This window comes from Lytechinus pictus, chromosome 7, assembly GCF_037042905.1.
Source record: "Lytechinus pictus isolate F3 Inbred chromosome 7, Lp3.0, whole genome shotgun sequence".
Classification (NCBI taxonomy): domain Eukaryota; kingdom Metazoa; phylum Echinodermata; class Echinoidea; order Temnopleuroida; family Toxopneustidae; genus Lytechinus; species Lytechinus pictus.
This window is the reverse complement of record NC_087251.1, coordinates 46,702,951-46,836,329: the sequence shown is the minus strand read 5'-3', so window position 1 is coordinate 46,836,329 and position 133,379 is coordinate 46,702,951. Positions and strand designations below refer to the sequence as shown.

Here is a 133,379-nt window from a genome sequence, read left to right as displayed (position 1 = left end):
ATAGACATCAAGCCCATCATTGTCAGATTTTATTTCCTGGTTGAATAGAGCAATATGTATACGAAGGAAAAAAAGACAATATATGATTGAGCCATGGTTTCATATAAGATGGTTTGTGTAAAAATAAAATTTTGTCGCTTTACTCCTTTTTTGACAAGCCAAGAAAAAAAAAAAAAAAAAAAAAAAGACAAGCAGTGAAAGAAAGAAAAATCTCAGTCCGAACAGACGCACTCTACACACTTGGTGTTAAAAGTGGGACACTTCTCGTCAGAGGGAATTGTTTTCCGAAAGAAAAAGGGCAATACTCAAACTATTGAGGTTACATATAGTATATGATAATTGTACTTTTTAACTGAATAATCATGTGTCTTGAATCTTTGTTTCCGATTATAATGCTTTGAGTCCAAATAGTCTACTACAACGGCTAGGCATGATGAATGATTGGATGACTCAGATGCTAGAATTTACAGATACAACGCTATCACCAACCTTTATTTTTCCTGTTAAATTATTTTTAGTAACATCAGTAGCACAACCGGTAAGTATCTTGGAGAAATGATGTCTACAACCATTATGATGAGCGTTGCTGGAAAATTGAAATTCATTTTAAAGTACAATCCACAATTTTTGAGCGAGAATTCATGCTTGCCTGCTTGAGTTCTGTTCCTGTATGTAGTAGCTCTGTTTCATGCTATGTTGAATTTGAATTTATTAACAAAATTCATTCACTTGACATGAACATATTATTTTACAATGTATACAATGATAACATGAAAAATATTTATAGCAGTATATCGTATACATCAGAAATACATCAATACATTTTGATTGTATACAGTGGCGTTGATCCTGGGGGGGGGGGCGATCGCCCCACCAATGAAAATATGGGGGGGGCAAACATATCGTTTTGCCCCCCCCCCCAATAATTCCGCAGGTGCAAAAATAAAATAAGATTGTAATGTTACACAGACATCAGCAAGTGAGATTGAGATACACAACTCGTTCTTTATTTATGATCGTGCTCACTAATGTCCGCTTTTCAGATAGGAATATAGAAATTGTCATCATTTCTGTAGCAAAAACCCATACTTTTCATGATTTAATAGGTGAATAGAATGTTCCGTTTTCAATTCTAAACCACAAAAGAACTCCCGCTTCGATTTGCAATAATCTTTTGTTGGATATATATCTTGTTCTTAATTAAAAGACGCCCCTGATTGTATAGTAGAGAGCAGCGGCGATCGATCCATATTTCGGAGGGGGGGGGGGGGGGTAGGTGGAAAATGTGAAAAATGTCCACAAATTTTGGGGCACAATACAATTTGCGCTTGTATAGCGCGTCGATCTTTTTTTAATGTTTAACAGTATCTTTATGCCAAGTTTAATGGTTTTAAAGTGCTTTCCAATGCTTTCCAAAACACAATATATTCACATTGTATATTATGATTTTGTCAAGTTCTCAAAATTATCGAGGGCATATCGATACGTGTGCCCCCAATATTTTCATGGGGCGAACATTCCCTGCCTCAACCCCCCCCCCCGATCGACGCCTCTATATAGACAAAGAGTAAATTGACCCTGGTAAATGAAAACAAAAGAGTACGTATGCTCCGGAATTAACTCACGTGCAGGAAGTACTCCGAGGAAGTCTCAGGTCATGACCGAGGTCTTCCGAGGTCACACGACAACCTTGTTCATGTTATATGTCCTTTGAGCTTTTTAACAAGAAAGGTATACATGAACAATCGAATTAACCACACAATTTACCTCTTTGATAACAACCAGAATTGATAATCGTGCTTCGATGGAGAATATTTGAAAAATAGTTATGCTGTGTTATTACTGAAATTCTAAGTTTGGTTTGGTTTTCTTGGTTTGCATTATTGTTTTTGTGGCCCAAACATGGAATGCACAGTGCTTTGTAACCGAAAGGAAAGGGCGTTCTATCAAATGAATATTGGATTGGATTTATTCACTATCAAAAATACATAAAATATCAACAAAATATACATAACTATGAATGTAATACAAAACATAAAACATTATATCGTAGGGCTGACCCGTTTCAGATTGATTATGAATAACGATTTTTTTCTTCCCGGGGTCCCATGGAAATAAATGTATTAATTAATAATTCAAATAAATGTAAAAAACTTAAATAAATATGTAAAAGTTCGGATGTATGACCTTGCGGTACAAGATCAGATATACCCCCATGTATAGACAGTCCTTAAATTTTGCATATACTTCATAAAGCGTAGAATGATGATTCATGTTACAAATCATGTTGATTGTACACAGTAAAAACGGTGTTTAAGATTTTATACAATTAACGCTGTTTACTATATGAACCTTACAGTATTTGTTTAACCGTTTAAACAATTTATTAATTTATTGAAAATTAAACTTTGTTGCTTAATATTTAAACAGTTGTTTAAACAATTGCTGTAAGGTTCATATAGTAAACAGCGTTGTATTTTTTTTAAACTGTTGTATGTAGAAAGCCTGCATTTTGACAGGAGTCTAAATGACGGCCGTGAACTCTCCTTGGTATGTAGACCGACATTTTCTTAATATGGAAAACATACCAGCCATGACACATCCCACTTCCAGTTATTTGTGCAGGAAATTTAAAAAAAACTATGGCATCCAGGGTTGTCGTTTGCTGCATGTCAAGTTAAAACAGTTGGAGTTTGCTCATCTATATAGACCAGTCACCCGTTTCGTGTCAATATTAATCTTGTTGTTCAAAAGTCATAACTATAAAGAGAGAAAGACCACTGGCCGCTATGTAAGTGCACGAAGGGGTCCTGATAAGCTTATAACATACCCTCAGTCCGTCAAGTCTTGAAGTTGCTAGTATAGCAAAAGATGAGGTTCTCGACGACAGCTAGTACAGCTCCTGGAACATTATCATCGAAACAATCGCCTTTGCCTGATCGCGAAATCGCCGTTGATGATGACAGCAGCTTGGTTGATGAACTTGGTATAACAGCGCATGAGATCAACGCGAAGTGTTGGAAACTCGCCGGGGTCGATTCATCGTTTGGAGAAGAAAGGATGGGGATGGACCAAGAAATGGGGAAGGTATTGATTTTCCTTGAAGATGGAATCGGAGATGGGTTGCATGATCATCGAGAACCAGGCGTTGACAAGGAGAACGATGACGACCTGATGACACCAGAGGAGAGACCGACATCGACAGAATCAACGCAGACGATCGGTCAAACTAAAAACGCCAAATTCGGAAAAGGCGGCAAAGATGAGAGCAGGGGTCGATGTCACAGCAGAAGATCAAGGAGACGTTGTCGTATGAATAACGGTGTGAGCTCGAATCAAGAACCGACTTCATCTAATCGTTTTTGGAAAAGGGTAGGTCGTTTTGCATGAATTTCATGTATTGATGTTAACCTGGTTCTCAATAAACGGCCGACACCAGCATATATTACCAATATCAAATATGCATGTACATTTTTATGGGTCTATTAATATCCCACGGAACATTTTTGTTTGTATTTTAAAAAAAAACATAAATGGATAAATATGGGGCATTGGCAATTTAAAAACAATTGCAATATTTCAATATATTGTAATAAATATGCAGGAGACCAATGGCGGTCTCCTGCATTCGTTTAAACTGATATTTTTCTTTTAATTGAATATTGCTTCTTGTTGATATATATTTTTCATTGCTTTATTATGACTATTGCTTTATTGTTTTGTAAAACTTAAATGTGTCACCTAGATGTTATGTTGCATATTTATCTAGAATGCAGAAATAAAATAAAATCAATCAATCAAATGTCTTCAGATTGAAAACGTGGGGCAAATTTCATATTTATTTTAAATACATTTACTATTTACAATTTTCTGTTATACGTGTTAACTTTTTTTTAAACTTTACATACTTTATGTACATAATGGAGTATACTCCATCGGGTGAGACGTTGCAACATTCGCCATAACGTCAATCAAAACATTGCTTGATGAATAATTATTCTATTCATGGCTTTAGTGGATATGTGAGAACATGATATTGGAAGGATTTGCATTGCAACAAGAAATTATGTACAATATCAAAAAAAGAAATTTTTATTGTGACAGAATTATACCAGGTTGATGTCAGCTTGTATATACTCAGTGAACTAAAAGTGCAATGCCCTTTTGGATCAAAGCACATCTATTGTATGAATGTATCCTCCTAAAAGTAATCCTTTGTCGCGCTTCCTTTTTATTCGTTATATTATTATCATTCAAAATATATCTAATTTGCACTCATTTATACTTTTCCCTGACGATTCCAATATTTTTTTCCCATGATGATGTCAACTAACAAATGTTACAGACTGGATAAAGCCAACAAGCTTTCATTCAACTATCGGAAGACAAATCATATGCTCTTCAGTAACAAAATCAATACTCTACAAGACCTATTCTTTTTTTTTAATGTTTCAATTACCAGATTTTGGGATGTTCTCTTTGATAATAAATTACACTGGAAGCCTCATATCGAAAAACAATTATCTACTGATATTTCCCGTTTGTAATGTCACGTGAATGCAAATGTTATCATGCCGCATGCAGGCATCTAACCTCGATCTACTTGTGAAAATTGTATACTGTGTAAAAGTAGATATCACACTTATTTCTTAAATGATGACAATGTTCTTTATCATGACTATATTACTCATGGTAATTATTGTCCGCAGATTATTTAAGGCATATAGTTTGGATGTGTCTAAAATCTAACTTCGATGAATTCTTAAGTTCAATTTGATTTGATTTGATGTCATACAAGACCCAATGACCAAAGTAGGAGTGACAATTGTGACGGAAACGTGACTAAAGGACAGCGAAACTTTATACCACGGGCGGTGACCCTGGGGGCCGGGGGCACAGTGCCACCCCCACTTTTTGAAGCACTTAAAAGTGCCCTTTTTTACGCAAGAAAAATGCCCCCTCACGAACGTGTGCTGTGCCCCCTTTTACCTAAAGAGGACCCATTTTAGGTGTTATACCAAGCGTCCTTTCTCGTATAAGTGCCAATTTTTACAAAAAATGCCCCCTCTCGAACGTGTTCTGTGTCCCTTTCACCTGAGAAGGACCTGTTTTGTGTGTTACAAAGTGCCTTTTCTCGTATATCAGTGCCCCCTTTTACCCAAGAAAAGTGCCCCCACAAACATGTTTTGTGTCCCTTTCACCTGAGAAGGCCCCATTTAATGTATTAACGAGTGCCCCTTTGCCTTCTCAGAGGTGCCTGTTCTTCATGTCAGATAAGGTGTCCTTAACCTCGTGCCCGATGAGCGCCCGGTATCTTAATTTAGCATTCTTCTTCTTTCTGCAAGTGCATCCTTTAATCGCATAATTCCTTTCAAAATATGATTTACCCCTTTCGCTACTTCTTTTTCTTTTGATAATGAAATTCATCCCTTTTAACCTCTAATTAAATGCCGTATGAAAATTTTTAGAAACAAGAAAACAATATTCTAATTTTTACATGTTACTTCTTATGAAGGAAACAAAATTTGTAAGAATAATCCTATTTGCCTTAAGTTTCATGAGTCATGTGAGTGGAGTAAATTAATCATTTTTTATTTGTTTTTCGAAACAAAAGGTGCCCCTTTCCCTGTGCCCCCATATTTAAACATAATGGCGTACCCAAATTTGACTTGTTGCAAACTTTCGTCAGGTCAAATGAGGTGGTGGAGTTGATATGACCATGAGAATTTGATATTTAAAAGAAGACTATAATTTATATAGAACTCAATGGTCAACTCGTAAAACGAGCGACAAACTGCTATACAGTGCGTATCAAAAAAAGTTAACACTTTGAAAAAATCCTGTAAAATTATACATTTGTAATATCTTTAAGATTTTTCCACATTTCAACATTGGTACAGATCCATTTATGAAAAATAAAAACGATAATTGTCGAAAAAAATTTCCGCTTGAGTGAGCACCACTCACTTTTGAAAAGTTAGTGAAAAATGATTTGCGCAGAACTTTGAAATAGTTATGCGAATAAAAGTAGACCTTAATCATGAGGAACACGTGGAATTTAGCTAGTAAATTGATTTGAAGATATCTTTTACCTTTTTTTAACTAGTTTCCTTGTCCAAAACATTTCGAAGAGTGCATTGCGCCCCACCCCACTCCCCCACACACCGAGGCCATCGTGACGATATCATTGCTTTACACTGAGCTGTGATTTACATGAAATGGCTAAGGCTTGATTTTCATTTTGTTAATCATTGTCAAGCTTGGAAAAAGTGTGAAGAAACAAGAAGTAAATGAAAAATTAAATGTAAACCCACTTTAAATGATAAAAACTTAGTGAAAAAATGCTGGAGATGTCTGATATAAACTTTTGTTCAGATTCATTTATTTCCTCAGATCCAGCTGGCACAAACAGGGAAAAGGTCGTGCTTACTAAGTGTTGAAATTTCAATTTGGGTGGCAAAATTGTTACAAAATGCTTGAATGTATCCGTTTTATTTCAATTGACTAAAAGTGCAAGGGAAATGTATGAGAAATGTTTCGCAGGGTAAGTTTGATCTTGCCCTTTCCCCATGACACAGCGTAAAAACGAGCATTTCTGCGCAAACAGATTTCTGCGAGCTTTACAAAAATGGACAGTCCTCACTCAAGTGTAACATTCTGTCAAAACTTTTACTTTCATTGGATAGATGAGACCCAAACCCAAGATTATTATGTGAAAAAATTATCTGCATGTTGTATATTTTTAATTCCCATGCAGGTCTTTTTCAAAGTGTAAACTTTTTTTATACGCACTGTATATACTACTTCATCTACTTCTATTACTACTATTACTACTTCTACTACTATTACTACTACTACTCACTAGCGTACCTACGGGGGGGGCAGCACTCTGCCCCCCCTGACGAGCCACAACCCATACACAATACATATCTGCCCCCCTGACGAACTTGAAAGACCTTTTATGCCCCCCCCCCCTGACGAGCTTGAAGACCTTTATTGCCCCCCCCCCCCCTGACGAGCTTGAAGACCTTTTTTTTTTTTCTTTTTTTTTTTTTTTTTTGCTTGTCAATTTTTTTTCTGGTACAATAACCTTTATTTTTGATTGAAGACCTTTTTTTTTTTTTTTGCTTGTCAATTTTTTTGGCGGCCGATTTTGCCCCCCCCCCCTGTGGAAAATCCTAGGTACGCCACTGCTACTACTACTACTACTACTACTACTACTACTACTACTACTACTACTACTACTACTATTACTACTACTACTACTACTTCTACTACTACTACTACGTACTTTCAACGGGCCTTTGCCCATACTATATACTACTACTACTGCAATAAAACTGATTTTTATCATTCTTATTTGTTTCAATATTGCAATATCTTCTCAGGTTGGAAAGTCACTTGGCAAGCATCTGGGGAGAGTGGTCCGTTTTATTGGAATGGGGGCTTTGGTAGCACCGCCATTACCGGTATCCAGTTACGTCCCTGTTCACACTCGAAACGATAACAGCTGGTCGGCGAATGAGAACGTGTCACCATCATATGGAATGCTCCTGTTCTGAAGAATCTCAGAAAGTGTGCACACAAAGCCACAAAATTGAAAAACACCAAGATATTATATTAAATAACATATAAGTTACATCTTTAGCCCGGGTCGCGATTTTTTTCCCCCGTCAGTGCTTGTCTACCCGACGCGAGAGGTCAGTACAGGCCGTAGCCCTAACTTTGTCACGAATTAGCTGGTCTATGCGACTGACGGGGAAAATCCCGCCTGCTTACAGGAATAGAAATAGAAATATTTGGGACCAGTATAAGAACTGTCATCTTCTCTACAAAATACCTGAACATCGGTACATTTTTGCAGCCCGGTATGCAGCAATATTTAATCTTCTTTCTGCTGGAAAATGTACCCTAAAAGAGAGGATATAACATTGTTCCTTCTTTGCTGATGATCAAGGAAATAAACGAACAAATTAGAGAGAAGAATTCGAGGAAGCAATAATTATTTTATGGCATAATGTCAGACGAACTATAAGTGTAGACATATATCTCTTTTTTGGAAGTGTTCAGAATTCTAAGCGCTGCATGCTGATTGGAAGACTGGAACGTTTATACTTTCTGATAAAGATTACTGAAATATATAATGTAGCGAAACCTTTCCATATTCTTGTCTATATAATCCTCCTGCCACGTACATGCTGTCCACTTTTTTTGTATAGATTTGAACTAACACTGTGGAGAGATTTAAATATGTTTAAACATAAATTTTATTTGTTGTTTTTATTGTTAAATGTGCTTTGTAGTTTAAAGTTCCGACCCTTTAAAAGATATTTTCATGTCATAATACACTGTTGTCATGTTCCTGGAAATTAAATAAACATAAACATAAATAAATATTAAAGAGTGCATGTCGAAAACTTGAAAGTATAGGAATGATTTTGGAGAATTATTTTTTGGGGGGCTTCGTGGTTTAGTGGTTACGACTCTCTTCTTTCAAAAAGAGGGACGTGGGCTCGAATCGGCCCAGCCAGGGTTTGTGTTCCTTCAGCAAGAAAGTTACCCACATTGTGCCGCACTCAACCCAGGTGATGCATGGGTACCCGACACTGCCGGTAGGATTAATTCTACATCACATTTGCTATGTATATAGATGGGTTTTATATAGCAGAAAGAATGTCAAATAAATATGCCTACGTATCTTTGACGTATAGCCTCTTTGCAAGTAAAAGGCTCCGAAATTAAAATTAAAATGGAAGACCAGCAGCAATGCATTATTGCAGCTGAATATGGACTACCAGCCGTATAATTTACTTTCTTCCTTCCTTTTATTCCTGTATTTTAACCTTGATCTTATCATTTCATGTTGTATGTATTAAATACAAATTTTGTATGTATTAAATACAAATTTTGTATGTATTATATGTACTTTGTATTTGTTATTTTATATACACAGTAAAAAAAAAATTATACAACGCTGTTTACTATATGAACCTTACAGTAATTGTTTAAACAGTTTAAACAAGTGTTTAAATCTCAAGCAACAAAGTTTAATTTTCAATATCTAATCTTCAATAAATTAAACATGATTGTTTAAACGGTTAAACAAATACTGTAGGTTCATATAGTAAACAGCGTTGTATAAAAATTTAAACAGCGTTTTTACTGTGTACGGAAATAAAACAAACAAGCCGCAATATATTTTTTGTTTTTTATATGCGATAATAAAATTCTATATTATTAAATGACAAAGAGTTTGTGTCACCTTGTAAAGAGAAGATTAAAAAAAATGAGGATTTGTAAAAATATTTAATTGTCATAAGATTCTGTTTTTACTTGTTGGCCAAACTCTAAATTTCAAGGATTTAAATTACAATCTGAATCGGCTTTTGGATGTTGACCTGTCGAACTCCAGGTTATCAGATGATTTTGTTTACTAACCCGGGATAACTAAGATAATGAGCCTATACTTCTCTTGATTAAGGGGCGGCGGATCAGGGGGGGGCAGGGGGCACTTCCCCCCGAAAAAACATCCCCCTTTAGAAAAAATGTCCTTTTTCAAAATGGAAAGTGCCCCTTTTTCAAAATGTATCATACATTTTTTGAAGTGAAACATAATACATTTGAGGTTAGAAATATCACATTTTTTGGCTCGTGCTTTGCGCTCGCATCAATTATCAGGACTACGCACTGTGGCTGCGTTACGCATTCACAATGCGTAGTCTTCGCCAGATCAGACGTATCGCTTACGTTCACCTATTAGAGAAGCATATACGATTGAGACTAATTACACTGAATTTATCTTTTATGCCTAGTTACATTTGTCATCATGTGATGGATAATTAAAATTAAAAGTTCACCCTGAAGAAAAGTTTGTTGTAAAAAATAGCAGAAAAAAAAATAATGAAAAAATATTGGTGGTTTGAAGAAAATACATGAAAGATTAAGAAAATAATTAGGCCCCATTTGTAATGTAATATAGAATGCATAAATTTAAATTTTTTAATGGTTCGTGATGACTTATTTTGTTTTCTTTTTTAAGGAACGGGGGTGTGAAATAATTTGTTTATTAAATACTTAAGGCACAGTAAAAAATCATTTTCAATTTTCTGAGAAAATGACATTTCATTAATGTTTTACCATACGATATGTAGGGAAGCTACTCGCACATGAGGTACAAATAAATAATTTCAAATTCCTATAGCTTTTTTAATTCTTTGATGGATTTTTCTCAAAACTTCGGCAATATTTGTTATCATTTTTCTGCTATTTTTATAATAAACTTTTGTCAGGGTGAACTTCCACTTTAACGATTTTAGAGGGCAACGAACCACCGTATATACGCATTCATGTTTTAGACTTTGTGTAGGGCCAAAGACAAAGTCAAACAGAGACCGCACCGAGATCGTACAAAGGTCTTGAGATCGAGCTTTTTTGCTCTGATATGACAGTAACATTATTCTCGGAAATTGCATATAGATCGTACGATACCCATTTCCCATGATGTAGTTTATTGATCGTACGATGTGTTTAAAGGCTACGATCCTATACGGAAATTCGTATAAATACACGCTAAAGTTTAACCAAATCGCAGAGGCTACGGTGATCGTGAATTCGTACAATAATCGTACGATATAGCAAAGATGCAGGACCAAATGTTCCCTTGACCTTTATTCCAAACAACGCCATCTACGAATTTAGGACGCACTCAGTTTGTAATTCATTTTCACTGGGTCGAGTACTAGTATTCCACTTTTTCATTTAATCCAAAGACAGATGAATGTTGACATTTGTATTATCATATTGTGAAGAGTTCAAATTTTCTCAAGTTGGAGTTTCTTTGGGGTAACTCCCTAGGAACTCAGAAAAATCAGCTTTCTGTCGTATCAACGCCAAGCTGGCATATAACCAATTACATATAAAACATTTTACATCTAGATTAATCAGTGATAGTGGCTGACCGTTAGAGACGACATAAATAACTCTCGGGCCTTTGTTTGGTTTAAGTGGAGATAATTGTTTTGTTTGTTTTAATTTTATTTCTGCGTTCACAATACATTATCAAAAATATTTACATTGTTTGTAATATACAAAATGATTCATAATGTATACAATATAAACATAATACATAATTTGAAGGAAAAAAATGGTGTGGGCATATACTTCACATTTTAATAATAAAAAAGGAACATTAACAAAATTTAATGAACGCAGGAGACCGCCATCGTGAGCGGTTAAGCTTGTAATTGATGGCGGCCTCATAAAAAGGGTTCGTGACTATGATTGGTATAATTACTGAACAAGTGGGTGCAATGCAGGTGCAGGTGCGGGTGCGGGTGCAGAAGATAGCTGTAGAATTTATATTTTTTATTTAATTTATAATGGTAAATGAGGATTAATTTGAAGGTTGGGATGAATAAGATCGAATGATATTTCTTTTAAGAGTTGATTTCAAAGAGTATAAAGTGGAACAAGATTTAATATTTTCTGCAAGATTATTCCAAATGTCTGGACCATGATGTCGAATTGATTTAGAGGTAATTAACAGTCTGGGGTTTGTGAGATGAAAGTTTCCAGATGTACGAGTTGGGTAGGTATGAACAGAATTATTGAACTTAAACATATCATCAAAAGACGAAGGGAGTAGGTTATTAATATACTTAAACAGTAAGAGTATATAAGTCGGCAACTTTTAGTGTTTTCTGTTTGAAAAATAATGGATCAGCGTGAGCCAAGTAATGAGATCCTGTACAAATGCGAATAACTCTCTTTTGTAATTTGAAAATAGAAGTCAGTTTTGTTGAGCCACAATTAGCCCAAACAACGTTACAATAAGTAGTATACGGGAGTACTAAGGAATTGTACAATAGGAATAAAGTTTCAAGAGGCAAAATAAATTTTAACTTAGAAATAATTCCAATGCTTCTCGAAATACACATTGTAATACGGTGCAGATGCTCATTCCAAGATAAAGCTTCATCTATGACAACGAACGTAGAGGGCAGCAACACACAAGATAATGACAGAGATGCAATTTGAACTCACGACCTTATAATCATGACTCCATTGCTCTAACCACTAGACCACACGACCCAGACTTAAAGAATACATAAAATGAAATCATTATAATGAGGAATGATTAAGACTGATTAAGCGTTAGCACAACTTCCAGGCAATCAACGGTTATCAAGCAAATTATGGGCATTCAAATAAAAATATTCCTAAAATTGTAATTTCATCTTTTCATTCATCATGGACCGTTGTACCTCCAAGTTCCCATGGATTCAAAAAAGTGAAGAGAAAATTAAGGGAATTGTTGCATCCAGTACCCTTAATTTTCAATTAAATTGCCCTTTAAATAATATTTCATCGGTATTTAAATGACACCGATCTGCATTCGTATTAATGCAAGCGTATTTCATTGCACTATCCACACGCTGGATTTTCTATTGATGAATACTCCCTTGGTTTCTCAAGTTTATTTTACCAGTGTATTGATGGGGGTAGGGGTTTATTGCCCCCATCCCCTACAAATAAAAACACAAATATTTATCTTTATTTTATCGTTTTATTGAAGTCGATGTGATAATATCCTTAAAAATATGTTTTTATTTTCTTTATTTTTAGATTTCTTATCCTATTTTATATTATTTTTATTACCATTTTCTCGGTTGTATCAATATACATGTATTATATTTTGGTTATTTTTACTCATTTGTATAATATTATATAAACAAAAAAGAAGAGGAATATGAAAGAAGAAGAAGAAGAGGAAAAGAAGAAGAAGATAATGACGATTATAATGAAGAAGATGGTGATAAAAAAGAAGACACAGACGATGATAAAGATGATGATGAGGATAAATTTTGTTTCTTTTCCTCATTCAGAGGTACTTTATTCTTCATATTCCTTTCTCATTTTAACAATTTCTTTCGAGTCACAGTGCATGTATAGTTACAAAACAAGTTACATAATAAACATGCAATAGACAACTATTTAATATAAAATGTAAATAAGGATGAAATGATGAGGATGATGATGATAATGATGATGATGATGATGAAGATGAAGATGATAATGATGATGATGATGTACATGATTATGATGATGATAATAATAATAATAATGATGATGATGATGACGACGACGATAATAATGATAATGATTAAATCATTAAATTAATATGCTTGAATTCCACAGCAATATGATAGTTTATTATTGTCTTTTTCGAATTGATTTGAAAATTATGTGCTTATTTTCAAAGTCTCGTAGCGATTAACCCTTTGCACATCGTTTTTGTTATTATTATTATTATAATTATTATTATTATAATTATTATTATTATTAGTAGTAGTAGTTGTTGTAGTAGTAGTAGCAGCAGTAATAATAATAGTAGTAGTAGTAGTAGTAGTAGAATTAGTAGCAGTAGTAGTAGCAACAGCAGCAGTAGTAGTAGTAGCAGCATCAGCAGCAGTATAGGCGCGGTTCTAGACTTATTTTTTTTAGAAGTCTTGATAAATTTTCGTCGTTGGTTACTTTATTCAATGCAACGAAAATTGCCAATCGTGGGCAGCATTATGTGCGTGGGAGAACATACTGATTTGACTAAGCAGCTAGTACGCCCCCCGCTCTTGCCCCCAAAATGTTTCTAATATCGTGCGAGGAATCGTAGCGACCGATCCAATAATGAATTCACATAATCAAAATGCTTGAGAATGTTTATTATAAACGTTTTATCTACATGACACCTATTAGTCCCTGATTGGTGTTATACATCCAGATGAGGGCATATGATTTCACTTCACAAGTTAAGGCGGACGAAAATTGTCATGTTTTCGATACTCTTCACGTGCAACATTTTATTGTTAAAATTTCGCGCGCAGAGCGCGCCGAAAATTTTGGGATTTTTTTCCACGCCCCCCCCCCCATCTGAAACATGAATCGACATCCTGACTCTTAACTATATATGTTTTTTCTTTAGCATTGGTCAGGGAGAATATCAGAGCGACCGAACCATTTTCTTTTAAAACAAATATTTATCCTAAAGAATGAACAAATTCAGAACGCTATATGCTTTTGACAAAAATAGATGAATCTAGAATGTTCGTGATAGGTATAGTAGATTTAGGCCTATTTGAAAAAAAGTCGCTACTCACTTTATTGTATTGCAAGGAATTATTGACTTGCTATACCCGCACCTAAGAGAGCATTACTGTATTCTGCATTTTTTAGATGTTATATTGCGAGGGAGCATGTAGCGACCGAGCGAGAAAAAAAATTCGAATTTGAATAGTAAAAGCTATTACTTAGAGCACTTAGCGACATGAATACTGCATTTCTCAATAAAGCTTTTTATACTTTGTGGGAAATATATATTCAAAATGTTAGAAGTTTACATATTCGGATGAGAAGAAAGAATGGTAGGCAACTTGAGACTGACGAGACGGTTGAGTGATAATTTTCGCACATTATCATGATCATATAGAGTTCTTTATCAGCACCTAGGTGTCTAAACCAAGTTTAGTCATCATGATCATACATACACATGCTGCCCAAGTGTCTCTTTCAAGATGTCCATATTGATGATGATTATGCTGATGATCATGATGATGGTGGTGACGATGGTGGTGACGACGATGATGATGATGGTGATGATGATGGTGATGATAATCAGTCATGTACTTATCACTACCGATATCATTACAGAAAATGATATTATCAAATCTCTGTTGATTGATTATTGAAGCCATTCACTGAATTTCTTATTTGATGGATGGGAGTGGGCGGGTTCATCTTTTTTTCTTCTGAGTTTCTCTCAATTTTTTTTTCGTCTGACCATGATACAATTGGAGATATTCTATCATTAACTTGTTAATCTAAAATTGTGTGAGCCAATTCTCCTTACCGTACCAACGAATACTCCACTGGCGTAGAAGGGGGGGGGGGGGGGCTTATGGTGAACTGGAGTACCGCCCCCTTCACAAAAAAGGAGAAAATAAAAAAGTGTGAAATATTATATCATTTTCTGACAATTTTTTAAGAAATTATAGTTTTAATTCAACCGTCAACTTTTTCGCTCGTTCGCTACTTTTTAGACCTTTTCCCTATACCTCGTTTTGTGCCCCTATTTTTTTACGCCAATTTCATTACGTAAATGTCTACGTATATAATGTTAAGTTATTAAAATTAAATTATGATTGTTTAAATCCAATATATGATTTTTAAGGACATGATATCACTGCTATCACTGCTCTATGACAACGGTTGCTATGATAAACAGTACCTCATTATAGTACGATGAGAACCTTGTTTTAATCATTGGGGAATCGTCCTCATGTACTTTATTAATCCCCTTCTTGTTCCGATACCTTTTCGATCCTCCTCACAGAGAAGCCGTTTGTCCTAAACTCATGTGCAGACTTTATAAGTAGGAGTGGGCTATAAATGGGTGATTTTTTGTTTGACTGTGGCAACAGTTTTTTGTATTCCTTTTACCTTATCTCAACATGAAATATTTTTTGTCTCGGGTCCGAGAAAAAAGTGTGCCGGGCCAAAATCCAAATTGGCCGCCAAACCCCCCCAAAATCACAGTTTTGGCCACAACGTCTATATTTGGTAGTCCTTATCTCTGGTTTTGGTGTCTATTCATATGTTTTTTGGGGCAGGCAATTGTTTATTTTCCTAAAATTAGTACTTTTAAATCATTATTTGTAGAGTTAAAAGGTGATTTTACTTAAATTTATGATTTTTAGACCCCCTTTTCAGCCAACAATTAGGTTTCATCGTCTCGTGGTTCTTGGATATTAGACGATACTAGTTGAGAAGTATTAAGCAGCTTCATATAGCTATATTGCTTTTATTCCTCTAATTTGGGGTTGACAGATATTTGCAATGTACATCTTATCAAATTAAAGAAAATGTCATTTATCAATAGGGGCTGTACGTTATACATGTACTGTACATACTACACTGCATATATCCATGCATTGACCACCATGACAAATAACAAGTCCTGTATATAAACTATAGTGTCATAGAAGTGAGCTCCTGAGGTTTAGAATTAGATTGTCACTTGTGAATTTGATTGCTTGTTAGCTGATGTACATGTACATGATGTAACCCGATGATAAACATACATTGCACATAAACATCATGTACATGTACGCACATCACATTTTTAGCCATATCTTCTTCATTTGGAGGCTCATTTTTACCTGGTTGTGGTGTATAACCTTAAGTTTATGGGGTCAGATAACTACCATGGTAACGCTGATCAACGGCCTATCAGAATCAAGGATTCCATGCAAGTTACCATTGGATGGCAAAGTTACTATTATGATAATGGTAACAGAATAGCCACAGTGTATAAAATGCCATAATGTGGGGTTGACTATTCAAGTTCAAGTTTCAAGTTTAATTCATTCAAAAACCAGAAATACATGTATAAGTACAAATCAATGAACAGATAATATTACAAAAGGCTAAATAACATATATGAGAGGTTTTCGAGGACCCCTAAAAAGCAGAGCTTGTACGTGGGGCCCTACAATAAATGAGATGTAAACAGCGAAGGAACATACTGTACATAATAAGAATAAAATACAGAAATGTACAGAAAAAAAAAGAGATAAGCAAAAAAAAATGCAACACACACACACCTTCACACACACCCTCACACACACACGCTCACTATAATCCATCGTTAATGATATTTTCCTCTCTCCGCCCCCTGCATGAGCATATTTGACAAAACATGTCTTCAATTTTTCGGACAAAACATACAGTATCTTCAATTTCTGAGGCATTTAATTCAAGAGCTCATTTCTATGACACTATAGTTTATATACAGACAGTGGGCAATGCAAGGACATACATGTATGCAGTGCAGTATGTACAATACATGGTACTATACTGTATATAGCCCCTATGGATAAATGGCATTTTTTTAAATAAGATATATTTCGCAAATATCCGTAAAACCCAAAGTAGAGCAATATAGCTATATGAAACTACTTGCTATTGTGGAACTCGTATTGTCCTATATCCAAGAAACACAAGACGATGAAACCTAATTTTTGGTGAAAAGGGGTAATTTTTTTTGTAAATTTAGGTAAAATCACCTTTTAACTCTACAAATAATGGTTTTTAAGTATTAATTTTAGGTAAAACAAATTGCCTGCCCCCAAAAACATATGAATAGACATCAAAACCAGAGAAAAGGACCACTAAATAAAGAAGTTGTGGCCAAAACTGTGATTTTTTTTTTTTTTTTGGGGGGGGGGGGTTGGCGGCCATTTTAAAATTTTGGCCCGGCATACTTTTTTCTAGGACCCAAGACAAAAAATATTGTCATTTCATGTTGAGATACAGTACAAGGAATAAAAAACTGTTGCCATATTAAAATGACAAAAATGTATTTTTTAACCATGTATAGCCCACTCCTAATATAAGCCTAGTTATTTTTGCCTTTTTTGTGAAATGTTTCTCACAAAGCCATATTTTAAATGATATTAATTACTGTTTATTTCAATGTTCTAAGAAAAGAAAAACATATGCATATACAGTTTTAAACAGTTTTTATCCTATTATGCCATGTGACATTTTTCTCGATTTTCATTGGTTGGGAAGCCTTATTACGAATGTAACTGTCGAATTAAGCAAACTTAGTCGGATGAAACGTCTGACTAGTCCGTTAATGATACGGTCCCCCTGAATGACCTTCCCCTTTTACACGCACACACACAATGTACCCCACCTCTGGACAAATATATATTTTTTCGAATAACTCTTCTCCTCCTTCTCATATAGCCATAGCCTTTAAAAAGGAAGGAGAGAATTTATTTTTAATCCACTTCACATGAATGACCCATTACAACACCTACCCTGCGAAAATAATAATTGTTAAAAAATACATGCCTTCGACATTTTGTACAGACAGGCCGGGCGGCACCACAGAAGGGGCGGGGGGGGGGCAGGGGGTGTTCCCCAAATTTTTTTTCAAGTAGTGAAAACTGGGGGAGAGTAAAAATAGAAATAGAAGGGAAATGAAGAGAATGAAAAGTGTAAAAGAAATTGCTATGTTAAAATTGATTCAATTGAGAAAAAAAGCAATCTTCATAATGTCTCACACCCCATCCTCCAATCAAAAATACCCGGGCGCCGCCCCTGTGTACAGAGCCCCACCCCGCTCTGTACCGTGATGGACTACCTTCGGTTACGATACCGATTGCTCCATCTCCGTATTATCAACAGTGCATGAAAATCTTTTTGAATATTGACCAGATTGTTATTCAGTTAGTTTCATTTCAATATCAATTCTTGTTTCATTTTTCTAAACATAGCGGTTCATGTTTTTTTTTGGTCATATAATTACAAGTTGCAACGAATGATGTTTTCTATCTTTATGTTTGCGTATGAAATTCATCGTTGTTGATCAGCTGATATGATCTTTATTAATGAAATATAATGCTTAAGTTAGTTTGCTGGGTAAACCATTTCTTTAAGAAAGTGGCCTGAATTTGCATACTATTGTAAAAGCTCCCTGGCTTCTTGATTTGATTTATGATGCTATACTTTCATCAAGTTGATGAGTAAATATGGTAACAATTTCAATCACGATATTTTGGCTGCAGACTACGTACAAGTTATCCTGGCCGACACGAACTGGAATTCGAATAATCACAAATCAAATCAATTTTGTATTTTTTATTACTTTATCCAGAGCCGAGATTTTTTAGAAGTACTGCAGAACTTCTTTCGTTTGAACGAGCAATTAGTTTAATTTCACTGCAATGGTTTATGGGTAGAGCCCAGTTGCTTCAAAATGAAGTTGCTATCCAATGGTAATCTCCACATGTTCCATGATCAACCTAGATTTAGTTACCATTGGATGAAAAACGTTACCCGAATAGTATAACGTTTATCCAACTAGGGCCCTTGTATTTGCCAAACTGTTATACCAATCATAATTGTAATATCGAACAGCTATGAGAATTCTAAAGTAAAATAGTATATAAAGAATATTTACAATACTTACCCTATATCACTGCATTTCAAAAGATAATAAATCAATTACCCTGCAATTATCTGAAGTCTAATTACCTTTCATTCAAATTTATTTGTAATATGTATTCCAGGTGGTTCTTTCTTTGAAGAAAAAGTTCATAAAATATCATAAACTTACTTCATCGTTAATAATTGCTCTGTTAGAATTTCACTTATACTATTGAAAATTCAACTTCTCTTTGGATACAAGTACTGATGGTTCAGAGCAGAAAAAAAAAATCGAAATTCATTCTTTTTTTTGTTGTTATATCGGGGGAGAACCAAATATAGAATATGCCGTTGGTCTCTTTTTGGTAATCATGTTCAAAATTTCTTCAGATCAATTAATTATTTTGCGAATATTCGTTTTATAACTTGATGTGAATAAGACGTTGTGATGCAGATGCAGTGATACCCTTTTTACTCTTTAAATAATGAATTATAATAAACTAATCATAACAAATTGTTAGTTCGTTCGTTTTACCATTTAGTATTACTACTGCATGTTTAGTATTTCTACTGCATGTTTGATGCAAGATGAAAATATAATTTTCATGATTTCAAAACAATTGTGAAAACATGATTTATCTGAATACAAAATTTATTAAAGTTATCAAACAACATCATTCAGTGAAGCAGCAGTGTCTTGATTAAAATGTGAAATTGAAATAAGGTTACTAAAAAAAATATCTACTCTAAATTCGTAAAAAAATTTTTTTTTAAATATGTAAAAAAGGGGAAATGATTTAACATCTCTTGAAATGCAGTGAGAGCCTACATTACCCTCTCGATCTCGTCGACGACCTCGTCGATGGTGGGTCGGCAGAGGTGGGTATTAAGCCGACAGATGTTCCCGATGGCGGTGAGATCGGCGGTGTTCGTGCGATCTCCCATGAGGGTCAACAGACGGCCGAGCTGGAACACGTCGCTCGAGACAGAGATCGGATGGTCATCGAGGGCGCATTCTGGGGCAATGTGGGTATAGATCTCCTGTAAATATAAAATAAAAAAAGTGTAAATTATATTACGATAGAATTTTTCTTAAAACCATTGTATGGACATCCAAATTAGAGAGAAAACAGTGAATTAGATAAATGAAAAAATTAGTAATAAAGAACCATAAAAGAATTTTAATTTGACCAACACGTTAAACATACCTTTCTTCGATACTTCTCTTTATCCTCGGTGGAGAAGCAGAAGGAGAAGGGTTCGGTTCGGGAACAAGCCAGCCCAAAGTCCACGATAACCGCTTGCCATCGTCCAGATGTAGCCTTTCGAAGCAAGCAGTTGTCTTCCTTGAGGTCGTTCATCAAGTAGCCTTTCTCGTGAATCACCCCAAGTGACTTGGCAATGTCGAGAGCCAGACTGAACCTAAAACAGAAGAAAAGACCAGAGGAAAAGAAAAGACAGGTGATGGCACGTGAAAAAATCCAAATAAAGATTTATACATGTACAAAGCCTTATGCTGAAGAGTTAGAATAAATCATCAACTTACCACTCTTGTTGACTCAGTACTAACTCTCTCATGCCACGGCTGAGTGTCCAAGTCTCTCCCGTAGTCGTGTCCCCGATGAAATCCATCGCAAGGCCAATCGTTCCTGTGCTGATCTCCAAGCATCCAAGGAAAGTCGGGAAGCACTCCTCTCTACCAAGAACGTCGAGGATGAAAGCTTCGGACTGGATGACCTTGACCTATCGAAATGCGAATCAATGCAAATAAAAACAACTTCTTTGAGTATGCTCTTTGTTACATCTTTTTTTTTAATCTACGATTGCATCGTCTGGTCTTATACTGTCTATAATGCGAAGCTCTATAACCGTTTTAACGGTGTTTTAAATAAGAGAGAACCAACCTTCGTAGTCATCTCCTCAAAATCGTTGGGGAGCTCGAAGGTTTTCAGTGCGATGGGATGGTCGGTCACACGATGACGGAAGAGATGGACTGTTCCGTTTACTCCGCTGCCCAGGAAGACGTCCCCACCTCCTGGAAGGAAGGACTTCAGATCGCCCATTGCCTGGACGAAGGAAGATGCCGGGACGAGGGCAGGGGCAGTTGAACCGCTGGAAGGAGATGTGGCAACACCAACAGCTGAGCTCACTGTTGTAGTTCTACAAAAAAAATGGTATAATAATGATTATCATAATAGTTTTCTTCTTTAATGAAAGCCTTTTTTTATCTATTGAAGCGGAGGTGCGGATAAATAACATGCAATCTTCTGCAGTCTCAAAGTCCTGAATCATTCACAAAACTATTAGGGCACAGTTTTTTTAAATATGTTTCATTTTTAGGGCACCTGAATTTTAACAGAAATCAAGTGAGCAGCATGTACAGCGATCGGATAAATATAGTTGGCTGTTGGATATTGTCTTGTCACTCGTGTTTCCGTAACGTTTTTTATCTTTCTGATTTATGTTGTTGTTTGGTTTGATTTTTACAAAAAAAAAAAATTTATAGTATAGTTAACTTAGTGCTTACGCAAGGGGTAATGGTATGGTGTCAATGGGGGCTGTATCTGGTGTAGGTGGGTTGTAAGGTGCTGTGTCTGGTGTAGATGGGTTGTATGGTGCTGTGTCTGGTGTAGATGGGTTGTATGGTGCTGTGTCTGGTGTAGATGGGTTGTATGGTGCTGTGTCTGGTGTAGATGGGTTGTATGGTGCTGTGTCTGGTGTAGAGGTGGGTGCTACTCCACGGTCTAATGGTGCTGAAGACAGTGGCTGGGGGTTGTCTCCAGAATACCTATAGGTGACAAAAAAATTGACATTGTTTAAGTAACCTTTATTAATCGAACTAATTGGTATACGAACGTCTGCCAGCTATCAAAATAATACAATTATTATTCATGTTTTCTCTGTAATTTACTTTTTTGCCCTGGGTTTATTTCCTTTTTTATGTATACACATATTTTCCTTTGTTTGATTATGAAATTTGAATACAATAAAAATATTTTATTCCTTCCTATTTCATTTGCCTTTTCCACATAAGTTTGCTGAAAAAAGGGTGAAAGATTATTTTAATGCCTGACAACCGCCAAAAAATAAATAAATGAATTCATTTTTTTTGCTATAATTTGTATTTCTTTCAATTTATTTGACATTTACCAAGAGCCTCTGGTAGCTGCTCCATCGGCAGGAGAAGAGCTCTCAACTGGCTCCCAAGTCATATCCTTGGAAAAAAAAAAAAAAAAATTCAATCAAAATTTCACATTGGATAGATTCTAACTTTTACATTGTTTGATGAAATAGAAAATTTGGGATATTGTTCAGCCCTAAACATTATACCATTATACAGTATGTATCGTGTACATCAAAATATGAAAGAAATTATTTCCAAAAAGTATGAGTCCAGTAAAACTTTGCATCCCTTCTGGTTAAATCATTGGAAAAAAATAAGAAAGTATTTACTTGAAGATTCTTTAAAGCAGCATCTCTCTGCTTTCTGGCCTCGGCCAGTTCCATCTTCAAGATCTGGACTTCGCTCTCTGAGTCCAGGAACCGATCTTGGAAAGCCTTGGCCTTCTTCTCTGCCTGTAGCCTCCTTCCCTCTGATTCTGTCACCAGAGAGTTGATCTTAGCGAGGAGGTCTGCGCTGTCTCCATCAGGCCCAACACCAAGCTGGGAAGCCAGGCTCTGTGATTTGAATCAAATAAATAAATTGTATTTTTCACGTGGCAAGAATAAAACAAAAACTCTATCACTAAAAATATATTTCTTTTACTTTTTATTTCATTTCATGGATGTCTATATTGGAAAAATCAATCAATGCTGAATTCTCCACTTTTATTTGTAAAATATACCACTAGACCTTTTATGTTAAAAATATGTTATCCTTATTTCTTTTGAAGGATTTTCCCCTAAATTGAAAAGTACAAGTGAAATCTACATGGTAGATTGTAAATAGACGTACAGCAATCTTTTCCTGAAGTTGCTGTTTCTCCAGGGAATGTTGCAAGCACTGCAGAAGCAGCTTGCCCGACATGTTGCCAGCTGATGTGTTGGGAGAGATGGCGGATGGGGAGAAAGTTGGATCCTGGTGAGACCAACACAGCTCCTGTTTAAAATTGATCATTATTTTTTTAAGATACTACATTGATGACATTTAAAAGCCTAACTGAAAGCATTCATGGGTTTAAGAATTTAATATGTGAATTATCTAAATATTAACCTACCATTTTAGACCTATATATAAAATTTTCAATTTTTCAAATCTAGCGGCCTCTGAGGTTTTTTGGTTTTTATTTGTTTCTGTTATCCATTTTTTTCAATTTAGTGACTGTATGCCAAAAAATGCATAAGAAGCTGTGTTTTGAAATTGCACCACATTGCACGCTTGAGAAGTAGTTGAATTATTTTATTTGTCTATTCATTTCTTTTTATTCACTGATAATCTTATTTCTTAATTATATTTACTTATTTTTCATTAATTTTTTTATTTGATCATTAATCTATTGTGTATTTCCCTTTATGTATTCATGTGATTGTTCATTCATCTATGTAAATTTGATCTATTTATGTATTTATTCGTTAATAAATTATTCATTCATTTATTTTTGATCATTTGTTTATTTTCATTCATTCATTCATTACTTTTTGTTGATTAATTTATCTATTCATTTGTTATTTGCTTATCTTTCATTCATTATTTTATTCATTTATCTTTCACTTTTTGTTCGCAAATGTTCTATTATCAATTTTGATTTAAATTCAATCCAGAATTATGGTGTCGTTGATAAAATTTTATATCATTATTGTTCAATCATAATGTAATGGCATATCCTCTCAGATAAGACATAGATGCATAGATAAGTTTGGTACTTATTTCTTCATTTTTTTTTGTTTCATTCTTATTTTCTTTCATTTACATATTTTAATTGCATATAATTTGCTTACATCCATGGAATTAACCATCGGTGATCTGATGGCCGGAGAAGCTGACCCAGTACGGGGAATTGGTCTCAGGACCCAGGGGGTAGGGGGACGGACAAGTCGATTGCAATACATCGCCAAAATATGTTTCCCGTGATCAAACTAAAAGAAACTTTGTTCTAATATGAGAGAAATTGGAAAGTGAGTAGAATTGAAAAGGAAAAAGAGAAATAGAAATTCAAACGTGTGTTTCAGTCACGTGACCGGTACTATGCATGGCAGAGGTAGATGTCCCAAACTGAAGATAATTCTTTTTATAGATTTGTCAAAATAAATTTAGTGTACAAAGTTGTGTGAAATTCTATTTGTGAGACACTGCTTAACAATATTATGAAATTTATTACTTTTGTATTCTTGAATTCAGTACCGGTATGCCCATCTAAAGTTTAAGATCTAGCAAAGATTTGCGATATAGATCTAGATCTAGTCTATCGGCCCAGGAGTTAGATTCAAAATCAAATGAAACTCAAATTGATATTGATCTAGATTTGAGATCAGTCTCAATTTGAATTTGATTAGAATACATATCGCTCTTCATTCTATATTTCTAGGCCCTACCGTGGTCTACAGACTTTACAAACTGATCGATTATGCACGACCGACATCGAAAACATGAAATTTGACATTTTATCATGTCATATTTTTGTTCACTAAGTTTTGAATATTTATCAATTTTTCTCCAAACTTGCTCAAATTATCAAGAAATATCTAACGATATTATACTGACCTGACAATTAGCAAAAATGACTTGAAAAGTGCAAGCAAAATTAGTGAAAACTGTCAAAAATTTGGCAGTGGGTTCTCGAGAGAGCAAGTTTGCAAAGAGAATGGGGTTTGTTTACAAACACTTGTTACCAGGCAGGGCGCGTGAGGGGTGCAGCTGTTACCAGGGCGTGGTCACATTTGCGCTGCGCCGTTATTCAGTGCTGGCATGCTATTGGCGCAGTTTCATAAGCGTTCTTTACGCAGTCGGCTGGCTTTGTACTTTTCAAGATATATATTATTACGTCATCTTATAAGGATGGCGTAACAATAAAAATGACCTTTAGCATGTAACTTTGATTCAACTCATACTTCATAAAAGGGGGACTGTCTGGCTACATGAAAATGATATGGCAGAATCTAAAAATGTGGTTTACATTTGAAAAGTTTTTTTTTTAATTGAGGAAAATCCATTAGAGATTAAGGAATTCATTTATAATTTCAAGTTTTGGAATTGTGACGTCATAAACGAGCAGCTGCCCCATATCTAAAAAATATAAAATTCATTATTGTTCAATCATAATGTAATGGCATATCCTCTCAGATAAGACATAGATGCATAGATAATTTTGGTACTTATTTCTTCATTTTTTTTTCATTCTTATTTATTTCATTTACATATTTTAATTGCATATAATTTGCTTACATCCATGGAATTAACCATCGGTGATCTGATGGCCGGAGAAGCTGACCCAGTACGGGGAACTGGTCTCAGGACCCAGGGGGTAGGGGGACGGACAAGTCGATTGCAATACATCGCCAAAATATGTTTCCCGTGATCAAACTAAAAGAAACTTTGTTCTAATATGAGAGAAAGTTGAAAGAGAGTAGAATTGAAAAGGAAAAATAGAAATAGAAATTCAAACGTGTTTCAGTCACGTGACCGGTAGAATGCATGGCGGACGTAGATGTCCCAAACATGCCAAACTAGAAAAATAATTCTTTTGATGGATTTCTCAAAATAAATCTAGTCTAGATCTACAAAGTTGTGTGAAATTCAATTTGTGAGACACTATACTTAACAATATTAAGAAAATAATCGCCTTCGTATTCTTGAATTTAGCATGCCGATCTAAAGTTTAAGATCTAGCCTAGCCTAGCGCCCTAGAAATAGGCTAGCCCTAGGCCTAGCAAAGATTTGCGATATAGCCTGGGCCTAGATCTAGATCTAGACTCGGCCTTGCGGCAGTCACATTCCCCTACGGTGCATGGTCGTACGGCGAATCGAAAACAGCCGTTGACATTTTTTGTACCAGCTACATTATAGGTGGTTTGAATAGAAATGAATAATACGGCTGTTTTCAACTCGTTGTACGACCGCCGTATAGCAAAATGTGACTGAGGTATTACTTGAAGTTTAAAGTCCAACCAAGCAACGAGTTTAATTCTTTTGGTAAATAGAGAAAGTGCTAACAGGGCATAAGGCAGCGATTTCGTGAGATTTTTCTCCCCCATTTCGGGGGGGGGGGGGCGAGGTGATCGACCCTGACCCTCTCCCATTGACTCCTGCACTGTAAAAAATGAAGTGCTAATTTGGCACTTACAGTGCTTGTATAGTGACTGCACTACGAGTGCTGATTTTCTAGTTTAAATTTGAACTAGAAAATCAGCACTCGTAGTGCAAGCACTGTAAGTGCTAAATTAGCACTTCATTTTTAACAGTGTGTACAACATTCTAAAATCGAGGGAGGGGGCACGTACCCCCATCCCCAGGATCGCCACCAATGGCAATCGGACACTGCCAATTCAATCAAAATTCATGTAAAATAAGAAAATCATGACATTTTAATTTGTGGAATACATATACTCTTCTTAGCCAGTCTGCAAACGAGGGAGCTGAAACGCACTTACTAATCCTTATGTATTTAATCATATTGATAAAGATTTAAAAATGTTTTTGAGGATGAATAGGATTTCCGTCATATATAATCATGGTGATTTCACATCTCCCTACCGGAATCAAACCGATTTTGTTTTTATATGACGGGTAATATTTGTTGCGAATGATACTTCATAACGGCCTAAGAAAATACAAAATTAATATCAAAGATTGTAGAGCGCCGCTTTTTACAATCTTTGATTAATATTGAGTCATCGAATCAACCTGATGTTTGATTTTTCTCTATTCATTCAGCATTAACTATTCTCAGCCGGACAGTGACCTTTAACTTTAGTAGATGACAAATGGAAGGGTCGAGCCTAACCGATCTGCAATAGTGCCAGTCTATCCCATTGCAGCTATATAGGAGTTCGATTCATATAAAGAACCCACTTTCTTTTTCCATGCAAGTTTGACTTCCTGTTTTTTTGCATGACCAATATAGGCTCACAGCCTAGAGAGTATCTACAAATATTATCATTCCCAATACAGTAACACCCCCTCCCCTCCCTAGCTGCCACACCCAACGACTGTGGAATAGTCAAGTGTTACGCATATGGTACTGACATTACGTCACTCTTCTCTGCTGCTCTAGCTCTCATCATATCCCTTTCTGCAGATTCCATCATTCTACTTGCCATTCTCGACGAGCGAACACGTGCGCTGCCCTGCATGGCTGTGTATGGTGTCTTCCGGTAACATGGGTAAGATATCTGACATTTAACATTTTCTATATAATTATCTTTGATATCTTTCGAAAATGCAAGTAGTATATGAGCCTGTGTGATGAGTTTTCATTTAATGATAATGTTTGAACAGATTCTTGTGATTGATTTGATTGCTGTAGACTGCAACTGTACAGTAACTGATTGGAGAGAGATCATTGAGAGACTATATAGAATGGTAAGAAGCAAGGGTCTCCGTCAATGATAACTTGGAGCCAGGGACCTGGGAAGCGGGGGTGCTGGGGGTGCTGAAGCACCCCCAGAAATTTTCCTGGGGGTGCTGCGTGTATTATTTTCCATAGGCAGCACCCCCACGAAATCAGGTTCCCTTTGTATTTTTTTTTATATATGTTTATAATGTACATAATCACAATCGCAAGTCATTTACATAGTCTTTCACATATTCCAATAACATCCCTCCTATAACGCGACTCAATCAAGCTCGGCACTCCGATACAGACGTGGTCGCGCGCGATACGTGATAACCATAGTTTACACACTATTCTATAGCAGGGAGGGATATGGGTGTGGTTGGACTTGAAACTTCGAGGGTTAAATGAAATGCCGAATCATGTGTGCGCGCGCCCGACCGCCCGTGTTTTGTATAAACAATTACAAGTCAGACAATAGAAATCGAATTTCACAGTCTTTTTCGCCCTGCCCCATGGCCCTTGGAAGCGGGGGTGCTGGGGGTGAAGCACCCCAAAATTTTGGGGTGCTGCATGTGTTATTTTCCATAGGCAGCACCTCCTGGAAATCTAGTGGTAAGTTGATGATGACAGAAATGTAATGAAAATAAACGACGTTTTGGAGACCCCCCCCCTTCAGAATTTTCCGACACAGTACTTAAAATAGTGTTTAAATTCACCCTTTTTCAGATCAGAATATCAAACATTTTCTGCTCGCGCTTCGCGCTCGCATTATTGATTTTTTTCATTAAAAAATGTATTTACAATGCCCAGATACTAGGTCTAACTCTAAACACGCGCACGCATGTTTATTCAGATACGCAGCTTGTTTTGGGGCTACTCCGGGCTGAAAATATTTATATCAAATACAATTGTATGGAAATCTGATAACAAATAGTTAAGTTATTTAATTCTAAAGTTTAGCAATAGTTTATGAAAATGGTGATATGCATGTCGTCATGAATATTTAATAGATGGGTTGACATGTGCGGAAATCTGTCCCCAAAGGTAGGGGGACCAGGGCCTGGAAAATTTGACAAGCAAAAAAAAAAGGAAAAAAAAGTTTTTCACCCAAAATGTAAGGTCATTTAGTCCATAAGGTATTATTTCGATTGTGAAGTGATGTATTTTCTCCATGAAAGACCAAAAATAGTAGGGGGGACATTTGTTATTGTGTCCCCCTACTATTTTTGGTAGGGGGTACACGTCCCCTCTGGGATTTCCGCCCATGGGGGTTGAAGATGTCACATCCCCACTATCACTATCCTGTTTTTTGTGTTATTACATGGAATCAAAATTGTTTCATTTTTTCATACCAGTGCGAATGATATGTCTCCCTTATAATGAAATAAGTTGCAGCAAAAAATATCTAATAGACTAAATCAGTTGTCAATTCAACTATTTTTGGTTCTTGAAGGGAAAATATTAAATAAACCTAATTTTATATAATAAAATACAAAAGAACAAGTGGGGATATGACATCATCAGTTTGATCATTGAATATTAATGAAGACATGTTTAAAACTGTTTCACCGGAATAATGCTAATCTTTAAAATGAAATAACTTTGATATTCCTTGTCGGATTTTGATCAAATCTTTATTCTTATGTTCGTCTGATTTATCTTTATCTGTTCAAACCATATTACATTCAGTGTGGAGTTTCAGATCAGAATATCAAATATTTTCTGCTCCCGCTTCGCGCTCACATTATTAATGAAGAATATATCCAATTACCGATCATTTTCTTGATTTACAAAACATGAATAGAATGTCCCAATTATACGTCTGAAAACTCAATTTTGTTTCCGCTCGCGCTTTGCGCTCTCATCAATTGTGTAGTTAAATACCTATCCTGTTCATGATTAGAAAAGTGCTTAAGATGTCCTGTTTTTAGGTCTGAAATCTCATTTTTATTTCCGCTCACGCTTCGCGCTCGCATCAATTGTATAGTTATATACCTATCCTGTTCATGATTAGAAAAGTGCTTATTATTAATAAAGATGTCCTGTTTTTAGGTCTGAAATCTCATTTTTATTTCCGCTCGCGCTTCGCGCTCGCATCAATTGTATAGTTATATACCTATCCTGTTCATTATTAGAAAAGTGCTTAGAATGTCCAGTATTTAGGTCGGAATGTCAATTTTTCAGCTCGCGCTTCGCGCTCACATTATTTGATTGTTGATATATGTATCGTCTTAATGGGTAACTGCACACAGTCCTTATAACACGTCCCTTTCGATCAGACCAGAGCGTATATAAAAAATATCTGCTCGCACTGATCACGTTCGCAGTTATCATTATTTGTTACATACGCATCTTGTTCAGGACCACAAACATTGCTCAAAATGTTCAATTTTCAGGACAAAATACATAAATTCCCTCCTCCCCCCCAAAAAAAAAACGCGCTTCGCGCTCGAGTTATCTAATTATATATCTTTGTTTTTTTTAAGAAGAAAGCTAAGAATTGACTCTCATATATATGTATATATATATATGTGTGTGTGTGTGTGTAATTATGGAAAATTCAATTGTGTCCCGTCTCCCCCCCCCCCACCTTTGAGGAGAGATTTCAGCACCCCCACTGAAAAAAACGTTCCCAGGTCCCTGCTTGGAGCCCGTTGCTCCAAAGAATGAAAGATAGCTTTCAATTGATTATGTAAAAAACATTTCGTTGCTGTACTAGTGTACGAATTATATGTTTTTAGGCTTGCATGCTTAACCTCAATTAGAAAGTTTCATAAAAGATAGTATCCAAACCAAATTGGCAATCTTCGTGGTGTACGTAGCCCGGTGTGTATGCGATGGATGCATGTGCAGAATCGGGGTGCAGAATTACAATAGGGATGCTTAGAACAAGCATGGAGCTACATTTAAGCCGGGATTAAAGTCTAGTTTATGTAAACATAACCGAGAGAAGTCCATGGACCGTTTGTTGGCAGATTTATCTGTAAGTCGCGGCCGCGAGGAACTGGGGCTGAATGGCATCGTTTGTTCTCATCATTTCCAAGTATATCTGAATGAAAGAGAAAGCCCATTGAACGGGGAGTTGACGAGACAAGATTTCATTCTTAAATTTTGTCTGAATAAAAACTCATTAGGAATTACTTTCAGAAGGACATTTTACTTGATTTATCTCACTTGGCGTTTGATGGACCCCTTCTCACTAGAGTTCATTGCATAATCTAAAGAAAACAATTAAGTTTGTATGGAGCATTATGTCCAACTTTCCCTGTTATGTCACGTATAATTATACAGTCATTATTAATTTGACGAGCTTGGTGTTTTGTCTCCCCATTTTTTTTAAAGTGAATGTGTTCGTAATAGGTATAGGCCTACTGTGTATCATTCTGTGAATACCTCAACACACTGGCGGATCCAGGGGGGGGGGCACATCCGGCCCTTGCCCCCACCCCCCCCCCCTTTAGAGGCACATTAAAATTTGTATAATGTAAAAGTGCCGTGAAGGCCTCCCCCTTTTGAAAGTGAAGAAGACCTTTTTTTTGCCAGTCAAATTTTCCTCGGGGAAAATGTGTCCCCCTTTTGGAATTCTCTTGAGAAAGAAAGAAAAAAGATGTACAAAAATAAGCTTAATTTGAAATAGATAGGGTATAGTCCGATAGGTTAAGCCTAATTTGGACTGACCCTGCTCCGTTCTTTGATAGAATGATGTTTGATTTGACCCTATATTTATTAAACTGAGAGAAAGATTATATGCGTGATCATGATCATGATGACTTTAACCCAATATCATTAAATTATGAAGTTTAGTAACTGATATACTTATGTCATTAAAAATATATTTGCTTTCTGAAATAAATTTTTACTGTAGAATATCATTTAAAAGTCAAATCCACTTAAACAACAAGTTTATTTAAGAAGAAATAAAACAAGAAAATCCCTGAAATTTCTTCAATATCGGATGTATAAAATAAGATTATTTGGAGGTGCCGTGGCCGAGTGGTCTAACTATCGTGGAAAGTCTGGGGTTCGATCCCTGCCCGCGGGACCTATGCTTGGGAGCAAGGTAGATAACCGACAACGCTCTTTTATCCTGCAGTCAAATAACTAGGTGTGCACTTGTTAAAAAATGTGACATTTTTCATTTTTTTCACAACACAGGTGATAGTTATAGCTGATGATGTCACACACTCACTTATCATTTTTCTAGTTTATCATGAATAAAGTTTTCAGACCCACCTCCCCCCATTCGCATGCAGTTAGACCGCATTATATCTTACTTGAAGGGATGCTCCGGGCTGAGAAAAATATGATGAAAGCAGGTAAAGAAAAATCAGACAAACAAAGCACTGATAATTTGATAAAAATCGGACTAGGAATAACAAAGTTATGGCACTTTCAAGATTTGCATTATTCCGGTGAAACATTTCTAGGAATGTCTTCATGAATATTCAATGAGCAACTTGATGATGTCATATCCCCACTTGTTCTTTTGTATTTTATTATATGAAATTAGGTCTATTCAATTGTTTTTTTCTACCAAGAACTGAAAAAATGGATTGACGACTGATTAAGTGCATTAGACATTCATTGCTGCAACTTATTTCATATTAAAGGAGACACATTATTCACACATGTATGAAAAAATGAAACAATTATGATTTCATGTAATAACATAAGAAAAAGAAAAGTGGGGATGTGACATCATCAGCCCACCTAATGAATTATCATGATGATGTGCATATAACTATATTTTCACAAAATTTCTCTAAATTTAAAATTCAATAACTTTGTTATTTTTCATCCGATTTTGATGAAATTTTCAGCATATAGCTCTGTGAATTTTACTTTATTTATTTAGATATAATATTTTCCAGCCAGGAGTACCCCTTTAATACCGGCCACATCGAATTTTTAGCAGGGTATGACTATAGTTTGTACTATTGCCCGCGAGGAAAAAAAAATCGGTATTTTATTCCGGAAATAGTGAAACCCATTACCCGTCAATTGACACTATTTACTACAAATTTTCCCTCGACCTTCGGTTGGAATTTTTTTAAAATACTATTGCCCCCATGAGCAGTCATTATTTGTATATTTCGCATGTATAGTTTCTGTGTCAGGCTTGCATTCATAGAATCTGCGGGGTTGCATAGCTTTCATTCGTCATATTCCATTTCATGCAGCGAGCAGCAAGCTGCACGTGTGTGTGAAAAAGCGCGGGACTTATGCATAGTCATAAGTTATTAGCATATGTATGGTCATTATTATACGTCATTGTGAGCGATCGTTGTGCGTACGTTCGTTCTATTGTGCGAATGGTCGCACGTTCGATAAGAGCTGGTGAAGATAGTCTCGGAAAGCATACAATGAGTTCACGACTCGTAGATAAATGTGTAGCATTTTCATTATCTTGTTAGACTCTACAATTTCAACCCTAATCTTATTTGGCCATTCTATATAATATTATATATCATAGTAAGATTGTGTTGGATAGTAATGATAACATGATGAAATATTCCAAATTATTAAATTACATATCATTATAGCGGCTGATGTCGAAGACTAATCTCCACATACATGCTTGTATAGCAAATGCATTTTGAATCGCATGTGAAGACGTTATAATTATTCAGAATTTTATCCAAAGTTTTTAAAACGACAGGCAGATTATTAGTTCCTTAGGTTCCAATTGTTTTTCAAATGATTCGTGTTAACATTTACTTTCAGATGAGTCTTGGTCATTTTCCGTAATTACTCTTCGTTTATCCGCTACGGAGGCAAATATGGAGGGAGTTGTATTTCTCCAACGAGAACTAAAATGAATTAATTAATTGATCATATACTTTGAAAACGTTCCATCGGTATCGCTTCTCGGCCTTTTGGCTAAGATCATGTGTAGTATCTGTTCTTTTCAGCTTAATATCTGAAACGCGACTCACCGAGTCGCTTGTATATTAAACTGATTTTTGAACTTAGGCCATGGAATAGGGGCTTGCTCCGTCCTGGCCACGGGTTGGCCCGGTATTGCAGTACCTCCGGGATCGGCCCACCCCTCAAGGGGTAATAATAAACCAAAGAAAGAATCTTAACTCCAAATTCTCAATCTAAATAATGTTTCAACTCATCTTCTGAGAAATAGAAAGTACACGTTAAATTTTGTTTCCTACAATTTCTGCAGTTTGCAATATTATTCATTATCTTTCTCTACTTTTTTTATAGGTCGAGTGTGGATAAATTTCTTGCTGAAAAAATAACGACACGGTGATTGGCCCTCTGATTGAAAGGCGAGAGTCAGCACCACTATAGATCTCTCTTGTATCCTTCCTCCGTTAAGGTCGGAGATCGCTGGTGTCAGTAGAAATTAATGCAGCATTCCTAAGGATCACAATACACTCCCTCGATGGATGAGAAAGTGTATGGTATAATGATCACCATCTTGAGACATTCAGACGACATCTGCATATATGAAAGGAATTCGTGATTCGTCGCTGTAGCATCTTTCAAGATCTTAGTTAAACGAAGGACTTCATTAAATATGAAAATCCACCGAGCCCGTTTGAACTGCCTCCCAACCAATGCTGCTGCTCGGCGTTGGAAGCGGAACATCAACGCAAAGTGCCGAAGAAAATTAGTGATCACCAGTTGGAGGCGCTGCTTCACGTCATCAACAACTGCCGTCCCAACATGGTTCCAATCCGCCGGAGGCACAACCTGATACAAGAACGTCTGGTGAAGGCAATCCATCACGGTGACATCTACCAAGACCAACATGTCCCCGGCGACCCGAATCCAAGGGAGCGACCCGACATCACAGTGGTTGAAGGTGACAAGGTGACCATTGTCGACATCACCATCCCATTCGACAATGGCCCGGATGTCCTCTCAACCGGCTGCCAACGCAAAAGTCACCAAGTACGAGACACTGCGTATCTGGCCAGCCGTGGGATGGATGTCGAGGTCCATGCCTTTGTAATCGGCTCCCTTGGTTCGTGGCACGGGGACAACGAGCGGACTCTGGGCCGTCTAGGCATCTCTCGCCGGTACAGAGGCCTGATGAGGCGTCTCTGCTGCATCGATGCCATCAAAGGCAGCCGAGATATTTACATAGAGCACGTCACTGGTCACCGGCAATACGAATAACGTGTATTATTTACAATCAATAATATGTTTCAAACAATGTACTCATTATTATTTCCAAACATGTTCCTGACAATATACGTAAATGCCTGTTAGCCAAACAGGCATGATGAAACAAAGATAAAACCCCCTTGCACATTAATTTCTTTTCACAACGTAATGCTTTTTAAACAAGCATTGTCCCACATAATATCTAGATGTTACCCCATTTAATTTTCATCCTTCGGTAACCTTCATACCGTTGGATCAACATACATGATTTGTTAAACTGTTCTTTCTGAGTTTTTTATATGTTAATAAATCTGTTCTTTTCAGCTTAATATCTGAAACGCGACTCACCGAGTCGCTTGTATATTAAACTGATTTTTTAACTTAGGCCATGGAATAGGGGCTTGCTCCGTCCTGGCCACGGGTTGGCCCGGTATTGCAGTACCTCCGGGATCGGCCCACCCCTCAAGGGGTATTAATTAACCAAAGAAAGAATCATAACTTTCAAAACTTTATTTATTTCTATTCCGATTTATCTCCTCAGAATTAGAAAGTATACGTCGGTATTGGTTTCCTATAATTTCTGCAGTTTCCAATGTTATTCATTATCTTCCAATGTTTCTATTCTCTTTTTTAGGTCGAGTGTGGATAATTTTTTTTGCTGAAGGAAATAACGTCAAGGTCATTGGGTTTTGAACCCACGACCCTCTGATTGAAAGGCGAGAGCCAGCACCACTAGATTACAATACACTCCCTCGATGGATGAGAAAGTGATCACCAACTTGAGCCATTCAGAAGACATCTGCATATAGGCGCATCTTATGAAAGGAATTCGTGATTCGTCTCACAGCATCTTTCAAGATCTTATTTAAATGAAGGACTTAATTAAATATGAAAATAATGTAACCAAAAGAAATCTGGTACAATAAGGGTTTCAAGATACTATCCGTTTTCTTGTTCTTAGTTATTTTATTCATGAATGTGATGTATGTGATTGTATCTAATGTATAGGCTTTAGGGCCAAACTTGTTTGAAATTTTTAAAATTCTATTAATAAAGTCCCTCAAATATGATAAATGTAATAATCGCCCAAGAGTTGTATGCCCTTTGAGACCCCGACCTAACTTAACTAGGAATTAGGATGATACATTTGGCAATATCTCTTGTAATTCTGTAGACATGGTATATTATTTGAATCAATGTATGTTTTCTATTTGTTCGCCTGATTTGAAAGCAATGTTAATTTTTGATATGTATTTGGTACTTCCTATGTAATTTCTTTTGAATAAACAGCTCTGTGAAATGTTGGTGTAAATCGCTTGATAAATCTCAGTACTATTTTTTTATTATTATTTCATTATAAAGTGATCATTATCAAGATGTATTGTGCAACATTCTTTGAGAGAAACTGGCATTCCGGACATGATGTCGAAGTCCACTCCTTTGGGTCACTGGGATCTTGACATGACGTCATAGAGGCATGGGCGGAAATCCCAGGGGGGGGGGGCAGGGGGACGTGTCCCCCCTACTAAAAATAGTAGGGGGACACAATATCAAATGTCCCCCTACTATTTGTGGTCTTTTATGATGGTAAGAAATACATCATTCAAAATCGAAATAAAACATGTATTTAAGGACGAGATGACCTTACTTTTGGGATGATAACCTTGTTTTTTTTTTTTTTTGCTTGTCAAATTTTCCAGCCTCTTGTCCCCCTAGCTTTTGGGAGAGATTTCCGCCCCTGCATATAGGGGACCCTTGACCCTCTAATTGCCCCTACTCCCTCCCTATTTCGTACGTCTGTCATCTGTGCCAAAGCTTGCTTGTTAGTTTGAGTTCATATCATGTACCTCCTATTCTCAATACCTATGTACAACTCATTCGCTGTCTGAGTTGAAATGAATAAACTCAGGATTTTCAATACACGACGGGACATTTGTGTATATTATGTGACTGGTCAAAGCATGTATTATAGTGAAATCACTCTCATTAATTGAATCCATATCGCTATCGCTATATGAAATGAAATGTTGTCATAACGTCTGATCCCCCACATGTTTAGATAGTAAAAACCCTTGTTTAAAATTTATACAATGCTGTTTGCAATATGAACCTTACAGTAGTTGCACAATGCATAATTTATTGATAATTAGATATCAAGAATTAAACTTAGTTATGCATTATAGTAAGCAGCGTTGAATAAAGAAATTACACAACATTCTTATTGTGTAAATTGCACCGTATAATATTTCCCCGGTAAGGTTTTGTTTACATTCATGGATAACCACTCTTGTACAATTAAGATGTGTAAAAGTGTTATTAATTTTAAAAGTGTTGTATGGTTATAGCAATAAATTTTCATCTCAGTATTTGGAATGCCACTCAACGAGTGATTTGTGTATTATTTTCTTTGTCATCTGCTGGCTTGAATTGCCGTATCTATATTCATTTCCCTTATCTATGTCAAAATAAACACGAGTCAGCGAAGAAAAAAACCCATCATTTACCTTTAAAAAAATGGGAACATCGTCAACGATATATATATTTGATGGCAGTGCTTGACAACAATTTTGCTCTCCTGAACATTCGTTAGTCAAATCATGTACACGAGGGATCGCTGCTCCGGAGCTAGAAAATATAAGCAAAATTTGCTATTTTAGAACCATAAAGCGGATAATAAGCAAGATAAAACGGTATACTCCCTGTCGCGATAAAAACGCACTTTCATTGTCAAATATAAAGTTATACACGGTATGCCAGCCAACTCTGATCATTTCCCATACTACACTAACCCTACATCTTCAGGAGTCCGAGCGAGCGAGGCGTGTTAAGCACACATATCGTCAGGATAATACAAAATGGGCCTGCCTATCCTATATAATTTACCACCTCGCTTCATAGTCATTTTGCTGCGACAGCTTTATATATAAAAATCTATACGAACGAGCGTAGAGAGTGAGAAAAAAAATGTAAACTATTTCACAGTTGCTCCTTGCGCTCCACAATTATTTATCATGTTTTGACATAGCTACCAGTAAAACGTTTCAGCATCGAAGCGAGTGAGCGCTGGTAAAGAGGCCTTTCCTGGTGGTTTTTTTTTTCAATCTCAATTTCTGTTAGCTAAATTGCTATTACTGTGATTCTTTATTTTGATTTTCTTGATATACATGATATACTGTTTTATTTCTTAAATCAAACATTTTATGTGAAAATGGGTAAGGGGGAAACGGAGCAATTAACAAAAGAAGGGGAACTAGGGGATGAAATAACACATAAAAAATGAAAAGACAAAAGACAATAAAATCTTGATTTGTCAATTAACTTTTCTTTCTATTGTGACCTTTCGTGTTTTTCTTTTCTTACCTTTTTTTTTTTTTCACCCTCCCTCTTAATTTTTTTTTCTTCCGCCCACTTCACTCCTTTTTGTTGTTGTCTCTTTTTATCAAATCTCCAAGCACTATTCATATTCAAATAGTCTAGCGCCCCCTTGCAGTGAGTGAAGTGCTTGTCTCGACAACCAAAAGGTGACATTTTCACGATCCAGACTTCTCTTTTTAGTCTTCTTTTTTTTCCTCCTTATATTTGTTTCTCACTACCTGAACAAAGCATAGGAGCGGGTGCCGATATAGCGCCACTCAAGTTTTCTCATTGGATAGATATAAAAGTGGCAGTTTAGCCAGACGAAAAGTTTATTGTAATAATAGCAGAAAAAAAATCATAAAAACATCGGAGGTTTGAAGAAAATTCGTCAAGAATAACGGTTATTAAAATTCTAATTTGTTGATCTGTGATGCCATTTGCGAGCAGCTTCCCCACATAAAAAAGCAATAAAATGTCATTTCTGAAAAGAAAAAAGAAAATTGTTTTATTTTACCTTTAGCATATACTAACAAACAAATCATTTCAAGCCCTCTCCTGAAAGAAACACAATTTTAGTCATCATGAATCGTTGCAAAATTTGGGTTTAATGTAGCATAATTTTATATTACAAAGATTAATGGGCTAGCTGCTCGTATATAACGTCACGGATCAAAAAGTTGAAATTCTAATAACTTATTTTCTTAATTTTTGATGGATTTTGCTCCCTTTTTGCTCTAAACCTCACCAATAATTTTTTTATTTATGTTTTCTAATATTTTGAAAATAAACTTTTCATCAAAGTGAACTTCCTCTTTAATTCAGGGTATGTCAATGAATAATAATTCCAGTTACAGAAAAATATTAGTTACATGTGCTTGTTTATACTTTTCTAACTTTCTTTGGTTTGATTTTTGCATTGTCTTAAAAGATGATGTCATTTAAAATTCCAAATTTCGCGCGCCACACTATTACTCCTTATCATTGTCCCCTCTCGTGATGGGGGGAGGGGGCATAGGCGGCGGAAGCGGGGGGACCTGTCCCCCCTAAATTTGAGGTGGGGGGACGGTCCCCCCTAAATTTTTGGTTGATAACCTTTTTTTTTTTTTTGCTTGTCAATTTCGTTTCCTGCGTCCCCCCCCTAAATTGACGTGGCCCCCCCCTGAAATGTTTGTGGCCCCCCCCCTAAAATTTAGGTTGATGACCTTTTTTTTTTTTTTTTTTGCTTGTCAAAAATTTTCGCGATCCCCACCTAAAATTTAGGTTGATAACCTTTTTTTTTTGGGGGGGGGGGCTTGTCAAATTTTGTCCGTGTCCATCGAAACATTTCAGGTGGGCCCCCCTAAATTTGTTGGCTTCCGCCGCCAATGGGAGGGGGGGTAAATGCATGTGCATAAAGTTACATTATGCACGGAGAGAATGAAGAAATAAAAGAAGTAGAGTGTCATGGGCAGTACTTTCTAATTAAAAAAAAATCCTGCAGCAGAGACTCGAGAACACCTGTAATATTACTTCATTGTGTAATCTTACATGCATTTAGTGTGTAAAATTACAGAAAATTGGTATTTGGTGTATGTAACCTTACAAATTTATTGTAATGAAACTGTTTTCCCCTTTTTTAAAACAGGCCTGTTCTGTAAAATTGTAGAAAAATTGGACAACTAGGACAACAATAGGACAACTTTCCCATAGGCCATGTACTTTATTATCAGGATTTGTGGTTTTCTCCTAAGTACCCATTCCCCTGGGGCAGTAATCTAAATATAACCCAGGTAGTATATTGCTTTATGTCCTCATGAAAGAAAAATATAATTTGAAATTTAACTTTTGGGAAAAATGACATTTTAGCCATAATATGTATTGGAGTACATGAAAGAGTAGTCCTTGCCTTACATCACTATGACATCCCATATGCGGCCAATTTGAAGTCTCCATGGGTATAGTGATTACCAATATTTACAAATTATAAAGATTCATAACTTTCTTGTTGTTTGTCCAATATTGTTCAAACTTTCACCTATCAACTTGTCTGATTTTTCTTTTCCTTGTAAAACAAGTTTTTATTTGGGTTGGATTCCCCTTTAATAGTCAGTTTGGAGTCGATATATCGTGGATGTGACTGTATTTTGAATGGGTCCTTTGCGCTCTAGGGGCCACGAGGAACGAATTTGAAAGTTGGGGGGGGGGACTGAACATGCATAAAATTAAAATTTGATGGTCATTCTCACCTTCTGGGGCCCGGCCGATGCATACAAGTTATGGTAACCTTGCCATCCAATGGTAACTTTCATGGAATCCTTGATTCTGATCGGTTGTTGAGCCTTGTAACCATGGTAATTACCATTGGATGGCAAAGTTACTATAATAGTAGCTTTTTATGCAACGGGGCCCTGGTACGTATGGCCCCCTGCCCCCCCCCCTGGTTTCGCGGCCCCTGCTTCTATTGTCAATCTACTTGTAAAATTATGTGCGTAACTTTGAGGAACAGCTTTGATAAACATGCCTGCATTGTGTGAAAGGCCCACTGAAAGATTTGCCTTTCTACAGGTGAACAATAAACAACAAAGCACGATAAGTATTCTAGGTCGATTTGTTCTTTCTTCTCATGTAGCATGGAACAATAGGAAGCCCCCCCCCCCTAGGCCCCCCATATACACACACACCTGTGTAGTAAGGAGAGGAAAAGAATGAGAATAAGAGAGGGGGAGGGGGATAGAAGGGGGGAGATTGGGAGAGAGGGAGAGAAGGGTGCGACCATGTTTTGGGTGCTGTTGAAACGTAAAAAAATGTAAAAAAATAAAGAAAGATAATGTGTGGAGACATTATCATATCTTATGAGGAGAAAAGACGAGAGAAATATGAACAGCTGGATAGGGAAAGGGGAAAGGGAAGATAGAGAGATGGGGGATAGGGGGGGGGGTACTAAGAGAAGATCGAGGATGTCCATGAGAAAAGAGAATAAATGAAAGAAACTGAACGTCATGCAAGAATCCCCGACAAGAACGAATTAAAAAACAAAAACACATCGGAGCTTGAAGGTTGAATGTATAGTATCCCATTATTGACAAACGAACAAGCGATCCGAGCAAGTGTACGACTAGTGGAGTGAAACCTTGACGCAAATTATATAATCAATTAAAGGACCTCCAAGAGAAAATTATGGGAGTATATAGAGAATGCTTTAGTCTTCATCGCATCGGTTTGTATATAATGCATGGCTGAATTAACGCAATTCGTCATAATATGACCCTTTCATCCATTATGACTAGATATTAAATTCCCGTTTATTCAAATAGGGATGAGAGCATAGACACATATTTGAACATGTGTATTCGGACGATGATTTTTGGACATTACACAGTAAGATATTCCATGTCTCAACATTAGCATCAATTTCTACTACGTTTTATTCCAAAATCGGGTCGCAGAACGATCGTAAGGTGTGCGGTGGCCTTTAAACATCTCTAAAAAAATAATAGAACATAACCAATTATCAACAATATCAAAAATACAAATCGTCAATTAATTGCGTTATAGTTTCTGTATTAATCCTATGAAGTTAGTATTCCATATATTAGATGTGTATTGCCACGGATTATATATTTAAAAAAAAGTTACCGTATATTCCTGAAACAAACCAGCGAATCTAATTTCCAAAATGACTATACGGAAATCCAGTAGCATAAGGGTTTGCGTTGGATTAATGCTATTTAATTAATTAGGTTGCTTAATTAAAATAAAAATAATAATTTTCTGACCCATTTAAGCCTACTCGGTAGGCCTATTTCGCATTTACTGATAATAATTGATGACAAAGAGAGAGAGAGTGGGAGTATGGTGTGTGTGTGTGGGGGATGAGGTGCATGTGTGTGTTTTCGTATCAAAAATGGGGAATTACAGGCAAAATTTATAATGCAGGATTTTTTTTTCATTCCTTGCAATATGTACATCATTTTGAAATCCAAGATATATGTTCATGGTATGAGGAATGGGGACTGTGGAACGTGTGAACACAAATCAACAACATAAAGTATTTCGTGAGGACTTGAGGGGAACTGGTGAATAATGGTAGTCTGAGGCACCCCCCCCCCAAAAAAAAAAGTTCCTAAACCGAGATATTAAAAAACCTTTTATGAAATGGATAGGCAAAGGGTGAAATATAAAATAATTTTCTTAATGTCATACTAAAATCTGTCACAGAGTTAGATTTCCACATTGAATAGGGCAACTAGTCTGCTCCCTTGCGATTTCTTAAAAAAAACATCCCCTGCGCTACGTTCAGCCCCCTAAAAACTGAATGTTTGATTTATTACGCCACTGTATAGGGTCGAAACCCTGTGAAGCACCATCATAATCGCCCGACGCTGCCGAGACTCCAGTGTATATTGACAGTCTTGATGACGATCTAACAGAATTTAATTGCTTGCTAATATGGAAACAAACATTGTCAAATACAATTATTATATTTGGCAAATAATGTCCCCGACGTCGAACAGGATTTGAGCAGATCGAAAATAAACAGTGACACAATGCAGAGAGTGGAGTTTGGAAGCAATGTTTGATGGATGTGGCGTCAAGTCGAGCTAGATGATCTCAATTTGAGTAGAATTTGATTTGTTGAATTGGAATAAAATATATAGATTATGTTTGATTGAGAACTGATGTCGTTTATCGAGAAAACAAAGAGGGGGTATCGCCGTCTTACGAGGCGAGAATGGGATGAGGCTCTTACTTTCTTCCAAACAAATGTTTGTTTGTTTTTTTCAATCAAAAATCAAAACAAAACACTCCCTCAAAATCAGTTTGAACGCTCCGCTTCGTAATCATTATATTTTTCTTTATGTATCTCCCACCATACCCACCCACAGAGAGAAAAAAAAAATCTACATGTGTATAGCTGTGGAGTTGGGGTATATGATACACTTAAGTCTGTTTTATGCTATCACTCTGCTACATTATTTTGGTCGGTTACACTTCGTAATTTCGAAGGTTCGTAATTCCGAATGTTCTTTATTCCGAAGGTTCGTAATTCCGAAACACGTAAATTGCCTATACCTCGATGTTCGTTAATCCGAAAACGTAAAAGGGTTCGTTAATCCGAACATTTGTGGCATTATTCCGAAGGTTCGTTATTCCGAAGGTTCGATAATTCGAAAACGAAATAAGGTTCGATGTTCCGAAGGTTCGTTAATCCGAAAACGAAATAAGGTTCGTTGTTCCGAAGGTTCGTTAGTCCGAAAACGAAATAAGGTTAGTTAATCATTTAGTTTTCGGACTAACGAACCTTCGGAATTACGAACCTCACTTCGTTTTCGGACTAACGAACCTTCGGAATTACGAATCTTCGGAATAACGAACCCTCGGAATATCCGAACCTTCGGAATAACGAAGCTTCGGAATTACGAATGTATGCGATTTTGGTTTTGTCATTTGCTTTCGTATGTGTGGGTTATTTTTTTTAATTTGAATTTCATAAGTCTTTGCTCATAAAACATGACGTTCAGAGACTCACCATGCTCATAATGCTGATAAACAACATACCCATGATATATCAGAGGATACATAGGGTTATTGACTTTATTAATGATATTAAATCTTTCAAAACGCATTATCAGCAAAAACTGTAAACATTACTTTAATTCTTTCCCCCATCTTATTAAGCAACTTGCTGTTTTATATTCCATTTTAGGTTACTATGATATTCTTCGTTTTATGTTAATATATGTTTCATTATCTATGTTTTATGTTTGATTTTTTAATTATTTAAATTATGTTTATGTCATCATATAACGTGTTTGTTCATTGAATATGTTGTTTTGTTACTGCTTTCTCTATCCGTGTTGTTAGACTAATTATCACGATGGCCTCGCTGGAAAACAAAAACGACTAGTCCCTGAGAAGATCATCTGCTTGGTGGTTGAATAGTGGGATCTTTTTTTAATAAATATAATTGTAGCTTGAGAATTATTCATAATCCTATATGCATTGACGAGAAGGTCGCTGTTATGAATTTATCATGATCATTACAGCTGCTAACTAAAAGTGCAGTTCGAATAGATACCTCTCTGGATTTTTGCTCTCTTGGTTCGACCTTAATAAAGCAGGAATGCTTACAGGATTCTCTAACTCATGGACACTTATTAGGTTTTACCGTTACCAGTTTTGTTGACCGAAATACCGTAATCGCAATTGCAAATGAAATAAACGCCGAAACCATGGAATCGATGGCATTTAAGGCGATTAATAAAGCAATTTAGCAAGGCAGCAATAATAAAAACTTACCAGTTTGACTATTTCAAACATCAACAATAACATGATAGGGACTCAAACCATCCCTACTACGGGCTCATCCCCTCTTTAATCTCCCAATCGTCCTTGGTTGTGCTCGGGGTCCATTAATTTGCTTTTTAATTGATTTGCATGACAATAGGCAGATGAGGAGCGAAGGGAGTGAAGATAGAGAAGAGGGGGAAAAAATCCCAATCGAATTATCGATCGGTCGGAAGACCAAGAGCATTGTGTACATGCCTAGCTGCGTCAAACTAAAGGGCTCTTGGATGCTCCTCCAAAAGCTCTATTGTTGGCCTATAGATTAAACGCACTGGATGCTTCGCAACCACACAAACACATTCCGTATGAACTTTTTTCCATTTGGGCCGCCGCCGTTAACACAGCCACGGCCATAGGATAAGCTCACATCGGCTTAAGATTTGTATATCATATATCGTAATCAACTCCGCATAGACGACCGTTTTCCATTCGTTGGCAATTCCTTATCGGATAGTTTGTGCAAATGTTTGTTTGATGGATACATTTTCGATGTTGATCTGTAAACGATGATAATGGCAGAAGAGGAGGTGCTGATGAGGACCGCTACAAATTTGACAGTTATGAATGTTGATACCTGATTATTTTTGCCAGTCCTAATTTTGCCATATTGGTGCGTCATTATGAATGCCGAGAAGGATGACGCTCTGGAGAGTCTGGACCGGGGATTTCACGAATCCAAGAACATGCAACTTATGCTATTTCTCAACGACCAAGCCGAAATATCAAACCGACTGAAAATCTGCCGTTTCAAGGAAAATTCGAACAATAATGGAGTGTTGCACACCCCCGACTCCCGGATTTCCACAGCCCCAGAGGCGGCTACAAGAACTCACAGACTGAGGCCTCTCAGTGCGAGACCCTCCACCGCTTCTGGAAGGCAGTACCAAGAACCCGAACCAGACAGGAAAATAGACTTTGATAATTTGTCAGTCAGGGGACGCCGATCAAATGCAGCTAGACGTAAGGCCGCCCAGTCTTCATCCACCGCGTCGACGACGTCGTCATCCCCAACTCAGAGACCTGAAACAGTAACTGGATTTTACGATCTAACCGACGTTGAGGAGGAGAGCGACGACAGTGAGGATATTTACGATGTCGAGAGCGACCTCGATGTACTTTCGATAGAGAGCATTACGAGCACTAGTCCGTGTGATGACATCGACGATGACGACGTGGATGGTGTCACTTACGAGTTCGACGTTCCTGAGAGTGATCGACGTCATATTGAGGTCGAAGCCCAGGACCATGTTGAGGAGAATACCCCTCCTCCTATGTCATCCGTATCCCCAAGACGAACTCTAGTAAGGAGACATACATCGAATGATATGAGCCCATCGACGCCCATGTCGTCGCCTACTCGTGTGAAGTCTTCAAAAAACAGGAAATCGATGCCAAATATCGCGACGACGCCGACGAACAATAATACTGTCATCAAGACTTATTACACCGAACCCCATCCCCCAACTCGTGTGGACTATCAGACGAATGCGGCTTCAGAAGCGAGCTCGACAAGCAGCGTCCTCAGACACATGCGAACTCGGTTGGCGTCGACGGAACTCAAGGATCGAGGAAGGGTCCATTCGTTCTCGAAAGGCGTTGTTTGGGGAGACCCCGGCGCCAACGACAACGGGGCGTCGTCGCACCACTTTCGTTCACCAAGCGACCGATCTCCGTTGACCACCACCCCGATGTCGCCTCGGATATCCTTCGAGGAGATCCCCATCGACAGACAGGGTGTGTCGCTAAGGACGGTGGCGAGAATCGAATGCGATGCTTCCTTCTATCGCAAGCTTCGACATCGTTCCGCCCCCGCCATTAGAACGGACGAGTTGACGACGACGTCCAGATCGGAAGGCAACTCCCCTGTTGCAGTACGTGCCAAACCTATCGGAATCTATCACTTACCTCCCTTGTCGAAAGAGACTTCGCCGACGTCACCGGCTCATGCTGGTGGGCGGACCCTTGCACCGGCGGAATATTTAGCCCAGCAAGTGCCCCAGCACAAAACGGTTTTTCAAGAACCGAATCTTTTACACTGATGAGGATATTTCCCCCTTCTCAAAAGATTTCTTTCTTCTTATTCGGTATTGAATTCATCCGTTCACCCACGCACTGTATAAAGGTGCCTAAATAATTTGATGTTGATTGGATTATCCTAACAGGAATCCAGATAAAATCATAGCAATTTTACCGGAAAAGAACCACAGGATATACCGAATCACCATTTACACTCTTAACTTTTTCACTCCTGTATAAAATGATAAATGTTTTCTTTAATTTGCTGGCTGAATTTATGTTTTATACGTACATCTGTCTGTAAAAAAATAGAGTTTTATATGGAACAAACTTTGTGTTGTTTGTACTTACATTGTACCTTGCCAGATTAATATTGTATGAGTTTATTATTTATGAAAAATTTATATCGTCATTCTGTCTGTTGATTATGTTTTGTATTTTATGGGAATATCATAGTCAATTTGCTACTAAAAAGCACCAACGTGTGTGAACAAATCTACATTTCAATTCATATAGGCGTTAATTTAGGTGGCAGAATCCTCATATTTCTTAAAATCTCAACTCATTCTGTATTAGAATTGAATACCAAAAATGTAACAACTTTACAACGCAGCAAATAATTTTATTCCAAAGAAAATTTACATTTGAATTGCGAAATATTGTAAAATCCTGAAAGCCTAGTATTTGTTCCCAAATTACCGTTAAAACTTTGATTATGATGCTAAGTTTCAGGTTTTTCAAGACACAACATGATTATGATGGAGTGTCTCATGGCAAATTACTATGCGTATATATTATATTCCTTGCGAGCAAGCAGTAAATTTATCAAAAACTACATGATATATGCCTATGATCCGGAGTAATAATGATTTTTTTTCAGAAAGTCCTGTTGCCCATGAATTGCAAAGTGTTTTAAAGTATTTGTTCACACTTTTTAAAAGATACGTGTATCTATTGCCCGATAGATCATTCTACCCGTTTTCATATAAAAATAACAAGACCTTACATACACACCCAAACAGTGTTCAAGATAAGTTCTTATATACAAGTAACACAACATAAGGCAATAGTCCAGTTGACCTAACTTGTGTACTTTTATCTTAAGTCCGACCTCCACATACATTAACTTATATAATCTTACTTAAGTCAGATATAGACATAGTGAGAAAAAGTGTTATCTTTTAAAGCTATTAAGCAAACCAATTGGGATCAAATTGTTTTTGGTTGAAACCATTTTGATTACATTAGGTATATATTCGTTGTTCTATTTTGGTATATACGGATAGGAATCAATTTACAAGGTATATAAGTCAAAACCGCCATTCGTCAGCTTTTCGTTATAAATTGAAGAAGAATGTAACGAAGGGTGCATTTTAAAGAAATTGCAAACCAAGTACTAGTATGTATCATGCAAATTAAAGGTACATACTTAACTATGATTTCATATTTTGATAGGATTCGAATATACAGTAGGGTATTTTATGCATGGTTTTCTTTTGTGAATATCTAAAGTCTAAAGGATTATGGCTTTTAAAAATTCTTGAACATATATATTTTATATCCTTAATCGAATTAGAAGAGTTATTTTTGTTTATTGTAAAATGAGACTGTTATCGTAAAGTATACGTGTTTAATGTGATTTTAGTATGTTTTGTTGATTGATATCCGTAAATAATGAAATTTTATATGAGCTGATTTGAATAAATTTGCCAAAACTTAACTTAAAAGTAGGAGAGACTTTTTAGAAAATGAAGAGCAAAATGAAACCTGCAAATCATTTTGGTAAATAAAATATTCAACCGCATAATAGGCTTTTGGTATTGACAATTCCATTGTTTGAAAATCTTGAGCTAAGTGTGCAACGCGATATGAAAACAAAAGTACAAATTTGATTAATTTTGAGTAATTTTGCTCATGATAAAAAAGCTTCACGCTTTATCGAAATTAAGTTTCGCATAATTTGATCCGTATAATAAAGTATGTTTTCAGAATAAAATGATTAATAAGGTTCCGTTGACCAATGAAGAACAAAATATTGAATAATGATATACAATTTCCATTTTTATATTGAATATCACTAAATGATCGCCTACGTGTAAAATGATTTCCTCAGGTGTCTTTTCATTAAAAAAAAAACACCTATTGATTATTTTTACAAGTCATATGCATTTTAAATCTTTTATCAATAGAAAGCTAATTTACACGGGTAATTAGAAAGGCGTTGCGCCTATTATTATGTGTCTATATATTGCATATACGTTGTCTCGTTAAAACAATTTGTTGCCAATATATTCTTGGAAGTTTCCTTCACCTTTTCAAACGTTCGGGTTATACCGGGGGTTATATACGGATGCCAAGGGGCCGAACCCTTTTCTAGAACAGTGATATACAATGTACAGTGTATGTATACGCATATCAAGGCAGGGATGTAGCTATTTTCTCGACTATTCACTCGAAAACATAGGCTAGGATTGATGGGCAACCACTACCTATGTCTTTTTTTTTCAAGTAAAGAGGGGAAAAAGCACGCGAGGAGAAAAATTTGGAAAAGTTGGAAGAAATTGGGAGGTGGAAGAAAGAAGAATATAAAACGATAGATGTGGCTCATTTCGCCCTATATATACTTCAGGGCCCCGTCTATACAAAGAGTTCCGATTGATCCAATCAATCGTTACTCAATGGAAATCCATCAGTGTCTTATTTTTTTCTACAGGAAATTTGCAAACTGAATAGTAAACAAAGGATAACACGCCAAATTGTCAAGAACTCAATGAATTTATGGATATACATTCATTCTTGATTTTTTTTGAACGAACTTGCACTTTATATTTTGACTTTGCTGGCTTTCCATATTTGCGATTGATTGGATCAATCAATCACAACTCTTTATAAGACGTGCACCTGTCATTCAATTGAACAAGAATGGACTCAAATAGGGTTGGAAATCCCCCCCCCCAATAAAAATAACATTCTGAATACGCCCCTGTGTGAAAGGGCAGTTACGATTATGTTAGTGGTTGCCCCATTCCTTTTTCCCCCTATTTAAACAATCTTGAATTTACTTAAACGTCAAGTTAACCCGACGAAAACTTTATTTGAATAAATATAAAAAAAATCGTAAAAGCATGACACTGGAATATTGATCGAAATCAGATGCAAAATTAGAACGTGTTACGGCATTTCAAGGTTTCGCTAATGTACAAAATAATCAGTGATGATGCACAATGCGGAACTTCAAAACGCCACAATTCTCTTGTGTTACGTCCAATTTTGATGAAACTTACAAGCTGTGTTTCTTAGATTTTTCTCTTTAATCAAATCAGTTTGTTGTTGGGCTGGACTTGGACGTTGATTTCTCGTCCTATATCAATTTCTTCACTTTTTCGTTTTTAAAAAGTCAAGTGAATATTTTTTTCCTCGATATTTCCTTTGCTAATTGTTTGATATTATTAAATGTAGTTTCGGGTCTGAGACTCTGAAATACCCGTTTGTGACAATCAAAAGTAATGAATGTACAAATATAATGTTGATATGTAAGATACGAGTAATAAATAGCCATATAGAGCTAGTACTATACTTACATCTGTTCTTCAAACTTGTCTTGTTTTGTGTTGAAAATGACGATGATATATTTACTGCCACTAATCCTACATTTGTACTTCTGCCAGCATTAACATTACAACAAGTTTTACAACAACAACTACGATTATGATATACATGGAAATAATTCTCCTTGTACTTTTGCTTTCAATTTTCAATTTCATGATATATATCAAAGACTTTGCAATCGTAATATCGGAGAAGAATTAAGCTTATATCAACCTTAACTCTTCATCTAGCTAGAAAATGATATACTTCCAGCATCAAACATCGCACTTGTGTAGATGTTTTCATTCCTTTTAATCATTTCACTCCCCTCTTTATTTTTAATCATTATATGAGAGTTTATTTTATTACTTTGTTACGGGTTTGATTTAAAACTAATAAAAATTGATTTCAAATATTTCAAAATCATGAAACATTGAAAAGTTAATCCATTAAGCAACTTTTATTTTTTTAATAAAATGAAATCTCATAACATGTGTACAGGATAATTGTAATTTCCAATGTTTTAAGATCATAAATAAGTGAATAAAAATGAACACACCATTCCTCTTTGAATTTGCGATCCTATTATCACGTCTATGTATATCGACCCAGCAGATATATAAAGACAATACATGTATATCTATAACAATCCGACCGTATATCACTCTGTCAATATCGATAATATTAATCAGATTTAACAAGTCAAGTCGGGGACACGATCTCAAAACATTGATGGAAAGGGGCCATCTTAGGAGATAATCTCTCTTGTTTAGATTAATTAGAGAGATCTCTCATAAAATAGTCACATTGTGTTACGTGGTTATGTCTCACAAGTAGTTTATATATTTCATGACGGGAATGCAAATCTACTATTCAGGAGTTATATTTTATGGATACATTATAGATGTAGTCAAGGTATACAACATAACATTATTCGGAGGTACCAAGTGACTTGAAACAATAAACATGGATGTATCGTATAGATCATGATCTTACCGGGTCAAATCGATATATAATTACGTCAAGCATTCATATCAAAGATTTTATGCTCCTTTACTCCGAACTGACAACTAACCACAGCTTTTGAAATCAAGGTAAAGTTCGACCCCACGACAATCTGAATGACAAACAAGATGTTAGGTTATTGATTTCAGTTGACCCCACTTTGTTTTGTCCATTGATAAGAAGTTTGAGTGAACCAATGGGCTTAACATGAAGGTGATGGTTATGAAATCATCGCTGTCACCTCCAATATAATGTCAATAACACAATATCAACCGGCACTATAATACCGCCGCCGCTATCATCATCATCATCACTATCATCATCATCATCACCATCATCACCATCATCATCATTACCATCATCCTCATCATCACCATCATCATCATCATCATCAACCACCACCACCACTATCGGAACAACCATTATCACCATCTTCACCATCACCGTTACCATGAAATCCACTGTAACTTAAATCACCTTTACCGGCACCACTATACCACCAATATCGCCATCAATAAAATGTGATGTTCCAAATATTCAAATCATTCCAAAAATATAAGGGGAGCCCACTTCGCTCTTACTGACACTAAAATGATGAAAAGGGGAGAAAGGTAAAACCCTCAAAATAGAAAAAAAAATCGAGGGAAGGGGGCAAGTGGTTGTATTTTCCTACAAAATTCTGTCATATTTTAACAATGTCCAAGTACGACGAGACAACCATCCAACATTATTCAGGTTTAGCATGCTATGGAGATTTCTCATTCAGGAATTGAGGCCACAAGACGAAATAGAAGTCATGGTCGTTCATTTCAAGGGCGCCTGCCTCATGAACATGTGGGTCGCGGGTTCGATCCTCAGTGTGGTCATACCAATGACTTCTTTTTACTGAAAAAAGAATGAGACCTTCAGCCATTCGTGTCATGCAGGCGCTCTTCGTAAAAGCGACTACATTTTGATTTTATTTAATCATTTGTCATTATCATTATTATACGTAAAATCAAAATCTCCTTAAAATTTTGCTTATATATATCTCTGACGTATTCAGGTGATTTTTTTCCTAAATTGATACAACCATTTGAAGGTGTTGCGGCCTTCCTTTACCATTTTCTTCCATCACGTACTTGTTTACCATATAACGGTCCGGCGTGCGGTTGCTAGGGGCAACCATATACCAAGTGCTGAGGATCGCCCGCTGGCAGCACCGATCGGCAAACACTTCTCTCGCTCGTCGTATGTCGATCTGGGTCCTTCGATCGATAATTCGCCTCGGTCTCAAGATGGTATCTAAAGGTGTTTACTGTCGACCGGAAAAGATGTCCGTATGCCCAAATAGAGTAGCATGCATAAGCTCTTTGAATTAATAATTCATTCGGGAAGAATAATGAATAATAGACGAATCTGTGGAGCTAAATACTTTGTGAAAAGTAAAATACACAGCCATAAAGGTTCAGGTTAATCGTTGGTATATTTGTTTCTCAGCGTTTTTCTGTAAATCATTTAAACTAGGAATTTTACTTTTTGGATTTTTTAATCCAACCGAGATCTACAAATGCACTAAACGCATAAAAGAATGATAATTAATTTTTGGTGGTGGTGGGGGTGATGAAGATGATGATGAGGAGGAGGAAGAGAAAGAAGATGACGACGACGATGATGATGATGATAGTGATGATGATGTTGATGATGATGATGATGATGATGATGATGATGATGGTGATGGTGATAATGATAGCGGTGGTGGTGATATTGGCAGGCGTTATGATGGAGGTATGACTTCATCATCACCATCATCATCATCATTATCATCATCTTTATCATCATCATCTCTATCATCATCATCATCATCATCATCATCATCACTATTATCATCATCGCCATTACCATCACCATCTGTATCATCACCGTCACACTCATCATCATTATTATCACCATAACCACCACCATCATCAATATCATCACCATCATCTTCATCATTATCACCATTATATTCTGTTCATAGAGACATAGCGTTATCAGTTATTTCATATACCTCAGCACCTACTTTTACTTTAGGCATATAAAAAAAGAGACCCTAGAAAAAAGAGGGGACGAAATTTCAGTTGACACTTTAACGACAAGACGGTATCGATTTGAGAAAATATGAAGAGAGGGTAATTGACAGTTATATTCATAAGTCAAGCTCACATACGGACTATGAAACCCGGACACAAATGGGAACATGCTGGAGTAGGGAGTGGACACAGGGAGCTACTCCTTACTCCCTGGTAAACCAATCCTGGATTCGATTTCTTTTGGTCTGCAAGGTGTGATAAAAAGATGCGTTGTTAGGTACTTCAGATTATTCCTCTTGCGTAGTTTGCCCTTTGTCATTATTAATAGACTATCCCTTCTGACTGCTGTTCATTAATAGTCCTCTAATAGTTATTGATTTTAAGCCCATCTCGAAATCTATTTTGAGAAATACCCAGATGTGTAGCTTTAAAATTCTGCTTGGTATATTTTTCTTGTGGACATTGTTTTGATGCTAACTTCCGTTTAAAGAGGCAATTATAATGATAGACACCTTGAAGTACGTTCATTTATTGTATTCTGCATGGGTCGATGTACAAATTAGTAGCAGCGGTTATTTTTATTTCATGAAAGAATAACTAAGCGAATACGTTACTGCTAAATTACATATTGTTCAACAAAATCAATAAAAATATAATCTTCTTCTTCTTCTTCTTCTTCTTCCTCCGCTTATATCGGAGATCAACAGCAAGGTGCTGCATAAAGAATGTCCATCAGCAGTTAATGATTACAGAGAGGAAAGAGATGTAATACGGCTAATATGGAGTTTATAAAGGAAAGTCAATGTAAGCGAAATAAGCACATCATTATGTTGGGAGGTGAGGTAAAGAGAGCATGGGAGTAACACCGCTCTTGTGAATGTATCTCCTTTGGTTGTATCATAGAGGGAGTAGATTTCATCTGGCAGGCGTTTACTTCTAAGCTTATTGCAGAATTCTTGTCTATGAGTGTCTAGGTGAACACATGTTGCTATAAAGTGGACAATATCTTCTGCTTCTTTCTTGCAGAGCCTGCATTCGACTATTGTGGTCTTCTTTATTTTAACAAGTCTTGTTTGCACTGGATATGTCTGGCTTAGTAGCTGTGCTCTGACAATTACTGCTTGCCTGAGAAATCTCGAGCTGCCACAGCGGGGATACAAGTGGTAGGGGTTCCGCATGTTGATGGAGGTCCAGAATGAGAGCGTTTTCTTTGCTTGGATTGCCTCCATGGTTTCAAGTATGACCACATTGTTTACTGCCATTTTTACTGTTTTCTTCCATTGGCAGTAAGGAATTGGGTCCAGTGTAAGTGACTGAAGATCTGGTAGGTTATACTTCAAAAGGATAGTTTGCCAGGCTCTGATTGTAACCGTTTGCTTGGAGAGGGCATGAAGAAAGGTGCGATATTCGAAGCGTTCGTGAGGGAGGTCAAGTAACTGTCCTATCAACTGAAGCTTCACAACGTCCACTTGCGCACTGATAGGTATTAGTCCAGTCAAAAGGTGTACCGATTCATCAGCTGCAGACTTCGGTAGGCCAAGAATCTGCTTGAAAAGTTGAAGCTGTGACTGGTTGAGTCTCTTTAACATACCCTTTGTAAAGTTAATGACCGCGGCTCCAAAGAGCATGCGGGGGATACAGTACACTCTCCATAATGTTGCGCAGTGTTGTGGTAGGAGGCCACCTGTATATGCACCAGCTCCAGTGAGAGCATAAAAGGTTTTGAGACCTTTTGCAATCATGTCCTCAGTTGGATCTCTCCTTGTGCTAGTTTTTATAATGCCAAGATGAGGATGCATTTGTGCAGTTTGCACTGGGTCCTCTCCCAGATGCCAGGCATATTGCTGTGAGGTATGTTTACTATCATTGAAGGCAATGATGCAGCTTTTGGATGGATTGATTCTGTATTTCCATTCTTTTGTATAGTTGTTTGTGACATCAAGCATAGATTGTAGTTCACTTGGTGAATTACTTAGAAGGGCTACATCATCAGCAAGGACTACAAGACCAGAATATCGACCTAGTAGATTACAGCCAAGATTCCTGCTGCGTAGACGTTTGATGAGTGCATCAATGAATGTAATGTAGAGGAGTGGAGATAAAACTCCCCCTTGCCTTACTCCTTGATAGATTGGAAAGGGCTCACTTGCTACATCATTCCAAAGGACTTGACTCTGAAGATCTTTGTACAGAGACTGGATCATATTAAGATGTACAGGATGGATGTTTGTGGCCCCTAGCTTATGGAAAAGACCCTGATGCCAAACTTTGTCAAAAGCTTTCTCAGCATCTAGGAGTGCAACAAAAGTGGGGGTTTTGTTTGCAGAATTAAGTTCAATTATGAGTTCAAGACAACATGAGGTCAGGATGCAGGAGTGATGTTTTTGGAAACCAAACTGGAGTTCATCTGGAATATTGTTTTCTTCAAGGGAGCGCTGGATCCTTGGTTTAAGGGCAAGTTCAATCAATTTGCACAAGGTAGAAGTCAGGGTTATTCCACGATAGTTTCTTGGGTCTTTCACATCTTTGCCTTTTCCTTTGTGTAAAGGAAGAACAAGTCCATTCTTCAGACTTTGAGGGGTAAAAGACGATACCAAGAAGGAGTTGAAGACTAGAAGTATAAGACGCCTTGCAGTTGCACCGAGATATTTGATGTGTTCTGGGCTGATATCATCAGGTCCACTAGCTTTCCCTTTCTTGAGGCTGGCGATGGCTACATCAAGCTCATGAGAGGTAATGAGGGCTGATTCCTGTACCATTGGGACAACCTCATTAGGTTCAAATTTATCATGAATTGTTATTTGAGAGATTTCGGCATTCAGTGTAGGTTGAGCCAAATCTGTGAAGTAGCACTTCCAACCAGCAGCTACATCACCTTTCTCGTATGTGCAGCCTTGGTACTCAAGCACTTCTGTTTGACGTTTTGTGATGTTGGTTCGTTGCCTCTTGATCAGCTGGTAGAATAGCCTTGAGTTTCCAGTTGATGCAGATTCGATGCTGGACAGGAGCCTACGGTGTTCTACGGCACGTGCCTGTCTCAATCTTTGTCTGAATACTTTCTTCAACTGGAGGTAGACATCATGCAGAGATACTCCTATGGGCTTTCCATTGTCTTTCCAGCGTTTCCATGCATGATTTGCTTCAGAATATGCTTCAGCAACTTCCGTTGTCCATTCTGCTTTACCGAGACGTTTTTGGCAAGGTTTAGTGTGAGGGAGATTTTTTGACTGCTGAACCATTGCTTGGGAGAGAGACAACAGGATTGCTTCAGCCTCTTTACCAAGAATTTCACAGTCACCTATGTTGGTAAATAGATCCATTGCTATCTCTTCCAAAGGTACTGTGTAGAGTTCCTGGAGAGTATTGTGATCAACTTGATCCCATTTTATTTTTATTCTGGAAACTTTCTCCGATTTGTGAGGGGAAGAGCTTGGCGATTTCTTTTCCTCCTTAAGAGAGGACTGAGGGGTACAAGGATCCCATGTGATGGTGACTGGAAAGTGGTCGGATGTATTCAGAGGGTCATCCTCCTTTATAGATACAACTCCAAATCGTGATAGCGCAGATGAAGGTATCAGGAATCCATCAATGTTTGACCTCTTCTTCCCATCATCTGATTGAAAGGTAAACTGTTCAGATGTACAGTGCTCCTCTGTGGCACTCAGGAAAACAACAGAGTTCATGAAAGATCTTAGATATCCTAGTGTCTTTTTATTGTTCTGATGTACTGTGTCGGCATTAAAATCTCCAGCAATCACTACAGTGGTTAGATTATTTGCCTGGTGCACATAAGTGTCTAGTAAGTGCGTGATGATTGCTAGACAGGCCTGGTACTCAGTGAGATCAGCGGATGAGGTGCCACTCGGAAGGTAGCAGTTAATTAGGAGTATTCTTTCATTCGAAGATGCAAGGTAGGCATTGGCTGCTATAAGTCTCGGTGACTGACATACTATTTCAGTGTATGATGTAATCAAACTTTTGCGGAGATACAGAGCTACGCCTCCTTTCCCTCTTCCGCCATGTACAATGTTCATATTTGACAAGTACTCAGAAGATTTAGAAAGAACATAGTGTTCTGAAGTTGGTGTATTAAGTAAATCCAAATTGTGGTCATGGAGCCAATGCTCCTGTATGCACAGTAAATCAATGTCTAATAAAATATGCTTCAGCATAAGTTCTGCGCTTCTGAACCCTCTGGTATTGAAGGTTCCTAATAAAACTGGCTTGGAGGCTGCCGAGGAAGTAGGAGGTTGAGGCTGGACTGTGTTAGATTTAAGATCTGCTGGTGGTGGCTGACAATCATTTGTAGTGATGGAGGATGATTCATTACACTTGGTATTGCCAGAAGCTGGGATGCGCTCAAGAGAAAATGGTGTGCTGATTCCAGCATTGTTAAATGTGTTGCTGTTGAGGCTCGGCCCGGAAGAAAAACCTGCTTCGGAGAGTGGGCCTTGTTTGGATCGTTGGTCATCAACAAGTTTCTTTGCTGGGATTGAACACTTGAGGCATTGGTATGTTCAGATTTTGCAGGGTAAGTTGGTCTAAACGAACGCTGGTTTTGTGCATGAGGTGTTTGTCGGCCACACTGCTGTTGATGTTGCGAGGGCTCTGGAGGATCATGGATGTGCTCTTTTTTGCCTTGGTTGTTAAAGACATTACCAGAGGTTGCGATTCCAGAAGACATGTGACTAGTGGATACTAGTGGGGGCACAGCATTCATTTGTTGTTGCTGCTGTATTTGGGCCAGGTGCAATGGCGTATCTTTGGCACTCTGATCTGCTACACCTTGCTTAACTGCAGGATCTTTGTTTGCCTTTAAGGATGGGAACTCGTTGAGCGACCATATGTCAGGATGGACAGTTTGTGATTGAGTTGTTTCCTGGTGGACGTCTGAGTATTCTGGACATGGTGGGAAATTCTCTTGTCCTGAAAGAGAACTGAATGGCGATTTGTTACCATTGGGTGCTTGAGCACCATTCTTTGGGTAAAATGTACGACTTGAGACTGTCATAGGCTCATTTTCTTTTGGCAGCCACGAAGGTTGTGGGAGGCGAGGCCTATGTCTGGTGGGAGAAAGCTTAGGTCTCTCTTCATATTGCCTGACAGGGGCATGCTGTGCATTACTTGCAGTTGTACGAGTAGAAGTTTTCTTGTAAGACATCTGACCTGGTGACAAGGAGGGATTACGTTGTCTTGCTCCAGGGCAATCATTTTCCATTCGTCGCTGGCTAACGTTTCCTTCCTCATGTACTACATGTACATCAGATTCAACTGTGACAAGGGGTGCAAACCTATTGCTAGTTTGTAAAGAGTAGGCATGCATGCTATTAAGATTGGCATTTACAGCTTTGTTTTTCTGTTTAACCTCTTCATTCTTTCTCTGACCAGACTTGTTTGCATGCGAGGAAGGGCGACTTATCTCAAGACCATTTTTTAGACATAGGGCATAGAGATAGTCACTGTCCAAAGTGATGTACCTGATTTCATTTTCCAGTTTTAGTACTCTGGATTGAGAGAGCATTAATTCATGTTCTTTATTTTTAAGCATTCTTGACTGGTTGCTTTGTTCTTCTTGTGTGGTTTTGGTTACAGCTTGGAGGTGCCGAAGTTCTCCGCACATCTTTTCATTTTCAGCCAACAGTAAGTCATTAGATGCTGCCCTAGATCTGAGTTCACATTTTAGCTTGCTTATTTCACCCACCTTCTTGACACATGAGTTACAGGCATTGAAATGATCATCTGTCTGAATAACTTTATCAGCCGTGCAAGTGGATTGGACAGTGATGCCCGAGGGCGATATCTCATGTTGCCTGCAGGAGACGTCCGGACTATGAGGCGAAGTCTGCAGGGAATTCGTTTGACCAATATTCGTTGAAGAAGGGGGAGAATGCAGCATTGGAGTACAAAATTCCTGAGACTCGGAATACTGAGAGGTAGGGGCTGCCCCAGCTCCTAGTGTGGTGCATGAGATGCATAGGAATGACTCATCATCTTCTTTACTTGACCGAGCAGGATCATGTGTGATACAGTTAATGTGGTAACAGCATTCACATAGCTGGCATTGAAGGGAGTCTACAGATGCATTTTTAAGGCACACAGGACAGGTCATGGGGTCATCTTTCTCAAGGTCAGACTCCTCAACTTCAGAATCTTTGCATCCCAGGTTTCTATTCTTGCACAACAAACAGGCGTATGGATGTTCGTCATTAGCAATCATGTCTTCCAGCTCCTCCGCAAGGAGATGTGTGCATGAGAAATGATACCAGTTATTACATTCGCAGCATTCAATAGTATCTTGGCATGCATGGTCTAAGCATGTCGGGCACAGAGTTCCTTTGTCAGAGTCATCACATCGACACGGACCATTGTATATAGATGGCGGGCATTTGATGCTAACTCCAATCACTTCAGGAATTTCTTCTTTGACAAATTTTGATAGTGCAGACGATAGTGGGCCAATAGGCATATCTTCTACTTTCTTCAACATTACTGGGAGGACTATATCTACGAATAACCTTATTCGTATCCCAGCGATCGAAATTTGGAGAGAAGGTTCATGTAATTCTATGGCAAATTCTTTCTGACTAGTTTTCTTTCCAGATTTTGATTTCAAGAATACAGAAATACACTCTTCATCTGGATTTTGCCCTTTCTTTGGCTTCACGAAGGCAAGATTTTTTGACTTTCTTATTTGCGGATCATCTAGACAGAGAAGGATAATTTCTCTAAAAGAGAAGAAAGCTTCACGACTGAAGGTAAGCGTAACTTCCTTTTCACCATTGCTGTGAGTAGCCTTGGAAGCAGCCTTGCAATGATCCATTTTCAGTAATGTTAAAGGTCGAGCACTTGCTAATAGTCTTACAATTAATTCTCAGGTAGAGGGGGAGGGGTATGTAATTTCAGGCTTTGATAGGGTTGGATAGATTGGGAGTACAGCAACAGGGTGACATGAGAACGCACCAGTAATGCACAGACAGATGTTACCTCTAAAGTCTAAATTATTGTCTTGCTCAAGTCGCTTGCTTCAATTTTCCAGGTTCAAATTTGAAGTTGAATCAAGTCTAGATGAGCCTAAGGTACCTCTAAATTTGGTCTAATTCTGACAGAATCTTGCTTCAAGGGCAGTAGAGTAGAGCCTTTCTACAAGTAGGTTGGAGTAAAGCAGCTGAAGTAGTTATATCCTGCTTGAGCTTGAGGGAGCGGAGGCTTTCCCGCCAGAACTAGTTGGCTTGTTTCAGGTAGATAGAAGAGTACACCACTATGGGCATGTGGGACCAAAGTGACCAGTGTGCCAGTCTCCACAATACAGCTCGCAGTTTGAGGCTAACAACGCAACATGTGATGACCACAAATCGAATGTTAACAAAAATATGATTATAGAATTCGAAAGACACCTAAATTTGCATCAGTATATTGGAAGAGATTGCCTACGGAGAAATTTGTCGAAGAAATAATCTCACCATAAAAAGGGAGAATAGTTATTGTTTGTTATGCTGTCATAAAAAAATAAAGATTAAAAAAAGGTTATTGAAAGTGGAAAAGGAGAGATTATTAAAAGCTAAAGAGAGATAAATATAGACAAATGTAAATTGATGTTGATGGAGAAAGATAAATAGGGAGCTGCGGAAATATATTTTAAAGATAAATAGATAGATAGATTGGTAGATAGATAGATAAATAGATAGATAGATAGATAGATAGACATATAGATAGATAGATAGATAGAGATAGGTAGATGGATGGATGGATGGATAGATAGATAGATAGATAGATAGATATATAGATGGATGGATGGATGGATGGATAGATAGATAGAAAGATAGATAGAAGAAAGGAAAATGTGAAAAAAATGAGGATGAAGGAAGGGCAAGGATATAAAGAAAAGAATATGGAGTGAGTGAGCGAGCGAGGGGGATGGGCGGGGTATATTAAAGTATTCACAATACCACCGTATACCCACGATCTACTTTATTTTGTACTTCACAATAGGAGCATAAACGTTTGTCACGATGGGGCACTATCATATTCATATTGTGAGAATTCTTCCTGAAAGATATCGATTAACATCAGACGTCAAGGACGTCGGCTTAGTTTAGTCTTTACGTTGATTGGATAATTCGATCTGCTGTTATCTGATGTGCGTATGCGAAACACCACACAGAGCATGTCTGATACACAGTAGTACAAGGTTGATTGTTTAATAATTCATCATTACGCAGGATATCAGAGAAATATATGAAAACCCAAGTTTGTTTGATTTAACTTTTTCACTCCATCAATATTTATAGTAACACGTCACCCCCTCTCTCTTCCTCTCACGCTTACTTTCTCTCTATTCATTTCCATTAATTATTAATGCACTGTTAAAAATACTAGTAATTTTACAAAGACAATTAAATCGTAAATTTACAGGATGTTAACTTTTTAAAACAGATGACACAATGATTTAACAAACCAAACGTATTTATGTAATGATATGTAACGTAGAATTTCAAGCTAAATGTAAAACAAAGTAAAATGTAATCATCTTTGTAAAAAAATACAGACGAACTATCGTGTGTTACGTTGATTACAGTGCATCTATCATATAGATAGTGTTAGTGTTTGTAAATTAACGGCAATTTCATGTTAAATGAATGCTAAAATTGTGTTTTTGTTTTTTAAAACAATTATCCAGTATTTTTGCATTTTTACAGCTCATCGTAATTTAACAGTTCATACTGTTTGTGAGTCCCAGCTGCAAAAACAGTGATTATTACTGGGACTCACTATTTTTAACAGTGTGGGCAAATTTGTTATATCTTCATGATTAGAGCGAATCCCCCCGGCCGCTTTTTGTATATAGATATAAATACCCGCCAATAATGACGATCTGCAGTGCTGCATGCCACAACAGTGATGGCGGAATCTGATCTTTTTTCAAAAGGATGGTCCAGGCTGGAGACATTTGTATCTCAATAAATAGAATAAAATTTACAAAGCAAAATGCTGAAAATTTGATCAAGATCGATCGGATAACAAATAACGAAGTTATTGAATTTTAGGGATTTGCATTATTCCGGTGAATTGTTCTAGGCATGTCTTTATGAAAATTCATTAGGTGGGTTGATGATGTCATATCCCTACTTGTTCTTTTGTATTTCATTATAAGAAATAAGGTTTATTCAAAAATCTTCTACCAAGAACTAAAACAATTGGATTGACAACTAATTAAGTGCATTAGTTATTTACTGCCGCAACTTATTTCATCATAATGGAGACACAGCATTTACACATGTATGAAAAAATGAAACATTTATGATTTCATGTAATAACATAAGAAAAAGGAAAGTGGGGACGTGACATCATCAGCCCACCTAATGAATATTCATGACGATGTGCATAATTGTTTTCACAAAATATCGATAAACTTTACAATTCAATAACTTCGCTATTTGTTATCCGATTTTAAAAATTGTCAGCATTTTGCTCTGTGAATTTTATTCTGTTTATTTAGATACAAATATTTTCAGCCCAGATCATCCCTTTGATAAAAAAGTAACCGACAGAGAGACAGGATCTGGGAGGGTGATAAGAGAACATAAATATATATGTTCAACATTGGGCCTAACTTAATTTTGTTTAGTGAGAATGCAAATTGTATATCAATTTATCTCCTTTGGAAATGGCGATTCAGTTGATATAATGATAAAACCATCTTGAACGGTCGTTATGTCCCTCAACTTTAACCATCCTTGTTTACGACAGATCCATTTCGTTGGGGTGTATATAAAATATAGACCAAAGGGGGGGGGGGTTATGGGGGGGGGGGGGAGAGTCATTACTATTGAAAAAAATCATTTAGTTAAAATTTCATTATCAGAAACAAAAAGAACGAATGGAAATCAGTGTTATTATGATAAATTCAAAATTCAGGTCCCTTAGAGATACATGCCAGGTCCTAAATCAGTGGTGGTCGATATGACTTTAGTATGATGTGTATATATTATATATATATATATAATATCAGGCAAAATAAAAAAACATAAAAAAAGAATTAACAATACTTGAATATTCGTTAATCTTTCACGAAAACATTTTAACATGTAATATTGCTAGTTTTCAAAGATGATGCTTGTTTGATCGAGGGGGAAAAATAGAGGCCTATTTTAATCAAATAATATCGTTTGAAAACGAGCAGAGTGATTTTGTACATCACGAAATCAAAACGAAAAAAAATCTCTAAAATTTTTTCTTCAAATCTTTACTGATACTCTTTTCTTTATTTTTTTGTTGATTAATTAAAGAAACAACAGATTGGATACATAACTTCAGGGTGAACGCTGTCGCTGTCCATCCACCGTATTTGCTGGGACAAGGGTAACAGTTTTTTCTTTTATGTTTTGTCCCATTCTCGATGATTGTTGCTGATGCAATTCGGATTTTTGACTTTTTCATGTTTAACATTAACAATATCTTTAATTTAGAGTTACAATGGCGGATGAGAGTGATCCAATTGACTTTAGAGAAAGGCAAGAAAATGAAGTAGAAGTTTTGAAAGCTATATTTATGGATGACTTTCAGGATAAAACTCGAGACCCCTCGGTATGTATGTTGCTTGACTGCTGTCACTAGTGTCAGTCCCATTCCAGCCTTTTCGCGTTTTATTATTAATCACGTTCCTGTCAGTATTCCAATAATGCGGTGGCGGGTGGTTAAAAAAGTAAAATATTGGTTCTTGTTGTTTTCCATGTTAATACATCACTTTCACGGGGCGGAATAAATATGTTAATAGCTAGTAGTAGATCTGCTTGTATGAACAACACATTATTCTTCCACTGACTCTGTCTCTGCTGTCATTTATTTTAAATCAATTTTTCATTCGATTAAAAATTAAGTTTTCTTTATTTTTATTTAGTTTATCTTTGAAGTTTGACTGAGACTTTGTCTTTGTGACTCACTGGTAGACGTATGTGTTTTTGTTTTCTTCTTTAAATTGCAATGAATATGAGTGATAGAGAGCAATCAGCAAAGTGAAAGTGTGAGACAATTTCCTACTCTAGTCCTAGTGAACACACAGGAGAAGTCCTTCATTTCCGTACCTGATGTGATGTGATGTGAAGTTTTTGTGCCTTCAAAATGCAAACGTGACTATAAAATTGAAGAATTTTCATTGAAATATTATTCAGTTCTTTATTACAGCAACATTGCATTGGTAATGCTTAAATCTCTCTTTTCAATGTCACTTCATCCATCATGGTGGTTCATTATCAAGCAAGGTCAGGGGTTTTATTATGTATATTCAATGATTAGTACCAAGAATATTTAGATCTACCTCTACTAGTATTTCTGATAACTTCTTTTAATTTGTATTCCAATACAGGCTATGCATTTCAAATAGTAAAGAAATAAGATATAGTCTGTGTAAAGTCTTTACATTTTTTTCTGTTTAACAGAGTAAACAGACTATTTCCCCTTGCGTGCTTGATGAAATTAAGGATATTTTTGTGAACATTTTTTATTTATTTTTACAGCAAGGTCTTGAGGTTCACCTTCATTTGATGCCTCAGCAGGGTATGAGCGGTAGCGGGGATGTCCATGTCATGGCTGATATGACTATCATCTGCCCTCCTAAATACCCAGACCAGTAAGTGATTACACTTATTTTACACTTGGTCTACACGCATGGCCCTGGGAAGCGGGGGTGCTGCGTGTATTATTTTCCTTAGGCAGCAACCCCATGAATTCTTGATGGTGTAATGAAATGGATGATTGTAACCAAAATGACCTACATTTGTTAAAGAAACCCCCTTTTTTTTCATGTCAAATTTCTCGGGACAAAAATGACCTTCATTTCTGAGTGAAACATTTTTTTTTTTTTTTTGCTTGTCAAATTGACATCAGCACCCCCAGTCAAAAAATTGTTCCCAGAACCCTGTCTACAAGCAGTTGGTCTACTTCTTAGATAGTCTAAAATCATATGGCTAAACCAATTTGGCTTGATATAAATTTGGTATGATACCTACTTAGTCTAATTTTCATTGAGTCAATGTCCAGATGAATTAATTTTCATTTCATCTACTCATCATTGAAACTTTATCATATGAAAAATTTATTTTGAAACAGTTTATCTATAGACCAGTGATGTTAGACCAAGTGTACATGTATATGAAATGAGATGGATATAGCCTAACTGGCAATTAAAGATATTTAGAGAAATTAAAATTGGCCTGTTTAAGAATCAATAATTGATATAGAAATTGTTACAGATATCAAGCAATGGCCCAGATTTACTGTTGGTTTAATATTCAAATTTAAAATTTTGGGTCCCGTATACTCTTCAAGAGTATTTGTTTTGATTTCCTTTGTTTTGTTTGATAGATTACCAACAGTTACAATAGAAAATGGCAGGGGAATATCAAAAGAAAAATTGAAGCAAGTAAAAAAGGAGGTGGATAGCAAGGCAAAGAAACTGCGTGGTGAAGTAAGTAAAATTTTGTTTCTTTTAGGAATTTAATGTAAAATTCTGCTGGTAATTGAACAAAAAAATAATAAATGTAAGAATTAAAAAAAATATATTTCAAAGAACATCAAAGGAAGCTCTTTACCTTTATGTCACCAAAGTAATCTATTTTCGTGGACATAAAAGACGGTCGGATGAATTGGGAGTATACACAATAATTTGGACAGGAATGTTATTTTTTCACAAACAAATTGCATTTCATAACCTAGTGGGAGCTGCTCCTGATCAGAGATACTTTCCTTTGGGGGAATTTAGTTACTATTTGAATGAGGCTAAATAATGTAATTTTTGATCAATTGTAAAATGTCGTTTTTCAGTTGGTCCCTTGCAACATGCAAAATCAGTAAGTTGCTTTCCATTTAATTTGACAAAAATGGGGGATGGAATGAGAGAAAGGGAATGGAGGGGAGAGGTAAAGAAGAGAGGGTGGGGTAGAAACTGAAAGAGGGAGGGAATGGATGGGAGAGGGGTAGACAAAGGAAAGAGAAAGAGAGAGAGAGGTCTTTACAGACGTAAAAGGGAGTCAAGTCATACTTGTTTTTACTTACTTTACACTATTAACTTCTTCCTTTTACATGTCTCACCTCCCCTGAAGGTAATGATATTAGAGCTAGCACAGCACGTCCAGCAGTTCTTGCACAGTCATAACGTGCCTGGCCCAAAGTCTTTCTATGAAGAGATGATGAGCAATCAGAAGAGAGCAGAGGAGAAGGTGGAAAGAGACAAACAGAAACAACAGGAGCTCAGAAAGAAAAGAGAAGAGCGAGAGGTGGGTTATTCTATTCTATGAATTCTAGAACTACTGCTATTCACTTCTCTTGTCACCTTCATATCTTTTACCATTTCATCTATTGGAGGCATCTCCTTAGAAAATATTTTTATGCATCATCTTTGATGATATAATCAGCATAATGATGATGATCATAATTAATATAATCATCACATAATGAATGATGATGATTTAATAGGATGATGATAATGATGGTGATATTGTTGATGATGATGGTAATGACGATGATTATGGTGATGATGATGGTGATGATGATGGTGGTGGTGGTGGTGGTGGTAGTGGTGATGATGATGATTATGATGATGATGAGGAGGAAGAGGAGGAAGAGGATGGTATTGATGACAGTGATGTTGACAATGATGATGTCAACGATGATGATGAATGTTAGATAGGTTATTGACGTCAATAATGAGTATAATTATGTTTTTCTAACTAATGGGTTGAATGCCACTCCTTTATACCATACAGTCATCGACAGTGAATATATAATTAGTATGGTTGTAGAACTGTAGGTGCAGATGTCTGCCCAGTTGTATTTGTCATTGTATATAATTGAGAAAATATGAGTTTTTCATTTCACTTTGTTTAATTTTCAATTTTTTTTAATCATCATTTTAATTGCTTGTAAAATATTACAAAGATATGAGAAGTTCAATCAAGTATCATATATAGTGTTCATGAAATTTTACATGAAGTGCAAAACTCTTTTCTTGAAACATTCTTTCCTTTTGAAATGTAGAGATTGGAAATAGACATAGAGATCCAGAGAAGGCAAGATGCAATGAAAGAGCTGAAGAAGAGGAAAGACCTTACAAAACAGGTAAAATTATCAACAACATGCAATTAACAGGATTCTCTCTAAAATTGAATCATCACATAATTTTTTGCAGCATAAGATTGCACTGTATTTGGAGAGGGAGTTTAAGGGCCCTCAAGTGACAAATCATGGAGAAATAGAATCCAGGATTTTATATAAGGCTTATTTACTTGCACAGTATAATCTGTCTGTCATGCATGTATTAGGCCAATGCGATGTAAGATTGGACAGCATAAATTTGACCGAACTCTGGATCGTCGTTTACTTTGAGTTGTCAAAATTCCGAACAATCCATGTCCCAGCAGATCTGATGTTTGCTAGCTTGAATAAAAATCCTGTTTTTCCACATGATTTTCCAGTTGAGTGGCCCTTTGAAAAAATATGTTTTTTCTTTATCAAGTGCTATCCATGTAAATTGCTTTCATTGAGCCTTTAGGTCTAAATTACAAAGAAAGTTTGATCAGCCCTGAAACCATGGTTTTAAAGCCAAGTTGAGGAATAGGCCCTATTCTCTTTGACTCACAAAAATAGCGTTTAATGATGATATATACGTCAATACAGAAAGGATATGTCTCTCACCCACAGAGATCCTGATAAAAACAGTGTTTGTTTTCTCTTAAAGTGATTGGTTAACATTGGTTTGACTTTAAAAAAATCTGAGCTAGAAGGTCACACTTGTCACCTGTGTCTGTGATATGTTACAAAAATGAAGCCCAGAAAAAATTGCGTTCGAAAATAATTATTTAGTGCTTCAAATATTGAAATATAAAGTGACCGAAAACACCATCTTAATTTCATCCCATACACTTATGTGTACTATTTAGGTGTCTATAAGACGCCTATTTACAAAATCGGGGTTTGCCTTGTAGTTTTAGCTTTTCATTCTCAATAATGGTAGTTTTCAGGGTTTATTAGTTCTAATACATGCACTTGTACACATGTTTCATCTTGATTTGAGAATTTTTTAAATCGGCTGCTCACAAAGTTAAACAATACCTTTAAAGCATGTGCATGAATAATTTATACTTTATAAACTGTGTTTATGATAAGGTAGTTGACAAAGATTAGTAATTGATCATAGGTTTGATTTTTATTATTATTATTATTATTATTATTTATTCGGCAAATAATATCCAAAAATACATTTCAATGTATACAATACACAATAAGAAATATCAACCAGTGGAACGCCAGGGACAGAAAAAGTTAACTTAATTACTGTGGCATGAAGCCTCCTGTCCCAATTCCAATGGTTGATTTACAATATATATTAATAACTAAACAATAATAAAATACTCATAATTATAAAGGGGTGTAGCATGCGATTAATAAAATATATAAATAAATTTAGTTACTTGTAACTGAAAATGAGTAGAAATGACGGGGAAAGAGAAGAAAGCTGAATGAAGGTGACAAAAAGAAAGGAAAGGAGAGAGTGGGAGAGAGAGAGAGAGAGAGGGGTGGGAAAGGAAAAGAAAAAGTGACACAGGCAAAGGAATTGATGTGAACGCACCCAAAATGGTACAATAATACTTAAAATAAGACTTAACTTCTAGGGAATTAAACACTAAACAATTGCTAAGGGAATAAACACTTAACAACTCGTTTAAATCGGGCGCTGGTGGAGGTAACGCCCAAGTGCTACAAGCCATCTCGATAAGGAAGTCTCGACCACCCCCGTGCGCAAGGACTCGGGGAGCTCATCCCAGAAATTGATGAAACGAATGCAACAGTTGAATCAGAAAGCATCCAACAGATTTGTGCGTATTCATGAGCTTATAGAGCTGCCTAATAATCTCAAGTATGCTATTTTTTTTACTTCTGCTTACAAATCCAGGATTCTGATGACAGCAAAGAATCGAGAGAAAGACACAACTCTGATCCTCCGGGTAGTCAGTCCCCGACTAGGAAACGAGTCGATAGTGGGTCACTAGATGGCTCCGACTCCAGCTCACCCCAATCAAAAGGAAAGTGGCAATTTGATATGGTGGACAAAGGAGGGGATACAAGGATACGAGCAAGGTTGGTAGACAAAGGCGTCTTAACCAAATCAAGGAAGGTGGAAGTATGAACATTAGTTCATTGTCTGATCACCTGGGTAAATAATTACTTGAAAAATGTTGCAAAAAAACGTTCACAAACATATCATTAATTTCATCACATATGCGAGGGGAAGCCAGTGGCCCCTGTTCAAAGCCTGTATGGATAGCAGAATTCAGAAGTTAATTGTTTAAGTCAATCTCATCACCCAAGTGGATTTGAGTAGAGAAAGTTGAACAGCATAACACTGAACATTTAATAGAAATTGAATGTGATTGAGAAGGTTTAGCACTTATAACTTTAATAATAATAATAATATATAGCATTTATGAGGCGCCGATTTATCTAGTTTCCTATTCAATGGCGCACTATATATTACCCCCGCTGTAGCTCTAGCTGCTAAAGGCGCTTGGTGCATTCAAGGTACCCATTCACCTCACCTGGGTGGAGTGCAGCACAATGTGGATAAATTTCTTGCTGAAGGAAATGCGCTGTGGCTGAGATTTGAACCCACACCCCTCTCATTGAAAGACGAGATTCATAACCACTAGACCGCATTGCCCCCACTTTAAAAAAATATATTTGGCAACTTAAAAAAATCAACATCAAAATCATTTACAATCACAAAGTAGAACAAATAATGACCCAGGACATAAAAAAAGCAACCTATGCTTGTTGGCGTGGACATACAGTTCTACAACCCATTCGTTAAAAAATGTCCCACAATATCATAATATTTCCTTTATGTGAATGTGCTCATTACATTTTTTTATTCCTCTGTGTTACATAGGACATTTAGTGCGACGAACGCTTCCAGACAACTCATTGAGACTTCACATCAAAACAGCCACAGAAAGGCGAGACTTGTTAGACAGCTGAGCGGCGGAAAGAAGGACCATGTCACTATTATCAACTTCCACACCAAAGGAGATAGGAATGTCCACAAAGGAAGATTACTTGGTGAGTTTTGTGACTCAATAGTATACATTATACAAAATATAGTTGCATCGTAGAGAGCTAAATCTGTGACCTCGCTGCATAAAACATAGATTTAAAGGTAAATGCTAGTTTTGGTAACGATATCAAAATGAGTTCGTACAGAATCCAATGAAATGACCACCAAAGTGTCTGTTTGTATAAATAAAACGCATGTGCCAAAGAATTCTGGAAGAAATTGTGTAATTGCTGAGAAATCGGCAAATAAGCACAGGATTCGCTTATCTGTGTTGGAGAAGTTCAGTCTGAACATTTTTCAGCGTAGATTTCAAGATTTCACAAAGTTCAGTTTATGTAACTGTACCAGATCTAGATCCTCGATGATATACTGACAATTAAGCCTGGTTTTACAGACTTTCTCATGAAATCAGTGTTTACTGCAACTACTGGAATTTCTCTTTAATACTGATTTTGTCACCAATAGTAACTGCTATAGATATCTTACTTCTGATTAGTTGTTCATGCACATATTTCAATTCTATTTATTTCATGGTTTATTAAAAACATGAGTTGCAGCAAAACAACTTAATTGGCAACGTATACAATTTATAGATTCATTACATGTTATAAGCATTAAAAGTGGTCACATTTGTAAATACTGAAATAAGAAATGTGTAATGTTGTTGTTGTCATATCAGGTTTCAACCCAGAAGGGAGCAGTGTCTATGCAGGCATGGACGCTCATTCAGGTGACCTTCTAACTATCCGTGAATGGGTGATAAAATGGAAGCACGGGAAAGGAAGAAAACCTCTACCAGACGAAGAACAAGCAGCAGAAGCTTGCCTTAAACAGGTAATATGCCAATGATACATTGAGGTGTTGTGGCTCAGTAGATACGTCTCCTGACTTTAACTCTTAATGTGCCATTCACTGTAATCAGCGAGTGCCACTTTTTTTCAAAGAGTCTATATTTAAATGTTTTATTTATAAAACAAGAGAATCACTCATGATACAATAATGTTAAACCTCTTGACCATAAGCCGAACTGAACGATGGAATCACTCATGCATGCGATGCACTCCTCAAAATGCAATAGGCATAACAATAGCTGTATGACCATTGCACAAAAATGTGTTCGGGGCACTCCAGTGGATGCACAGATATGTGTTCATGGCACGTTAAGGGTTAAACAACAAGCTGTCGGATTCAATACCAACCACGGCACCTGTGTCCTTTGGCAAGGCATTTATCTATATTTGCCACTCTACACCCAGGTGTAGTATACGTGTTCCCAGTAAGAAGGAATTTCTTGAATGTTTGATCACTCGATGAGGGTAACCATGCTAAAGCTTGGGTAATAGCATACATTGCTTTTGGAAACATTTTATTGAGCACTTTCTTTACATTACATGTTATTGTTAAAGATGCTATATAAATCATATGTATTATTATTATTAGTAGTAGTAGTAGTAATAGCAACTTCTGCAAGAATACCATTATGCAGGGCGCGACAAACCCGCTTGCCCGGGGCAAGTGAAAATGACGCGCGGGCAAGCATTTCTCAAAGTCAATTGCCCGATCGGGCAAGTGGTTGTTTTGGAAATAAAATATCAGTAGACCCTCTATATTTCAATATCTTTTGGATAATCACAACTATCTCTCAGATTATGTCAAACCAGTAAAAAAACAGTGGAAACTGATGTAAAATCAGCGCCAATTACCAATAATTTATCGCCAGGTACCTCGTTCGAAAAACCGTGCCATCGCATCTTACTTTTTATGTGTGCAATGACTGCGCATGTGCTACATGAGCAATTTGCAGATGCTCACCAAAAAAAAAAACACACCATAAGTGGCTAAAATTTCACATTTTGCAAAAATCCATGATGACCATCTATTTTCCATATTACCTTGAAATTCTTTTGATTTAGTTGGAAACTACTGAAAAAATGACGAATATTCAGCTCTTTCTTGACCTTGATTTATGATGATGTTACACTCGGTAAATGTTTTTTATTACTGTGGTCCCACATGTAGACTTTCATGTTGACCAAGTGTAAAACGATCAAACGATACGATCAATGCTGCAACACCATGAAAAAAAAAACCATGAAAGTCTACAAGCGGGACTACAATAAAAAAAATATTGACCGAGTGTAACATCATAAAATGATGAAGAAAAGACAAGAGAGAGGTGAATATTCTTTATTTTCTTGATAGTTTCCAAGTAATAAAAAAAAAAAATCAAGGAAATATGGAAAATAAATTACCATTTCATGGATTTAAAGATGCAAAATGTGAAATTTTAGCTACTCCACTTTTTTTTTTTAACATCATAAAACGATCTTTTTCAGAGTCAATAAAGAGCTGAATATTTTTCACTGGCTTTCTTTATAGTTTCCAACTAAATCAAAACAATTCTAAGGAAATACGGCAAACAGATAACCATTTCATGGATTTAAAGATGCAAAATATGAAATTTTAGCAACTTTTGGTGAATGTTTTTTTTAACCTTAACCCTAATTCTCCCGGGGGGGGGGGGGGGGCATTATGGCCCCCCCCCTCGACAATTTCCGCGATATATCTGCTGCGCAAAATTTTTTGACCTCGCCGCTCACTGACTTTTTACTTTCAAGTCTCGCAAAAATTTTGAGACCAAATTTGTGACGCCCAGGTACGTGGTTACGACATTACGCAACATTATGTAAGTGCATGTCAGACCCAAAATTGCTCATAAACGTGATTTTATGTACAAATCCAATGCAAATTGTGTATTTGGCCAAAATTCATAAATGTATCATTATTTCTACTTCTAATGATTAAACTTAATTCATTTTGCCTTGTTTATGATCAGAATTAAGTCTGGAACGATTTCCATTGAAAAAATAAGAAAAAACAAAAAGTAAAAAAACAAAGAAATACATAAGAAATTTAAAAAACAATAAAATACATAAGAAATTGGTCTTGGTACCAGAATTTTTTTCATTCACAATTGTTAGGAATACTAAAATGAATATCTTTACCAAAAAATAGCATTCTAGGAGTTTTATTTAGTGAATCAGAGCAAAAAGTATGATTTCATGAATAAATTAGCATAATTAATTCATATAAAATAAAAATATATGAATTCAGTGAAATTTACCAATGCAACTGCGTAGATTACGTCATTCTCTACCATCATGCAAATTTTCGTTGTGATCGCGCAATCCACGGCTGAGATCTTAAGGGGGGGCCATAATGGCCCCCCCCCCCCGGGAATGACAAGAATCAAAATACCCCGGGAGATTGAGGGTTAAATTAAGCCCCATTTATAAATAGCGAAAAAAATCAAAATAAACTTAATGACTCAGGCCTACGTTGCTGAAAATAAACTTTTAAATGTGTGTTCTTTTATACTGTACATGATTCTCAATTGTTGTTATTTTGTATGAAAAAAAAAAAAAAGAGTATAGTGCCGTCATAATAAAAAAAAATTATAAAACAAATAGGGCAAGCAGTTTTTTTTTGTAGAGGCCTGTATTATGGTTACTCTCTATACAGGTGCATAAATATTACCAATACTAGTTTAAAGGTCAAGTCCATCCCAACAACAAGTTGCAAGTTATTCAGATTTGCTCACCAATCCCCAAATTCTTAATGCATTCTAGATGATTTTGATTCTGGTACATAATGTGTGTGAGAGATGTTGCAGCTTCACAGAAGTTTGAATACTACGTAAATATATTCTTTTGCAGAATCATGAAGATGAAGATGGTATCCATTTCATGTTGATTTTGATCATTTCATGAGTAGATTTAATTAAAGCTTTTTATATTTGATCTTTAGTGTGCTAGTGTAGAACAGGAGCTTCTGTCGTTACTTCGTCTGGAACATGCAAACATTGTCCATTATCTTGCCATTAACTACAATAAAGGAAAAGAAGATATAAATGTTCAGGTAAGTGTATATTATAAAATAATACACATCGTAGAGGGATATAGTAAGAGTTATACCCAGGAGGTACCTTTAGAACAGTTCTAACGTGCCTGAGGCATAACTGAGGGCATTTGGACTGTTTCAAAGGAGTGTGTAATTATTATAATGCACGAGCAAGTGATGTGCATTATTTGTTTTATAAGATAGTGATGTGGATCCTTGTTATATGATAAACCATCCTCATCACAAAACTATGATCGTTCATTACACTTTACTAATGACTGCTCATCACCAGTCATTAGTAAATCTATGCGTTAGGCTAAATAAGTGACTGGTCACATGCGCATGTGCAACCAATCATATCATTAGGATTGACTTCATCATTTTATTGTCTATTATGATTGTATAAGTGCCTTTTATTGGTTTTCATAAAACTTGTTATTATGGAGTATTTTTCTTTTTTATTATCCTATTGAAATTATTCCCACGATTTTCTGTCTAGATTCTGATTTGATGCCTCACGCAATTTAGAGGAAGATACCAATTTGATGATAAATGCAGAGTTACATATATGAATGAATCATTCACTTTCAATGGAAATAAATGGCGTACATGATATTATATGGCTGGCTTCTTCTCTTGATGATTACAGACTCTTTTCCTGTTTGTTTACAAATTACAATAAACTGAAAATCAGTCCACAGCCCTTTTCAAATTAATATGAAATACAGTCACATTTAAATACCACAAATACTTTATAATTTGATGTTTGTGACTATGTACGTTTTGCAGAAGATGTAGTCTGCTCGGGCAGTAATCGTGAGTAGTGTCTGTCATCAAAACATTGTTGTTTTTCTGAAGAACTACATGTTTATGCAGATGCTGGAAAATGCATTTATTTGTTTATATTTATTATTTTCATCATCCAACACATTACTCAACATGAAACTTGTACAATTACTATGTCTTAGCTTCCTGAGCAATATTTAATTTTCAACATATCTTTGAGTCCCTTTATCATTCACCCTATTTTGAAGCCCCATATGCTCTTTTTCCAAAAAGCTTCTAATGGAGTTTGTCGGTGGAGGAAACCTTTCGCAGAAGTTGGAAAACGTGTGCCTTACGTCCTTTGATCTCTTGAGGGAGTATGCCATCGACCTTCTCAATGCATTACAGTACCTACACAGCCATGCCGTGGTTCACAAACAGCTACGAGCCTCGCAGGTCTATGTAGATTGCGATGGGCGGTTACGGGTTGCTAACTACAGTATGTGCAAGAGGTATTACTGGTTACGTTGCTCATTCTAAAATCATCGAGACATTATCAAAGCAAGTGAGGGAAAATAGTATAAAACCTCTTCTGAATGTGGAGGTTGCATGTAAAGGGAATTTTTCTTAAAATTATGCAAAGGGAACTGAAGACCAATTTTTGTTAAGCTGTGGAAGAAATGTCAACAATTTTCATCACATCAATCACATTAATTGCAATTTTTGTTATTAATGAGATTGATTCATTGATATATTATTTATCATCCTCCTGATTACAAGATATTTGTTATAAGATTTTGTACAAACATTCGAACCAATATATAAAACAAAACGTAGCTGGGGTTTCTTTGGAAAATGATGGAATAAGATGGTGTTTTATCAACGTTTGTTGTCTGACAAGTTGTAAGCTCTGGGGTCCGTTGCAGAAAGAGTTGCGTTTAAACGCAAGTCAAAAAATCAATCGCAAGTCCCAAATGCGCGCTGTTGATTGGTTGAAAATCAAGTTGCGTGTGATTTTTAGAGTTGCGATAAATTGCAACTCTTTCTGCAACGGGCCCCTGGTAACATTCCTTGATTTTGATTGGGTGAGAAGCACTGTTGTTTGACTATTACTATGGGAACTGTCGGATAATGATATCTTGCTGATGCAGAAAACTTTCATGAAACAGTCCTCGGGTCACAGTATGACATTTTGGTTTTATAAAAGTTATAAGCTTACTTTGCTTTGATATGTGTAAGTTGAATTGTCATTTTTAGTGGAAATTGATGTTTTCAAAAGAATTCTGCATATTGAATAAATATGGTATGAATTCAATATTAACAACATAAATTGAAGATGAACTTCAATACCAAATTTATACATATCAATATATAAAGAAGCAAATGAAGTCATTAGTAAAAGGGGACCACAAAACAGCAATGACTGCCACTGCTAAAAAAAAAATGTGGCACCCTGTACATAATATAACACGTCCAAATACATGTGTATTATGATATTCAAGGGTGACAAACTTTGAGGCATGATTTCCATCTTTGTGGAATGTTTCATTCCTGCAACTGACCCTCTTTGATTTTATTTACATTCTTTCAAGGTTGAATGAGCTTGCTCAATCAGTGAACGAAGGAAAACAGACTGTGAGATTCAGTGACGATAGAACGTATGGTGGAAGAGGAGGAAAGAAAGGAGACGTACTTGATCTGGTAAGACAGATTAGAAGCTCTTTGGATGAAACCAGTTATTGCCAATTTGAATGAATCTTTTGGCTTTGCATAAAAAATCAGCTAATCCACACGTTATGAGAGAACATGATGAGCTTCCATTTAAATATTCAGCTTTGATCAGTCACATCTTAGTATCCACTGTAGCCTTCAGGATCAGTGGTCAGTAAACCTTCAAAATAATAACTACAAAGTTGCTTTAAATTCTCCTGTTCAATATAAGACTACTTTGACTGCCTCTGTTCCTTGTGTTTGTAAATTATTATGCAATTGTTTTATTTCATATGTACCATGATCCTATTGATAACTTATATTTTGTAAATATGTAAATCATATTTTCCAGGGACTGTTATTGCTAGGTTTATTGCTTGGCACATCAGATGTGCAATACCCATGTGAAGTGCCACAGGATCTTCCATTAGATCTACAAGATTTTCTGAAAAGGTAAACAAATGTTCTTCCTGTTATTCTTTGAAAATATACTACTATACTTGTAATCATTCATAGGTAAAAATATGATATTGTTTTTTTTTGTCTTGTCTAGTTTAGCGTAGCGATGTAAAGAAACTGTAAGTAATTGTATTACACTTCAAAGGATCACCTTGTTATGTGAAGGTTTGAAGGTTTATTTAGACACAATGATTGAATTTATCATGTTTCATTTTGATTATTTATTATCAAATAAATGAGTTGTCAGTTATAAGTGGGGAGAAGTGACGTCACCATGTTCACATAATTTACATTTTGACAATGGTCTCTGTACCAAAAATAATTAATCAGTTAAATGTCTTTTAAATTATTATATTCTTATGTCTTGATAATTATAAATTCTTTGCCATTTTCACAGGATTTATATTTTGATTTCTTGTGTCTTTAATTGATTTTACTTTTTCTTGATACACTTTCTTCATGTACATGTAGGTGTATAGACATAGATGAAAGGAGTCGTGCTAACGTCCAGTCTTTACTTGATCATCCATTTATCAAACCAACACTAACAGACAATCCTGATCCTCCCAGTGTATCATACAGTGAAAGTAGAATGCAAGGTCAGATTTTAGAAAATGTTAAGTTTATTTGCTATATATCCGGTCAGCTTACTACTCACAGTAGCTATATCAAATAAGGACACCAGCCCTCGACTGGCAGCCAATCAGGTCATTGAGTGATAATTGGGGCTGTTATCGACAACATCTTTATCGCTAGTCCTGTCGATAATCACCTGTTTTTTTACCACTTAGCGATATCGATAACCTTTCTCTCGTTGTCGATAAAACCCGCTATAATGTAGGGACACAGTGATTTTACGCGATTTCACTGAATTCACGGAAACAGCCCTTTGAAAGAGGCTTTTCAAACTAAAATCACGGAAAACATATTTTTCCTCAAACTGCACAGAACAGCAACAGAAATTACTCCAAAATTTTAACAAAATACTAGCCACAAAACACGATCTCACCCCCACTTCGCTATTTTTATAGCGAAGTGAGGGTGAGATCGTGACAATCCAAACATTGTGACTGCACTCGACTCCATCCGATCGAATCGAAAACATCACAAGCGCAAGCTCAATTTTAGCAAAGTACCAACTAACGTAGAAAGCAGCTAGCACACAGCCGTGTGTTGCTGCCCTATATGTTCAAAGCTGGCGGATAGGCGAAAGACGTTGACTGCTCAGAACGATGTCCAAAAAGCCCCAAAATTATCGAGAAAACTTCATCCAACCCTAAAATAATGCTAATAAGTGAAAGGTGAGGATGTATTTTTGCTGAATATGTTTGTTTAAAGTTGTTATTATGTAGTCATTTACAGCCGATGAACGTGGATTTTAAAGCGTTCTTGGTACAGCGGCAGATACAAATTTTGACCTACGTGAGTATGTAACATCGCTATAATGCATACAAAATGCATATTGATCATGTTCTTTTGTTGATAGTTATTGATATTGGTAAGATATTTTTAGCATGATATCGATACCAGCCCTAGTGATAATAACAATATCTCATATTGACCCAGGTTATGCACTTCAGCTTTATCAACTGGGGGGTGTTTCACAAAAATTTAAGTATGACTTAGAGTCGCACTTAAATGCCGACCCGTACATGATATGAAATGCGCAATCTTATTGATCAATACGCAGTAGTGCGCATCCTCTTGCCATGATCTGACCAATGCGGTCACGCCTGTAATAACGCATGCAACTAGTCCTTTAAGTTTGACTTAAAAGAAGTCATACTTAAATCTTTGCGAAACACCCCCCCCTGGTCTTCCAATGGGCCCTACATAACATAACATATTATTATTATTACCCCTCCCCATTGTAAAATGCTGGGTGCCTGGCTAGATGCCAGAAGGTCCTATACTAGTTTTAAAAGTCTTTGGTATGACTCGGCCAGGGATCGAACCCACGACCTTCTGTTTATGAGCTGTGCGTTCGAGCACCGAGCCATCGTGCCCGGTAAAGTATAATATAGTGATGACAAAACTAGATTTAGATGTGTACAATATGAATCAAAATATTTAATATCTCATAAAATTCTATTTAGATTTTGAAGGCATTTTAGATTGAACAGATAGTATAAGGATGATGATGAATGCTCTTTGAAGGTGTGACATATACTGTAGTACAGTGAAGCAAAAGGATTGCTTTTGCTTTATTTTATTTTTTATATATATATATATATTTTTATTTCAGTTCATTTTGTTTATTTTCTCACCAACATAAAACAATATACAATATGTACAAGAATGAAAATAACATTTATAAGAGAAAAACAGAAACTAGTGGAAAGTTTAATAATAATATTCCGCATTTACATAGTGCTTAACACATCGGAACGACGTCTCTAAGCGCTTTACAGATATATTATTACCCTGGTCATCGGATCCTTGCATGCCCGCATACAATGTATGCACCTTTTCCACTCCCTGGGGAGCATTCCAACAAGAGTTCCAAGACTCAATTACTAGGCATACTACATAGGCATTTATACAAACTTGTGAGTTGTAGCTCCCAGTGAAACAAGGTATAAACTTTTCTCTCACAGAGGAGGATGCTGCCCTGGACTTTCCTGGCGTTCCCACGGCTGACATCAATCTGGGTGTGTCGAGGCTTCAGAGTGAATTCGAGTTCTTAAACCACCTGGGTAAAGGTGGATTCGGAAGTGTTATCAAGGTATATATGTGACATACAGTCAGACCTGGGGGGTGTTTCATAAAGCTGTTCGTAAGATACGAATGACTTTACGCACAACTGGTAATCCTTTTTTGTGCTATGTGATATCCCTATGTAATTGAGTTATGACCTAAGAACATGTTCCAGTCGTGCGTGAAGTCGTTAGTAACTTTACGAACAGCTTTATGAAACACCCACCTGTCTTATTAAGGCCACCAAAGTGAAACAGAAAAGCAACCACAATGGGTGATTTCAAGTTCAGTCTCGACCTTTTGGTGTTTGCGTCAATTTTTACACGATTATAACACCAAACATAAAATGAAGATGGTCCCGAAAAGTCACTCACTAGTTGTTGAGATGTCAATAATGTGATCTGGATCAGTTTTGCAAACTCTGAATAAGTTTTGGAGCTAGGGGAAGCAATCCAAATTTCAACACCAACACCAAGGCCAACACCGGACTTGAAATCATCCATTAGATGGTCATATAGACCGGTCATTTAGCACAGTTTCCTTTTTAATGGGAGACAATTTTGGTAGCCACAAAGACAGATTTGACTGTAATTGGATGATTGGACTCTACCGTGTGAGTAAAAAAAAACTTGACACCTCACAAACCCTTAATTTAAAGAGAAAATATTTTATAAACGCATGATAATTATATAATATATGGCCTGAAAAAGTGTTCTCTCAAATGATTTGATACCATATTCATGTGATATCTGTTAACGCTTGGATGATCAGGAGGTATTCTTTGCAGTGATGTAAATTTTGATTTGCGCCAAAGTATTAAAGGCATGACTGCAATGAATGAATCCAGATGTCAATGGTGTCATAATCCTACAAGGGTTGCATCAAAATCCCTTTCAAAACACCTTTTCAATAAATTACATTTTGGTTATTAAACACCTTTTTAGTATCAATTCTCAAGTTAATTTCATTTAAAAGGGATTTGCAAATATGTCTGCTAACTCATAGAGGATTATGACATCATTGACATCTCGACTCAGTCATTGCAGTCATGTCTTACTTTGGCGCAAATCAAAATTTACATCACTGCAAAGAATACCTACTGATTATCCAAGCGTGAAGACATACCACATAAATATGGTATCAAATTATTTGGGGTTTTCTTAAATTGGGGATATGTGAGGTGTCAAGTTTTTTTTGTTTACTCACATGGTATATGAAGTAAGAAAAGAGAAGTAGTCAAAGTAAAATAAATCAGGCTTGACCCTACTCATCCACATCATCTTAATTATAAAAACATTTGGTCTAACTTTCGTATATGTGTACCTAGGTCCGCTTGAGCTAGAAAGAGACAATGTTTTTACCCCAAATTCTATCCACCTTTTCAATGCTATTGCTAATATCCAAGAACTGAAACCTAATATTACCCCTAATATGATATTTCTAAAATAATTATATTATTTTGCCCCGATTATAAAATTTATTTCTTAAGCAAAACATCATTCATCATTGAATCTTGAAAAAAAATGCCCACATTCTAAATTCATTAGTTATAATTTATTATCACAAGACATTAGTATTTTGTTGGTATTAAGTTGATTATTTTTCCTGACATGTAATTGTCATCTCATTAAATCACATTTATATACCAGTACTTCATTTCTTGAAAGACAATTGTATTTGTATTATACCAGTGAATAGCTAGTTGTGCACACAGGGATAAAGACTCGCACTTGATCATTCCTTGTAGGTTCGTAACAAGCTTGATGGTAACCTGTATGCTATCAAGAAGATCTTACTCAATCCCAAGAGCAGGGAACTCAACAAGAAGATCACCCGAGAGGTCAAGCTACTCTCAAGGCTCAATCATGAAAACGTTGTCAGGTAGGTTTTCATAAAATAGAAATGGGCTGATATTTGTAAAAACCTTAATGAATCTAGTAATCACCTAATTTTGTTCTACAGACGATGTTGTTAGGTGATAACTAAACTTATTCAGGTTTATAAGTATAGGCCCTGGTTTCATAAAGATTTAAGTGTGACATCGCAATTGAATTCACCGTTGCGTGCAGTATAAAAGGCATCACCGCATTGGTCAAATCATGTTTAGAGGACGTGTGCTTCTTTGTATTAATCAGTCGGATTTTGCGTTGCATATCATGTCGGCATCGGCAGTTAAATATGACTCTTAAGTCACATGTAACTATTTGTGAAATCCCCTCAGTATTTACCATCCATCGGTTTATTGAATAAGGAAACTTGGTTTTAGCAGTGCCGTATCAAAAATAAAATCACATTTTCAACCAACTCAACTTGATATGTTCGAATCCCACTGGTTCCAATTTTTTCTGACTTATGATTTTCATTACAGATCGAGCATGGGATCTTAAGCACATCTATAGGAGTAATGCCAAAAATTTGTTTATAAATTATAATTTCCTTCTATTAAAAGCCTCTTTATTTACAACTCAAAATTGTCGTATGGATAGGAATAATGGTGTTTTAAAAAAACATATTTTCATTAAAGTTTTATCATTTTATTCAAATAGTCTACAGTTTGCTTTTCTGCTTTTTAAAGATTTTGTTTAGAACAAGTTTATTATCGATTAGGGTTGGAATGGTTGGATAGGTAGAAGTCCAAGGATTTAATGCTGATATTGGGTTCTGAAGAAGCTGTTCGTCATAAGGTGAATGGAGTATGTTGATAGGGACTTGTATTTTGAAGGGATGTCGATCACAATCTGAGAGGGGTATTAGAGATTAAGGTGAATGGTCAGAAGGAGAAGGATGCAACCAAAGAACACATACATGCGCAGCATTTCATGAGTCAAGTCTTCAGTGATATTTACTGAGGACGCTTATAAGCTACTGAAATTCTTGCATCTGATTGGCTAAAAAAAATGCCAGTGAAAATCACTGAGTATTTGCTTCATGAAAGGGTTGGATCACAAGAATAGTTATACACCAAAGTAGGGTGAAACAGAGGTAGGTGGTGGGAACAATTATGTGAGTATAAAATCGAACCTTCCCAGTAATCTGGGACTAAACCAGATTTCAAATTTGGAATATTGCTAATAACAGAGCTGCCAACCAGTACATTTTTGGCGTATTTAGTACGTTTTTGCAACCCAAATATAACAGTATGTTTTTTGGGGGGTACAAAATCGTAATTTATTGAGAAAAATCATCTCTATATGTCTCTGTTTCATAAAACTTACACGAATATGGTTATTGGATCAATGTAATTTCAGATAACTTGTTTTTTTTTTTCAATCATTTTGTTAAAACCAGGGTGTGATATACACATGTTTCAATGTTTTTTTTTTTTTTCATCTGCAAGAGCAGTGCGCATTTTAGCTTGCATGCAGCTTGAGCGCGCGCGCACCACGCATTTTATTATGAAATACAGTTTTAGGGGAAAAATACAGTTTTTTTTTAAATCACAGAATACAATTTTTCATTCCCAGAGGTTGGCAGGTCCGTAATGAGGGTGTGACTGACCACCGTGTCCATCAATTATTTTCAGATACTATAACTCATGGATTGAGGTTGCAGAGGAACCGCCTTCCACCGACACTGAAGATTCTAAAACCACAGGGACAGTGGAGACCTCACCTGAAGCCAATGGGGTCAACATGGGCACGAGGAAGGTACCCCTTGCCGTTAATAGTCTCAGTTTGTCAGACAACATTGAAGAACAGGCACTGAAACTCAGTAAGCTGATGGATTTGTAGTTTTGAATGTGTGTTGTGATAGGACAAAGCAACTTACTGGACAAGATCTTACTAGCAATATTACTCCTTATAGGTATTTTGAGTTGAAAAAAAAAATGAAGAATTGAAGAATAAATGGAATATTGGAATATGGCTTACCAAATGATATTTGATTGATTCAACTACAACTGAAATACATTCTAAATACTTAAAGGCCAAGTCCAGCCCAGAAAAATATTGATTTGAATAAGTAGAGAAAAATCAAACAAGCATAACGCTGAAAATTTCATCAAAATCGGGTGTAAAATATGAAAATGATGACATTTGAAACTTTCGCTTATTTTTCACAAAACAGTGTAGATTTCTAGTAAAAATTTATTTTTTATGATTAACTTTTACGGTAAATGCATACATTTTTTTAGATTTATATAGCAAAAAATCATGTATATATTATGTTCATTAATTTGTTCATCCCTCTATCATCACTCACCTTGTATAGTGTAGAATTATTATTCATCTGTTTGAATTATTTCCTTTCTCTTTCCTCATGAAAACATCATAAATAAATGATTTTGCCTTTTAAAGTCCACCTTATACAAATGTTGATTTGAATCAAAAGAGAAAAATCATACAAGCATAATGCTGAATTTTCATAAAAATCAGACATAAAATAAGAAAGTTATGACATTTCACAAAATAGTTATATGCACAATTAAGTCACATGCAAATGAGAGAATCAATGATGTCCCTCACTCACTATTTCTTTTGTTTTTTTATTGTTTGAATTATGTAATATTTCGATTTTTACAGATTTGACAATAAGGACCAACTTGACTGAACCATATAATGTTAAACAATGGTGATTCCACGTGTTCAGTGAGAAATAAAACTTGTTTCACATGACAATGAGGAGAAAATAAGAATATTTCTTATAATAAAATACAAAAGAAAGAGTGAGTGAGTGATGTCATCAGTTCCCTCATTTGCATACAGACCGGGATGTGCATATAACTTTTATGTGAAATTAAGCAAAACTTTAAAATGTCATAACTTTCTTATTTTACATCCGATTTTGATGAAATTTTCAGTGTTATGCTTGTTGGATTTTTCTATTTTTATTCAAATCAACTTTTTGTGGGGTGGACTTGTCCTTTAATGGATTCCTTGGCATTTGCTCTGGTATGGAGTGATCTGCAAAATATGTTTATTTTATAGTCAAAAGTAAAAATTCATTTAAAATCGACTGCTTACTGTATTGAACAGAAACTCAACCCTCACCCTCCCTCTAGGTTGTTTAAAAAGCAATTGTAGCAGTTGCAAATGATACTAATAATATTAATAATGTTTGGTAACATTGAAGAACAGGCACTGAAACTCAGTAAGCTGATGGATTTGTAGTTTTGAATGTGTGTTGTGATAGGACAAAGCAACTTACTGAACAAGATCTTACTAGCAATAGGCCTATTACTCCTTATAGGTATTTTGAGTTGAAAAAAAAAATGAAGAATTGAAGAATAAATACATCCACCTTGTTTGGTGCTCAAGGTGCTCCTACATTCCCCCAGCTAATCTCTGCTGGCATTTGCCACTCACAGATTTTTAAAAAAAGGAATTTCAAATGTTAGATCACCCTATGGTGACTGTTCTTATGTGTCATTTGTTATCATTGTTTTTGGGCCAATATATATATACAGTTGAGGCCAGAAGTTTACATACACCCAGGAAATTCAAAGAAAAGTTGACACTTGCCAAACATCATAAAATCTACTGTATCTTACAAATATTTGTGATGTCATGACGAATTTGATATCAAACAAATGAGTATGTCATGCCCCTTCGTCACATTGTTTTTTCATCTGGAGCTGAAAAATATTTAGGTGTCGTTTTTCCCCCAAAATCTTCATATTTTAGACAAATTAAAAACAAAATATTGACAAACACATTTTGTATTTGTGCTACATATGTAGTTACTTCTCAACACAAATATTTCAGATTACACTTTTTTGTTCAGTGGTGACATATGATAGAAAATGTAATGTAAATCATAGATTTGACATTGATGTATTACTATGAAACGATGTTTGAAAATATTATAACAAACAATAGAATAAATTTGGCACGAATGTTACTTTTTTTTCTTCAAAGAAAATTCCACCTGAAATATACTTTAATCCCAACGGCATCCCAATCATGCACAAGGGCTTAATACGCTCTTTCATTTGATACCAAATTCGTCATGGTAGTATTTATATTTCTGAAGATATAGTAAATTTTACGATGTTTGGCAAGCAAATACATTTCACTGAATTCCATGGGTGTATGCAAACTTTTGGCCTCAACTGTACTAGTATATATATATTTCACTATCTCTGTATCCATGTCTACAGGTATGCGTAACTCTGTAGAATGGAGTTCTTCAGGGAACATAGGTCTGATTGGTGATAGCGATGATTCTTCTAGTGACGATGAAGGTGTCTTTGGAAGATCTTTCTTGTAAGTCAATAAATTCCCATAATGTTTCCATGGCAAAGAATGAATCTACGTAGAGGCTTCATGATAAGAGCCTACTTCCCGAAATGTGGGATTTGGGTGTTCCTTTTCAGGACCAAACATGCCCTGAAAAGAGTTCATGGTGTACTGTAAAGCCTCTACATTGAAACCTTGAATTGCTTTTATGAATTGTTGTATGATAAAAAAAAACACATTTCTGTCCTTCTTTTGACCACTTCATATCAGGCTATTCATTTCTACCTCTTTTGTATTGTCTTTTAATTACGGACTCTGATCCTTTCGTACCAGACTGTATCATGCTATTGCAGCATGATTGATATTAGTCCTTTCAATTGTTAGCCATGTTGGTAGGTTCTGTCAATTAATTACAAAATGAGCAAACTTCTTTCTTTTTTGGGGGTGATCTTCTCAATCTTTGTTTCCCAAATTAAGTACATTATTGAAAGTGAATGTAGAAATGAATCAAATTCCTTAGCCGTTTAGGATAGTATTGTCTGAAGTATAAATTGTATTAACAAGAAAAACTCAAATGATAATTGTAACTCATCACACTAGTTATTTTTCACAAAATTATTGAAAGAATTAGTAATTTTGATGCTCATTATTACTATGTAATACAAAATTAAAAGGGAGTAAACAATACCTGCATTTAAACTGGCAATATAAATGTTTTCAATTTTGATTGTGGAGTATTTCAAAATTATTTTAAAATACACTGAAGAAGTAAGAAGACGCAAATTATAAATTTTCTTTTTTATTCTTCCAAGACCGCCATCTGATGATTCATCTTCTGATGGGATAGACTTTGAAAGGAGTGATGGAGAAGAAGAATCAGAAAGTGGTCAGTCAATATCAAAACATGTAAGAAAGAGAATGTTCATATTGTTATTATTAGTATTATTGCTATTATTATCATCATCATCATCATCATCACCACCACCACCACCATCATCATCACCACCACCACCACCATCATCATCACCACCACCATCATCATCGAACGTAACAACCGCTCCGCGGTAAAAAGTCTGTGCGTTTTATGTGTTAAAGCAAAAATTGCATCATAACAAATATCAAGATGGAGGCTGAGAAAAAAGGAGGGCCATGTTCACTGAAGGAGAGAAAATTACGCTAATAGCAGAAATAAGAGAGAGGGAAGAGATCTTGAGACTGAAGCAAAATTCACGTATCACGTTTCAGGATGAAATAAAGGCGTGGGCCAAAATTGCCTTGAAACTAAAACAATTAAGACAACTCACAACTGTCTTAAAGTTAGGGCAAAATTCTTAGCCATTTTGTATTTATGGAATACAGACTCTGCATGTTTAAGAAAAGTTATTTAGCCATTCATCCATTTTGTCTTATTTTCTGTCTAAGACAAATTTCTTAGCTCATTCTTTATGGAATAAACGTTATGGCTAAGAATTTTGTCTTAGACAGAAAATAAGACAAAATGCTTAGATTTTTTTACTTAAAGTTGAATTAAGAAGGGGGTGAGTTTCCATAAATATGGGTTCCACACACAATATATAGTATATATCAGTTGTTCAAACAGATAGCATGTCACAAAAATCCTCTGCCTTCTCGATATTTTGTTTTGAAAGTCTATGAAATTAGCCACCTGTCAGAGCCCGAGAGACGAGTGTACAGAAAAATCACTATGAGTGTGACGTCACCGGGGGGAATTTAGTATAAGAGGTGTCCGGATATAATACAGAAATGCTATGCAGAGAGAGAAAGATGATTTTACTTTTTTTTTTCAAAGCAACTCAAATCAAACAAATATGAATCGTATGTACAAATCTTTACTTTCCCTGTATAAAAAACAGTATGAATAACTATCATGAACTCTTAAATCATGATGTAAGATTGCAAACAGTGAGTTATTGAATGATATTTTCACTATTTCTCATTTATTTTATCACGATGTTCCATCAAGTGAGTAGCTGGAAAGTAATTCCGGCGGCTAGCTCAGCTCTGCGCGCGCTGCACGCCTATACAATACACACAACACCCAGGCATTGAGTGTACTGTACATATACAGTAGTGGTCTGGTACCGGTATGTCGACCCGCAGTTCATGACCATGCAGCGATCCCCTGGCGTCTTTTTCTTCTTTCCTTTTGTCTTTGACTCCATTTTTATATCCTCTGGATCATTTCCACTCATAGCTCATTCCACAGAACAATCTTGAATCAAACATATTATTCTTCTCGTCCTTCCGAGTTGTTTTCTATATTTAATTACGCTAGAGGTCATCGTCACACATACAAACGCAATTCGCAAGTGAGTTGAAGACAGCAAGAAAGGTATGCGGTATAGTACGGTAGCTCGACACGACAGCTAGCTGAGCCGGAGCGGGCGGCCGGTCGGCACAAAGCAATTCCGCAACCAACTGTGTTTTTTGCAAGAGCCGCGTCACACGCGGATAAATATGTCATAATAACACGTCTGCTACGTTATCGACTGGTGAGAAGATCTCGATCAAATTTCATATTATTCGCCTTGAAATTATTCCTGTAGGGTCTATGGTATCATTCTGAGGGAATTTACATATTAGGAATAATAGTACGGCCATAAATATACTTTTAATCATTTCCTCTTTGCAAGTTCTCCGGCTCACAGATACAACTTCAACTGCAGTTTATTCCATTATGACTTGTTTCGCCATGGACACAGTCCCGAACGAAAACAAGGCATTAAAATCGTCTAAAATCGCTACAAAGAAGAACAGTTTTAACAATGTAGGGATATATTATTGACGATATGTCTTTGAATAATTATTACTTCCTTTCAGTATCGTTCACATAAAATCAATAGCGATAAAATGAAGTTTTGACGCAAAAGTAAAAATGAAGGCGTACGTGCATTGTACACAAAACGGCACTGCCTTGTTTACTACACCGGGACCGAATACCCCCCCGGTGACGTCACAGTCAAAGAACACCCCTCTCGGTAGGCATTGCAGGAGCGAACTCGGGGAAAATGGGTAGGGATAAATCGTTCAAATTCACTATTTTGAAAAAAGAAAATGGGGGTCGAATCACCTCTTAGTGTTTGGGGGGTTGTAAGGTTGCTATTAATGCAAATATCTCAATATTTGGAATCGTCTTCTTAATTCAACTTTAAGCATGCTTATCTCGTTTATGGAATATGGGCCCTGGGGACTACAGATGATAAAATTGATCTATCAATTTAAAAAAAATGCAACATACATTTGCAATTGATTGAGAATATTTTCTTGCAACAAGAGTAGGTCATACTTAACGCTTTGTGAACCATTCCATATTCCCTTTTTCACTCGTCAATGATATTTTCATCATTTCCAGGAATCCAAAAGGAACAAATCCAAGTCAGACGAGGAAGACAACTCCGAAGACAATCCAGTATTCTCACCTGTTCAATATCTTTATATCCAAATGGAATTCTGTGAGAAGAGCACTTTGAGGACTGCTATAGATGCTGGCATGTATGATGATAAGAGACGATTATGGACTCATTTCAGGGAGATCATTGAGGGACTTGCTCATATCCATCTCCAGGTCTATAATCCCATTCTACTTACAAATGTGTGGAGATTATAATAACGCCGTTTGTGTGAAGCGCACATGACATTATGATATAACAATCCTATGCGCTTGCAATGTCCTTGGATATTATGTAATCAAGTATCACTGACAAGTTTTAGGTCACATGATCAAGGTCAAATGTCAATGAATGTAGTATTGTATCATTATATGAATGGTGTTTTTTGTGAATAATTATTTTATAGTAGTTTTCAAAGTCAGCACTGCTGCTATATTGAATCGCGTGATGCAGGTGAGACAGCCAGAGGCATTCCACTTGTTTTTTATTATACCATTTTAATTCGCTGGTATTTCAATTTTTACTTGCAATTTTGAAATAGCTTTTTGCATCTTTTTTATAGCGTGCAAAGTACTCTTTCAACATTTGAAATAAAAGAATAATCGTAAAAAAAGTCCATTCTTGCAGGAACCTGACCATCTGTTTAGCTACAACCATACATTTATACAAAGTTTTTACTCTTTTTTTTCTAATAACTCTTATGACAGGGTATGATACATAGAGACCTGAAGCCAGTGAATATCTTCTTAGATTCCAATGACTTTGTCAAGATTGGTGATTTTGGTCTGGCTACCTCAGAGCAGATGGCTGGGGCACTGACCAGCGAGGTCTCGTGTCATAACAGATTGACGGAGTCATCGCAGTCAGGAGAAGCAACACCTGGTCAGTCATACTACTTCATTCATTGGTTGATTGATTGTGTACAGTATGTATTGATGATTGATTGATTAATTAGTATTTGATGATTAAATGATTGATAGATAGATAGATAGATAAATAAAAGATAGATAGATAGATAGACAGACAGACAGACAGACAGATAGATAGATATATTGGATGGATGAATTGACACAGTGATTGTTATATTGATGATAGATAGATAGATAGATAATTTAAATTATTGATTGATTGATTGATTGATCAAGACATCAATGCATTAATGATTGATTAAGCGGTAGACTTCTTTCATGATTAAGTAATTGAGTGATTAATTGATTTGGTGTTTTCAAGCCATCAGCAATTGAGTGGTTGATTTTTAATTGGTAATTATTACCTTTTTCATACATGAAATGATGGATATCAAAGACGTCTTTGCTCTGTAAATATTATCTTGTACAGGCAACCATCTGACGGGGAAGGTTGGAACAGCACTGTATGTAGCACCAGAACTATGCAAGGCACGAAGTAGCCATTATAACCAAGTAAGAGATTTGGATCATTCCATTATTATTTATCTGTTCTTGTCAGTATTAGGGTCATGAAATACTAGCAAAATGAAATAAAACGTTGCATTAGCATTGCATGAACTTTAAACAGTAGTCAATTGGTATTATAAATACAGAGACTGTATGTTGTGTGGGAGTTTACCATTCTGGAAAAGAAGTACTGGTATTAAGTTTTGTTTTGCTAATGAAATACTCGTGAACATGACCATGGCTTGTTCTATTGATAAATGAAGAACTGTTGAAGTGGATGAATCATATTTCAACTTGGCACAAGAAGGCATATGGGGGGTGACGATGACCCAATTACTTTTTTTTAATGAGGTCAAATGGGAAGCAAATTGAAAGGTGTCAAACTTGGCTAATTTACGGCAGTGACCAAGATCTGGGGGGGAAGTTGTCTCACAAAGATTTAAGTATGAGATAGAGTCGCACTTAAATGCCGCGTTGCATGCAGTATAAAAGGCATGACCACATTGCGTGCTGCATATCATGTTTCAAATTCAAGTTCAATTCGTTTTATTAAACAATACTCATCAAAAAGTCTGAAGACTAACAATGTGAGTCTACATTTTTTTAAATACATAACAGAGAAATAAATAAATACATAACATGCAGTGACCATTGAAGAAGAAAAAAAATACATTATGTTTAAAATGCAATAATACTATAAAAAGAAATAGAATGAGCAGATACATGTAATAAGACAGATTTAATATATGTATTGAAAAAAAGAGCAGGTGAGGAGCAAGAATGGCAAGAGTAAGCATGTGAAAAGGTGAGAATAGAGAGGGGGATGTAGCAAAAATAAAGGAAAGAGGGAAAAACGGAAAGGAGGGAAAAAAAGACCCACAAGTAAACAACAAATTTGCAGATTACAAATATAAGAATTATGTGTAACAAAAAAAAAGGAAAGTGACATGATGGCGATCATAATAGACAAGAGAGTGGAAAAGAGCAACAGGGAGATAGAGAGAGAAGGAGGGAGAAAGACAGAAAGAGAGAAATAGAAAGGTCAGACAGAATCTGAAAGAAGGACATCATATCTAATCATAAGTTACATAAGTAAACAAGATATACATAGAAAAAAAAAAGGTAAGGTAGGCATCAACATTTAAGTGCGGTTTTAAGTCATACTTAAATCTTTGTAAAACACCCCCAGATCTAATTTTGGGGTCAAAGGTCATAGAGGTCATGGCTCATTGTCACAAAAAAATTGTAGCTCCAATATATAAATTACAATTAGACATGGTTTATGAATGCCAATTGTAGTGACTATTTGATTAGATAATGAGAATGTTTTTGTTTTTTTAAGTTAGTGTCTGATATTTTTCAGTTCTGGGCCCTTTTGCATTAATGTAACTATATTTTCGTAATTTTCAAATCCATGGATTCCTTGAGGTTAATGTGTAAGTTACCTTAATAACCTTTATGCTGTGGGGCCCTGGTAATAGTACAGGCATAGATCTCTACTACACACTGTCTAGGAACCTTCTAGTTTTAGTTACCATCAAACTTAATTTTTGCTCTAATTATTTTTTGTCTGTCAATGTTTTTAGAAAGTGGACCTGTACAGTCTCGGTATAATCTTCTTTGAGATGTGTTATAGATCACTATCTACCGGCATGGAGAGAGTCAAGATATTGGGCCAAATCAGACAGGTATGTATATTGATGGAACCTAGCCATTCCTATTTGCAATCAATTGCAAAATTTCTGTTGCAATTTTACAATCAATAAATCAATTTTAGCTGTAGCAAATGAGTTTACATTCCTTGTTGCAATGAGCAGTTCAGCAATTAATTCAAAATTTGCAATTAATTTCATGTAAAAACTGCATAGCTCAGGTTAGCACTGTTCTGTCATTATCTTTTACACAGAAAAAAAACCCTGAGTTTTCTCTGCTTAAAAGTTTGATGCAACAAGAATTGGCTGTATTCTTGAAATACCACTAGTATGGTGGCCAGGCATATACAGGTGACTCGATCTGCCTAAGTTGAATCTCTGGGGACCACCAAAAAAAAATATACAGAGCTTTTGCAAAATTTGACATAGGAGATATAAATAATACATGTTTTGCATATACTTTTCTGAAATAATGCTTCCACTTAGGCGATTATTCAACGTATGGAAGGTCGATCTATGTAGAGTCAACTCTAAGTTCATTATTTGAATTTAAAAAGGACTACTCTTCAGCTATTACCAGTTCAGTCTCCAGATTTCTTTACATTTTATTTTCTCCACACCCTACAGGAGTCGATCCAGCTTCCCGAGGACTTCGACGAGGTGCGGAACACTAACGAGACGGCCATCATCCACTGGCTCCTGAACCACGACCCCAAGCAGAGACCGACCTCCCACGAGCTCCTGGAGAGCAAGCTCCTGCCTCCGCCCCAGATGGAGGATGCCCGGCTCCAGGACATGCTCCATCAGACGGTGGCCAATCGGCAATCCAAGGGATACCACTATCTCATGACGGAGCTCTTCGCCGTCGAAAGCAGGCCAGTGGCGGACTTCACCTATGATATTGACATGCATAAGGTAATGGTATATTGATGATTGGTCTATGCCCACTTTGTCTCCAACCATTTTCTCTACTTATTTTTTAAAATTGCCTAGTAGCCTATTTACCATTTTGTCTAATTTCCAGTTAGGCTACACTCGTTTCGTCAACTAAACTTGGTCTAATGCTATTTAGTCTTTATGGTTGAATGGACTGTTTATGAACCACATTGCCATTTATCTTGTTAAAAAAGGACATGTAGAAGAATTGGAAATAAGACCAACTTGGCAATAGACTAAATGAGAATTAGGCAAAGTAGATTTTAGTCCTAGTGTTTGTTTGGTTACAGTTATGTTCTTAATTGAAAGCATAAGATTATTTTGTTGAATATACTTGGTAGTTTTTTTGTTATTCTGCAGACATTCAGACTCGAAGTTGATGAATTTAAAGCTTCAAGGATTTAAGTGTGTCTAGGAGGTGAGTGTTAATTAAAGTAATGATATAGAAGTTTTGAATATTAGACATTAATCACTTGAATCCTTCTCCATCTTCTTTCTTTATGAATAAGGGCTTCTCATTGAAGAACTCCCTGACTCAGCAGATGGTGTATGACACTGTACAGCGTATCTTCCAGAAGCATGGAGCCGTCCGTATCAACACCATCATGTTACTACCTAAGACCAAGCTATATGAACACAGTGATATGTGCGCTCACTTCATGGACCACAGTGGAGGGATAATGACCTTGCCCTATGACCTCAGGGTATGTCTACAATTATGTCCTACATAAATTAAATCCTGTATGCTGATTGGTTTAAATAGCATCATGTGACCAAACATATTCTCACTATTTTGCGATGATGTGGAAAATGGAACGCCCACCAAAGAAAATGTGCAGTTCCATGATGTCAATGATGGAATAGTCAACTGTTTCATCATTGACACAGATCATGCAATCTCTCAGGCGCACAGGTCAGCGAGTTGACTCTACCGGGCAAGTCCCATGATGGGACGGCGCAGGCACAAATCCATGTTCCGCTGAGCGCGTGATTTAGGGAAAAGTAGCTGTCTGCGCAGCGCGTTATCTATATTTAAGTTCAGATTAAGAAAAGATTAATTATGTGTACAAGAGTAGATAGACTATTGTTCTACCTTATTAAATGTAGGATATAAAACAAATATACCAGGCCTTTATTTCGAAAGTATAAAGGGAATTATTTATCCCCGGTTGTACTGGCCAAATTACTATTTATAAATAGTAATGCCAGCCCAACCTCGGAAAATAATTCCTGCTATACTTACTCAAAGCCTGGTATATTTATATATTATACAGATAAAACATATCATTGAGGGCATTGGTACAAATTATATGCACAATATACCTGTGGAACAGTTTTAACATGCCCAAGACAAAGCCGAGGGTGTTTGGACCGCTTCAAAGGTAACAAGTGTGTGTGTAATTATTTTAATGCCCAAGCAAAATGATGTGCATTATTTGTTTTATAAGATGGTGATGTGGATCCTTGTTATTTGATAAACCGTCCTCATCTCCAAACCATAGAACTAGTCATTGTGGATTATAGATTCAGTAGACTCACAGTTAATGAACATCAATCATTTGTGTCAATTCTCCTCTTAAATATTACTTCATTTTTAAAGAAAGAAAAGTTACCACAATCATTTACAAAACAGTATAATTAGTTATCCTTCTCTTTAATTATCCACATTTGTCTGAGCAATGGTGTTCTACAATATACAGATCCCTGATTGTTGAGGGCCATAGATTATGACTTTGTAATAACCCACTAAGTACCAGTAATAACTTACAGTAACTATCATGTTACACATATCACTTTTACTGCCAACACAGATCACTGTAAAATATCAACAGAATACGCATATGATTTGTCTTATTATGCACTGATCAAATCCCAAACATAACCCCTTTCTGATCTCTTCCCAAAATTAGATAGACATCACTATGACAACCCCACAATCAAATCTACCATCAGCAATTACAATATCCAGGGGTAGTAGTCTGAAGTCATTTTATCTTTAAGATATATTTTCTTACGCTTAAAATGAAATTGGTATTCTTACTTTAACAAATAACAACCCCTGATCCAAGGCTTGCAAGAGTCTCCAATACAACCTGTGCGGGATGTGCGTCTATGTTTGACTCTGATAATGATATCAGAGGAGTTTCCAGACCCCCGGAAACACTGAAGATAGCCTTCTCAACAATATAGTCAAACAGCTTTTCTTCCCAGTTTGTAAGAGGTGGAAGGCCTGTAGGCCTATGTTTGATTCTGATGATGTCAGAGGAGTTTCCAGATCCCCAGAAACACTGAAGATAGCCTTCTCAACAATATAGTCAAACAGCTTTTCTTCCCAGTTTGTAACAAGCAAAGGGTTGTAGGCCTATTTTTGACTCTGATGATGATGTCAGAAGAGTTTCCAGACCCCTGAAAACACTGAAGATTGCCTCCTCAACAATGTAGTCAAACTGCTTTTCTTCCCAGTTTGTAAGAGGTGGAAGGCATGTACGCCTATTTTTGACTCTGATGATGTCAGAGGAGTTTCCAGACCCCCGGAAACACTGAAGATTGCCTCCTCAACAATGTAGTCAAACAACTTTTCTTCCCAGTTTGTAAGAGGTGGAAGGCCTGTAGGCCTATGTTTGACTCTGATGATGTCAGAGGAGTTTCCAGACACCCGGAAACACTGAAGATAGCCTTCTCAACAATATAGTCAAACAGCTTTTCTTCCCAGTTTATAAGAGGTGGAAGGCCTGTATGCCTATGTTTGATTCTGATGATGTCAGAGGAGTTTCCAGACCCCCAGAAACACTGAAGATAGCCTTCTCAACAATATAGTCAAACAGCTTTTCTTCCCAGTTTGTAAGAGGTGGAAGGCCTGTAGGCCTATGTTTGATTCTGATGATGTCAGAGGAGTTTCCAGACCCCCGGAAACACTGAAGATAGCCTTCTCAACAATATAGTCAAACAGCTTTTCTTCCCAGTTTATAAGAGGTGGAAGGCCTGTATGCCTATGTTTGATTCTGATGATGTCAGAGGAGTTTCCAGACCCCCAGAAACACTGAAGATAGCCTTCTCAACAATATAGTCAAACAGCTTTTCTTCCCAGTTTGTAAGAGGTGGAAGGCCTGTAGGCCTATGTTTGATTCTGATGATGTCAGAGGAGTTTCCAGACCCCCGGAAACACTGAAGATAGCCTCCTCAACAATGTAGTCGAACTGCTTTTCTTCCCAGTTTGTAACAAGCAAAGGGTTGTAGGCCTATTTTTGACTCTGATGATGATGTCAGAGGAGTTTCCAGACCCCCGGAAACACTGAAGATTGCCTCCTCAACAATGTAGTCAAACAACTTTTCTTCCCAGTTTGTAAGAGGTGGAAGGCCTGTAGGCCTATGTTTGACTCTGATGATGTCAGAGGAGTTTCCAGACACCCGGAAACACTGAAGATAGCCTTCTCAACAATATAGTCAAACAGCTTTTCTTCCCAGTTTATAAGAGGTGGAAGGCCTGTATGCCTATGTTTGATTCTGATGATGTCAGAGGAGTTTCCAGACCCCCAGAAACACTGAAGATAGCCTTCTCAACAATATAGTCAAACAGCTTTTCTTCCCAGTTTGTAAGAGGTGGAAGGCCTGTAGGCCTATGTTTGATTCTGATGATGTCAGAGGAGTTTCCAGACCCCCGGAAACACTGAAGATAGCCTTCTCAACAATATAGTCAAACAGCTTTTCTTCCCAGTTTATAAGAGGTGGAAGGCCTGTATGCCTATGTTTGATTCTGATGATGTCAGAGGAGTTTCCAGACCCCCAGAAACACTGAAGATAGCCTTCTCAACAATATAGTCAAACAGCTTTTCTTCCCAGTTTGTAAGAGGTGGAAGGCCTGTAGGCCTATGTTTGATTCTGATGATGTCAGAGGAGTTTCCAGACCCCCGGAAACACTGAAGATAGCCTCCTCAACAATGTAGTCGAACTGCTTTTCTTCCCAGTTTGTAACAAGCAAAGGGTTGTAGGCCTATTTTTGACTCTGATGATGATGTCAGAGGAGTTTCCAGACCCCCGGAAACACTGAAGATTGCCTCCTCAACAATGTAGTCAAACAACTTTTCTTCCCAGTTTGTAAGAGGTGGAAGGCCTGTAGGCCTATGTTTGATTCTGATGATGTCAGAGGAGTTTCCAGACCCCCAGAAACACTGAAGATAGCCTTCTCAACAATATAGTCAAACAGCTTTTCTTCCCAGTTTGTAAGAGGTGGAAGGGTTGTAGGCCTATTTTTGACTCTGATGATGATGTCAGAGGAGTTTCCAGACCCCCGGAAACGCTGAAGATAGCCTCCTCAACAATATAGTCAAACATCTTTTCTTCCCAGTTTGTAAGAGGTGGAAGGCATGTAGGCCTATGTTTGATTCTAATGATGATGTCAGAGGAGTTTCCAGACCCCCGGAAACACTGAAGATTGCCTCCTCAACAATGTAGTCAAACAACTTTTCTTCCCAGTTTATAAGAGGTGGAAGGCCTGTAGGCCTATGTTTGACTCTGATGATGTCAGAGGAGCCTTCTCACCAATGTAGTTGAGCAGCTTTTCTTCCCAGTTTGTAAGAGGTGGAAGGCATGTAGGCCTATGTTTGACTCTGATGATGTCAGAGGAGCCTTCTCACCAATGTAGTTGAGCAGCTTTTCTTCCCAGTTTGTAAGAGGTGGAAGGCATGTAGGCCTATGTTTGACTCTGATGATGTCAGAGGAGCCTTTTCACCAATGTAGTTGAGCAGCTTTTCTTCCCAGTTTATAAGAGGTGGGAGGCATGTAGGCCTATGTTTGACTCTGATGATGTCAGAGGAGCCTTCTCACCAATGTAGTTGAGCAGCTTTTCTTCCCAGTTTGTAAGAGGTGGAAGGGCTGGCCCTCCTCCGGTGCCCTTCTCTCTACCATTTTCTCGCGATGGCTTTTTTCTTCAACTTGCAGTAAACTTCCTCTGTATTTCATCTACAGTTCTCCTTTTTCTGCAGATGGAACTAACCTCCTCCAAACATTTTCCCCAAGCTTGATTTTTTCATCTGAGTGGTCAGTGTACCAAAGAGTGATTTCTGGATGATATCTTCCCAGGTTACTATTGCAGAAACCATCACCTCCACTTCCTCCGGAGTGAAATTATCTCCTCGCCTCTGCCAGAAGGCCATATTTACCCTTTATTTTTTCTCAGTTGTGCATCCATATCAAGCGCGTATCTACTCAAAGCTACGCAGACGATGTGCTTAGCCCTAGGCATTGGCCGGCCATTGTTCAAGCGCATCGCTCTATTGATGCTACATGGATTTCAGTATATGGGACTGCAGTATCCATTCTTACTCCATGAAGCAACCTATATCTGAATTATCACCAGAAATGACTGAACAGTGCATCTGATCCCTCTTTCTTGGACGAAATTCACTTTTCGTCTAGATTTCTTTAACTTAACCCGCTTTACACTTTATAATTTCTGTATAATACACATTTCCCACAGACCTTGGCCAAAGTTATCTCAAGTATATGAATGATATACATTGCACATAAAGATTGCCATTAGGCAACATAATATAAAGGCAAATAGTCATACTGGCATTGCATTCACACACACACAAAAATACTAGTGTGATAGGCCTAGTCTTTTCTTATGATTGGTTTTCACTGGTGGTAATTTGAGTTTTAAAAATAAAGATTTTGATATGTAGCTTCTATTCTATAAAATGAATTGGTTACAAGTACTCTTTGGTAGCATACTGTGTGTTATTTTGCACATTATGTATGGTACGCATGTTTCTCCTTTCTACAGTCTTCTAACTTCTAATTCATTAAATATAATTTCAGATGGATACATCCAGTCTATATCTAAAACAAAATGAATGGTTCTGTTTTGAAGTTTTTTTATATTATCAATTAGTTTTTTAGGCGTGGTATCCCTACAGATTTTAAACATCATACACATCTTCACTCCTTACTTGCCTATGGTAATCTGCCTGGAGGTGATGTTCTGACCTCAACCTTTGGGGTTATTTGCATATGCAATTTGTATGACATTTGTAAATAATAAATATATTCAAATATTACATTTTGTATAGAAAAGGAAGTGCATGAATATATAAAGTTTCTAATGGATATGTGGATTATGTTTCCATAAATGAATGTTACTTTCACTAAATATTCATGAGGCTACACCATTCATAGCAAATCTTCTGGTCATTAAGTGAGCATGCAGAGAGGGACAAAAGAACATTGCAGGAGATGAATAGATGGCGATGTAAAGGGGATGTAGAGTGTGAGAATAAGGAAGGTGGTAAGTATCAAAGCTGTTTGTCTTAAAACAACATAATAATTCCTTATCCCAGATTACTTTTCAAAGGAAAGCCTTCATTTGATTTACCAAATATGCTTCACATGTTCATGAGTTGTTGAATATTTTTTAAATAAAGTCCATACCATAAATGAACAGATGAAATAAACATTGTCCCTAGAATCTGAGAGAGAAACTAATGATTCCTCCAGGAATATTTCATGAAACAAAGTTTGAGATGTGTATTTTATCTTTCTCTCTTTCGTTAGGTACCTTTTGCTAGGTATATAGCTCGTAACAACGTGACCAATCTCAAAAGGTAAGCTTGTCATACTTGTTTATGAGTTCAAATGTGGATTTGTTTATTGCGATAGTGTAAGATATCGAATGAGGAGATACCTTTCATTTCATTTCAGTATTCATGTTGAACAAAAATAAAGGGACATTTAAACTGTATATTCCGTATTGAAACATGGTAGAGAAATAAACATGAGATACATCCAGTTATGGTTTTTTTATTTTTGCTTTGGTAATTAAGGCATAAAACATACACTACACAGTGTTGTAATGTTTTTGATGCTTGCATCTTTCAATCGGAGGGTTATAGATTCAAATCTCAAATCATGACATTTAATTTTCTTTAGTAACCAATCCATCTGTATTGCATTGCCCTTGACCAAGGTGAAGTGGTTTGTGGTAGGATTTATCCTAGGGGTTCTATTGATGCAGGAACTTGAGCCAGGATAATAACGATTATAATAATTATAATATGCAGTATTTATGTAGCGCTTGATATGATGTTTCTAGTGCTATGTACTCTTACCCTACATGTAGCTTTAGCATAGCTACCATGATCAATCATTCAAGGAGTTTCTTCCTACTGGGCCCACAGCGCTATGGTGCAACGTACCTACAGTGCCGCGATCCCGTTCCGTAGACCCGTTTTTCACACCGCGCGGTATATATTTAGTTCCCAAGACCCAGTACTTTACCCTTTCCGTCAATTCCTTAGACCCCCGTTTCAGAGTTTCGTGAGGCACACCCCCATCAAAAAAAAATTTGAGTGCCCCCCCAGGCTACTGGGTAGCCATTTATTACACCTGGGTGGAGAGTGGCAATGTGGTTAAACACCTTTGCCAATGGTAGCGGTTGCTGCCATGGGAAATGAACCCTTGACCTTGTGATTCAAAGTCAGGGATCTGATCCACTGAGCCACGACACCTGAAAATGATATCCAAAGTCCTTTCAGAAATGTAGTAACATGTTTCGATATGTTATATGATTACGATATTCAAGAATGGCAAATTACTTCAAACATTATTTCATGCACTGTAGGTATTCTATAGAGCGAGTGTTCAGAGAAAGGAAACTTTTCGGTAGTCACCCCAGAGAACTGACAGAGTGTGCTTTCGACATCGTCACCAACTCTAGAGGGAGCCTTCAACCAGATGCGGAGGTTCTTCATCTTGTCACCGAGATCATCAATGATATCCCAGAACTGCAGGTCTGTTTCTCAAGTTGACCCTATTGAATTGGACTGCATATCTCTTGTCATTTGTGCAATAATGTATGTTTTTGTTATGTAAATGAAGCACTGTTATATGTTAAGATTATGCAGAGGTTTAACCGGTATGTTTTTGCAACCAAAATATGACAGTACGTTTTTTCTTTAAAAAATACAATTTTGTAAAAAAATAAAATAAAATAAAATAACACAAATATGGTTATTGGATCAATGTAATTTTTCAGGTAACTTGGTTTTTTTTTTCTCAATCATTTTGGTAAAACCAGTGTGAGATATACACATGTATCAATGTTTTTTTTTTCATCTGCAAGAGCAGTACGCATTTTAGCTTGCATGCAGCTTGAGCGTGCATGCCTCGCATTTTATTATGAAATACAGTTTTTTTGGGTAAAATACTGTTTTTTATCACAGAATACAATTTTTCATTCCCAGAGGTTGGCAGGTCTGATATAGGTCAGATTATAAGTTTGGTGTCTTTTACACAGATTTAAGTGTGTCTAAAAGACATGCAATTGCATTTATAAATACTGGTCCCCAATCCATTGAGTATTTGGTATAGCATCTTATATCTAGGATTCCTAAGCACTTTTTGATCCACTAGCTTTATATATTGCGTACATAGGAGTGATAACATTTCAAAAGAGACCAGTTGAGCAATAAAGAAGTCAAATGTTAATTCACAAAATAAATTGGTCTTTGAGAGCTTCTTGAAGTGGTATGTAAATGTAGCAGTCCTTAGAAAGATTGGTAGCTTGTAATTGTAGCAGCAGCAACAACAATGAAAAGAGACCCTGAACCAGCTCACTTGATGAACAAGACAGGTGAGTTTTAGGTCGATGAAAAGATAACATGCCATAGAACATATCATATGGGTATGATTTGACCAATGTGGTAATGTGTAATAATATACCACAGGCTTTAGGGAATTTAAGAGATATTTTCAAGTTGACTTGAATCTTTGAAAAACTGTCCTCAGATTGTCTTATTACTCCAAAGCTAATTGGGGAGTTCAAACAGATTTGCATGAGGGATAATTCATTGCATGCTGGTCTCTTTCCCCCCCCCCCCCCCACCACCCACAGGCAAGGAACTATTCCATCCGGCTGAACCATACTGGTCTCCTAACAGCCATCTTGAATTACTGTGGAGTCCCAGAGGAGCTCCATGGGAGTCTGTATCGGACTCTGAATGAGGCCAGGACCGAGAGACTTACCAAGGTCCAGACACAGACTAGGCTCTGCGGGATGTCATTCACTGAGCAACAGGTATGTGATATGTAATTTTATGTTGTCATTACTGGACATGCTGGCTCAGTGGTAAAGTGTGTCAGCCTCATGAACAGGAGGTCGTGGATTGGATCCCTGGCTGAGTCATAACAAAGAATTGAAAAAATGGTTGAATTCCTTCTGTCTCCTTGATAGGAGTTAGTCATGTAAGAATTTGGAAGGATAACAATAACACATTATAGTATGCAGGGCCACAGAGAGAATAAATTATCAAGAGCTGAATTGGATACACTGGATGTATGAAAATTGATATGATTTGATTATTGGTATTGTTTTTATTAATGTTTATTGATGACCTAATATTATACCTGCCTTTTTCCTGGCAACGTGAAGTGCTCAAGGGAATCATTGCTAATTAATTATTCATGTTCTTTATTGGTTTTCTTCTTCATTGTAATTCTTTTGTATGCTGTTTTTCATTATGCTGAATGTGATAGTAAGTAATGATGATAGTAATATTAGATAGTTGGCGTTTACGAATCCTTTATTTTGTCATTTATGATAGAGAATGAGAGTAGTGCATTCCTGTTTTGTCTCCGTACTTTGATATTGACTAAACTGTAGTTATATAAAATGGTAATTTATGCATGAATATAAATTTGTTGATTAATTCATTGTTTTAACTTTCTTTCCCTTTCTATCAGGTTGCCAGTTTATACCAGTATATCGACCTTGAATGCCCGCTCAGTAAACTGATCGCTACCCTCAAACCTCTGACCAAAGGTCAAGGTCAGAATGCTTCGATGGTCAAGCAAGCACTGCATGAGCTAGAGGTCATCATCTCCCAGACTCAGGTTTATGGTGTCAAGCTGGAGGTAAGTGTTTTTGTTTCATGGGCAGTCTTTTTAAGATTTGATAATACGGAAGCTTATAATCAAGTAACAGTGAAACCTGAAATATCCCTTTTATAGATTTGGATTGAATGCGGATCGGATTTAGCTTATTTCAATTTATGAAAGGTTGAGGACCAGAATAAGCTGTATTATTCGAGTGCAGCTTTTCAGGGGACTTGGTCCGTACTACAGTACATCTTATTTTTATTGTATTAACAGGATCAGGGGTCCGTTGCAGAAAGTAAAGAAATCAATCGCAAGTCCCAAATGCGTGCTGTTGATTGGTTGAAAATCAAGTTGCGCATGATTTTTAGAGTTGCGATTGATTGCAACTGTTTCTGCAACGGGCCCCAGGGGGCCGTTGTAATTTTTTCTGTGAATGATGGAGGTTTTGTTTTCCATTGGCAGGCACTACACTGACTTCCAATGACATGAAGCTACAATATATCCCTGCTGCACTCATAAAATATAATGTGGAATATTTCTGAATTCATGCAATTTTTTTACTGCCGAGTCACTTTATTCAGTTCAGCATACAATCTAGACTATTTGAGGGTGAATTAATGAAAGGGTAGTAGATTCCCTTTGATGCATTTTGCTGCACTTTGCGACGCTCCATGATTTTGGTGCTGGTGGTCATCAAGTCATTCTTGATTTATGTATTTTCAGATGCTGATTAACGTGGGTTTGGTGTACAACATCCAGATCTTTTCAGGAGTAATCTTCCAGTTTGTTGCCAGCATCGGTCGTCCAAAAAAGAAACCCACCCTGGATGTATTAGCAGCGGGTGGTAGATATGACAAACTGGTAAGAAAATATTCTTTACCAGTGATTGGTGTAGTAAAAGCAAACATGAATGGTAAAATGGTTAAGAAAGTTCGTTTCTGCCAGTATATGAAGAATATATGGGGCATATAAAGGTAATAACAAAGATAGCCACTAAATATGTCAAAGGTACCCCTGTAAATTGTTATTGGACGTCATACATACAAAATATTGATTGGAATGATCAGAAATATGAAAAATATTCCATTCAGAATGAGTATACTAAGTATTTTCAATTCCTCATACTTTGTATGAGAACTGAAATAAAATTGCATCATTGAGTATAATAGGGAAAAATTCCAAGTACCTTCTAGTAATTATTTTATGTGGAGCCATGCAGGCATTATGGGAAATTGTAGAGAAAATATTCCTGTAATCATTTGCACAGGTGTTTAGTGAGGGATATCAGACTAGCATATCCTAGGAAAATTGTGCACAAATTTATAAAATAATGAGGTTTACTAAGTAACTCTCCTTATATCATTACGGTCATTTCTTTGGCATGCCTAGCCTTGTATTGTGCTGCACTGCATAGCTGGAAAGTTTGTCAGTATTAGACAAACATACTACCTCTACCTTGCTCATGCAAAACGTCGCCTAAAAATGATGCTATTGGGTTATGTGAAAGTATGCCACACTCCTGTATTCAGTACAGGTGTGAAAGCAGCATGAAAATACTCTGTTTATCTTATAAAGGACGTAAGTATTTGTCCCATGTAAAATTAACACACTATGGTGTTCACCTGGTATATTACACCCGCCGCTCCAGGCAAAAATCTCCAGAAGGTCAAATCAATCTCTATTTGCTCTAATTATCAACAATGTGATCTGGGGCCTGTTGCAGAGAGAGTTGCGTTTAAACGCAAGTCAAAATATCAAGCGCAAGTCCCGAATACGGGTGCTTCATTGGCTGAAAATCAAGATGCGCAAGATTTTTTGAGTTGCATTATCTTTCTGCAATGGGCCCCAGATTTTGGACATTAAAGGAAAGACAAAAGTGTAGATGAAAATCGAAATAACCGATGTCGGCTCATTCACGTTATCAAATCGGATACAACTATTTCATCTACTCCACCTCTTCCCAACCTACAGGTCCCAGAGTTCAAGAAACCCCACTGCACGCAGCAGAACGTCCCGGGACCCCTGGCGGTCGGAATCAGCGTGTCCTTCGAGAAGATCATCACCGCGGTCCTCCAGGAATCGCAGAGTGACATAGTGAGCTCCTTCGTCAGGCGAACCTTTAGTGATGTTGTTGGCCTCGACCATAGACATGTAGTACAGCCCAATGATGGCAAGGTGCCCAAGTGTGCCATACTAACACATGACTATATTCCGGGGTTCTTAGATGGTCTTTAGATTCACCATGAAGCATTGCATACGTTGCTTACAGTCATTGACATCACATTCTGGGCCCCGTCTTACAAAGAGTTATGATTGATCCAATCAATCATAATTATGGAAATCCATCAGTGTCATAATTTTCAACAGGAAATTGCAATATGTCCTTTGTAAACAAAGGAGAACACACCAAATTGTCAAGAAGTCAATGAATTTATGAATATACATCATATCTAGAATTTTTTTTAACAAACATGCATTTTATATATTGACTTTGCTGGCTTTCCATAGTTGTGATTGATCAGATCAATCGCAACTTTTTGTAAGACAGGCCCCTGGTGTCATTGGTGTATCCATCATTTATCCTCATTTCATTTCAATTCAATTCAATTTGCATTTATTTCATTCTCAATTTCAAAAAGTACATAATACAAAACATGAAAAATTATGTATGTGTGTGTTGGCTTAGTCGGTAGAACATGTGCCTCAAAACAGGGAGGTCGGGGGTTCAAGCCCCAGCAGTGTCAGACCAAAAGGTTTTAAAAGATGGGAGTTGCTGCTCCCCTGTTTTGGCATTTGATGATTTGAGGGACAGAGCAATGTCAATCTGGCTCTGCACAGTGACTGCCAAGCCCACGACCAAATAGGCAAAATACATTTTTGGAGTATTTCTATTTCTGTTTGAAGGATAACAGAAATACAAAACAAGATCAATCATCTTATGACACAAAGTTCACAAGATTTTAACCAAAAAAACCCCCACAATTTACATCAAAGAAGTGACCATACATAATTACAGGCTGCAATCCAATTTTATTTCATTTTCGGTCAGACTGTGTTTTCCAAGGAGCTATGATTTGTGCGATTTACTTTTTTTTTACTTGGCATATATCTTCTCAATCTTGATGCAGTAAGGTGCCTTGTGGCTGAAATTTTGGGAACAAGTAGGGGATGAAAGTTGAGCAAATGTTGTTGGAAAGACGAAACCAATCATTGTCACCTATCATATTCCTTTCATGATATTCAGCAAGAATATTAGGAAAAATTTGAACTACAAAGGATTGCTTTTAAAATCTTTGGGTGTACACATGCTTGTCTGTAGTGCATGTGACCTCCAGAAGAATAAAGTCAATATGGCATGATTTTGGTTCATTTGGTTCATCATTTTTGTCTCACCTGCATAGCAGAGTGAGACTATAGGCGCCGCTTTTCCGACGGCGACGGCGTCAACACCAAATCTTAACCTGAGGTTAAGTTTTTGAAATGACAGCATAACTTAGAAAGTATATGGACCTAGTTCATGAAACTTGGCCATAAGGTTAATCAAGTATTACTGAACATCCTGCCTGAGTTTCATGTCACATGATCAAGGTCAAAGGTCATTTAGGGTCAATGAACTTAGACCATGTTGGGGGAATCAACATCAAAATCTTAACCTAAGGTTAAGTTTTTGAAATGTCATCATAACTTAGAAAATATATGGACCTAGTTCATGAAACTTATACATAAGGTTAATCAAGTATCACTGAACATCTTGCATGAGTTTCACGTCACATGACCAAGGTCAAAGGTCATTTAGGGTCAATGAACTTTGGCCGAATTGGGGGTATCTGTTGAATTACCATCATAACTTTAAAAGTTTATGGATCTGATTCATGAAACTTGGACATAATAGTAATCAAGTATTACTGAACATCCTGTGCAAGTTTCAGGTCACATGATCAAGGTCAAAGGTCATTTAGGGTCAATGAACTTTGGCCAAATTGGGGTATTTGTTGAATTACAGCCATAAATTTGAAAGTGTGTTGGTCTAGTTCATAAAACTTGGACATAAGAGTAATCAAGTATCACTGAACATCCTGTGCGAGTTTCAGGTCACATGATCAAGGTCAAAGGTCATGTAAGGTCAAAGAACTTTGGCCACGTTGGGGGTATTTGTTGAATTGCCATCATATCTCTATAAGTGTATTGGTCTAGTTCATAAAACATGGAAATAAGAGTAACCAAGTATCACTGAACATCTTGTGCGAGTTATAGTAGTTTTCAAAATCAGCACTGCTGCTATATTGAATCGCGTGATGCAGGTGAGACGGCCAGAGGCATTCCACTTGTTAATATATTTTATCCCTTGCTGTACAGTGAATACCAGTTCTTTTGGTGCATTATTAATAGACATCCTTTCACAATTACTCTGAGGCAGTTTCCTCCATTATTCAACTTCACAACCGAAACCATACAACATCAGCCTTGCCATTTATAGAACCTCAATCTTGAGATAAATTTATTTTTAGCAGAATTCCTGTATTTAGCCTTTTTAATAAAATTTTATATTTTCTGCTTAAAAATGGCTCATGTTGCTGTGAGAATGTAGTATTATACATATGGATGTATATTCTGTACCTGTTAAACCAAAATTCCAGTTGTGGTAACAGTGCCAAAATGCATTTGAACACAATCCAATAAACCACTATCCAATCCAATTTATACTTATAGATTTATATACTTGTTAAACTAAATGTCCAGTTATGGTAACGATGTCAAATTGTGTTTGAACACAATCCAATAAACCACCCATGTATTAATGTGTATAGATAAAAAAAATATGTGCCCAATGATACAGTTACAAAATATGTAATTGCACAGAAATGCACAAAATTATCATGGCGTCCCTACCATGTGTTGGGTCTTTTTCCAATAATAATACACTGTCCCACATGTGCTAATCTGTGTTGGTGATCTTCAGTGTGATTGTTTTTCAGATTTCATGATTTTAGAAAGTCAGATTTATTTCCAATTGGTCTAATTGCCAACTCGTCTCGTATCATTTTGTCTACCATCAGTTCGTCCACTATCCACATGGTCTATTTGCTAATTTGTCCATTCACCATTTCATCTAAAAACCAGGTGGTCCAATAGCCTTATAGTCCATATACCATTTGTTCTAATTGGACTAAGTGTTAATTGTGCAAAATGAATGAAAATGAAATGGATAAAAGACCAACTGGTCATGAGACGAAATGGTCATAGACGAACTTGTGATTAGACGAAGTGATGATTGGACCAAATGGTTGTTAGACGAAATGTTGATGGACGGAATGGCTTTAGACTAAATGAAAGTAGACCATGTGGCGAGTGGACGAGTTGGCAGTAGACGAATTGGCAATTCACCGATGTAATGTACCTTATATAGATCTAAGATGATATAGTGATATTAATCCTGATTTTAAAGACTCTCATGCTGCAACTACATTACTTTAGCTTTAACTATTTTTCTTTTATTCTTTTGTGTTTGCAGACGCTGAGTGTGTGTGACATCCTGGTCGTCTCGGTAGGCAGTAGTACCCTGATAAGAGACCGAATCAAGGTGGTCCGTAACCTATGGGCGGCAGGATTCCATGCTGATATACTCTACGATGACTCGCTGGTAAGATAATAATAGCAGCAGTAATAGTAGCTGTGATATTAGTCGTAGTAGTGTAGTCATAGTTGTAGTAGTAGTAGGCAGTAGTACCCTGATAAGAGACCGAATCAAAGTGGTTCGTAACCTATGGGCGGCAGGATTCCATGCTGATATACTCTACGATGACTCGCTGGTAAGCTAATAATAGCAGTAGTTGTAGTAGTGTAGTCATAGTTGTAGTAGTAGTAGACAGTAGTACCCTGATAAGAGACCGAATAAAAGTGGTCCGTAACCTATGGGTTCCATGCTGATATACTCTACGATGACTCGCTGGTAAGCTAATAATAGCAGTAGTAGTAGTAATAGTAGCTGTGGTATTAGTCGTAGTAGTGTAGTCGTAGTTGTAGTATTAGTAGGCAGTAGTACCCTGATAAGAGACCGAATAAAAGTGGTCCGTAACCTATGGGCGGCAGGATTCCATACTGATATACTCTATGATGATTCTTTGGTAAGATAATAATAGCAGCAGTAATAGTAGCTGTGATATTAGTCGTAGTAGTGTAGTCATAGTTGTAGTAGTAGTAGGCAGTAGTACCCTGATAAGAGACGGAATAAAAGTGGTTCGTAACCTATGGGCGGCAGGATTCCATGCTGATATACTCTACGATGACTCGCTGGTAAGCTAATAATAGCAGTAGTAGTAGTAATAGTAGCTGTGGTATTAGTCGTAGTAGTGTAGTCGTAGTTGTAGTATTAGTAGGTAGTAGTACCCTGATAAGAGACCGAATAAAAGTGGTTCGTAAGCTATGGGCAGCAGGATTCCTTGCTGATATACTCTATGATGACTCGCTGGTGTGATGATAATAGTAGTAGTAATATCCTGACCATTAAACTTCTCTGAGTAATATAACTTGTGCTAATAGAGTACCGAAATGATGACGTCACAAAAAACTTTTTTTGCATTTCAGCATTTATGATACCGTATTCTGGTATAGCATGATGAAAAACCCCCCACTTCCAAAATTTGGTGAGAATTGGTACATGGGGGCCTGCGATATAACCTCATGAATACATAATTAGCCCCATTGAAGTCAATGTATTATTGGCCTGGTTCCTAACCTTTAAAAGCCGTAGGACTTGGTAATGACATGGGCTAGTATTGATTTCAACTTAAATCTGTAAAGTACTGAAAAAATAGAATAATTTGTTTTTTTTAAGTTTGTATAAATCTTAAAGGGGAATCCAACCCAAATAAAAACTTGTTTTTATAAGAAAAAGAAAAATCAGACAAGTTGATAGGTGAAAGTTTGAACAATATTGGACAAACAACATGAAAGTTATGAATTTTTAAAAGTTGTAAATATTGGTAATCACTATACTCATGGAGACTTCAAATTGGCCGCATATGGGATGTCATAGTGATGTAAGGCAAGGACTATTCTTCCATGTACTCCAATACATATTATGGCTAAAATGTCATTTTTCCCAAAATTTTTATTTCAAATTATATTTTTCATTCATGAGGACATTAAACAATATACTACCTTGGTTATATTTAGATTACTGCCCCAGGGGAATGGGTACTTAGGAAAAAACCACAAATCCCTGATAATAAAGTACATGGCCTAAGGGAAAGTTGTCCTTGCCCCTTGTCATAATTTACTTACCCAGTTGCCAATTTGTAATCTACATACTATAAGTGATCTTAATTTTAAAGCAGCTATAACTTTCTTATTGCTTATCCGATTTCTTTCAAACTTTCACCACTCTGTTTAATTTATTTTTCTCCTTCCCAACATATCATTTTATGGCCAAGGCTGGATTCCCCTTTAAATAGATATGAGTACTTTTAGTTCCTTGATTATGTCACTGTATGTTATTTGCTGGATGTTCTCTGTGAGATGAAATTATGAGTTTATGAATAATCAATATTTGTTTCCTGTTCTAGAGTCTAGAAGAAGCGCAGGACTATTGCAGAGCGATGGGGATCTCTCATCTGGTAATCCTGAAGGATTCAGAAACATTGATAAAGGTTAGTTATCCTCTATACCAGCAAGCAGTGAAAAAGTAATTGAATTGTTTTGTGATACAGCTGTGACATATGTTGATGCATTTGACGATTGGTTTATTTTGCCTGATTATTAGAAAACATAGATGCTTAATCTAAGTAAATGAGGAAAATGATAACATGCAGCAATGCCTACTCTTAATGTAGCTTGTTGCATGCATGCAAATGAGAGGCTGAATGTGCAATATTCATACCATTTCACTCTTACCATCCAAAATGTACCGTTGCACAGGTAAGGAGGTGACCTCTCAATACGATTCAATTCACTGCGCTTAGTAAATAAACACAGGTCCAATATGCTCAGGGCCTACTGGCTAAATGCGCTCGAGGGATTTTGCTTTTAGCTTTCAATACTTCTCTCCTCATTTTCAAAGATTACGAGAGACAAAAAAATCAAATATAGTTCGTATATTTGCTTCTTGCCTCTTAGGCGTTGTACAACAAAAATAGCAAATATGCTTATTCTTGTAGTGGTATGACATTTGATGAAAGAATCACTCTTTTCAACTTGGCTGTGCCTCGTTTAATAGAGCATCTTTCTTTCACCTGATGCAAAATTTTGTATTATCACCCTTATGCCTATTCATTATTTGTATTTGTTGTATGCTATATGGTGATTAATCTGGTTTTGATGGTGGTATTTTCAGAGTATTTTTAGGTTGTTGGTTTGTAATTGCAATGAAAATACGGAGCAAGTTCAAAATCTATGGCATACTCCTTTGCTTTTGTGTTATTAAATTATGAGTGCTGCCATCCAAGGACAAAAGGAAGCAACTCTCTGGAATGAGTTTCTTAGTTAATGAGGAAAATGTGTCATTGTTTTATGTAGAAATACACAGAGTTACTTGTTTTGAAATGTCTATATTTCAGAAATTAGGGGCTATGTGACTCCAATTACTTTAGCATCATGTAGAAATCACAGAAAATATCCCAAAGCAAGAAGAAAAAAAAAATTTGCTTCCTATGTCATGGCAGGGCAGAGTGAGTGGTTTTGAGGTGTTCCACCATATTGGTAGTAATATACAATGTTTCTTTTGATATTAAAATAAAAATTCTTTGCCTAAATCTTTCAACAAGAAATTCTTCCTTTGATTGTTATTTCAGGTCCGTTCCTTCGACAAGGAGAAGGTCATTGTCGAGTCATCGGTCAATTTCTATAACCTTGTTGAGCATCTTCAAATGAAATTCAGTAAAGTGTAAGTTTACAGAATATATCCTTTCCTCTCGGATAGGAGACTACTCTGTCCTTTATAATTCTCACAAAACTAGTAATTTTTGCATTAATTATTGTCAGGGCCCACAAGACTGTTATGCAGGGATACTACTTTTCAGACTCAAGTCTGAATCCAGACTTTTTAAACATATTTTCGGCCATATATGAAAGGGGTCATTCTAGATGATTTTCAGGCATTTTCCTCAAGCATAAATGGCATCCATGTTTTTTTTTGTTTTTTTGCCTTATCTTGGGGCTGTGGTCAATTCTGCTTAACACAAACTGATTATTTTTGTTGTTACATTGATTCATGCATTAAAAATGAAAAAAAAAATGCATTAATGAGTGGTGTTTGGTTTACTGGCAAAACCACGAAACATTGCAGTGTACTTTCCTTGTTGCATCTGCTGACTCCCAAACAGAAAGTCTATGTGGTAATGGCTACTTGGGAATTAATCATATTGGCCCGTAGTCGGGTTTAACTTAAACTCAGGTTTAAAGTTGTGGTTTAAAGGTCAAGTCCATCCCAGAAAAAGTTGATTTGAATAAATAGAGAAAAATCAATCAAGAATAATGCTGAAAACTTCATCAAAATCGGATGGAAAATAAGAAAGTTATGACATTTTAAAGTGTCGCTTATTTTTCCCAAAACAGTTCTATGTTCAAATTAGAGAGTTGATGATGTCACTCACTCAATATTTCTTTTGTTTTTTATCGTTTGAATTATACAATATTTCATTTTTTACGGTTTTGACAATTATGACCATCTTGTTTGAACCACAAAATGTTAAAGCAATCAAATTCCACATGTTAAGGGAGGAATGAAACTTTGCTCACATGACAATGAGGAGAAAATTCAAATATTTCATATTTTATATAATAAACTACAAAAGAAATAGTGAGTGGGTGATGTCATCGGTCCCCTCATTTGCATACTGACCATGGTGTGCTTATAACTGTTCATGAAATTTAGCAAAACTTTAAAATGTCATAACTTTCTTATTTCAGATCCGATTTTGATGACATTTTTAGTGTTATTCTTGTTTGATTTTTCTCTTTCTATTCAAATCATCTTTTTGTTGGGGTGGACTTGTCCTTTAAGTATGGATAGCCAATTGTTACATAAACCACTAACAGTAGAGATATCATATTTCAGCTCATTTGGCTCTCAAATCATTCATAATTGTCTAGGAAGTATAAAAAGATGATTGTCTTCACCATTGATGAATCAGGAAAGAGCACAGTAAACATAAGAAACATACAACTTAATAAAAATTTTGACACTTTTGGCTTCCCATAATTTCAGCACAGAGTTAGACCATGGTCTGAGTTAAACCTGACTTCAGAATACGGGCCATTGTGAGTGACTTTCACTGACAGCTGTTATAAGCTACTAAAATCTTTGCGTCTCATTGGCTCAGAACAAATCATTTGGTGAAAATCACTTACTAATTGCTCCATGATATTGAAAAAAGTAATCTCCATATTCACAAACACGAATAAATACCACCATATTGAAAAAACAGGGGGGGGGAGATCACAGAATGATATGTTAATATATTATATAAGTAATGAAGTAAGATATGGCTTAAATTAATTTTATATTTTCACATAGTGAGTTGACAGAGCAAAGTCCTCAGGTGGCCTCTAAGAGTAAGAGTATATACGACGTCAACCAAGGCAGTGGTCTTCCTCAGTATAGGGTCGACTTCATCACCATGGACAAGCTGGATAACAACGCAAGGAAGAGATATGAACGACAGGTAAGGTCAAAGGTCACATGTCAAAGGTCATAATTCATATTGATGCTCTGTATGTGGTTGTGTTGGTCTTTAATTTCAAACTCAGTTACATGTATGAATCTGCCTCTGTATACAGTGTAATTTTGAACCAATTGTGCATGAACAGTTTTAATAATAATCAGTTTATTTGCAACATAGCCTATTGACCATATCTTCCAGTTTCCGATAATTGTCATTTCCCTCTTGGTTTAACACCACTTGATGTACAAACAAAAATGATAATAGACTAAGTGACCGTTATATGTAAAATGGAATCTTGTTTAAGAGGCAATTAGAACGTTTAGTCATTAGAGATGATGATAGTTAGCTTCAGCTGATATTATACCAAGTGATGTAAAGATATTTGGTATTCAAGGTGTTAATTTTTTAACATTCATTTTCCTTGCTTTCAAACACTATGTTCACTTTTGTAAATTTAATACCAAAACCCCCAATATTGTGGAATTCAAAGCTCGTATCAAACGCATTAAGGATATTGAATATTTTTGGGCGAAGAAAAATGGTAAATTACCTGTACATTTTAAAGAATATAGATTCGATATTTAATTTGTCTTATGTATCTGTCTCTACAAACTTATACATACTTCAGTGCTGCTCTGTTTAATCATGTAAATAGCTTGTTGATTTGTTTGATTTATATTGTAATATATACTTTGATCAATAAAGATTGAAAGAAAAAAAATATATACCAAGTGATGAATTTATCAAAAGTACTTAGACCAAATGGGTTTTGTCATTGATTGAAAGTGGACCAAATTACTCTAAATAGTAATTCAATTTTGGGTAAGGAATAACTTTCCATTTTTACTGACATCAAATTCTGGGTTACTATATCAATTATAATGTCATAGGAGATACTAATGATCACACAAATTACGTTAATTTTTTTTTCGTAGTTTATATTCTTAACATTGCTATTTTGTGTTTTATAGATCCAAGTGAGGATAGAGTCTGTACTGGAGATGTTTTCTTCACGCTGTATAGTGGTGGTCATTGCTGTAAGTATTTAAGAAATGATGATGATGATGATGTTTATAATAAATCTGTAAAATATTGATATATTTGTTATGGTTGAATGAAATATGAATAAATGAATGAATAAATAAATGAATGAGTAAGTGGGTGAGTGAGTGAGAGAGAGTGAGTGGAGTAAGTGTATTAGTTTTATTTGTGGAAGAATTCTGGTTATGCAAAAGTGGCAGTGGTGAAGAGAGTAGAAATTTTGAGTACAAGAGACAAATTTTCATGACTTTATGTTTCTAAAATTTATATATGTGTAAATTAACATTCTTGGATCATTCCTTGATCTTATATTGGCTAAGCAATAATTTTCACTGAAATTCATTTCATGTGATGTAATGCTTATCAGAATCTTTATCTCACTCTAAATTCCCTCATTATTTTAATGCTGAAATGTAGCTATCTCAGTACAAGCTGTTAAAACGTTTTATCATAACTGTCCTGTATTCTTTTTGTACAGGTTGATCTTCCTCTGTGTGTGTTGAAGAACATGGCTGTCATGTTAGATGTAAGCTATTAACTGTATATCTATTTCATTTAATTTAATATTAGGAGGGTGAAACATAGTTACAAGGTTTAGTAACTTATAGGATTCATTTTCATGATCGATATTAAATACATATAAATATATATGTTTAAACATGAATTTTCCCCACTCTGTGCCAAGAGCTAGAATATGGTATTCAATCCAATTTGTTAGAAATGTGATGATTATAGGTGTTCTACATTGCACAATCTAGAGTAGATGTGAACAGAGAAGATGGTGTAATAAGAATATGATCAACAAATACAAAGAAAAACAAATACACATACCTGACAATCTCACGACAACTGACAGCTACTTAAGATGGGCTAAGGGAAGCCTACCCCCAATAAAGGATTGATTTGAATAAAAATAGAAATTAAAAAGAGCTAAACACTGAAATTTCATCTAAATTGGATGTAAAATAAGAATGTTTGATACGTTCAAATTGTATTCAATTTGAAGAGGAAAAGAGACATACAGACATAGCAAAATATTATATATAGGTAATACATAGTGCATTATTGAATAGGCAATTAGATAATCGGCACCTCATAATTCTAAATTATTGTTATAATTATCATCTGCATCTTTATTCTTCTTATCATTATAATTTTATTATCATCATTATCATCATCATCATTATTATTGTTATCATAATTATTATTATTAATATTATTATCATCATTATCTTTATTATTATTAATATAAATAGTATCATTATCATCATCATGTTATCCCCCCCTTTGTCTTTCAGTTTGATAGTGATGGAAACTCATTCCAGGCTAGTGTTTCATCAGTAACAGAGAAATACAACAAATACAGGAAATATATCAACAAAATTGCTGATGAGATGTTCGAACTCAAACAAGAAGAAGAGTAAGAGAAGTTTTCGTCAAAACTTTTTGTTCTTTTTGTTGTTGGTTTTATTCCATTTTTAAGCCACTCTCTGTTTCTATAAATTATTTATTTCTTATTCTTATGTGTTATTTTTTTTGCATTTTATTTCAATTTCAATTCAAAATGATTTTATTTTCCAAATCTTAATAACATACATCAAAATCCATGATCGATAAAATTCATTTTTTTTTTCCATTCTCAATCTTTAAATTATTTATTTATATCATTATTGTATATTTTTGTTGTTCATTTGTATGCTTTTTAATTATGAAAGATGGTGATGATCAATGCCATTTTGCTTGGGCATTTTAAGTTGCAATTAAACTGTTTGCAACATAACCTAAATGTTTTTAACAAAGTGTACTCTGTTGTATACCATTGCTCATCCATGAAATAGCTTTTGCATATATTGTTTGTTTATTAACATACTATTTCTTTTGTTGTCCTTCTTCCCACCCTGCAGTGGCAACGTTCCGTTGGTGTTATACACATACAGAGAAGATGGTTTCAAAGTGGTACTATGACCAGTATCTCATCATGATGGTATCTCAACTGAAATAAGGGGAGCATTCCATGAAATGAATAGACAGTAATTTACACTGACAACTGTTATAAGCTACCGATATTCTTGCATATGATTGGGTTAGAACAAATTTGTCGGTGAAAACCACAGGATATTTGCTTCATAAAACACTCCTGGAGCCCGTAACACAAAGCTTAGCAATGATCATAGAACAAATTTTCACTATTGATGCATATACTACAATGTACAATCAATCGTTAAAATCATCATTCTTATCTGGCTTCCAATCATTCAGTACTTCATGTACAGGGGAGTGTTTCACAGAGATTTTTGTCAGTGGTTTTCACTGACTATTGTTATAAGCTACTGGAAATCCTTGATTCTGATTGGCTGAAAGCCAATTTGTCAGTGAAAGTCACTGAAAAAAACTCTGCATGAAATGCTCCCCAGGGGAGCGTTGCATGAACCATCTTGTCAGTGATTTCCACTGACCAAGTTGCTCTGAGCCAATCAGATGCAAGGATTTCAGTAGCTTACAAAAATAGTCAATGAAAATAATTGGCTATTTCTTTTGTGAAATGTTCCCCTGATCTGTGACCAAAAGAAAATGGCAAATTTGAACACCATGATATGAATAGCCATCTGTCTGTAAATACAAACTAGACATGGTTCACGGCAATCTTTTTCCTTATTCTTCATCTACCTGATTTCACGCATGCCCTTGAGAAAGCTTTTTAGTATACAAATAATGAATGTTTATGAGTGCAGTGGACAGTATACTTCATGAGGTGAAAGATGAAATGATCCATTCAACGAGGCATAGCGGAGTTGAATGGATTATTAATTTCATATTTATTCTGTTCATTGTTCGAATGAAAAGAACATTCATTATTTGTTTTATATGACACCCAAAATATAGATCTTTGTCATTTGACATTTACAAATTTGAATAAAAGTGCATTCTGTCCGAATGCGGCCTGTCAATTGTCGCATACATTCAACACGACCATTGCAAACACACGTGTAGCGCCTGTGGTGTCGGCACGTGTGCAATGTACAAAATAGTATGGATCCAAAATTGCACGATGAATGGATGCAAAATTGCACGGATGATGACGTCATTGTAAAATTGGCTGAATGATCGATATCAAACAACCAATCAAATGACAAGGATCTATCTTAGTGTCATATAATTGCTACTAATCATTAAAGTAAATGTCTCTAGGTCTGTTGTACACAATGGTGAGTTATAAACTCAAGGACCCAGTTTACATCTTGGCTCATTTTACATTCCATATACTAGCAAGAGAAATAGATAAAAGTGTATGTGTATGTTTGGTTTATAGTACAGGCGACTACCCTTAATTGTTCAAACCATTATACAATGAGCATGGACCCCGTAAAGTTGATGAGAACTTCCATGTCATTCACAAAAAGCTTGTCAGATCGGATGCAATTTCAATTCACTGTCACCCTGCTTGCATAAAACTTTGAAGAGATTTGTTTGTCAGACAGCCCCTAATTTGGGGGTTACTTTATACGTTTGAGGTCCATGAGTAACAATGTAACATTATATCCCAAAGGAGAGGTTTGGGTGTAAAGTCCTGTTTTAGTGGTCGCCTGTCTATAGCAGCCACTTGCCTGTAGTGACCACTAAAACTGCTTCCCATGGAGGCATGTTATGTGTATAAGAACTTGTCAATAGCAATCACCTGTCTTTAGTGATCACTAAAACTGATTCCCATGGAGGCATGTTATGTGTATATGAATCTTTCTGCAGTATAGTAGCTACGTCTCTGTAAAGGAAAAGTTTTGTGTTTGCCTTGAGGGTGGGCACTATAGACAGGTTTCACTGTATATTATAAAATCATAGAAACTGACACAAATGTCCATCAAGTAGGGATGTTCATATGCCCCGTGGAAATATCATAATTACTGACAATCATGAGATTTTTTTTATTGTTCACTCCTTTCTCTTTAAAAAAAAAAATTAAGATTCATAATGTCTTTATGTATCAAGTACTTAGTCACTTTGTTATATACTAGTACATAAATGTCCACTTTAGTCTTCCAGCCACTGTATATAATGTTATTTTATATTGAGATTGAGGCAAGTGATCAAGTGTTGTATTCTCCTTTATGGTTTACAGCTCTTATATTGTATTTGTTAATTTGATTTGTCAAAGAGACAAAATATGTATAGATTTTATCCACATTTCAAGCTTAAAGCAAATGTAAAGCCGTTCTTTTTGTACCTTTTGTATTATAGAAAGATTAATTTATTTTTGGTGCTAAAGATCTTATTGTGACATTAATGGTTAATAGGGGGTATGACATAAAGCTGTTCATAAAAACACAATGAACTTGACAAATTATTAGATTGTTGCAAACCAGTTTCTAAAGCAAACATGTTTTTAATCACCTTATTTTATAAGTAGGGCTATTAATTTCAGGTTTTCTGCACCCGGGTACCCTTGTAAATTTCAGGCGGGCACCCAGATACCCAAAATTGATCAATTCAGTAAGGGTCTAACAAGCAGGAACTAGTCTGAAGACTTCAGACTGTGTTTAGACATCTTTGGCTCTATCCTGCATAACTTTCTAAACATTTTTTAATAGAAGAAACAGTCCCAACCCTTCATTTAATGTTATAATTCTTGTGAGCACTATACACTTATGTGAAAAATGTATAACTGTAGGATATCTTTGTGCAATTCACCAACTCATTCAAATTTGAGCTAATAAATAGGCACCGCTACACTATGCCTTGCTTTCCTAAAAATATGTGTTTATTTGTATTTTGTCACTGCCAAAGTGGTGATCTCAATTGATGATGTAAACTAGAGTATATTACATGTGTAAGAGTGATTCTAGAAGAAAATTGATTGAGAATGATTCTGTGAATGACTGAACTTGCTGCACTGGTATTACATCTAGGTCTGGGTGGAGGTTGACGGTTCACCAAGTGAAGTTCTGAAACAAGACTGTTGGAAAGGTTTAATTCAGACAGATTGACGAGAAAAGAAAAAGGAGAATGGAAAGGCAAGAAGATACAAGATGAGAGAGAAAAAATGTAATCTTTTTTTAGATATGGTGAAGTGCTGAGGACTGTAAACCACGACAGACGTAATATGATGGCTTGAAGCAGGAGAAATGTAGACCAGGAGCAGAGTATAAAGAAGTGTCTTATCGTTTTGAGCAGCTTGACTGCAGACCTGCCAACCTCTGCGAATGAAAAAGTGTATTCTGTGATAGAAAAAACTGTTTTCCCCAAAAAACTGTATTTCATAATAAAATACGTGGCGCGCTCATCGTAGCACTCAAGCTGCATGCCAGCTAAAATGCGCACTGCTCTTGCAGATGAAAAAAAAAAACATGTGTATATCTCACCCTGGTTTTAACAAAATGATTTTTTTTTTAAAGTTACCTGAAATTACATTAATCCAATAACCATATTTGTGAAAGTTTTATGAAATAGAGACATGATTTTTTTTTTTTTTACAAAATCATATTATTTAAAGAAAAAACATACTTTGGTACAAGTGCTCTTCTAGGTGTTCAAAGACTTTGAAAAGTAAATTTTAGTGTAGACAATCATTGCTTTTAGGTCATTTGAGGGTAATATAGCAGTCACAGCAATTCCACAAACAGATGTAATAAAGAACAGATTTCAACTAGTGTCGCTAATGAGAATCAAAATCATTGGATTTTACAACTTTTGGTAGGGACGCCTTTATCTGCTTTTGCATAAATGGCATCTACAGTAGGCCTACATTCTACAGTAGTCTGCCTTCCATAATTTGGATAATGCTTTAAGTCAAACCATTTTTCAGGTCCATTGCCAACCTCTAACAAAAAAAGTATTCTTAAAATCTTAGAAGGAAAAAAAAGTATTTTTTGACAAAAATTAAAGATTTGTCTCAACGTAACAATCGCCAGCCTGTTGTAGTGAGATCGGTGAAAAAAACATGTGAAATTACTCTACTTGAAAACTTGATTATTCATCATTTTAAACATGTGCTCTTAGGCAAGAATTTACTTGTTCTTTGCATGCAACAAATTACTGGCCCGACAGTGATTTTTACTGGTCTGGGACTGTCGGACCGGCGCTAGTGTCATGCACTGTGTATAATACATACTCCATGATCGGAAATTTAAAAAAAGTAACAAATCATACAAAAAAAGTATTGGTGTATTCCTAGCAAAAAAAGGAACAAATACCCTAAAAAGGGAACGGTTGGCATGTCTGAAATGCAGATTCTACTGTATGAACAAGCGTACTGGACATTGGGTAGGATTTATTACCAGAGTATTCCGTGGACCCTTTGTTTCAGGGAAAAGATGGAGAAAGTGAAAAAAAAATTAAGAAAGATTTTTGGGGTTAATCATCAAACACCTTCAATCAGATCTTGATCACTACTTTATTTATTTTGATCATGCTAAGACAGGTGATCCACATGTTTCAATGCTTTTTTTCTATTCAACTTGACTCTTTTGTCCCAACCATTGGTCTAGATTTCATTGTCAAGTAGCAGCCAAGAATTCATTCATGTCCTTTCATAAAGCCAAGGAATGCTCAACTTCTGTTTTTTCTACTATCATTACTAGATGTTTTACTCACTCGGTAACAACCAGCCAGTTACAATTAAGCATGAGAGAGAGACCTCAATATCAAGAACAAACCTTCACTGCATTCAGTATGAAGTTTTCACCCAGTGGACATATACAGTTTCTACTAGCCAACCTCATTTTCTTTCAATTCAGCAAGAGGCTTTCCAACAGTTGTGGATTATTACATATTGCATTTTCTACAGTTATATTTTCCATCACGAGAACCAGTTTTTACTTACGTCCTTTTGGTTTCCATCTTTAAATATCTATCGCTTGTGTTATCCAAGTTGGAGTTGTGCAGCATTTCTATGGAGAACACTTCACTCACTCGTATTGCTATCCCCATGCATTCTGTCAGGGCTTCGCAGGAGTGGTGGTCATTGCATCATGACCTCCATACTCTTCATTTGTTAATATATTTCGCACTTCTGTTGTCAACAGACATAGGCCGTCAGGCTCTTGTTAATTAAAATGTGTAAATTGGTATTATCGCTTGACTTCTTTCTCATTTGGAGGACTTGTCAACTATTTCTGCATCAAGCACCGAAGGCTGGTGAGTTTATTTGTCTGTATCATAGAGGGTTTAATTTCAATTGGTCTAATGCCAATTGTACAATTACCAACTCTTCTACTATCACTTGGTCTACCATCAGTTCGGCCACTATCCACATGGTCTAATTGCCATTTTGTCCACTCATCAATTCGTCTAATAACCAGTTGGTCCAATAGCCATTTAGTCCATACACCATTTGTTCTAATTGGACCAACTTTTAATTGGGCGAAATGAATGAAAAGAAAATGGGTAGAAGAGCAACTGGTTAAGAGACAAAGTGGTCACAGACGAACTGGTGATTAGATGAAATGTTACTAGACAGAATGGCAATAGACGAATCGGTAATTTACCTTATAGGTAAACACTTAAAAATGCACTAATTCACTGATTATATCTTGTAGAATTGGACCATATTGGGTGAAATGAAATGAGAGGGAGAGGAGCGGGAGAAGACCAATTAAATCAGCAATTTACCATTTTAAACTGGGCGACACAACGGAAGTCCGTACTACCCAATCATCAAATTTACCCAAAAACTTATGAACTATAAGGAGGAAGGAAATAACATTGGAACATTACAAAATACTAGGAGTCTCACTTATACAAGAACAGACACTTTATTTGACAAAAGCAATCCATGCTGATCTTGAAATAAATAAAGTTTACTTTCTCATTAACCCTAAAAAGATGGGGGGGGGGGGGCTGATTCAGTATGATGATCTTGAAATGAATAAGTCTACTTTCTCATTAACCCTAAAAAGATGGGGGGGGGGCTGATTCAGTATGATGATCTTGAAATAAATAAGTTTACTTTCTCATTAAGCCTAATAAGACGGGGGGGCTGACTCAATATTTTTCGCAATAAATCCACCGCGCAAATTTTTTTGACCGCGTCACTCGCAAAATATTTTTACTTCCAAGTCTCCCACAACTTTTTAGACCAAAATTGCGATCCCCGGGTACGCGGTTCCGAAATTACGCAACATTTCGTAAGTGTATGCAGACCCAAAATTGCTCAAAAACATAAAATTTGTGTACAAATCCAATGCAAATGGTGTTTTTAGCCAAAATTCATAAATGTATCATTTTTCCTTTTACTGATTAAAATACATTAATTTTGTCTTGTTTGTGGTCAAAATAAAGTACCCGACAATTTCCATCGAAAAAAAACAAAGAAAAAAAGAAAAAATGTGATGTTGAAATTTAAAAAAAGTACATTTGATCAGATTCCTATCAAGAGTCCAGGAACCAAAAATAAGCATTCTAGGGGCATTATATAGTTAATTAATTTATTTATGCATAAATTAGCAATGAGATTTTTCACAGAATTTTATCTTGTAGTTTTGTAGATTATGCCATGGGTAACGTGCGTGCCAATTTTCATCGCGATCGCAGGATCGACAGCTGAGATCACAAAGGGGTGGCTGAATCAGCCCCCCCCTCAGTCTTCTTTAGGCATCGAATTTGCCCAGTCTATTTAGGGTGAATACAAACAAACATGCAACAACAAGGTTCTTTCTCATGTAAATAAAAGAAAAGACTGGTATCTTTGACAAGAATCCCTCAATATCTTTACTAAGTGAGGAATAGCAAGCTTATTAGCCATGCATTCACTTACATCAATTTCTTTTCAACCCTATAGTACTTGCTAGAACTTGGAAAAATGGAATTCATGTCTTCAAAATCAATGAGTTGAGTCATGGGTGGTATAAGAGGTGTCAGTTGAGTATCAATAAATTCTTCTTCATATTTTGGTGAATTTAAAACATAATATTCAATAATATCTTAACATTAGCCCTTGAAAATTGAATTACTTTTTTTATAATAAATGTATGAAATCATGCAATCAGAACGTCACGATACAAATTTCCATTATATTATATTTTAAGACAGAAAATTACCACTCTTGACAAATTGGCCCCCAGAAGCATGAAATAGAATATATTTAATATTTCACGAAGCTTCATTTAATATTGTACCTTATGCTCTGAAAAGTGTGCAAAAAATATCAAAATTATATATTTTTTTTTCCTTTTTATGAAAAACAAGTCTGTCATATTGAGATTTAAAAAAAAAGGTTTGGTGAGGAGAACTGCATTTTGAGGCTTTTGCAGGAGATTTTTGAAATTTGTAATGGATATTTTCATCCATAATTGTCTCTGTATTGCAAATGTAGAGTTTGCAGTTGTATGTCGTCTTTAATTAAAATTGCACAGATGCATGGGAGACTGTCCAGACTTGGGGCATTACATTGCATACACATTATCAAGTTGAAGGTAATTGTGTGATCTATGATATGAACTTGCATACAAGTACATCGCCCATCTGTCAAGAACGACCATTTTTATCAGCTTTTGTGTATGAGGATGGTGTTCACCATTTAACTCTTAACATGCCATACACACTACTAACCCAACGCCACAGTGCTAATCCGATGCTAATTCCCTGTGCCAGCCACAAAACCCCCCTGTGCCACATTGATTTTTGGATCGCGAGTCGTATTCACTCTTTTCAATAGTCATGATTACAATTGCTTGTAACTCTCTAACGATTAGTTTATCCACAAAATATTGTGTAGTAAAGTTGTAGGAAATTTCATTACCCTTAATAATGGTGTCCTCTTTATATGGATTGGTTATTATCTTTACCGCTAAAATATGAGTTTTATCAAGTAGTTCCATTTTGTGGAGTGTATTGTATGGATAAAAAAACCTAGGTCTCTTTCCTCTCGGAGGCGGAGCCTATATCTTGTAAAAAATGTAGAAATACTCGAAAAAGTCGAATGTAAACCGCGAAAGTTGATCTGTCAGAAAGCAGAGTTCGCACTGCACACAATAGTGCTAATTACGGCGTGCATGCGATGCGCAATACAACGCAAAACGGCGTAACAATGATTGTAATTCCTAATGTGCGCAGTCATGCACGAAGCAGGCGAGGGTAGGAAACAATGCAAGCACAAAGCAATCAATAGTAGGCGTGCGAGCACGAGTGTGGCATGTTATAGTAGGATACGTAGCGTGCACGAAGCACTCAATGAGTTAACGGCATTGCCAATTTTCAATTCAATTTTCAAAATTGATAAGCCTCCAGAGGATGCAACTTTTGAATATGTTTTGTGATTTTTGCCTCAAATTTGAAGAAAGTTATTGCACAACAGTAATTCTCGCTACCCCAAATAGCGATTTCGCCGAGATCCGGGAAAAATCCCTGTAACGTGCATTGCATTATGGGATAGCTTTGCGGTATTACAACTTCCTGTTCGGAAGTCCAATGCACTGTTTTGCCATTCAGATCAACAGTGCTGTCATGCACAACAACACAACGTCGCTTCGCTCAGAAAGTTCGTGATCACAACCCTCTCTTTCACGATACAGTTTAACGGCCTTTATATTCCTCTGTCAGTTAAGATTTTTTAAAGTTCCGAAACTGATTTTTTATCCATTTTGTGGTCGACGAAAAATTGAACGGAATGAATGCTTTATATATTTAGCGTCTAGTCAAATACGATCGTGATGTCAGGCCGGTCGCTAAATGCAAAATTGTAAGATATTCATTTTTTGTTTACTTTTTTATAACCAGATAAAAACATGAATAAAAATTATTTTCACGTGAAATATATTTTTCATTTTTATTTATAATTCAAATGGAATCAAAACTGACCAAATTAAATAAAAAGTATTATAATCTGTACATATTACGCTGATTGGCATCGATTTCAGCGTGGTGGAAAACTCAGTATCGCGAACCTCGCGCGAGCATGACTTTGAACCGGAAGTGGTGATGACGACCCGACGGAGTGAAAATTATCTCGTCTCGCGCATTATGAGATTTTTGTTCCTATTTGGGGTAGCGAGAATTAATAAAGAAAGATTCATTGACCTTTCGACATCTGAACTAGGTCTGACCTTGACCTGTGGTGTTATTTACAATCGTGCAATAGTGCAATGTACAGTTACACTACCTATAATATGAATCTGTTGATTCTGCCTGAAATACATGTACATAGTAAGTTACAATTTATTCTTTTAGCATAGTAGTTGTGACACCAACGGTAAAAAAGAAACAGTGACATCTAAAGTCAACAAGATGAAAATGTTGAATTTACGTCTTATATTGTCAGATTGATACAACATCTAGACACAAAGATACTTTACACTGACAGCAAACTTGTTTGATTCCCCCCATACAATGGTTACCAGGAAGATACAAAGTCTTTCAATGTTTATTTTTCTTCAGTTTTAATCCGTCTCCTTCAAACTGTCCAAAGCATCAGCACAGGCCTGGATGAGCCTGCACAACTGAGTGCAGGACTCAACATTCGTGCTCTTCCTGAGCTCCGCACTTGCCCATGTGAGCTTGTCCAAGACCGAGTCCACTGTCTGCCCAATCACTAGGCTTACCCTCGTGTTCCGATTCCCGCAAGGCCGGACCCCCGGTGCACCTATCGTGCTGGTACTGGCGACAGCATTGTTCATCAACGAGCCAGCCGTCTGGGGGAGGACGGTGGCTTGGGGATTTGGAGGAGGCGGCGGCGGTGGTGACGGGGTGTGGGACGCCTGCTGCTGCTGCTGGACTCTCTGAGCAGTTGTGGAAGCGGTTCCTTGGAGCTGGAGGGTGCGGAGGGTCTCAGGAACCGAACAAACATTGGTGATGGTGATGGACCGGTCATCGGTGTTAGACAAGGCAGCACCGCCGGTACCTGATGACGAGGACGAGGATGACGGTGAGGCCCTTACCAGTTCATGCTCCCTGACCTGAGATCTTGCTGCTTCTGCACTCAGAGCTGTCAAGAGAATGCCAAAAAGATACATTTAATGATGATGATGCCAGTCACACTGGCAAAACATACTCTAGACAGACCAAATTTATTATTTCCAATGACATACAATCTGTCAGTTTGGAGTTGGTTTCATTGGAATGATCGTAGCATCATGGTTCAACCAAACTCTATGAGGTATTCAAAGACAGTATCTGCAGTTCTTAGCTTTTCAGAGTCTGTAAAACACTTTTTGTTTTTGTATCTGACATCTAAACAAATCGATCAGATACAAACCCATGACCTGGCCCAACGTAGAGCTTTTTCATTCGCAGTAATCAAATCATGGCCACGCTGAACTTCAATCTTTAGGTAGTGAATGAGATGCTGCATTGTTTAATATGCTCCAGTCCCAGCTAATGTTGTCATTGTCATATGAGGTTTGCATTTTCCCTTCCCAGTGCAATGTGCATCATGGGACTTCCATATCTTCCAGCCTTGTCAAAGTGATAGTATAAAGATCATTCAGTTTTCCAAAACAATTGGTAATGTAAAAGCAAATGTATGCATTACAGCACTGTTTTGTTACAGATGCTCTAAAAAATAAACACAACTTTGCTTTATGACAGTGCAGTACAGTAGTATTTCTTCCTTGTCATTTTTTTTTCAGGGAACCTCCCCCCCCCCCCCCCCCCACACACACACCACTCACCCAGGACCATTCCTAACAAAAAGTTACCATCATAGTAACATTGCCATCCAATGGTAACTACCACGGAAACATTGCTTTACAACCAATCAAAATCAAGGATTCTATGGGAATTACTATTGGATGGCAGAGCTACCATAACGGTAATGTTTATGAAATGGGGCCCTGGTCATTAAAAATGAGAAAGTGACAAACTGACCTGGGTCATCCTTGGCATGTTCTGTAGCGAGTTCATTGCAAGTCACACAATAATCCTTCTGTTGCTTGTCTCTTAGTAGGATTGTCTGTATATGGTGACAGAAAGGATACAAGTTAAAGGTTGAATACAGTATTCAATGATAGATGTCTCCTAGCTATCCAACTATCTGAAAATATTTGCATTTGATTGCAAAAAATTCAGTTGCAAATCCAGTTGATATATCAATTGCAACTGTGGCAAATATATTTTTACTTCTTTCTGCAGAAGCAGACCAAGGACCGAGTGCAAATTTACAAATAATTGGCAGACTTATTCATTACATTTAATAATTGTTTATTCTAAGCTTGTGCATCCACTGAAATCAGGAATACTAAATAAAGAACTTAACAAGACATAACAATGCTAGATTTTCAGCAAATATCTTATTTTCTCCCATTCAGCTTTATCTTAGAATCATTTTTTCTAAAAGGGCCTTTATTCTTTCAATTTTATAGCACTCTTTTGTACAATGAAAAAAAATTAAACCATTGGCTGCCATTGATATAAAACCAAAATAATGGTTTTTGTGAACAAGATACAGGGTACATAAAGATGATAGATGTCAATATTACACTGTAACAAAAACATGCAACAAACATATATATTACATAATGACCATTTCATTCTATTCATTTGGTATAAAAGTGCACTCACCCCGCAAAGCGAGCAGGTGGTGGCAAGCATGCGGTATCCCTTCAGGAGGTAATCTCCCATCAGCTTACTGATCTTATCTGACCTCTCTTTCTTCGCTTGGATTACTTTCATCTCGGCCTCCGTGGGAGGGGTCCAGTCGCAGTCTGCCCCAAGATCCATCTGATCGCCAAGGCCTGTTCACATAGACAAACAGACAGAAAACAAAACAGACACAGTTAGATAAGCATTGATCAATATAGACTGAGGAAGATACAAAATATTGATGAAGAAATGGGAAGGCAGAAGTAAGAGCATTTTACAAGAATGCGAATAAATAGGAGAAAATAGTCATGCAAAGAATACAGATAAGAAATCTCAATGCAAGAAATAAAAAGTAGTGACAGCAATAGAAAAAAAGGTGGGAAATTGAAAAAAAAAAGAAAAAGTTGAAGGAAGTTAACTTCATGAAAATCAAATATCCATTGAAAATAGAAGATATCTGAATGACCTAGAAATTCTTCTTTGGGAAGATCTACACATTTCATATATTTACTTTTAAGAGTTTTCAATCCTCTTCAAATTATTTTACGAATGTAGCTTTTTAAACTTCAACATCCTTTCAAAATTCAACATGTAAAATTTCATGACATCATATCATCTTGCAATTCATAGAGATTCACTTGTACCAAATAAGGTACACAGAACCAGGTATCAGTACAAAAAAGTATTTGTATTTTAGAGTTGTAGGGAAATCAAAGTATACCATGTACGAGTTCCTTAATGAAAATGAGTTGCTGGAAGTGAACAGCGTGTATTCAACTCCATTAATTACAGAGAACATAAAAATCTAAATAATGATCAACTCGAATTTATGTTCAGAGACAGGACACGCAAGTTGAATTTAATGTCCAATCTAACCTGATCTAACACCATTTCAGAGCACAATTATTCAAAGTTCTAAAGGGAGAAATGGCCAAAAGCCCTAGCCTCCCCTCCCCCCCCCCCTCTGCGGCAATAGGGCATCCTAATCCTCAATCAATTCTGAATGATGCACCTTGTTCAACAGGGGCAATATTGATTTCCACATCTCGACTCCTTCCGACAAACCTCCGATGCCCTCCCTGTCGCCTCTCCCCCGAAATGTACAAATTAGGTTGGTACATGGCCCCTTCCTGGTGGATCCGTTTCAACTCCCTGGTGTAGGCTTTTCGGAATCGCCACACGCTGGTGACCGCCACCTTGTGTCCCAATTCACGGCTAAAGTGCTGCGCCGTCTCCAGGTCTCCCGCCACCATCGCGTACTTGGCGATGCGGGTGCGCATTTCGGGGGTGTAGGAGTTGTACTTGCGGCCGTTGGGCCTGATGGAGCGGTTTCCTCGTGAGTATGGGAGGGCACGCTGATTGACAATCATGTCTACCGCCATCTGGTTTACGGCAGCCATGTTTCTCTTCATGTCACCTTTATCATAGGCAAAGTGAGACAGAGAGTAGTAGATTATTACTTAAGAAGTATATTTCACACTCACAGTGAAGTCTCATTTTCACATATCCCCATTGGACAAAGCTAACATATATCCTCCAGCATAGTTCCTCGATACTTATCTTTTGCAGTTTGAATTTACTAACAAAGATTTCATGCTCAGAATATGAATGAAAACTAAAAACATAAATTTTCTACACAGCTATAAGGATAAACTAAAAACAAAGAGCGTGCTTTCTAATAATTCTATTGATGTCAACGTGCCCTTCCATACTCCTGATTTTGTTGAAATTTCCTGAAAAATCAACAATGTCTAAAATATTTGTCACTTTTGAAATGCAGGAATTCCATCCAATTTGTAATTATCTTTGTTACAATCAAACCCACAATCATTCTCTTAATCCATTCAATGATTTTCCTTTTCAAATTTATATTACCAGTCGAGGCGCAATGCCATTATGGGAGACTCTCCAATATGGGAAACAATCTCCCATATCGGAGACTTACTTTGTAAAAGGACAAAAGAAACAACACCAACAAGAACATAAATTTTTCCATCCAAAATTTTGTCTCGCTGAGGTCAGAAGCCCATTTGTTTTGTGTGTGGATAACAACAAAAATCCTTATCAAAACAAAAGTAGACAGTGAAAAGGGGGAATTTTTCATGAGGAAATTGGTCTCCCAAACTGGAGACTCTCTGAAATTGGATACCCAACTCTTTACAAAAGTCTCTGTCTATTGGAGATAATCTCCCACATGGGAGAGTCTCCCAAATTGGCCGTGCGCCTCTTACTGAATACACAGCTTTGTCACTTGGAATTTCGTGTCATGACATTGTTCACAGCGCACACACCGTACACACACGAGAAGTGATAATGACAAATTTCACAATGAGCTGAGCAGATTAACCTGATTAAGCTGGCACTTTTCAATTCGAAAACCAAAGCCAATTATTAACATTGCTTGATTTCAAAACAGGTAAAGTTTCAAACAGCGCTGAGTCTAGACTATCTTTACTTTAGACTTTACTTTTTACCCAAGATTCTGGAAGAGTGCTGTGGATAGTCTATACCAAAACAGTCACGTGCACTGCATTGAATGATGGGGTTTTAAAAATTATCATGAAGTTGATTTTCAATCAAAAATTTCTCACAGTTCATACAAAATTAGCCAAAATCATAAATACCAAACGGAAGCCAAGATCCAAAGTCAAATTTGCTTGATGGAATTATAAAGTAGGTCAAGGGTTTAGCTGGCATCTCTATCGCGATCTCAGTCAAAATACCATAGCGATCGACTAGTGCGCGCTCAGCTGAAAGTGTCATTAAAAAATTGCGCACGATCGTTTTGCAACTTTAGAAACCAAATCAGGTAGACAAAGGTAAGATAATTATATCAGATGGAGGTTAAAATGCCATAAATTTGGTTGATATCACATTTTATTTATTTATTTGGAGACCTCTGCTTGCAAACTGGCAATTTCTTGATGCTTGTTGAGAAGTTCAGATTTTTGTCGGAGCGGACGCAAAAGCTAACAAAATTTGCCGATGTTTTGCCAATATTTTCACAAATTGAGCCCTTAGGCTTAGTCCTTGAGAAAATAGTACACTGTTAGGGTCTAGATCTATACCGAGTAATTTCGAGTCGTTTTTTCTGTTGGTAATATCAGTTTTTCAAGATTTTGAATTTGACTAGATTATTGAGATATTCGATCATGCGCAAAATTAGGTTAAAACCCGCGCGTAATAAGGTCACACCTAGCCAGGCGGCTTCTCGAGAGTAAAAATCATTTACTAACGTAAGGTCACTCTCAACGTCTGTAACGTTGGCGAAGAACAATAGGAAACAAGATGGCGGCGTAAACATCGGGCAAGTCTCTTCCGTCTTTACACAATATTTCTCTCATTTTTTTGATGAATTCTTGTTCAAAAATAACAACGAGAGCGTAGAAATGTCGGAAATGAAGTTTTATCCCATGTACATGATTTAGGGCTAAATCTTTTATTACCTTTTATTACCTTTATTATTACCGGATGTACTGGAAAAATGCAGAAAGCTGCAGCCAAGTTTCCAGGTCTAGCTTTCGTCCAAGTTTAATCTTCTTCCACATGTATAATATGTGTGACAGTGTCCAGTGTACATGGTGCATTTGCAATCATTTTTGTCAAATCAAATCAAATCATTCCCAAGGGTGACTGTACCATTCTTTATTCCAGAACTTATCAAGCCTGGCTTTGAAGGAATTTACAGATGGAGCAGAGACAACCTCATTTGGTAGCGAGTTCCAGTCACACACTATTTAGAAAGAAAGTAGAAATTTCGGGGGCGAAAGTTTCAGGTTTTTTGGTGGTACACGCAAAAGTATATGACGGAAGCCCTGGCTTCGTATGAGAGTGACCTTACGTTAGTACATGATTTTTACTCTCTAGAAGCCGCCTGGCTAGTCACACCACCATACACATCTCTGGCATCACCCAAGAACAACTCAAGTACGACTATAGTTACTCTACAAAGAGGATTGTATGGCAGTGAGTCCAAACTTCGCGCGTGTCCATACTTCAAGCCATAGAAGTCGTGTGTTGTGGACCCAAGAAGTGAGATCCCAGCACGCGCGACCCACTAGTTAGAAATCCACTGCCAAACGCGGTTCGTGGTGTGAGGTTAGTATACTAATACTAACCTCGCAATACATGTGAGTGCTCTTGGCCGATCGGAATAGAATTTTGAGATCGCGATACCGGCAAAACCCCTTTACCTACCTTTACATTTTCGTCCATGATTTTAATTATACTAGTTTACGATCTTGGCTTTCTTGCCATCAATGTGGTAACCATTTCTTGAAGTTGAATTGGTTTTGTATAAATTATGATTGAATATTTGGTGAACAAATTAAAGCCTGATGAATATTTTTGAAAAGTCCGCGAAGTTTGGACACCCCATCATACTCAAAGGAAGAAGAAGAAGCAAGCCAAATATGACTGAGCTACAATCAATATCCTAACCGGGGATTTCGCTCCTATGAAATTCCAATTACAATATCACGAAATTGTGATATCCGCAATAGAATTATGTGCATCATAATTGCACGCGCCGCCAAAGGCAATGGCCACATGCACCTGTGTTGTGAATAGACACCCATTTTTTTAAGCTTCCAGTGCACAATAAATTTAGCAGTAAATTCCTGAAAAATTTCTGACCTGATGACGCTGTGCCTGTAATGTCCATCGTTTCTTTTTCCACGCAAAAGTGCAAAAGTAAATCCGAAAATAAATTGAAGGCGAAAACCGCAGGCTGGATCAGAAATAATTGCGTACCGGTATACTGCGCCCCTAACGTTTGTTTTCATGATCAAGATGGATTATTCTAGATGTATAGGTTTATTCAGATAGATAGATAGATAGATATTGTTTTACCACTAGGAAAGTGTTACCCTATACAAATCCGTCCCTAATAGAACAATTCTATTTTGTGCGAATATTTAGATCTTTACTAAATAATCAAAATATATCGGAGGCCCTATGTTTTTAATAATCCCACAATTTGTTCAAATTATAAATTGTTAATTTCCCGAAGACGAAGAAATAACTTGAAATGATTGGTAGATAGAGACTAGTAAACTTGATAAACTATCACCCATTTCGTATATAATATTCTCACCAAAAACACATCATTTGCAGACTGTCAA

General features: G+C 36.5%; 3 protein-coding genes and 2 non-coding genes across 6 annotated transcripts; 4 read left to right on the top strand and 1 right to left on the bottom strand.

Moving 5' to 3' along the window:
- Positions 1-2,500: 2,500 nt before the first annotated feature.
- LOC129264132 (uncharacterized) lies at positions 2,501-9,291 on the top strand. The gene is made up of 2 exons (XM_054901994.2): positions 2,501-3,372; positions 7,389-9,291. The coding sequence occupies exons 1-2, from the start codon at positions 2,872-2,874 to the stop codon at positions 7,560-7,562; spliced, it is 675 nt and encodes a 224-aa protein (XP_054757969.2). The 5' UTR covers positions 2,501-2,871; the 3' UTR covers positions 7,563-9,291.
- Positions 9,292-33,342: 24,051 nt separating this feature from the next.
- LOC129266067 (U2 spliceosomal RNA) lies at positions 33,343-33,534 on the top strand. The gene has a single exon (XR_008585034.1). It is a non-coding gene; the product is annotated as a U2 spliceosomal RNA (small nuclear RNA).
- Positions 33,535-34,887: 1,353 nt separating this feature from the next.
- On the top strand, positions 34,888-35,071 carry LOC129266073 (U2 spliceosomal RNA). The gene has a single exon (XR_008585040.2). It is a non-coding gene; the product is annotated as a U2 spliceosomal RNA (small nuclear RNA).
- A 28,251-nt stretch (positions 35,072-63,322) lies between these two features.
- On the top strand, positions 63,323-119,491 carry LOC129264312 (eIF-2-alpha kinase GCN2-like). 2 transcript variants are annotated; one of them, XM_064102917.1, is made up of 38 exons: positions 63,323-63,535; positions 64,465-64,577; positions 65,312-65,414; positions 66,049-66,222; positions 66,983-67,063; positions 68,898-69,082; positions 69,891-70,060; positions 70,735-70,889; positions 73,863-73,973; positions 75,015-75,232; positions 76,313-76,421; positions 76,783-76,883; positions 77,361-77,488; positions 79,487-79,614; positions 81,334-81,467; positions 83,110-83,297; positions 85,684-85,789; positions 86,575-86,668; positions 89,136-89,348; positions 89,880-90,054; positions 90,511-90,593; positions 92,174-92,275; positions 92,867-93,154; positions 93,685-93,879; positions 99,728-99,777; positions 100,794-100,962; positions 102,066-102,248; positions 102,914-103,084; positions 103,772-103,909; positions 105,020-105,223; positions 108,561-108,689; positions 110,614-110,697; positions 111,838-111,929; positions 113,562-113,709; positions 114,681-114,746; positions 115,229-115,276; positions 116,049-116,170; positions 116,655-119,491. In XM_064102917.1, the coding sequence occupies exons 1-38, from the start codon at positions 63,425-63,427 to the stop codon at positions 116,713-116,715; spliced, it is 5,130 nt and encodes a 1,709-aa protein (XP_063958987.1). In that variant the 5' UTR covers positions 63,323-63,424; the 3' UTR covers positions 116,716-119,491. The 2 variants fall into 2 exon arrangements, with proteins under 2 accessions (XP_063958987.1, XP_063958988.1); XM_064102918.1 differs by having other exon boundaries at positions 63,329-63,535; positions 105,020-105,142.
- A 6,482-nt stretch (positions 119,492-125,973) lies between these two features.
- LOC129264314 (uncharacterized) lies at positions 125,974-133,032 on the bottom strand. Its single transcript, XM_054902171.2, has 5 exons — positions 132,892-133,032; positions 129,269-129,673; positions 128,236-128,408; positions 127,543-127,627; positions 125,974-126,661 (listed from the first exon to the last, which is right to left on the bottom strand). The coding sequence occupies exons 1-5, from the start codon at positions 132,917-132,919 to the stop codon at positions 126,117-126,119; spliced, it is 1,236 nt and encodes a 411-aa protein (XP_054758146.2). The 5' UTR covers positions 132,920-133,032; the 3' UTR covers positions 125,974-126,116.
- Between the last annotated feature and the right edge of the window lie 347 nt (positions 133,033-133,379).

Coding starts and splice junctions, on each gene's coding strand:
- LOC129264132 (XM_054901994.2), top strand. CDS start 2,872: ATGAGGTTCTCGACGACAGCTAGTACAGCTCCTGGAACATTATCATCG. Junction 3,373..7,388: donor CTAATCGTTTTTGGAAAAGG/GTAGGTCGTTTT, acceptor ATATCTTCTCAG/GTTGGAAAGTCACTTGGCAA.
- LOC129264312 (XM_064102917.1), top strand. CDS start 63,425: ATGGCGGATGAGAGTGATCCAATTGACTTTAGAGAAAGGCAAGAAAAT. Junction 76,884..77,360: donor CTACAAGATTTTCTGAAAAG/GTAAACAAATGT, acceptor ATGTACATGTAG/GTGTATAGACATAGATGAAA. Junction 83,298..85,683: donor AGAACAGGCACTGAAACTCA/GTAAGCTGATGG, acceptor CCATGTCTACAG/GTATGCGTAACTCTGTAGAA.
- LOC129264314 (XM_054902171.2), bottom strand. CDS start 132,919: ATGGACATTACAGGCACAGCGTCATCAG. Junction 128,409..129,268: donor TATTGCCCCTGTTGAACAAG/GTGCATCATTCA, acceptor CTATGTGAACAG/GCCTTGGCGATCAGATGGAT. Junction 126,662..127,542: donor ACATGCCAAGGATGACCCAG/GTCAGTTTGTCA, acceptor TTCTCTTGACAG/CTCTGAGTGCAGAAGCAGCA.